Below are 144,179 nucleotides of genomic sequence, written 5' to 3' on the forward strand. Positions count from 1 at the left end.
GAAATGGGGAGGAGGGTTTGGAGATCATGATACCGTGTCCGAAATGTGCATCCATTGCTCAGAAAAATAAGGCTTTGACAAATTCTGTGAAATTCTTGGATTCTGCCATAGACCTCAATGTTAAAAAGGGAGCCCGATCACTGCATAAATGGGGGATAGTGGCCCCTCCTTGTGCGGGGCGTGTACTTCTGCTACCCTATTTGCATACATTTGCGGGGACAGGAAATGGCCTGTCAGGAAGTATCTTCGTAATCAACCATCTTTGGTAGAACCTTCCTTGTTATTTTCCTGTACTGGCGCATGCCTGTGACGTAAACGCTTATGCGATGAGAGCCACAATGAGCAGATCGGAGCAAACTTTTGCGTTTTTACCCTTTAGACGGGAAATCGACGGTGGAGCATTTTTAAGATTTCCACTTTGGAGGGTAGTTTCACTTTTTGCGTTTTTAAGCCCCAAAAACGCCGCCGCCGTCTAAATGAAAGGCAAAATATTTTGTCGCGTAAATAGGGCCTAAGCATTCAATAACGAATACTGAATATTATATTATAATACATTAGCCTATAATTAATGTGCAGTAAGCAGAATTTAGGCATGGCTGCATGTAACATTTTTACAGATCAAAATGACATAAGCCTAACAGCTGTTTTGAGTTAGGGCTACAGTATATGTTTATTGTTAAGCTTATTGAATAACTTCCTGATAGAGAAGACAAACCATTTTGTGGAATGATGCATCTTCGTATGAAATTCAATGTGACTCAGCAATCTCTAGCCTATAAGTGACTCTTGGCTCTGTCTGCCACTCGTTGTCTCTAGCTGATCGAAATGACATAACCTTAAATGAAAGCTTTAGGCTTATATGTTTAGCTTACTGAATAACTTAATATAGAAGACAACCTATTTTGTAGAAAGATGCATCAGAAGACCTAGGCCTACTGTAGGTTATAATAAAGTACATGTAGCCTACATGTAGGCTTACCATCAAATTTTGCCTATTATCCATTAACCATTAGCCTACAGGCATAAAACGAGGTTGCCATTTTGTTATTTTCTAGAATAATCGCATCAAGGTCTGCAGATCACATTCTGTCTTTATTTACATTTTACACATCCTGGAAAAGACATTGCCTGGATGGCAGTTTTGCTCAAAACCTGTATACATCATTCAGAATTGTTTGTGCCTTGCCAGATGTGCTAGATGCCCATGCTCTAATGCACCTCCACACCGTCATAGATGTTGGGTTTCAAACTGAGCACTAAAACAAGTTGGATACTTGCATGCCCCCTCCTCTTTAGCCCAGATGAGTCCATGATTTCCAAAAAGAATTGCACATTTTGATTGGTCTAACCAGACCTTTTTCCACATTACCGCAGTCCATTTTTAACAAACCCAGGCCCAGATTAGACAGTAGTATTTCTGTATCATGGTTAAATACAATTTTGGCTGTTACATGATAATGTTTACACTAGCATTTCTGAATTGAGAAGGCGATCACACTGTGCTAATAGACAGTTTTCCTGAGCCCTACAATAATTCACAGAAACAGGTCTGGTTTTAATGTAATGCTATCTATGTCCTCAAAGGGAAAAAAAGGGTGGAATGTCCGCACACTTGCTCCCTTGAAAGTATTAAAGTTACATTGGTTCATCATTTGTTCACACAGGTTTACACAGTGATAAATACCCCTGTACATCTTTATTTCTAATTGACTCTGGGTATGAAAAAGAGCATCCCAGACAGGCAATCATGTTGCCAGTTTCCCTAATTGTGAAACATTTCTCCAATTGTTTTCTTTGTCATTACACAACTTTTCCAGCATGTTACCCTATATCCCAGCTTTTTAAAAATGTGTTGCAGGTATCAAATTCAAAATGAACATATATTTTCCATGAAAGTCAAATTGGTAATTTTCAACATTTGATATGTTGTCTAGTGTCCTTTTTGGAACTAAAATGTGTCTACGAGATTTGCAGATCACCACATTCTGTTTTTATTCACATTTACAATGTCCCAACTTTTTCTGATTTGGGGTTGTAGTCTGCAATCATATATACTGTACAACAAACACTTACATAAATCATAGACTTATCAGCCATTTGGTATTTAAATACATTTTATATAATAAATTTGATAGTTACGCATGCATTATTTACAGTTTAACCATTTCAAAAAAGCATTTAACTTCAGAATATGGCTCTCGATGTCTAGGCTATACATGACAGTCAAGTGGGTATGGGCACTTCTGTGGTGCTTGGAATATATAATTAATATGAAAATAGACCTGACATGTTTTACTTTATGAATTTAGGTGGTGTTTTTAAAAAAATTTTTTTTAAGTGTGACGGTTCTGTAAAGTGTAGACACAGACAAATTGACGTTTGACCTAGCAATCATTGACCAACAATTTTGATTCCAGTATAGGCTTATTGTCAGGGCACACAGACTCCGGAAACAAGGTTAGGCTCAATCAAGTCATTTTAATGTGAAAACAGCAACCAAGGCAGGAAAATTTAAACAAGGTCTTGAAGTGAAGTTAACGCTCAGAAGAACTTGACAAGCAAGGCAGTCCTACATAAAGGCTCCAATTTTGCAAGAGGATATCGTCCAACAGAAAAAGTCCAATAGAAAATGTCCAACATAAAAGTTTACAACCTGGGACGTAGCAGGAAATTCCAGAAACGAGGCGCTGGGCTTGGAAACAAGGAGCAGTCCGTGCGCTGGAGTAAGTGTCTCCGTTGAAGAGGCCAGACAGAGAGAGCAGAGTGACAGGGGTTTATATGAGCAGTAGGAGATTGGCTACAGGTGCTGGGGAGTGGCAAACGGGAGATTGGATGATTGGGTAATCAGTAGACAGGGGAATTAGATTGGGAGATCGTTGGAGCAGATTGACGAGGAGAGACTGGTGGAGAACCTGGTGGTGTCGTGACACTTATAGTTTTTCTTTGTTCCCTGTCTATGTTCTCCTAAATAAACCCTCAGGCCAGTTATTCAGTTATATCAGTCTGTGCGCATGTTATAAGTTATGTGTAAAATATTAATATGTGCATTTGCATTTTTTAAAAAAATCTCTATCGTGTCTATATATATATATATATATATCCCTGAATGTATGTTAATGTGTAGTGGTAAAATAAGGTGGACTGTGCCATGCAGTATCGGATTTTTTAAAAAGGCATTCAGAACATGCTTGATGATGGTGGAGGTTATTGTCCAATGTTTATAACAATACCAGTAGCATTAAATGGTTCCTAGAGTGTTTATGAGTGTACATATTGTGAATGTGGATAAAACAGTGTGATTTTTGAATGTTAAAAGTTGCAATTAGTGAATGAACTCTTTTAAGAAGTGGAGGAGCTCTAGTAAGAGGCAGCCGTGGCCTACTGGTTAGCACTTCGGACTTGTAACCGGAGGGTTGCCGGTTCAAACCCCGACTAGTAGGAAGCGGCTGAAGTGCCCTTGAGCAAGGTACCTAACCCCACTGCTCTCCGAGCACCGCTGTAGCAGGCAGCTCGCTGCACCGGTATTAGTAGGTGTTTCACCTCACTGTGTGCTGAGTGTGTTTCACTAATTCACAGATTGGGATAAATGCAGAGACCACATTTCCGTCACAGGAACAAAAGAGTATACTTATACTTACTTATAAGAGGTGAATAAACTCTATTTCTGAAATTTCAGAGGTGGGTAAACTGTGTTTAGCCTCCACTAAACACATATATTCAGGGAGACAGAGAAACAAATGTGTGTGCTATTGGATAACCTTAGCCCACATTTATCTGTTTTTTTTTTTTGGTATGTTTTGCCCTTGCTAGCTCCGTATTTGTGAACTGTTCCAGGAGGTGGCGGTAGTGTTTCTTGAGGCAAATGAATACAGGAATCAACGTAGGAAACGAAGAACACAAAGAGGAAGTGGAAGAGGAAACAGTTTTTCCTGTGTAACACCGATTTGGAGCTCGCACGGAGTACATTTCAGGTAAGTTAGCGAGCTTGTTTGGAGGCAGAACTACATTCCTCATTTGTAACACTTACATTTTTTTTTAATCATATATTACTTATTTGGACGTCTGCTATAGCGTGAAGAAGCACATGGCCGTGGTGTTTAATAGGTAAATTGTTGGAAACATGCGAATTTAACCATCCAATAGCCAACGCTAGCTGCTACGTAAATGAACGTAACGTTAACGTAAAGTGAAGTTATCCTGCTAATGTTAGATCTCAACTTCATCAAAATAATCATGTTGATTTAGATGTTTTAGCTGTCTAAGAATCTAGCATGAATGAGCAGAGATGATATTATTCAACTTGTCATGTGATTTATAAAATTCAATTGAATATAAAATATATAACGTGACGTTACAGAATTTAACAGACATTCGGGCAAGTGGAAACTTCAGTGATGACCGCCTTGTTGTAGATAGATTTTTGTACGTTTGCTGAAAGCCAGCCTTTCTATTAAGCTTAAGCCTTCCTAGCGTTTTTGAACAACCCGACATTTGAAAAGACAATGCAAGAGATATTTTAATGTGGGATGTCAGCGGAGTGTTGATGAGACGGTTGCACGTTATGCAGTATGCCATTTTACGGCGCGGTTTAACGTAGGCTACCAAAGAGCTGCTTGGGAGAGATCTTTTATCCTAAGCAACAAAAGGAAAACATTACATAAACATTACTAAGACGTTAGTAATAGACTAAAGCTACACCAATAATGGCAACTAGATGCATTTACGAGGAACTGCAAAGTGTGCTTGCTATGACATGACAAAACGATTGTAGCCTAGATATGCTCATATAGTTGTCAAAGTTCGTGGGGCACATATCTTGTTTTAAGAAAAATGTGTTTTGTTCACGATTTCACGATAAACCACCACACTACTTAAAATCCTATTGTGTAAAAGCAGAGCTAGAAATCCCTGTTACCACAATATCAACATTGACCACTACACAGTTGTGGCTCCCCTTACAGTCTCCTAGCAGAAAACCAGACTTGCAAGATCTGCTCTAGCGTCCCGGCAGTGTCGGGAAGTCCTGTGAGAAGCAAAAATGAGCGAGGATCGCAAAATGCTTAATTTCTCTGGACATACAATGGCTTAATTTCTAAAAGTCTAAAGAGATGGTTGTGAAATATAATATAATAAATATAATATACCCCAAATGTCAGGCAAAAAACTCAAAATGGTATTATTTAAAGTTTGAGGAGATAATGTTGACACGCTGCACTTCAACATGCGTATGTTTTTTTTTCCCCCTCTTGGTATGCATGCTGGAGGGACATTAGGTGTGTGGCTGGATTAGAAGTCGACCAATTATTTGGACCGTTTTTTGACATTTTTACCGTATTTTCCGGTCTAGAAGTCACACTTTTGTTCATAGTTTGGCTGGCGACTTATAGTCAGGTGCTTATAAATTAAAATATATTATTTAACATGTTTTTAAATGTTAATTCATACTGACTGACATGAACCAAGGAGTAAACATTACAGTCTACAGGGCGCTCTAGGCTTGTGGAATGCAGAGCCGTATATATAGATATTTTAAAATGTGCATCTTTTTTCTCTCTCGCTGTTGGAGGTAGCCTTCTGAACATTTGCTCTGCTTCCGGCTTGTGCCTCCACATCGCCCGAAATGCTTGATTGCATTGCATTCTGAACATTTTTAGCTACATTCTTAATTTATTTATAGCTACAATTGTAAATTGCTTTACAATTACCGTCGGGACCTACTGCTTGAACGCTAATAAGTAGGAGTAGGAGCACCAGTGATTTTTGTCAGATTTTTCTGTAAGAGTGACTGGTGAGCTTCTGGGTGATTTGACATGGAATGACCTTGATGCCACTCTATGCCTTTGTAGGCCTAATCCTCACGTGTTTGATTTGATAAACAATGTTACTTTTTTCCCCAGCAGTGTAACTTTGTCTTCTCTGTTTCATTGCAGTTGGTGGCGTGTTGGAGCTGATGGGGGACGCAAAGGAGACCTGGAAAGTTAAAACACTTGATGAAATTCTTTTAGAGAAAAAGCGTAGACGAGAACTGGAAGAGAAAACTGACTGTAAACGTCCAAAAAATGTAAGTTTGTTATTACTTGGTGGTGGGGAACCCCCATATACGGAAGTGTGAACCCCCACTATAGGGATGTAAATTTCTGCCAAAAATGCCATTCGATAATCGAGAAACAAAAGTCGAATATTGTTCGAAAATCGGAGGGGGGGCGGGAACGCACATTCTCACAATGACAGAAAGGGAGGCCAATTTCATCTTTAGCGATTTGTCATCAAACAAACTGTAAATTGAACAAATAACATGTTCTCGTCCTTTTTTTTTATTTTTACTAATTGGAAGAAACAAAAACAATTTAGATGCTCTTTAAAAAAAAAAAATGCTACATGTCATAATGATTTTATGCAAACCTGCCTTGTGCAATAGCCTACTTTTTTAACAAATTAGTTTCAATCAATGTCACTATTTGTAGCCTTACAGTTGGGCATGTCATATTCTTGTTAAAAAAAAATGAGCATGTCAACATGGTCAGGGAGGAGACGCGAATGCAACCTATTAACAATTACTGGTAGACCCGCTGTACTTCAGAGAACACCGCTTGGATGGCACAGAAGTCGCAGGCACACTCCAGTAGGAGATTGCTAACTTTGCCAGGTAGGGATATTTCTTCTATTTGGCCTTCCACTATGTCATGGGGTAAGCGACTAAGCGTTCATTGGTTTTCTGCAGAATTTACAGTCACGAGGTCATGACAATGCTCTTCTTCTGTTTGTTTACTATGTAGCCTACACAACGCAGGTAGCCTATATCGGGTAGTAACCTCACTCATGTTAGCGATAGGGAAATACCCTGCTGCGTGATTTATGACATTTTGCGCGGCGTAAATTATGTAGTCTATATAACACATTGGAACTACGCAATAATAATGATTTTCAAAAAAGCTATTTTAAGATTGAATTTCGCGCACTTTTTGACTATTCGAATATTTGAAGATCGCGACTCATCCCTAACCACTATGCCTGCTTAACCCCGGTAATTGTAAAGAAACTGTAAGGGTAATTTCACAATCAGGGTAAGCGCTTTGTTTTACAGTCCCTCCAGGATTTCGCGATGTTGCGATCGCAACAATTAACGCAAATTCAGCAAATCCTCGTGAATTCTGGGCGACCTCGCAATTTTGTCCAAACACTGCAACTTTTTCGCGAATTTGGCCAATCATCATGATTTCCCCGTGAAATTTCACCTACCACAACAGTCCCTCGCGCAGAATATGAGTCAGATGCCACACTTACTTCTGCAGACACCAGAGACTTGTTCACTCCTCTGCAGTTTTGATGACTATAAATCATACCTGTCAACATTTAGCTTTGTGTTTATACCGGATCTGTGTTTGCATATTTAATACGTTTCATACACGTGTTTCAACACTGCATTTCGGTTGTTGCTTTTACCTTACCATTACCTTACGCATACCAGTTATGTATCCACCAGCTGCCTGCCTTCAGCCTACTTCCAAAACTCCAAAGCTGCTTGCTGTCAGATTTGGTTCCGAGGGAACAAGTTCAGTGTAGGCTACCAACAACACTCAATAACAGTTTATGTGATGTGTTAATCAATTAAATTCCCAACAATTTCACAACAGCTAGTTCTGGAGTAGGCCATTCAACTAGCCCGATTGCTTACGACGAGACTCCGGCTGCGCAGTTGCCACCTGCTTCCTTATTTGGGTTTTGGGTTGCCAGGTTTTAGCCTATGACAAAAACAGTTGAAATTCAAACTAAGTGATCGTGTATGTGTAGGGTGTATTTCATATACAATCTGGCAATCTGAATGGATCAATGATTTTAAAATGAAGTTTGATGGTCATGCAAATTACGGGAGTTTTAATAACAAAACGGGAGGGTGCTGGGAGATGACCTTGAAATACGGGAGAAACCCGGGAAAAACGGGAGTGTTGACAGGTATGCAATAAATAGAAGGCTAACGTTAATGATCTGCTTTACTTGGATCTATCAACCTGGTGTTGCTAACCTGCCTAGGCTATGAAAGTAAGTTAATTAAGGCCTACTTGGTTTACTGACATTTGAGTAGGCTATAATATGCAACCCATTGGCAAACGTTTACACCTGGAGATGTCCTTTTAGCTCGTGTCATGTTTGCTAGCTTGTGGGCTCAGTTTATGTAGTGCTAGCAAAATCATAGAAATTAATAACATTGTAAGACATTTACCTCTTCTATGATCCAAGAATGATTTCATACGAGTCATTTTTTAACATTTATTTTAACTAATGACATGGAAAACATCCCGAATTCCATCCACATATCGTAATGCACTATGCAAAGTTATTTCCAGTCATAGCCGAACACAGTGAGATGCAAGTGTTCCAATCCACTTAGAAATGTTATTAGGCTACGCTACTCTCACATCCTTAAAGTGGCAGGCAGTCAATTAGACTTACACCCCACCAATGTAATAACATTAAAGAAAAGTGTAGTCTAATAGTTTAAATCAATATGAAATTACTAGATGGCTATTACTAGATGACTTAGTTGGCTATTAGTAATTATGCAAGTCACAGAATATGAATTATTAAAAAGATATTAACTTAATATGAATTATAACATATGAATGTATTGAAACATATGACATGATGCCATCTCTTTAGGGGGCTGTCTTTTTTGGACAGTTCTACGAAAGGTTATAGGCTACTGCTTTGTGAATTACCCCAGTAAAAATATTTACTCAAATAAAGTAGGCCTACTTTGATTTTCTGTAACCCTTACTATTTACCTTTACTTATCCTTTTTAATAAGCATCAAGATCAGTGCAATTTTGGTCGTACTAACCTTAATTACCCTCAATTAAAAAATGATAAAAAAAAAAAAAAATCGCAACTATTTTTGCAATTTTCACTACCTCTTGCAATTTCTTCGCAACAAACAGCTAAAAACACTGCAACCTTTATCGCAATTTTTTAGAAAAGTTGTCGCGAAATCAGCCATTTTAGATCGCAACAATCACAAAAAATCCTCGCGAAATCCTGGAGGGACTGGTTTTAGTGCTAACAGAGGCTCATAGGGGCAGAAATGAGTCTGCCCCATGGCATTAGTCCACCACTATTTAATGTATGTTAGTTATCAAATTCAGAAATGGCAATCAGCATAGCACTTGCTGTGTCTTAACAGTTTTTTCCTGATTTAAAAAAAAATAATTGTATGAAAAAAAACATGCTTATGGGGTTGCTCAACAAGGAATACAGTAATGTTTTCCATGCCTACTGTTCTAATCAAGTGTATGCTCAGGACAAGGAGATATATGGATCACAAGTGTGAGTAATTTGAAGCAATTTTCAGAGCGAGCCGAGAAGTCAAGCAAAGCAAATTAAGGAGGCGCTCAAAAACCGACACATTCTGCCGGGGGGGGTCTTTTGAGACATGACTACAAATTGAACATAGGCTACACTCTCTAAATTTTCAAGAAGCTGGCTGTGCTTGGTTGTAAAAGAGATCATCTCCACACCTGTTTCATGAGCTGCAATATCAAGGTGCTGCCAGACTCCTTCTGTAGGCTTAATAGAAGAAAATCCAGCACATTTGTCCTTCTCGTTGTTGCCGATTTCAGAGAGCCTGATGCACAGATTCCAGATACCGGCACAGATACATGGTCGTAGTGGCGTAAAGTTGCAATTGAGTTTGCAAACCATCAAATCAAGGAGTCCAATGCTTGTTAAAGCAACACCGTGGAAGTTTTGCTCTCGGGGTCCCAGTTGGGAAACAGTATTGTCTTCTACTACTGTGGTAAAATCTGTCATGGTTACACATCAGGGGATACACGTGCATTTGGTTGACAAGCCGATACCCCCGCCTGCGTTGCGTGTTTGTCTTCATCCATGGTACAGTGGAATGTATTTCAGCATGTCATATGAATATAATTTCATGGGTTTTATTGTTTTCAAACGCCAAAAGATCGCGTAGCTCATGTTTACAAGCCAGCGTCATTATAGTAGTAGCCTATTGGCTACTGTTTTACAGAATGGATATGCTAATTCAATTCCATGTTTGTGTGGTAGGTAATACCACATTAAGATTAGCGACCTCTTTTAAGTGATGTTCTCTGATTCAGTAATCGCGAAGACGTCCTTCTCTGTTTTGTAATGTAAATAAATATGAGATGAAATCTAGTCTATATTTATTTTATATTTTTAAATACTAAAGTTTGTTTTAGCCTATTTTCATTTTGGGTCTAAGGTTTTGGGCATTTCACACATGACACGGATGTTTTTCCTTGAGTATACTACAGGGAAAGTAGTAGACGTTGTTGGGTGTGGAAGGTTGCTAATGTGACTGCTTTATCAGTCAATTAAAGTAATGGGGCAAAACTGTCACGTCCATAATGCCAACTACCATGGCCTAAATACCACGGAATTGCCCAATGCTTTTTCAATGACTGAATTCATTGAAATAAAAAGATTTTCATCCTGCATTGACGTGTGTGCACTGCAGTAAGAGTACACATGCTTTTGACCTCAGTCCTCTTTCGTCTGTGATTGGCTCTCATACTTTTTAAAACTCAGACATTTCCGAGTGTTTTTGATGTAGAGAAACAGCAGATTTATTCAGGAGTCCCTTACATAAATAAGAAGGTTACCAGAGTTGTCACATCAACAATGACCGGTAGGATATATTACCTTGTGTTCCACTTCTCGGTTAACTTTCAGCTGTCCACTGGAGCGGGGGGAGACCCTTACGGGAAGGGCAGCGCAGTGCAGCAAAGTTACCTCACAGACAAGGCTACAATGTTTGTTGCAGCCTAAGGTAGGTTAGAGGCTAGTGGTTACGGCACCTAGACTGATGGAATATATGACTTCTTCCAAGATACTGTAACAGGTTTACTTTACATACACATTGTGAGTCTGTGGTTGTGTTGAGCAAAGTAATGTCTGTTTCACTGGATTCTGCAACCAGCTTGCTGCCATTGTGCTGCCAATGACGCTACTTACCCTATTTGAACATGATACCAGACGCTCTGCAGATGTATTTGCGAATGAGAGACAATCTATATCATTTTGAAAGTAACATGATTTGTAATGTTAGGTCTTCTGTTGCAGCTTTGCTTACTGTGATTTTTAAAACCGGGCCATCGACCAGTTCATAAAACATTTAATCCGGTCGAGGGGTCGCATACCGATGCACTTGCATTTTTAACGTTCAAATCTGTTTCCGGTACGCATCGGTGAATCTTTACACCCCTAGGTTGTTTTGAAGTGTAATACTTTGGAAATGGATACATTAATTAAGGAATGTATTTGAGAGAAATGTTCGAGGTCGATATTTGAGGATTCCAAAAAACAGTTAAAAATCAGTTCAATTGTTAATTTGCTCTAATATCAAGCAGATTGGTATTCTGATGATCCTTACTATATGGTATCCTAAAGACTGTTATACAATGAATTATGAAAATTCCCGTAGCCAGGATTTGTCAAATACCAAGGCAGTGTTTCCCACAGAATTGAATTCTATTTGTGGTGGTAGGTTTGCAGAATTAACCTGAATGCAACAGTTCTTAACAAATTAGTGCAGTGTGGTTATGATTCTAACTAGATTTAAGCACAATTTAGTACAACCAGGACAATCATTGTGTGGTGGTCAATGTTTATATTGTGGTGGGCTGCCACAAATAAGTCAATGTATGGGAAACACTGCAAAGTCAAAAATGGCCATGGGGTCATGCTTATGAAATCCATCCATCATAACATTAATTATCAATATTATTTACCAAAATAACATTGTTCAATTTAAGGTTAGTCAATGGAGCTAAAGTCATTAAATAAAGGCTATATTATCTAGGCATAGCTGCATCTCCATTGAAATTCAGCATAAGACTAGGTTAGCATCTCATTCTTGGCAACAACCCTACAGTATCTTTAGGCTACTTCACTATTTTAGTTTTTCACCTTCTCTCTTTGTCTTTAGCTTAGCTTTTCTCCACTTCTGTTAGCTTTGCAAATGATAGTTTTGTTTGTTTTAGCATGTCACTCATCACACATTCAGGTGAGGAAAGACACCACATCAGCCAGTAATATGACAAACGTCAGATAATCTAGTTTGTTTATGTTGGACTTTGGCTTTGTGGGTACTGAAGTATGTGAGCTGTGAGACTCTACAGTGCATTTGACCTAATTAGTTTAGACGTCCGTTGTTTTGGCTGAAGAGAACACACTCTTGTGATTTCCAGCTAACATTACTGTACTCTCGTTTTGAGAAGGCAGATTGTAGCTGCAACTAAATGTCACGTGATGCTGATTTTGATATTTGTCTCACCAGCTCTTTTTGCATTTAATTAAACAAAAGCTGAAGGAAAAACATACCGAGGACGTGACCTGGTAGATGCGGGCACTTGATTACTTGGTTACTATGGTCACTTTATGCAAGCAGAACATTGTTTCTTTTACTTTAAAAAGGCATTGTAAACCATGCAATTGCCTTCTTGGTGTAAACACATTTAAAGATATTTATCGGCTGTCATAAATGACAATACCGTTATATCCGCAAATAGCTAACATCAGCTGATCATTTCGGCACACCAAATTATCGGTTGGGCTCTAGTCATTGTTTAATAAACTCCTCAAAATAGTTTTGTTTTTGCAACGTGTTTGTTGTGAGCTGTTGGTGTGGGCTGGTGCAGGTTGAGAGATGAGAGGGATTGGAAGGTATCAGGATTCTGGCTCCATCAGTCCAACCCTCGTGGATAGTGCTATGTGTTTGTGGTGTTTTACTCTGATGAATATTCTTTTGATGTAGACGGATGAGCGAGAACCCAAGCGGGACACTCTGGAGGAAGGAGAGCTTCGGGACCACAGGATGGAGATAACCATTCGGAATTCACCTTACATTCGTGAAGAGACTGCAGAGGACAGGTACTTGTAAAGACACCCTGTAATGAAAATCAAGTTTTTATACTTTTTAAGGTTTCTTGTGTTACAAGACCTGGGTGAAATAAGCAGTAAACGTCATGTCTTACGTTTTCTGCTGGGGATTTACAGATAACCAATTACAGTCTCAGAAAGGCGTATTCCAGCAGCCAACATTGATAGATTGTAGATAATCTAAGGAACCAATCCTGAGTATTTGCAGGGTGAGGATGTTCTCAGATGACTGCTACAGCTATCCTATGAGAGGAAAAGCCAGGTGTAGTAATTGTTGCAAGCTAAGTTTCACAACTGTTTAAAGATGGAAGAGATATGATTTCGTAAAGCAAAGTAGGAAAAGGAAAAATAGCGAGCCTTCTAGTATCACCGAAGTACCCAAATAAGTGCAAAGTCTATTGAAGAAGTGTGGTAAAGTTGCTGTCTATTAAGTGGCAGACTGATGTATCTTTATTTAAGAATTTAAGGTTCAGTTTTACTTTCTATCTCTGTGCAAAGAAGCTGTAGAAAGTTGATTTACAGTTGAGGTAAGCACACATGTGTATCTCTGTAGACAGGGTGCTTGTACAATGCAAAAACTGCTTATCTAATAAAATCTAACTAAGTCTTATTAATCTTTACAAAATCTAGCTGGTATTGTTTTCACGATAGAGACTTACCTAGCGCTTTCTCGAGAAATCATTTGACTTAATTTAATATATACATGCCCCCTATTTCTATGTTTTTTGCTAATACAACATGCCCAAGTTGTAAGCAGCACAGTTCCCACATAGTTTGAGACTCAGAGATGTGTCTGGTATCATTGGAAAGGTACCATTCAGGATTATTGTAAACGTATCTGTGTGATTCTGTGACTTGCTGACCCAGGACTGCAGAGGTTAGAATGATGGGGTTGTTTCCCCGCCCATAGGTTTGCCTATGTAATGACTTGGGTACAGACATTCAGTGACCTCTTGGGAGGATTTGGACGCAACTAGGGCACAGACACAGGTCTTGGCTTCTTGCAGTAAAATTTGGAGTCAAAAGACTGATGAATGATGAAGGAGAATGATATTTCAACAAATATGTCTAAGCGTTTTTCTTAGGTCCTTTTTGGAGACTCCAAAAGGTGGGAGTGTAGACAGTCCCGACTGCAGAGAGATGGGAGTGGAGTGTGGACACAGCCCAGAGTGCAGATAGGGGAGAGTGGAGCATGGAGACAGCCCCTAGTGCACTTCCTGCTCCCCTTTCTTACTCTATTCTATCTCCTCTCGCTCATCCTCGTTCTACTCCTCTCACTCTTTCTTCATGTGTTTCTTCCACTTACTTCGTCACTGCCTCATCGGTTCCCTTCTCTCTGGCTCTCTTTCTTGCCTGTCTGAGAGGCTGTGTAGAGGTGGATGGCTTCTCTTCATCTTCCTCCTGTCCTTCATCTTCATCATCTTTATCTTCCTCCTCCTCAACAAGGTCTCCTTCAATGCCTGGCACCCAATCTGAATCGGGGTCATGGTCAAAGTGATCTTGGTCTAAAACATCAAATTGCAAGACATCATTAGCTTATCAGTGTTGAGAACGTTACTTTAAAAAAGTAATTAGTTATAGTTACTCACTACTTGAATTACTTTATGATAAGAGTAACTCGTTACCAAGGAAAGTAACTATTTCGTTACTTAAAAAAAAAAAAAAATTGCTATATGTCAAAGAATTTGGATTTTTTTGAGCAGCCAGTTGAAATGAGTAGAACAGACAGGTATTTGTAGGCTACATAACTTTCGATATTTATTAGATAGATAGAAACTTTATTGATCCCCAAGGGGAAATTCAAGATATTGCACATCGACAGACCTACGGTTGACTTCAGCCTGTGTCATAGGTTTTTGTTGTGAGGCAGAAAGATCTAGCTTTTGCAGCTTGGAGGACTTTGCTCCGAGTCATCTCGGTGGAGGTAGTGGAGGTGGTGGAGGTATCGGTGTTTTTGGCCACTAGCTTTAGATGCGTGTGTGAGATGCTTCATTAAATTAGAGTTGCTTAAAACGGATGTCGACAAAGTCTTCGCTCCTGGACATAATGTACACATTACATGCACGTTCTTGCCTTTGACCACAATGAATTTGAAGTAGTGCTTATATCTCCACCTTGAAAATGCCAACTTTTCATCGGATTGCTTCTGACCTCTGCTGTTTCGTCAAATCTCTAATTTAGCTGTTGCGTGTGTGTGTATGGCGCGTGTGCTGGCAAGTGTGTAAAAACACTGGCTTTGATTGGCTATCATGAAACATGACTCTGCCTTAGCCAATCATAATCGCTTACGTCGTTATTAACCCACCTTCTCACTAGCTGTGAGCCAGGGGTGCGTTCGGATTACAGTTTATTTAATCAACGCACCGCATTTAACGTCCAGTAACGTTAACGGCGTTGTAACGACGGGAAAAGTAATTAGTTAGATTACCCCGTTACTGAAAAAATAACGTTGTTACCTAACAATTATTCCAAACACTGCTTATCATCCACACAACCCTTCCTGCAATAATGTATCTGTGCGTTCGTGCATGTGTGATCCCCACCCCCAACACACACTTTCTCAGCATTTAGCCAGTGGCTGGTGCTAATTTCCATACCTGACACACATGCATGCATGCGCTGGCTTATACACAGATGCACATATGCATAATACTCATGATACTCATGCATAATCAGAATGCAGTAACTTTCTAGTGAAAATAGTGTGAGGACATTCAAAATATACTCACATCTCCAGGTCAAGATCCACTCCATGGAGAAAATACTGCTCCTCTTCTGGATCCTCAGACACCTGACTGGCCTCGGAGTCAGAAGCCTCCTGGACGATCCATATTATCACCATTCTGCTGTCTCTGCAGCCGTGTACTTCCTTGCCATATCTATCTATCTATCTATCTATCTATCTATCTATCTATCTATCTATCTCTATAAAATGTGTTGTTTTTTTTACTCCAAATTTGGACTGCATGAAGCCAAGACCTGTGTATTTGGCCTAGTTGTGTCTAATTCTGAGAGTGTTCCCTTTCCAATGATACCAGACACATCTCTGAGTCTCAAACTATGTGGGAACTGTGCTGCTTACAACTTGAGGTGTGCCGAAAAAACGGCACCGATTTGCTTGTGAGTGGTATTAATCAACGCAGGAGAGCTTCACGGACATCAACAATGAGTAAGATGTATGCCTAAATCCACTTGTGAGTTGTAAAATGTAGTAAAGCGATGGTATGTGTTTGGATCATGGAGGTATTATATATAACCGGAGAGTGTGATTAAGTCCCGCTCTCCATACAAATGAATAGCGGAGGCTAGGCTAGTAAATCCGGCCAATTTATAGTCAACACCATTTTGAACTCTGGGGCTCAGATCCAGCACCAGTCAGCTCTGACCATGCTCCAATTTCCAAAGCTGGAAATGACACATGGACCAATGTCGATTTTTATTGGACATTCTGTAAAAAAAGAGTCGTCCTCCAGTTCAAAGAGTGGCGATAATGCACATACCTTGCTTGTCACGTAACAAGAAGAAAAAGTTGCTCGGGAACGCACGTGGAGTCCCACACTGAGTAACGTTTGGCTGTAGCCGCCGGATTGGTACCCGCCCACCAACATGTATGCGCATGAGAACTTGTGCCCAACACGGACTGGAGCTGGTTCCAAATGCTCCATGCAGCGCCATACTTGAAAATAGCGTATGCTAACATGCCAAAGCTAATCTGCACGCTCTTGACCCCCTGGTTTGGATCCAGCTGTGTTGCGTTACATCGTGGGGCTAGATACATGGAGATATTGAGAGAAATATTTTGGTTAGAAGAAAACTGATTTTATATTCCACAAGTATGGATACTTGGCTATCTGTAAAAAACATCCTGTGTCATGAGATGGTCGTTGTGGATAAAGGGAAGACTAAAGGTATGTAGGTATTTTAGCTGGCTATACTTTAGCTGAGTAGCTAACCGAGCTAACCGCTAACACTTATGTGATCAACCATATTATTTGTGAGTGGTATTAAATGAAACCTGGCAATCTAAGCTTTCCAATGGTGTACAGCATTCAAGGGATGGTGTTTAAAACAGTCAAAAAATATGTTGCTACCCGCTACCCCCCACCCCCTGACCCTTGTACCGTGAGCGGAACAGCGTGCCCCAACAGAGTTTGATTTCTTTGAAGACATCTCATCCTGAAAACATTAACTTTTTTTCTGCCAGTGTGTTGAGTAAATTTGTCTTGATAAGACTCCTTAAAATAATTCAGTCTTCTTAAATTAAGTCAAAATGATCTTTTGAGAGAGCGCTATGTAAGTAGCCTGGAGATTCCAGATCCGAAAGATTAAGGGTCTGGCTACGGATAATGTAACGACCCAACTCGAGGGGCGGCACCAAGCATGCATTTGAAAATCTCACTGCACGCAATTGGATAACACTATATGACCAATGTTTACTGACTGACTCCGGACTTAGACGCAATTGGATAACACTACAACTGTCATCTGTTTAGCTTGCCTCTGGCCCGCTTATACAGTATCAGATACACAGGTGTGACTGGTTCCCCGCGATACAAGGGGCAAAAGTAACATGCATCATTATTCATTGCCAAAGTGACTCGCTGAGCAAATTGATATTGTGCTCCCTCGAGAACTCTTCCCAGGGTACTATGTAAGTCTCTTTATGTTAAAAACAATACCAAATACATTTTCTGATTTTAATATTAGATTAATAACACTTGGTTAGATTTTATTTTTTGCTGTGTACAAGTGTGGAAAATTTAGAATTTTGAATCACTGTTAGGACCAAAGAAAGTAGTACAACGAACGAATCAAGTCTGCTTATTTTAAACTGAACCACTTGTTTCCTTTGCGTGCTATAAGGACATGACTATTGCCTATAGTGGCAACCAGGTGATAAGGGGGATAACGACCTTCGAGGTGTCCCGTTATTAGTGTTGTCACAATACCAAAATTATTGTTTCGATACCGATACCAGGTCAAGAATTGCGATTTCGATACTTTTTAAAAAATGGATTTTATTTGGGGGCCCCCACCCACTTCATCAGTAATATTGAATATAGTGTGATCACCACACCAGTGGCCATCCTAGATTCTGCTTGACTCTCCACACACACACAAACACATACGGAAAATGATGGCTTATGTCATGTTTTTATTTGATATATTTTGGAATTCATATAAAAGTTATTTTGTTAATAATGTATAGTATTTTATAATCTGCATAATTATTAGTGGCTAAACAAATTGTAATTTGAATACTTCATATTGATTTTTAAAGTATTACACTTAGGCATATTTTTTAATGTGGTGTAGGGCTAATTGAGTGCACATTGGTTGTGTAGGTGTAATTGAGTGCCTGTCACTTTAAGAAATACGTGAGAGTAAGAAATATGTGAGTAATTAGCCTTCAGCCTCATGGTTTTAGGCTAGTGAATAATAGTTGTGCATAGTGCGTAAGGATATGTGGATGCAATTAATTATGTTTTCTATGGCATTAGATAAAATAAATGTTCAAAAAACGAACAAGTCTAAGAAAGTTTTTCTGGGATCATAAAAGAGCTAAGTGCCAATGCAATGTTCATTAATGATTTTAGTGACCACTCCACGAATGACAGACATGACCTGAACTAGCGGGATAGTTAGCAAGGAGCTCTGCATCTGGAGATGGTTGCTTAGCCTATTTCTAAATGACGTTAAACCTAATAGTGGGCCTAAATTACCTAAATCCCATAGCCTAGGCAGGCTAGTAACACAAACTTGCAAGTGAGCAAATCAACTTGATATTAGCCTATTAGCCACACTACAAAAGAACACGGCATTCTTAAAAGTATCGATACTAATAAAATTAGGTATCGTGGCATTTTTTATTTCAGGGTATTGCAATACTTTTGTAGTATCGGTGCACCCTGCAACACTACCCGTTATACAGAATTAATGGACTTGGCGTCAGGGAGTTATTTGCCTCCGCCCTGTCCATTAATTCCGTATAACAGGACGCCTCGGCAGCCGTTATCCCTTACTTATTGTGCAATATATGAAACTATTGACAGTAACTATTGCAGACTTTTATATTGCCCGACTGTTGCATTTAAATTCGTGTCATTAGTTTCCAACATATTTGTTGTAGATTTGTGTCTAAAGTGGTGCCCTAAATTATTGCATTGACTAACCTAAAGGCCTGAGTGTACTGATACAGTGTCTAAGTTTACTCCCTTTGCTGTTGTGAATACATCTCTCGGCAGCACAAGCTGTGTCACACATCAGTGTTTGAATTGCATCCTGCAAACCTATGGCAAAGACCATAGTACATACAGTACTCTTCTCATCTCTGTGCGTGCAATATCGTTGTACCTGTGACCATGACAAGACCTATTTTATTCAGTAACGCACCCACTGTTAGCCTAGCTTAGCATAGCTCATTGAGGTGATTAGAACCAACTAGCCTATAGCTCCCAAAAGTGAAATAATAAAATCTAAACAAACACCAAAGGATTACAATATAATATACATCTATTATTTTATATCCTGATATAAAAAGAGAGAATACTGAATGTCTGATATTTATGACGGCACTCTTTATGCAGATTAGCCTATAGCCTAGGCCTACTATTTCTATTACAACTCTACGTCATTTAGTTGTCTGGTTGAAGCCTGGAAATATTGTAAACAAAGTAGCAAGTGGTAGTTGGCTAGCTTGTCATAGTCTACTGATTGGACTGTTCAGTTTCCCCATGTGTGTTTAAGGTAATACTGTTCTCCTTGGAACAGGCCCTTTTGGGAAACATTGGTATTGAGATGATCAGTCAACTTGAATGCAAGAGCTTTAAACAAATATAATAATAAGGTCAAAAAAGCAGGACACGCACAGAGAATCTAATAAAGTAATGATCCGATACATATAATGGATTAACCCTAACATTTTCTGTAATAACGTTACATAGCAGAATTGTATCCGGATCCTTACCAGCTTTGTGAGTAGGATGACTGTGGACATTAAATAAGGTGAGTAGGAACAGGAAGTGAACTAAAGAAGAGTTATCCAAATGAATATTAAAATCGCCAAGGGTTAATAATGGACATGTATCCATTGGAGTAGCAGGCAGTAGAATGTCCAACTCATGTGCAAAGCTGCCAAGTTGTCCTGGAGGGCGATAAATAACCACCAAGTATAATTTCAGTTCAATTGTCTTCACGGCGTGATATTCAAATGAGTTGTGGTTCTGAGCAGGCAGGAACTGAGTAAACCTTCAGTCATCAAAGACAAGAAAGCCTGTCCCACCTCCTCTACCAGATGAATGACTGGTATGTGAAAAAGCACAATTACTCAACGGAGTTCTCTGGTCTAATCCACGTTTCAGTTAGAGCAAGCAACTGAAGCGACAACTGTGAGGCCAGAGCAGAAATTAAGTCTGCTATATAAAAGAAATAAAAGAACTACTCGTTTCATCAATCAGTTTGCTGTAGTCCCAGGGATGTATGCGTCACATTGCATGCAAGTGTCAGCTAAAATAATAATTAGCTTAGATTATGTCTAGAGATATTTAAAACTTCCATACACATACAGAGTCATGTATTTTCATAAAACCCTGTGCGTTTTCAGTCAAACACTCCTAACCCTGCTCACAAGTGCCACCTGGTGGTTGTTTGGGTCATTGCAGCTTCACTGGGGAAATTTAAATAAAAGACGCGTGATTCACACGTTTGGTCACGTGAGAATCGCACGTGAAGCCGGACAATTGAAAGTAGAACCCACTGTAAACAATTCGTATTGATACACGTGACAATGTTTTTGTAGAAACTAGAGCCCGACGATACAGGATTTTGAAGGCCGATACCGATACAAATATTTGTTGATTTAAAAATCCGATATGCCGATATATCGGCCTATATATATATATATATATATATATATATATATATATATATTTTTTTTTTTTTTTTTTTTTTTTTTTTCAGAAAGCCGCTAACAAAAAAACATTAACAGATTTCCCTAACATTAGTTATTTGTAGTAATTTATAAGTATTGACTAAAATAATATGATGATGCATTTTAAAAACAAACTTGTTTATTTTTAAATAATATTGTCACAGTGGAACAGAGGAACGTCAAAATATATTACATTTCTGATAAATAAAATGTATAAAAATAGAAACTTAAGATATGAAACTTAGTCTTTTGAACAAAAACACAATAACAACAACAACCAAATCAAAGTTACCAGTATTAAAAGACTTGGTATGCTTCATAAATATAATTTTGAACTAAGACTGGAGACAAATTCTGTTAAGTACTGATAAATATCAACAGCAAAATATAAATTGCTAACAGTATGTGAGGTAGTATACTGAATCAGTCAATCTTCAATAGCTCCAGTCCAGCAGAGGCAGGTTGTAGTGCAAGAAGCAAATTTTCTCTGCATTCTCTCCTTTCAAAGAGCTTCGCCTATCCTCATAAATATTCCCTATGGGGCTGAACACTCTTTCGCTCGCCACAGAGGAGGGTGGACAGGAGAGGTACTGCCTTGCCAAAGCTGACAGTCTGGTGAGACGGTTGGTGATGTGTTTCCACCAATCATATGGATTCCCACTCTTTCTGTTAATGACAGGCTCTCTGATGTACCGTTCTAGCTCTTCGATGATCCCCTCTGGTTCCACTGCCTCACTGGTCGACACAGGAGCACAGTGTCATACAGCAAGTCTAAGAGACTGGGTACTTGGTCCTCTGTTCTCGGCCTTTTAGGATCGGTCTCCTCAGATGGAGTTTCAGTGGCAGAATCTGGTGGAGTGGTCTCCATAGCCTCTTTTAGCCAGGTTTTCACTTTTACCAGAATTTCTGGTACCAAAGGCCGCTCTTTGTACCGTGGGTCCGGGACACAGGCAAGCACCACCTCTTTAGAGTCTTTGACTTTTGCAAACTTTTTTCGCAAACTATCCAGCATGAATTTTCTTGTGGTTTGAATACCTCTGGTGGTTGGTCCCTCTGACTCAAGTAAACGTTGGAACACTGCTAAACATGGTAGAATGCAGGATGTGGATGAGTCCTCTCTGCTGAATACCAGTGTCACCTCCTCCAGTGGTCCAAGGGTCTCTGCCAGGTTCGACGCAATGGACCATTCCTCCGCTGACAGACATGAGAAATGTCCATGGTCGCTAGCATATGCAATGATGGCTCTTTTCTGTTCAATCATCCTCATCAACATGTGTAATGTAGAGTTCCACCTTGTCTGTACTGCCTGTAAGATCGAATGCTGTGGGACACCTAGCTCCTCCTGAATTTTAGATAGGCGTAGCTGTGCCGTAACAGAGTGGTTGAAGGTGTGTTGCAATTTTCTTGAGCTTTGCCAGAATGTCCACCACCACTCTCTGGGAACTGAGGCCATCATTTACAACTAGGTGCTGTATGTGAGCACTGCAGCTCAGGTCTGGCATCTCAACAAGGCGCATGCCTTTCACCATATTTGCCCCACTGTCCCTGAGCACAAGCATGACCCGCTCCTCATAAATTTCCCATTCTTCAAGCATGGACAGAAATGTCTCTCCAATGTACTGTCCTGTGTGGGACTGTGACAAGGATTTCACATTCAAGACAAGTTCCATTTTCAACTGACAGTGCTTTATTTTGTTTTTTGATGAAATCCTCCATCTTCTTTGTACAGAAAAATTTCTGTGTCTTTAATGGGTATCTGGGCTCTGCCTTGGCCATAACCCTTTTAAACCCTGCACCCTCAACAACTGGGATAGGTACATCATCCCATCAGGAATCCATTTCTTCGATCATTTGGGTCCATTTTGTTCTAGCAAATGATGTGTGAGAAAACTAGGCATGCCTGGTAATGTTGTTTTGATTTAACTAGTAATGACATTCCATTTTTTGTGCTGGATGACCTCCTTACACAAAAAAAAAACTTATTTCTTGAAAATCCATACCAAATGGGATATACATACCATTGTAAATTAGTTCTATCAAATGATGTAAAATTTCATTTGATCTAGTAAAAACAGTTTTCAAAATCCTCATATTTCTATTGAATTTCATTCGAGATAAAAAATGAATTTTCAATATTTCTATAGAGATAGTATAGAGTGTATGACATGTTCAGCAAGTTGTGGGCTATTTAACAAAAAGACTGAATTGGAATATCATTAACCTTTCAAAAGTTATGATCAATTAAGTGATAAGTGTAAAAAAAAATGCAGTAAACGGATTTAGAATGTTGACAGAATTCACATTCTCTTTCTCACCAAAAACATAAAAGTATGCATAAAAACTAATACTGAAGTCAGACACAATGGTTTAGATTTATTTGGTCCATCAGAATAAACCATTTATTTGTATATAAGCAAATGCTACAGTCAACAATAATGATATATAAAAGAAAAAACATGTACCTTACCAGTAATACAGGAAGTAAGTATACTGTATATTTATTGAAGATCAATTCTGAATAGAGACATAGAATACATTTGATTCAACAACTTCCTTATATAAATTAGTGTAATATGAAAATGATATACATCTATAAAATGTATTACTTATGAAAAGCTAGGAATACAATCAACTTCAACATCACTCAAAAATCAATGTGTCTAAACATTTGAAAGTGGATAACATAGAACAAGCCTGTTGAGAATAAACACATATACACACATATACACACACAACACACACACACACACACACACACACACACACACACACAGGAGGAGGATAGGGAAAGGTGGGGTGGGGAACCTGAAGGTTAAACACAGAAGACCTATGACTCATAACGAAACGCATCCCCTTCTGTAGAATGCCAAATCTGACAGCAATTTTGTTTTTTACCAAAAAGCAGTCACCTACCGCTAAACTCCAGGCCATACAAGCTACTTTAGTGTTATTATGTATTGTTTTATAACAAAGTCAACAATTTTTCTTTGGCTCCTGCTGTACAGGAATATGTACTTGATGAAAAGACGACAAAGTAGTAGTTGGAGCAGCTGAAGGCGAGGCTGAAATTTTGACGAAATGCCTGCCAGCTGTTGTGATAGATTTTCACCAAAGTCTTTCTGGCTGTAGCTACCAAACCTAGGTTCAACACCAGATTCTGCATTGCCAAACTTGAAATAATAAGAAACTACTGAAACAGCAATGTCAATGGAGAAAAAGTGTACACAATATGTATTTCTCATTTGGTCAACGCCCCTGATCCCTTCAGAGACTTGGTTCCCCAGTAGCAATGGATATTAGGGAGGAAGTGAAGTCCCATGTCAATGATCAATCCCAGAAAACTGTGAAACTCTTCTGGGGTCTCTTCGATCCCATGCCCCTGCACTGTGTGTTTGCATACGACGCCTACTAAGCACAACCTCCCACCCATTCCGGTTGGTAAAACCACATATGCCTGGGACAACAACATAAAAATCAACATAACAAGTCTATTTCACAGTGTTTTAGTGGCAGTCTACACCACCCTACGCACGCCACCTAAATCTATACCTTCTTCCTCCATCCTCACATGGTCTTCAACATTGTGAGCTAAGCTCATCAGCAGTCAGCTACCTCTTCAGGCCTGCAAGGAGGTCTGTGTAGGTCTTGTCATCCTCCATCTGAAACAACAGTAAAATCATACAAATGTATTACATTTATTAATTTAAAAAATAAAATCACAAAACTACAGATGTGTGTGTGTGTGTGCACATACATACACAAGAAGAGGTAGCCTAAACTATTGAAGCATTTTGAGTAACTCAAAAAATATATAGAAGTATGAAAAGTCATTTTATTACACATGGGTTTAGCTACCCTAAATCTGATTGCCTGGCTGGCATTAAGATAAAGACAGATTACATTTCACCTAGTAACTAACTGCTTAAATGCAATAATGACATTTCTGACATAATATGTGATTTCACATCATGTTTTCTATAAAACTACATATTGAGAAGAGTAGAATATCAAGTCATGCCATCTTAGAAAATGTTGAGACAAGCACGTCTGATGTTTGTCATTTAGAAGTTAGCAAGGTAAAACAGTTCACTACAAACTGCCTAGCGAGGTAACAACCCGAGGAGAGGCAATACGTTAATTAGCACTACATTTCTGACAGAATCCGTGATTTCACATCTTGTTTTCTACAACTACATATTGAGAGGAGTAAAAATATCGCTCAACTTATTTCATGTAAGAGAACGAACTTAGAAACGCTGCCCATTGATTTATTCAGCTTTGGTATGCTATACTGACTTGCCAATATAATGCTTACCTAACAAGCAAATTGGTACTAGAAAACAAACTTACTTACAGGTTATATACTAACAGGTTTTTAAATGAAACTGTCAAATGAAAATAACTGATATCAAAAGCAAACGAGAATACTGCAAGCAGTTCAGAGTAATGCAGCTTGCTAAAGTTACATGACGATGCACTTAGCCCCCGTTATGCCATAATGTTGACGCTGATGAGAAAGCATATTACTGTCAAATAACATGATTTTATGACTACAAATTAAGATTAACCATAACTAGAAACGATGTAAAATATATATTACCTCAGTTTATCCAGCTGTGTGGTTTCCAGTCGAGGTAAACTCCAACGGCGTGCAGGTGGCATCTGGCGGTCCATGTTAAAATGTACGACTGAAGTGAAAAGTTTTTTCACGACTCATCTTCAAGTATCCAAAACATTTCATACCATAAACCCCTTAACCAATCATATCAAATTGAAGCTTATGTTGTCAGCATCACGGGGAAGATTTCAGAAATAAAATCAGTCATTGGACAGCTGAGATATTAGATGATTGGTCATCGTTAAAATTTTAACGAAATTAGAACGGTCGGGCTTGTAAGGGTTAAGGTGTGCCCACAAGTTGGATGTATTTTTTTTTAAATTTGAGGCTGCCAGATCCCTGGCTCACAGAGGCTTTGCAGACGTTGCACGTGACTGTACCTGATGGGCCTTTTGTGAAATGCTCCCATACATGATTTCGTCCTCCACTTGCCATCTGTCAAAATCTTGCCATCTGTCAAAAAAAAGTAAACAAGCCAGGTGAGATATACAAAAAACATAACATAAACATAAAAATAAAACGATTGCTGCTACAGCCACAACTATTACTACCAGCAATATTATTATTATTGACAGTAATAATTACAAAAAATAATGATGATGACATTATTACTATCATCATCATTTGTATTATCATTAAACAAGATAAAGGTCACTCCTAAATGTTTGAGTGTGCGTGTGTAATAATTAGTCCCTATTGCCTTATAAGCTACCTTATAATTACAATGTCAGCTTGCTTATCCCTTTACCTGCACTTTTAAAATTATTTCTATCAAGCTACATCAAACCATGTTCAATCATCAGTTGCTGCCTGCCTTCTAAAACCTACTATTTAGTGATCTAAATCCATTAGGTAACTCTTTAATGCTGCAGCTGAACAACAGTCTGAAACGCACACTTGGCGTCATTGGATTTCACACACGTGTAAAAGAAAAGCTAACTTTTAAGCACACGCTACGTTTTGCACAAGCTACGTTTGATACTTTTTCTGTATCTCTAAATGTTGACTCCTCGCACGTCTAACTTACATTTTACAATGCAGGGACTGTAACTACAGATATACTAGTTATAAATACAGTTATCATTACTTTATTTAGGCAGAATAAGTTCGTTGTGGTTTCTGCTCATTAATGTTAACGTTAGCGGTCTTCCACTGATAGTCATGGCATTAGCTAGCTTTGTGGTTAGCTAGTCTTTGATGAGCCATAATTTAGCAATGGATAAGGTCATACTGCAAATTGTAAAACATACGCTTTCAAAATAACAGGCCGGGGAGAGATGATGCGTCTCACTGCTATAACTGTCACGCTATTAAAGAAATACATCTTCAGTCACATTGTCAAAAGTTAAAAGGACAGACGGTCAACTACACTGTAACAACGTAACGTAATTACTAGCTAATTCCGCTTCACTCTCGGTTTATTTAACAGCAGCAAAACTGGACATTGTTTTCACGAATTTTGTCATGCTTATTTGAAGTAAGAGAACTGATGGGGATGTTCTTTTAATTGTTATTCAAGCAATGTATGTCTTGTGACCAACTCACCATGAACACACTTCACCGATCTCACTCGCGGATAAGTGGTTCTCTCTTCCCGACTCTGGCTGGATCAGCAGGTTGCAGGATGTGTGGCACGTTATACACGAGTGTTGCCAGCAGGGACGGTGTAGAGTGCCCTCTCGGAGAGACTATACAACGGCAACACTCATGACATGGTTGAAGGGTGTTTCCTCCGTTTTTATTTTATTTTTAAAATATTCATTTATCGGCCATTATAAATGCCGATACCGATAGTTTGGAAAAGGCCTAATATCGGCCGATAATATCGGCCCGCCGATAAATCGGTCGGGCTCTAGTAGAAACATTTTAATATACAAATTTTGGTGTTACAGCTCAGGTAGTCTCCACCATCTTGGTCAGGCTTTTTGTAACTCCTGCCTCCAAACACAAACACGCAAACCTGATTGGTTCTCGAATGGTCCTCATTTGAATAAAGTTAAACTTTCGCCAACTTTGTTTCGCCTGCTTCGGCAATTCGCTCTCATTTCGCCCAACAAGGGTGGATTTCGTCTCCATTCAACCTCAATGAGAGCGGAGCAAAATTTTGCCGTGTGGAAACCGACCGTTGGTGTATGGGTGACTGCCCCATCTCTTAACATTTCTATTGCCTGTGTAGCCTACACTATACAGAGAAATAAACATGAAATAAAAGGGAGACCACCAAATTCGCTGTCTAATGAAGGACTGTCTCTGCATTGCATTGCTAAAGACTCGTTGCTAAGCACACCATACCGGAATGACCAGACACCATCCATCTTTTGCTCTTGATAACTGTCCATGCTATCACTGTTATAGGGCCAAAGAAAGTTGTATAACAAGTCGGCTTCTTTTTAACAGAACCGCTTGTTTCCTTTGCGTGCTATAAAGGCATGGCTATTGCTTATAGTGGCAACCGGGTGATAAGAGGGATAACGACCTTCGAGGTTTCCTGTTATACGGAATTAATGTACTGGCGTCGGGGAGTTCTTTGCCTCTCGCCCTTGTCCATTAATTCCGTCCATTAATTCCGTATAACAGGACGGCGGCCGTTATCCCTTACTTATGAAGTAGTGGTATGAAAGTGTTGTGAATCAGAATCATTTCTGTAACTGTAAATACTGTGTACTTCTTATGGTCATTTGTGATTTTTTGTATCCATGTGTAGCTCTTGTGTCCTTGGTCTGTTTTTAGAGTATCCTTTGTTTATCCTTGAATTCAATGAAAGGCTGTCTAGAGGCCTTTTGCCTATTGTAAAACATCAATGTTTGTAAAAACAGTATGTGGCCAGGCCTCTGAAGAACTTCCCAGGAAAGGGGGTAGTTGTAATTAAAGGACAATAAAAGGTGACCAGACTTGATGGCATTCCCCAATATAACTCATTACCATTTAAAGTGTAGGAGAATGAGCCCTTGTTCTAAATCACACCCCCTCTCTTTGTTGTAACATACGGATAATATCTCGGGTACATACATCTCGGGTAATTTCTCTGTTGAGTCAGAGAATACTGGTGAAACCCATGATGGGGTGACAACAACATGTACCTCTCCCTTGAAGGGCACTGGCCCCTCATTGAAAAGAATAAAAGCCTGTATTCTGATTTTCCATCGTCCTGACTGAGTCTCCAGAGAAATATGGTAGTAAAAATATGCTATCAGTTAGGAGTGTAAGTGTAAGCTTTGCACCAATTTCAGGGTAGTCTGTTTAATGAAAGAGTATAAGGCTGTACACTAAGCCCTTATTTATTTTGTGTCCACCTATATGCCCATAAGATGTATTGAGGCTATGTTATTTGATATTGTTTCGTAGGGCTTTAGTGGTTGTTTTGAAGCCCATAATAGCCCAATGCTTTCTGGTCAAGTGCTCTGTTTGTGGCATTTTTTCTAATAAAGAGCACAAAAAATACCTGTTATGTCTTCCATAGTAGAACTTTATGTAAGCCTACACATTTAGGAATAGATATTGTATAGTAAGTATAAGTATACACTCTTGATCCCGTGAGGGATATTTGGTCTTTGCATTTATCCCAATCCGTGAATTAGTGAAACACACTCAGCACACAATGAACACACAGTGAGGTGAAGCACACACTAATCCCCATGCAGTGAGCTGCCTGCTACAGTGGCGCTCGGGGAGCAGTGAGGGGTAAGGTGCCTTGCTCAAGGGCACTAGGCCTTGTAGGCTATCCCTTACATAATAACACTGTCGGTTAATCGAATGTTTTAAATTATTCGTATGCTCACTAAATGCTAAATATTACAAGCCTCTGCTATGTTATTGGATTCTTGCACTGAGATGGACTAAACTGGACAGTGGGTGTTATGCACTGCATGTGGTTATGTTACTGACATGTTTTTGAGGCACTGTTGTATACGTATCCCAAAGGCGATTAAAGATGTTCTTTCTACAACGTAACCTTGGTTCTCTGAAGAAGAACACAAGATGTCACCGTCTGGAGCCATATTTAGCACAATAGCTCTTGCTTTAGGCAAATGAAGAGAGTGATTTCTAAAAGACTATTATCCCGTTGATAGGGGTGTCACGATTCTCCAAATCCTCGATTCGATTTAATTTTCGATTTTAAGGTCACAATTTGATTCAATTTTCTATCTTTTTTTAATATTACTATTAATGCATTCCTTATATGTTATTTTGCTTTTTTGGCCTTTTCCTAATCTATTTCGGGGGCTTTTATTTTGAAACCGCTAGAATGCTAGAGGGTATGTTCACAACCATAATGTTATTAAATGTTAAAGGCGCAGTCAGGGATTTCACAGTCGCATTGGTTTGTGTTTGTTTGTATTTAAATTTACTAGCAGGCGCTTTTGTGCAAAAAACAGACTTAAAACAGATTATATTTTAACCAAATGAAACACGCCAGAGAGGTAGCTCACCCCTACCTTCAGTATTCCCAGAGAAATTCGACCCAAGGTTTGTTTTTTTTGGTGGGACAAACTGCACCAACTTTGTTTGTTTCTAGTTTTCGGAGCCTGGGCTGCCTACAGAGACCAGATTTTTTTACTCTGAACTTACAGAATTGGCAGCTAGCAGTCGTGAGGAGATGATTGTTGAATGCGACAAAAAATGTTATGGACTTGAAATTGCATAAAATCCCTGACTGCACCTTTAAATAATGCAAATCAAATTAGGTATGTGGTTATTGTGATTTCTGTATGCAATGCAGAACATGTTTTTGATGTCAGAAATGATCTCAATTACATTTGAGTTCACATTTAGGTACACACATAGTAATGGACATTTTGTATGAACTCTGCAGAGGAGAAGAAGATGACTCACTGGCTATTAAGCCTCCTCAGCAGATGACCAGAAAAGACAAATCACATCACAGAAAAGATGAAAAGCGGAAGGACAAGAGGCATAGGCGCAGTGACTCTGCTGAAGAAGGTAGCACAGAGGTTCACATGATAATTATGTGGCACAACTAAATGTGTGGCTCTGTAGACAGCGACAATGTTGAACAACAACAAATTGGATTTAATTTTTAAATTAAAATCTTCCCAATGTCAAAATGGTAATTATGGTCATCAGCAGGGAAACACATGCGGACAAAAGAGAAGGAGAAAGAACGTGAGAGCGAGCGGCGGAAAAGGCACTGGGAGGAGCAAGATAAAGCCAGAAGAGACTGGGAAAGACAGAAACGCAGAGAACAGGCCAGAGCTCACTCCCGCAGAGAAAGGTGATCATGTACCCTGACACTCGCACTCACTCATCAGTGATGTTTGGAATGGTGTCAACTGAAAGATGACAGAATGGAAAACCGTTTTTACCTTGGCTTTGTTGAATAAGGACAGTTTGGTGCATTGGCACAAATCTACCCTGCCCCGGAAAAATGGTTGTTTCTTCTTTTATATCTCAGATACACCCATTTTTAGCGGTCATTTCAAAGACCGACTGTGACGCGAATACAGACTGTGACGCACAATATCTTTCTGAACAATGTCTCCATGTTACGTTACCATTTTGAGTTGGAGAACCAGCTAGAAGTTGCTGGAGCCTATTGTGAACGGTCTTTGGCTGAATCATTGAAGAGCTCACTTAAATATTTATGTGGGTGCCAGATAAGATGTGTCTGTGTGTGTGGGGAGGGGGGTAGATATCTGCCAATGGGCCATTTTATTCTACTAATTATAGGTTTGTAAATGGCCTTCTATGTTAACATCAGATAACAAGGTAAAATACACGTTCATCCACTTTGTCATCTTTTAAGATCCAAGCTAATCGTCTTTTGAATACAAAAACATAACTACATTTACTATATTTTGCACACTCTAGGCACTTCAGCTGCAGAGTGAGTCCCTGAGTTCCTCAGCCAAGTCACATCCATAACATTTTAGAGCAGTGCCTCAAACTTTTTCAGACGAAGGACCACTCAACCAATAAAAAAGAAACACACGGACCACCTAGCTAAAAAAAAAAAAAAGATTACACCTACTTCAACAGTATAATAGCCTACACAATAGGCCTACTCACTGAACCACCTTGCTTATTGTCTTTGCACTTTGCTTATTGTGTCAGAAGATTCATATGATTTACACTACATAGACAGTGTTGCAGAACTGTTTGGATTTACATACAAGTTGGTTCAATATTGCAAACAACTTATCTATATTATATTTTACCACGTCTGCTCACGGACCACTTGGGATAGCTTGCGGACCACCAGTGGTCCCTGGACCACACTTTGAGAAACACTGTTTTAGAGGATAAGTTTATGCTTCTCAGTGTTGATGCAAGAATGTATAAACTTTCTGTGCAAAGCTTATATACATTCATATCAATGTACCATATGATGAAGAAAACGTGTCCTTCTGTTACTTTTATAGACTTCAAATGTGTTACTGACGTGACGTTATGGACGTTACATAATTTTGCTTTGCCAATGTGTCTGCAAAACCTATTCAGAGCAGCCTGGAACCAACACAATTAATGCAAAAATCTAAATCTCAGGTGAACTGGATTTTTGTTCAATATAGCCTAACAATACATTGAAGGAGTGAATACGTCATTTATACGTCATACGTTGTTTATTTTCCTCTAAAAACAAATTGGTGGTTTAGGTTAAGAATGACTGGTGTAATTTATGATGAAAATGCAAATCTACTTACATAAACTCCCAACTGACTGACCTAAACATGTGAAACGAATGATTGATCAAATGTGGTCATTCAGCAACATAGGCTTTTGGGAGTCGAACCCAGACCAAGCAATTGTCAGGTGGCGACGCTGAATGCAATGTTTTTCATAAATACTAGGCTATTTCAGTTGTATTTTGTTAAAAATTCATTATTCAGGCATGTGCTCTATAGTTTGAGGAGGACTGCTTCAGATATGTCACATTCATAACGCGAAAATGTCACATCCATAACACCATGTTTCACAAAACAATTTCTTTCAAAAAATTATATTTAAAAAATAAACGTTCGTTCAAGTCGCTCTCTTGGTATACATGGAAAGCTTTCTACAGTTGTCTTGAGTTTGAGTTTGCAAAAAAACCTCCCATAAAAGTGTGTCTGTTTGATGTCACATCTATTACGCTGATAAAATGGCTGTTTTTACAATATGATTATATGAACTTTAAAGATTTGTCTGTATTCAGTTGTAGAAATTGCATGAAGAATTATATAAATTACTTAAATAATACTATGATTGCTAATGTTCTGGGTTATTTTGTTTATCAGTATGAGTCCAAATTTAGTAATGATTTAGTAATGCCCTCAGACATGTGACTGAAGCACCACACATAATTTCACTCCATGGCCCAGCAGTCTCCTCATCAGACTGGTACCATCAAGCTCTTGAATTAAACATAAACCCAACACAAGCGCCTTTCACTGTTATGTCCCTTTTGGTCTGTAAAAAAATCTAATTTTAAGGTGCCTATGGGAACGTTTTCGTTTTGTAGGTTTTCTACGGAAACGGGCACGGTTTGTATGGCCACTGCTGAAGCAATTAAAGTTTTAGGACCATTTTGCTTCCATGAGTGTTTGTGTAAAGTGTAAAATATATGGTGGTGCTGTTTGAGCTCATGGAGACAATTGTTAACAATCACTTTGTGTCTACAAACTCTGTATGGCTCAGAGACCGGCTAGAGCAGCTGGAACGCCAGCGGGAGCGGGAGCGGAAACAGAGGGAGCAGCTGCAGAAGGAACAGCGTGATCACAAAGAACGTGAGAGGAGGGCAGATGAGCGTCGGAAAGAGCGTGACTCGAGAAGAGAAGGTCTGAGCACTTCTCATAACACACTATATTCCATAACAGCCATGGTTATGCTGAGGTAGAATATTGTGTTATTAAATTCAACTGTGTCAAAAATAATCATAGAATAATGGTAGGTCATAAAATAATGGTAGGCAGGGTTGCTGTGACTCTGAACGCAAGCAGGATAATGAAGCCAAATGTGCTGGTTTTTAACATGTGTGGACAAGCAGCGTAATTTCTGCAAGGGAAACACCCTTTAATGTGGAGGACCTTCTCTCTACGCAAACTACGTACGACTTAGGGCTTTGACTTTTGCCCAAAAATCATATTCGAAGTTCGTTTGTTTATTAATATTAAAATTTGAATATATTCGAATGTGTTAATAATATTTTAACCATTAAATGTCTTCAGTAAGACCGATATTGGTATCAAACTTAAGTTCTATATGTTCTGTCCACCAGAGGGCAGTGTATCAGTCAATGTCAATAGACTACGTGCACTAAAGGCTGAGTATTTATGCGTGTGTTAAAATTGTTATTATTGAGCACAGGGCTGGGCGATAAAACGATAGCGATATGTATCGCAATAGACATGTAATCGATATCAATAAAAAATACGTTCAATAGAAGATTAATAATTAAAAGCAACAAACACCTCCTGCCTCATGTTGTCCATAAATAAATAGGCTATATATATTGCATTGTAGTATGTCAAACTCTACCAGAGTAGGCGATAGAAGTAGGCCTACCTCAACACAGACTCTCCTTGCCCCGTGCACTCTCTCTCTCTCTCTCTCTCTCTCTCTCTCTCTCTCTCTCTCTCTCCCTCTCAACAGGCATCCCTCCTCAGCATGCACATGTAATCCAAACATTAAGATGAAGATGATTAAAAATTGCTATTAAATCCAGTTAGCATCATTAGCACGCTGCACGAATTTGTTCAAAACTGTTGCATTCAAATTGACTGCTAAGTTCTAATCGTCTCAATCCCGATGCAAATGGAAAAGTATTTTCCAAGACTCAAACGGGCCTGTCCCAAGGAGAAAAAGTATTCATTTGAAACACACAAGGGGAAACTGAACAGTCTAACCAGTAGACTATGATAAACTAGAAAATTAAGCTAATGTTAGGCTACTTTGTTTACAATATTTCCAGGCTTCAACCAGTGCTGCTTTTCATTCAGACTTATCTGCAGATTTATTTATTTGAGTGTTTTTCATGATTGTGTTGCCATTTCTTTTCCCTGTTTGCTTTGATTGATAACTGAGGTGATTAAAATCAGAGGAAGGTTAAGTTTAAAATAAAGTAATAAAGTGTCTATTATGTCTATGTGGGAGCTCACTAAGCGCGAACCAGCAAGGATGCTAACGTCACCTACAGGAGCCCAGATGACCAATAATAGCCTTGTTAATGAGCTCGCGATTTTACTTCACCAGACGTGAAAAAAACCTTGGAATCTGAATTGAAAACAACGTTTACAACCAAATACATTTACAAAAAATTATTTCCATAGGCTACAGGTTCGAATATTAAGAGATCCCTAAAATTGCCTCAATATCTTTAATTTTTAAAATAATCAAATTATATTTGAATAACGAAGTTCGGAGTCAAAGCCCTAGTACGACTTTACCAATAGATTGTTTAAGTTATTAGACTTCCTGTGTGTTGAGAGTAGAGCCCGACCGATAAAGGATTTTGAAGGCCGATACGATACAAAAATTTGTTGATTTAAAAAAAATCCGATATTCAAAATATATATATATATATATATATATATATATATATATATATATATATATATATATATATATATATATATGAGAAGAGTCCGGCCTGATCACTTTTCTTTAAATGAGCATTTAAATTCGGTCTGACCACTTTTCTTTTAAATGAGCATTTAAATTCAGGCTCCTATAGTTTTTGCCTATAAATCGATATTTCAGACCAGGAAGAGAGTGGTATTTAGTGGGTTTAGAAGTTAAATTATTTGATTAGCGATACTATGTGTGGAGAGCATCCCCACCATCTTTATCTAATTTTTGACATAGGTGGCATTTAGAGGCTTTTGCATCTGAACCCTTTACATTTATATATATATATATATATATATTTATATATATATATATATATATATATATATTTATATATATATTTATTTTTTTTTTTTTTTTTTTTTTTTCAGAAACAAAACAAAACATTAACAGATTTCCATTAGATTTACATTAACATTAGTTATTTGTAGTTATTTATGAGTATTGACTAAAATAATGATAATGCATTTCAAAAACAAACTTGTTTATTTTTAAATAATATTGTCACAGTTGAACAGAGGAACATCAAAATATATTAAAGTTCTGATAAATAAAATGTATAAAAATAGAAACATTCATAAATATAACTTTGAACTAAGACTTAACAATTACAAAAAATAATGATATCATTATTACTATCATCATCATTTGTATTATCACTAAACAAGATAAAGGTCACTCCTAAATGTTTGAGTGTGCGTGTGTAATAATTAGTCCCTATTAGTGTTAATTTCACAGGCGAGACGAGGAAAATATGTTAGTCAACAACCTTTTTTTTCATGACGATGAGCAGTAATGTCCTGAAACACTGACTAAGACTATCTTAAGATGCATTATTGTTGACGACGACTAAAAATGTTTTGCATGAAATAAAACTAAGATAAAATCTCTCTTCATTTTTGGGTCTACAAAATGAATATAGCTCGCTTTTTCAAAATATTCCGAATGAGTTCATACGCAACAGCTTTCCTGTAGGCTGCCTGTTGCTGCAACCCTGTGGCTGCAACTTTATACATGGAACAAGAACACTGGAGATTTCTGCCAGAGTTAGCAAGCTAACTACCTAAGCTGTATGCCACAATGCTACATACCCCAGAAGTTGAAGCTTCTCAAATTATTCCCCAGAATGTCCATACTTAAAAATGTTCATCATGTAATGTCAACTATTTAACTAGTTAGACTGATGAAAAGTAAGCTAATATGGAAAGTTTGAAGTTAGCTATGGCTAAGATGGAGAGTCTGTTTGGGGAATGTGTTGTGTTTGAAATAATTCTTAAATCATTAATACTTTGGTCTCTGACAGTGTTTCTCAAACTTTTTCAGTTTCAGGACCACTTAACTAACCCTAGCTAAAAAAAAAAAAAAGATTATACCTTCTTCAACAGTAGCCTATAATTAGTCTACACTATAGGCCTACTCACTGAACCACTTTGCTTATTGTGTGGATTCATACTGTATGATTTAAACTGGCATATCTTACATAGACAGTGTTGCAGAACTGTTTTTACATACAAGTTGGTTCAATATTGCAAACAACTCATCTATATTATATTTTACCACGCCTGCTCGTGGACCACTTGGGAAAGCTTATGGACCACCAGTGATTCCCCCCGGACCACACTTGAGAAACACTGGTCTCTGCTCATATGACAGTGGTCCATTCAAATCTTTTACATCTATGGTCAAATCCCAGCCGAGCTATAACTGTAGCTCGACTTACCTGTGCATGTAAACATACTGACTGACAAAAAAATCAGAATGAGTAATTATAACAGACGAAGTAGCCCTGTGGACACACAATATTGTTGGAAAATTGAGATGTGTGAAACACTATTTGACTCAAATGGTAATCAGAAATAATTTGTAAAAAAAAAAAGACTAAAATGTGTTGACTAAATCTGACTAAGACTAAGATACCTTTAGTTTTTTCTTTTTGACTAAAACTAGACTAAAATGACTAACTTTTTTAGTCGACTAAAACTTGACTAACAAAATTATATTTGAATGACTAAATATGACAAAGACTAAAAGGACATTTCGTCCACAAGACTAAGACTAGGACTAAATTAAAAAAATAGGTGACAAAATTAACACTAGTCCCTTTTTGCCTTATAAGCTACCTTTTATAATTACAATGTCAGCTTGCTTATTCCTTTACCTGCACTTTGAAAATGGTTTGATGTAGCTTGATGGAAATAATTTTAAATCATCAGTTGCTGCCTGTCTTCTAAAACCTACTATTTAGTGATCTAAATCCATTATGTACTGCTAACTGAACGACAGTCTGAAGCAGATCATTGGATTTCACACACGTAAAAGAAAAGCTAACTTTTATGCAATAAACGTTTTGCACAAGCTTTTGATACTTTTTCTCTATGTCTAAATGCTCACTCCTCTCACGTCTAATTTACATTTTACAATGCAGGGACTGTAACTACAGATATACTAGTAATAAATCATTACTTTATTTAGGCAGAATAAGTTCGTTGTGGTTTCCAAGCTCATTAATGTTAACGTTAGCGGTCTTCCACTGATATTCATAGCATTAGCTAGCTTTGTGGTTAGCTAGTCTATGATGAGCCATAATTTAGCAATGGATAACGTCATACTGCAAATTGTAAAACATACGCTTTCAAAATAACAGGCCGGGGAGAGATGATGCGTCTCACTGCTATAACTGTCACGCTATTAAGGAAATACATCTTCAGTCACATTGTCAAAAGTTAAAAGGACAGACGGTCAACTACACTGTAACAACGTAACGTAATTACTAGTTAATTCCGCTTCACTCTCGGTTTATTTAACAGCAGCAAAACTGGACATTGTTTTCAATTTTTTTGTCATGCTTATTTGAAGTAAGAGAACTGATGGGGATGTTCTTTTAATTGTTATTCAAGCAATGTATGTCTTGTGACCAACTCCCCATGAACACACTTCACCGATCTCACTCGCGGATAAGTGGTTCTCTCTTCCCGACTCTGGCTGGATCAGCAGGTTGCAGGATGTGTGGCGCGTTATACACGAGTGTTGCCAGCAGGGACGCTGTAGAGTGCCCTCTGGAGGACAAACTACACAACGGCAACACTCATGACATGGCTGAAGGGTGTTTCGTCCGTTTTTATTTTATTTTTAAAATATTCATTTATCGGCCATTATAAATGCCGATACCGATAGTTTGGAAAAGGCCTAATATCGGCCCGCCGATAGATCGGTCGGGCTCTAGTTGAGCGGTGGTACAGCAAATGTATTCTTCAAAGAGGTGTCTGTTGATAGAATATGTCAATGTGTGTTTACAGTTGATTTAATAATTCTTGAGAATTTGTTATGTACATGTAAGCGTATAATGCACCAAAAAAGATTGTGTCTGCTTCTTCTCTGTATTCGATAGTAGATTTGATCTCTGTGAGGATCTTACTTTTTCATAGGCTGGGGTTAACCATTTGTCAGGGTAACTCCAGGATTAAAACCGGTTGAGTAAGGCTGTTTTTTGAATTTATTGTACACAAAATCCAGTTAAAAATGTACACAAAATCCAGTTAAAATTTTCCCATGAATAGGTTTGCATAGCTTGGTGCCAATGGAGTGCCTATGGCTGTAGTAGTTGCAAATAATAATCCTATTCTCAAATAGAAAGTAATTGTGGATTAAAATCTTTATGAGGGATGACACAAAATACTCCCAGTCCTTTCTGTTCTCATGCTGCATGCACAAAACAATATCTGAAGATTTAACTTTCTCTCAATGATATCACATTGGTTTGATAATATAAACAGGGATGCAAACAGCACGCTTTTTGGTGCCTCCCACTTTTTTCACGTCAGTTTGGGTGACTTGTGTGAATCATGCAGATCCGACAAGGTTTTTTAGGGGGCTGATCATAAGGGATGCTTTCCGGTGTTTCTCATATGGGCCTGCTGGTTAATGTCCGGTGCTTCTGAAAACTTTTTCAGTCAGTTAAATTGTTCTCATAAAAGGAACAGCAGGCCTACAGAATATTCCAAATAGGCTAGTTTCCTTTCACTTCTACTTCTACTGCAACATACAGAGGGTCCCCGTTAAAAATTGACACTTCATTCACGATAATGGTGATTCACGCAGCTGGGTGACATGTAAGGACAACTCTGCCGTGCAAAGGCAAAAGGCCATAACTTCAATTTTATCAAAAATGAGTTTTTGTCATTTTTGGAACAATGGGCATCAATTTTATCATGTGGACAAATATCTTGAGTCAATTTTGTTGTTTTCTTATCAAAATAAGATGCTGTTTTTGCCCGTAACTTCAAAAAAAGAGGGTAAGCCAAGGCATAGCCCGTAACATCAGTTGTGGTTCTTTAGCTTTGTTTTGGCGGCTCTATAGAACGCTGGAATTAAGTTACAGTGCACCGTAATTTCAGCGCAGCAAAACCATATTAATATTATATTTATTAATATATATTAATATGGTTTATATTTATATAATAATACCATATTATAACATTGGTGGTGGGTAAAACAAAGGCAGAGCAAGTGTCTTATGCCTATGTATTGTATGTAGGCCTAATTGAAGCACTTCAGCCACACTTCAATAAAGTGAAAAGAAAATGTTGCAGTGGTTGTTTTACTATCTAGCATTAACTACTTCAGATTTTGTGAAATTCAGCTAGGATGTAGCCTAGTTAGCTAGTTAACTGTTCCTGATCCACAAATAGCCTACATGATAGATGTTGTGCCAGGCAACTGTAAGACACCATAAATGTCTCAAAGCCTGGATACTATTAACTAGTAGCCTAGTACACGTTTTCGTGCCATACAGGGTGGCTAGCTGCCTGCCAATCTGCAAGTCCACTCACTGGCAGAAAACAAAGCGAGGGGTTGGGGGGCCACGATACACCTCCCCGTCCCCTCCCCGGGCGAGGAGAACATGTCCCACACAAACTAACCCAGCAGATAGAACTTAGATCGCAGCTTACCTTTAAAAAAAAATCCATGGAAAACAACATCCACTGAGAAGACAAATCCATTGTTTAAATCCATCACAAGTTTTCAGCAAGCCCATTCGCAATATAATTATGTGCAGGCTAGCTAACCTAAAATCTATCAAAGTGCAACGTTGTTCGGATGTTGTCATTCAATTTTAAGTGTCGCTATGAGTAAGCTATTAGCTAAAGCTAGACAGTGTTGGTTGCAAAATATTTGACTCCCATACCTAACAAAACTACACAGCATGTCCTTAAGTCGATGTCCCTTTAATTTGTCAAGAAAGAAATCCAATCAATGTGTGACTCCTCCTCCATCATACGACACAGACAGTAAATTATTATGTGTCCATGAGTAGCAAAATTCCTGTAATTGCATACGTTTCCAATGGCATTGGCTTGGATCATGTTGTGGCTGTTTTTGGTTTTCTGGCTCTTAAAGTGTTATTTTACTTAAATTAAGTACAACGATAAAGTTTTAAAATGTTCCAGTGTAGCCTTCTCATTATTTTGTATTTTGTAATATTCTGTTGATGGAGGCCTAATATTAAGCCTTACTAGACAAAACTCACTAAATGTTATCTTAAGGCTATCATTGTTATCATATAAATGTTTCTATAGAGTGATAAAAGTCCAAATGGTCAATAAATTAGAAGTTAAGGTATTTTGCCTTTGTATGACCCATTATTGTTTTGCAGATAATGCAAAGGCAGAATACAGTAACTTCCAAATAAGGGTCAAAGGTCAAGTTTGAGCTGATTTTTTTTTTCATGTAGATACATGTATTCATTTTTCTGACAATTAAGGTTTTTGCCTTTGTAAATTTTCAGTGTCCTGTGGCGCTCACCGACCATACAATTGGCTGGACAACAAAAAGCCTTTTGTAAAGTCATTTTTGGATCAGTTTCACACTCTGGCTCTCAGAATGTTAAAATGGTCTTTTGGCAGTAGGCTACTTTGTCGGGTCAGAACTGCAAAAACATGCTGCCCAGAAACCTTGTGAATAGTTCTGACACTAACGAGGTTGAAATATAGCATTTGCCTACAGCATCTCCTTAACAGTAATGTTAACAAAATGACAGCATTCATATGACAAAGGAAAATCGAATCCGGTCACTCAAGACTGTGCCGTGAGCCGTGGGGCTGAAGACGGCTTTGGTGGCCACCCACAACGTTATAAACTTAACCCAAATAGCCGCTGCTGTAAGCTACAATCGGATTTTATTGTATACCCCTGTTGTCTCAATGATGATGATAACATCTCATTTCCGACTATATTTCAAAGTGTGCCGTTCATTTGCATTATTAACATAACATCGTATTTTTGTCATTTTTGGCGAAGACATGCATTCCGTTAGGGATATTGAACATATTTAACATTCTCTAACCATCGCGGATTTGAATTGGTGCAGTTGTCAGCACAAAAAATCATTTTATTCTTTTGCTCTTTGCATTGCTCTATGCTGTTCTATGGTGCTTTCTGCCTCTTGGTTGCGCGACGATGTTTTCGTGAGGTTTCATAGAAATCCATATATAATGAGCGATAAAACGACTTGTTGACGCTTTGGGACATTAATCTACATGTAGGCTACGTTAAGCTTTTAAGGATTGTATGTCCTTAATTTATTTATATAGGCCTATTTAGGCTACTTGCGCAAAACCCTGGATACTTTTAGTGCCACACAACAATATTGGTGGTATTTGTTACATTAGCTTCAAAAGGCACCACTTCAGAAAGCTGCACTGCTTGTGAAAGAAGGGGGTGGGGGAGGGGAGCTTGCAGCCATGTGTCGGACAAATGCATAGCCTACAACACAGAACTCTCGCATTAGTCACTGACAGTAGACACGCTTCCAGCCTAATGACTTTCACACATTTTGAATGATTTACAGTATGCCTATACATTAGCCCACGTGTAGAGACTGTGCAGAATACAATGTGTGAATGATGCTCAATGATTTGCCAATAGCCTATAATAGTCTTCTGCTGGGTTGCATGTACTGTATAGTCTAGTTTTACTGTACATTTTTTCAGCCTTTATTGGTTAAATTACCATTTTTATTACGAAAATATTTCTTAACTTCAAAAACACAGTGTCTAAAACTCGGTGTCATTCAGACTCAACCCTCTTGACGTTTGGTGATTAATTGACAGCTGTTTTGGGACACGTTAAACTTTCTTTATAATGGCGCGAAAAACGACTTGTTGTTTGGGACATTAAGCTACGTTAAGCTTTTTCACTTTAAGGATTGTATGTCCTTAATTTATTTATATATTTAGGCTACTTGCGCAAACCCTGGATACTTTTATTGCCACACAACAATATTGGTGGTATTTGTTACATTAGCTTCAAAAGGCACCGCTTCAGAAAGCTGCACTGCTTGTGAAAGAAGGGGGTGGGGGAGGGGAGCTTGCAGCCAAGTGTCGGAAAAATGCATAGCCTACAACACAGAACCCGCTTCTCGCACTAGTCACTGACAGTAGACACGCTTCCAGCCTAATGACTTTCACAGATTTTGCAGAGAAAGCTCGAGTAGCCGAGAGAGCAGAGAAAGCTCGAGTAGCCGAGAGAGTAGCCGAGAGAGCAGAGAAAGCTCGAGTAGCCGAGAGAGACGCCGAGAATGATCGGTTGAAAGCGGAGGTCAAAAACCTCAAACGAGAGCTTCAACAACTCCGAGAGGCAGCCACTTGGAGAGCCACAGAGACATTTTACAGGAGAAGAGAGCTGGAATCGGAGAACTTCAGGCGACGCTACGTGAGCAGAGAAGTTATTCGACGCCTGAGAGACCAATCCCCAGGTGCACCTCGACACCAGCTCCAGAAACGTCCTCCTTGCAGATGTCTCCATTGGCCATCTCCGTCACACTCAACGACAGCATCCAAGTTCCTAGTCAACACGCAGACGTGACCTTGCGTGATGTTGGTCCCGAAGACCACGCTAAGATTCACCAACAGAGCTACGGCCAAGTGGGCAGATACGGATGCCTGCTCTTCAGGTCCATCGTCACCGAGGAACACTATAAAGCCTGGAGCAAAACCACCAACTGGGATGGAGCGAAGGGCAAGCGAGCACTGCCGCAAAATGTGAAAAAACTTTGTGGTCTCAACACTACAACGAAAAGTTCCCTGCTATGGGGAGGAGGAACTGAAGGACTGCATGAATAAGATCAACGAATTCCTCCGCTTTACAACACGCAGAGATCTTCCCAGGGATTCAACGTGCTTTAAATTTAGACTGTAGAATGTAGACTGTTCATTATTTCAATAAATACGTTTTCTGAAGCACTTTCCCCACTTCGCCTTTCTATAGGCTAAGCAGATCATGGAGATAGAGTAGAAAACTGGATTTAACTAAACAAATGTAACTAAGTAAACTGATTGTTTACTCTACAGTGAGGCTATGTTCCCCTCTCAGGCTGTACAATAGGCCTATTGAAAGTAGGCTAATGAGCTCAATAGACACGCGTTAAGCTTCCATTAGGAAACTTACGTTGCAGACTTTCACAACTGATTGTTTAGCCTACAGTAGCCTACTGTAGGCCGACTCTACAGTAGCCTAGGCTATAGGTTATGTTCCCCCCTCTCAGGCTGTACAGTAGGCCTATTGAAAGTAGACTAATGAGCTTAGACACATTAGCGCTTCCAGCCTAATGACTTTCACACATGAATGATTTACAGTAGACACATTAGCGCTCCACGCAGTGGCGTAACTAGGCCTAGTAGGTGCAGCAAGTGCAGTCGCACCAGGGCCTGTGACCTCCGTCGCTACCCCCGCAATGCAATTGCTGGAAAATTCTATACCGGTCCTTTCTGACTACCTGCGTGCCTTTGGCCAGGCCAAGGCTACAGCGCGACACTTTCGCAAATAAATGGGGGTTCAGAGTACATTTGAAAATGTTAGAGCACGGAGAGTGAAGCGTCACTTTGACGAACTATCGGAAGATGAACGCTTAACCGATGCAGAGAGATACTTCAAAGTGCAGGTATTTAATGCAACTCTGGACATCATAATCAGTCAGCTCTCCCAAAGATGTGCAAGCATCGCGGAAAACTTGTTATGTGGTTGAGTCTTTACGCCCTATGATCCTTCAACTCGCGCGGGTGATGATGAACTGCTTGAAAAGGCAGTACGTTTGTCAGACCATTATAGCCTGGACATTGCAACTCACATTCCCAACACAACTCCTCTCATTTAGGTCTTGCTTTAAAGCAGAGATTTCACAGAAGTCATCTATTTTTCAACTTGCCAAAAGGCTGGTGGTAGATTATGACAGTGTAACATCCACATTCGGGGAAGTGTGTACTGCTCTCATGTTGTTTCTACATTGCCTGTGACTGTGGCAACAGCTGAGCGATCTTTTTCCAAATGTTCAACAATTGCTGGTGTACAGGCTATAATCAATTAGCTAAATCATTTGTCCAGCTGTTTAAACATTTTTTTTAGGTTACATTCAAACGCAAAAGGTGCTTTGATATCTTTTTTTTTTAAACGCCGGCAAGCAGGCATGCTGCGGTTGCAATGAATGAGGATAATTGGTTTTATCTGCGGTGTTATTTTTGCATTTTGAATATGACTCGGCCCAGCACGCCTACTTTTTGCACGGTGCTTTCTTAAAGGAGCTGCACCATCTTACACCAATTGCATCTACATTTTCATATTAGAATGTTTTGTCAAGTGTAAGCTTAAACTACCGTGATCAAATTAAGTTTCCGTGGCCCCGCTGAAAAGTCTCTTATGCTCTTATGCTTTATCGTTACACTATCAAATCTATAAGTAACCGTGACAAATAGGGTATAAGATATATAAACTCACGCCATTGTATTATCATATATGTTTGGTAATGGCTCAGCTTTCTCTGATTGTTCTACTGACTTGGAAACTGCATCATGGAAGCAGTAAGTCAAGTCGCATCAAAAATAGTAGTGGCAGAACTCCAAAGTGACACCTTGTGGTTGTTTGTGTCAACTGCAGTTTGTGCCATTTCTGCTGAGAAAATGGGGATCGTGATTCCTGAAGGAACCCGTCCAAACTTAACGGGGACCCACTGTATGAGTTTAAACCATGTTAAATTCAAAATCATCTAGCTAGTGGCAGGAGGTTTTAGGGGGGGGAATGAGAACAAACTGTGTAACCTACCTGATTCCACAGTCAATGTTCAGTATTTGGCCGATAATATTTGCCATTTTTGAATCCATGAAAATTAACCAAAATCTTTCATTTCCTATCGACAACAGACCCCAGTAACACATCGGATCGTTACAAATTTTGAAGTATCAAAAATAATCAAATCATTGGCTTAAAGAATCAATATTGTTTCGAATCGTGATGAAACTTGGGATTTACGCCCTTAAATGGCATCCCTACAAGTACTATTTGTTTTGGGAAGTAATGCAACGTAAAGCAGTCCACTGATGTTTTCACTGACTGATTTAGTGTCAATTGTGCAACAACAAGACCATACCAACATACAAACTATTTCTAGAGTCTAACTATTAGACTATGTCTCAGCACTACCTACCATGCCACCAACGTCTATGGAATAAACCTCTCCCTTTAACTTTTACTGCAAACACCTTACAGTTTTGTATACCTCTCTCTGCATTTGTTAAATTATTATGCAGTTGTTTAATTTTGTATACATATTTCTTCCATCACTAACTTGCATCAGTTTTCCCTTTACCCCTAACAGTTCCTTTACACCATCGTGGGCAACCGGATGACTATGAAGTCAAACCAAGGCATCGCAGCCGCAGTCCCAACCGGCATCACCGTGACCGCCTTGAACATGGTGACCAAGACAGGATTTGTAAGTTATCAGAAATTGAATTGCTTCTAGTTTACAATGTTCTGAAAGATTCCTCTTCTTTACTCAAACACATTTTAAAGGGATCATGCCATGCATTTATTATATATTTGAATTCACTGCAAATTTTATTTAAACTTCGCTTTTTCCCCTTGCTCCGAATTTATCATAAATCGATATAGCTGTCAAGCTTCAACCAAAGGCTCTACAATCCAACCCAGTATCGCAAGGATTTGTTGTACTGTCATGTTTGGTTAATCTATTATTCGTGCTGGGGTTGGAGGGGCTGGTAGGGGGACAGTTAGTAAGTGTTAACAGTCTTCTGTAATAAACTCTGGGTTCGCAAACTACGTTGTTGGTGCTTCGTTTTATGTGTAGGGACGCTGAGCAAGCTGCCATACTGACGTTGGGAAGCGTTTTGCTCATGGCCCTTAGCTAATCCACTGTTTGCAATTTGGGGCTATAACGTATACGGGAGCAAGCTCTGTAGTAGTTGATCAACGAAAAATACTGTCTCCACGGCTTACTTAATGTGTTTTAATACAGAAAAATACCCTGGGGTCAATTTTTACTGGAGTTACACTTTAAGTAGGCTATTTGTAGATCCATGGCTTTTTGGAAAATGTTTTCCCATGTACAGTAAAGGCCTATAGCTGGCAGAATTTTGCAAAATCAATGTATAAACTGCGGTTAATAGTTGGGAAATAACGGGATATAGAAATCTCTCTATACTATATTTGCAAATTACTATAAAGGTGAAATGAATTCAAATGTCTGTCTAAAGCACACATGGGCAACATAAGGCCCGCGGGCCACATCCGGCCCGTGGGCTTTCCCTGACTGGTCCGCGTAAGGTCCGTGAAAAAACAGTAGTCAAGAGCCTAGCATAGAGAGAATGCACGCAAATCAATATTGTTGCTTTTATTTTAAAAGCTATTTGTACGCCCATACATTTGTGCGTGGACGCATACGGCGTAAACACCCTCACTGATGTGCTGGTGAATAGAATTGATGCTTCTGCGTCGATACAGTGCAGTTGCCTTTACGTCGGCGGAAAATTTTCAAAGTTTTGTGTCTCCTGTGTCTGCGTCGCTAACCACCGCAACGGTTGTTAGAATGTCGAACTCCTACTGCTGCTCGTTGGCAATACGAAGTGTTCATTTCAAAACGTTACTGACAGATAGACAGTTTACAATCGGATAACCCCGTCATTGTAACTAAAATATGTCATAAGCTTTGAGTTTATTTGCAAAGCTTATGTTAGCAAACTAGTATGATGCTACCACAGGTTGCTTGAAGCAGCCGGCTCAACACACAGGGCGAGTTGACCAATCACAGTTTTGTGTATAAAGTTAAAGCAAAAACATTTTCAAAATGCCTACATTTTCAAAATAGTTTTCTTTGTGCATGTTGATTAACTAATGACAGCCTACTATTGTCTGCTCCACATTTTCATAGTCTAATTCTGCATAGAGTTAATTTAATGATGGTAATGATTTAATGATGAAATATTGCTGAGTGTTGATGAAATGGTGGCATAGGCCTATGGTTGTACTGACTCCTTCACAATTTTTAATTGCCTAGCCTAGTACTACTTTTTTATATCAGTCTTTGAAAACTAAAAAAAAAAAAATGTCAATGTCAAAAAATTATTTTCGGGAATGAGGATTAAATACCGGACATATATTAGCCTAAATATTGCTGTTTTTCCTTCGTCTCCCTCACATTTTCATCTGTTCTTATACAAGTAGTAATCAAAACCATATGATTTACTTATTTAACGTTATACAAGAACAGAATAGAATTGAACGGAATTGAGTTAAGACTTGAGTTCGGTATTTTGGGTCCGGCCCTCCTCAACAGTCCCAGTTTGTCATGTGGCCCCTGGGGGAAATTAGTTGCCCACCCCTGGTCTAAAGACTAATTATTGTTATCATTGTTTTAGTACGCAAACAAATAACAGGCCATTAATGATGGCAACCAAACCCTCATGCCTGGTTGCCAAGCTGGCAACCACTTTTAAAAGTTCATGTTGAGCCCTGCTGCTCAGTGGAAACGAGCTAATTGTTTATTTGAATGTATACTGTTTGTCTCTTCTCTGATCTGTAGTAAAAGATGAAAAGCCTGAAGACCGAGATCTGCTGTCTGACCTGCAGGATATCAGTGACAGTGAGAGAAAGACCAGCACTGCAGAATCCTCAATTGGTAACTTAATGCTGATGCATACACACATAAAAAATATTCTGGTTCATTTTGGCCTTCTCACACGGCTCTTATAGTACAGCGGCTAAGGCCAGATTTTTACCTGAATCGTTCAGTTTTTGCAGAAAGCACGAAACGGTACAGTTATAGTACTACCCCTAGTGATCAAAAATTGAAATGGACCCCAACACATAGCGCCCCCTAGTGGCCCCTATCTTGACTTCAAATATGGCCACCAAAATATGCCCTTTTTTTCTACATTTATAATGCTATGCTGCTTTTAACACAAAATAAGACGTCTATAGCCATCTTTCAGCATTATGAAATATATATAATGAGACAATCATGCATAATTAAAATGGCAGACATGTTGGATTTTAAAGAAGTAGCCATACATTCTGACACTGAGTCAAAAACTGGGGTGCGTTTAGGCTATGTGTGAACCCTGCACTTGCCTGGGCTCAATCCTTCTAATTTGCCCCCTAGAGGCTGGCATGCTAGCGAGGAGGCTAAAACCCATAGATGCTAGAGTCTGTCAAGTGATTGTCCAGTCCTTGGGTGTGCTTTGTGGTGGATACACCAAAAGCTCAATACAAGTTGAGGTTGTTCTGATATAGTAAGTCCAAGACTTGCTTGAGGACCACTTTCTCCAAAACAAGAAAGGAAGAAGGGAAATAGTTCTGTAAAAACAGGAATGGTTTTAGAGGTGGTGGCAAATGATAACTTTTTCCATCTTTATCCTCCTTGTCTGATTTTTCACTAGTTTCACATTTGGCTACGGTCAGTGTCACTACTGGTAGCATAAGCCAGTACCTGGAGCCTACAAATGTTGCACAGGTAGTCCAACTCCTCCAGAGTGGCACACCAAACGTTCCATTGCTAGAAGGATTGCTGTGTCTCCCAGTGCAGTCTTAAGAGCATGTTGGAGATTCCAGGAGACAGTTGCTCTAGAAGAGCTGGGCAGGATGGTAGAGGGTCCTTAACCCAGCAGCAGGACCAGTATCTGCTCCTTTGTGCAACAACAAACAGTAGGAGCCCTACCAGAGCCCCACAAAATGACCTCCTCCTGGCCGCTGGTGTGAATGTCACTGACCTGTCAGACTTCATGAAGGTGGCCTGAGGGCCCGATGGCCTCTGGAAGGACCTGTGCTCACTGCCCAGCACCGTGCAGCTCAATTGGCATTTGCCATAGAACACAAAATTGGCAGTTTCGCCACTGACGCCCTGTGCTTTTCACAAATGATACCAGGTTCACCCTGAGCACATGTGAGGTCTAAAGATGTCTTGGAGAATGTAATGTTGCCTGCAACATCATTCAGCATGACTGGTTTGGTGGTGGGCCAGTGATGGTCTGAGGAGGGATATCCTGGGAAGGACGCACACACCTCTACGGGCAAGACAACTGCACCCTCACTGCTCTTAGGCATCAGGATGAAAACTTCAGACCCATTGTCTGACCCTGTATTGGTGCAGTGGGCCCTGGGTTCCTCCTGGTGCACAACAATGGCTGGACACATGTAGCGAGAATGTGCAGGCAGTTCCTGGAGGATGAAGGCATTGATACCATTGACTGTCCCCCCACACTCCCCTGACTTAAATCCGATTGAACACCTCTGGGACATTATATTTTGGTCCATCCAACACCGCCAGGTTGCAACACTGACTGTCAAGGAGCTCAGTGATGGCCATGTCCACATCTGGGATCAGATACCCCAGGACACCATCTGCTGTTTCATTAAGAGCATGCCCCGATGCCATCAAGCATGTCGGGGCCAAACGAATTACTGAGTACCATCATGAGTTGCTGCGCTGAAATTTAAGCAAAATGGACTAGCTTGCCACGTCATTAGATTTTCGGGGGGTCTTTTAATTCAGTCCTCTGTGGATTGATCATTTTCATTCCCAAATAACAAAGTGGCATCATTTTCTTCCTAACACATTACCCAGTCCATATCAGTTTGAATCCTACCTCACAGGATGCTCGTTTAACGCATCATGGCTTGGAATGTTGGGGTAAAAGTAACGTGCATCATTGCTCTTTGCCAGAGTGTCTCGCAGAGACAATTTCCAGGGTACTTCTCTTTGCTATCCACACTATTTCTTTGGGACAGATTATTCATTCGCACAGCTTCTCATACCACTGCTATGCAGATGACACACAGCTTTAGCTGTTCTTTCCACCTGATGACCTCTTTGTCTCGGCACGGACCTCGGATTGCCTCTCAGACGCTACGCTCAGGTCAATCCAAACTTTGTTCATCTGTTATTCCTCGTTGCTAGAACGCGCTACCAGTTCCTACTAGAGCAGGGACATCCCTCTCCACCTTCAAAAAATTCCTGAAGACCCAGCTCTTCAGAGAATATTTCCTCTCGTAGCACTACTTACAACTAGCTAATTCTAGCACTTACCACCTGACTTGACTGTATAAAAACAACACTCACTGATGCACTTTTCCCTATTGTACTCTACCTTTTTGAATTGTTTTAAAAGAATTGTTGAAAGAATTGTTTTAAAAGCGTTAAACTGTTTACCAGGTTGTAAGTCGCTTTGGCTAAAAATGCGTCAGCCAAATGTAATGTAATGTAGATATCCAGTATGATGTTTTTTCCCGATTGAGATCTGATGTGTTTTATTTTTTAAAGTGTATAATTTTTTTGAGCAGTGTATAGTAAGAGTTAAAGGAATTATCCGGAGTAAAATGCACTTTAGATCAATTTACGGATGATTGGGAGTACATACGTTGAGTTGACATTAAAATCATGTCATTCAGATGTGTTTTGAGAAAGTTCGATTTTACCGTTTTTAGTCAAAACTCGTTGGCGTGGAAGTGAGAAGGGCATATTATTTCGCCGCTACAAAACGCTATTTTTATACATCTTCTACAGTTCCAAACAACATTACACTTACGTGGTAGTGAGTAGAGGGTCCCTAAAGCCAAACCGAAGTATCCCGAGGTCTTTATGTGGTCGGATAGTGAGTCCAGAATGAATTTCATCAAGCCAGTACCTTTCCGGAAATGTTGCCATCTTTGCCGGCGAAATAATATGCCCTTCTCACTTCCACGCTAACGAGTTTTGACTTAAAACGGTAAAATCGAACTGTCTCAAAACACATCCGAATGACATGATTTTGATGTCAACTCAACGCATGTACTCCCAATCATCCATAAATTGATCTAAAGTGCATTTTACTCCGGATAATTCCTTTAAGGTTTGCTCAGAAAGAGAAGAAGGTAGAATAAGAATTTATTGATGATGTAGGTAGTTACTTCAATTAACCAAGATATAGAATAATTGGCTTATTTTCTTACACATAGTGGCCATATTGGAATCTTACCAAATTATACTTGATGCCTTGTATATTATTGAGTTTGTCATGTGATAAAATGACTGTTCAAACTTTTGAAATTGTTTTTGAATGATATTTCTATCATGAATAACAATAGAGATGGTCTATATTTTCACATTTGGTGTCCGCCATATTGGATTTCAAAATGGCCAACATCAAGTTTGTTTGGAAATCATGTCAATAGCTTCCTTGACCCTAAAAATTGAGTGTTAGAACTTAAAAGACTTTTTTATCTTGTTTAATTTTGAAGTTGTATCAACAATTCTATTAAGAATGGTAGCCATATTTGAATTCAAGGTGGCAGCCACTAGGGGGCGCTATGTGTTGGGGTCCATTTTTGATCACTAGGGGTAGTAGTATAACTGTGCCAAGTTTCATGCTTTCTGCGAAAACTGAACGATTCCGTGGCTTAGCCGCTGTACTATTACTCAGACAAAGCTTAAGAAATTAAGAGCAGGAAGCTGAATAGAATTCATGTCAAGCATGTGGTTGTAAGGTTCCGCAATTAGCCACAAGAGCTCTATGTTCCAGGGATTTTAGAAGAGCTAAGGGCCGTTGGTAGACACAAAGCGGGGCTCAATGGCCTTGTGAGGCTTATGCGCTCAATGCAGATCTCAATTCCGGATTCACTTATACCAGCAGTTCAACTTCCTGGTTACACTGTATATAGAACGATAAGGCTATTTTCTATAGTCTATAATGAAAAATGGATTTAAAATGTAGCCTACATTGGCAGGTACATTCACAACTATTAGGTTAAGTAGCTAAAGTTAAAATGTTACATTTTAACCAAGCAACTGACGTTACTGAACTGATTAGATAATGTGAGCTATTTTGTTCGTCTAGCAATAACATTAAAACCAACAGACTAGTAAACTGTGATTTTCTGTCATATTGTGTGTACAGAGTAACCAATGGTGCGCTGGTATTTAAGCAAATCCAGGAATTGTGATGTACATTGAGCCCATTGCTTATCTAAAACTGTTACTACATATACCAGGCAGGCTTTATACAATGATGGGCAGATGAGCAACGATGCCTATTCATGTGACCTGAGTGGGCTTCGGTTTGATTTTTTGATCAAAAAGCTTGTTGCTAGAGAAACTAAATGTTTAGATGTAGCTATACCATCTGTTGTACAAGATATTGACAGCACAATACCTTTTAAAAAAACAAACAGAAAACAGTGATTCAGGCATTTGTTGAGAAGAAGGATGTTTTACCTGTTGTTCCTGCAGGATTCAGGGCAGGCTATTTCGTTGTTCTGATTGGTTAGGGCTATCCAATTGTGTGCAGAGGCATTTTTCCCTTGTATCGGTTGAAAGTCACCCTATAATCACATCCCAATACTCCAGTTCCATACTCATGTTCTGAATAGAATTGAGTTCTGGCTACATCAGGCTACCGAGACTCACCAACTCTTAACTTTTGTATAAATTCATGGCGCAGTGATCTAACAGACAAGCTACTGTAGCTCAGATTGCAGAAAACGTTAATACAAGTACAAGGAAGTTTATTGTCACATGCATATAGTTACTGGAAGTAAGAAATGCAGTGAAATTATGTCTGGTGTCAGCCTATTTGTGCATTAATGGGGGGGGGGGGGAAAGTGCAGTAGAAGAGGGGTTTAGTAGATTAAGTGGCAAGGGCTGCATAAAAAGGGGGGGAGGATTGGGATTGGGTGGGGGGCACCAACAAGGAGCACCCAAGAGCAACAGGGGCAAGGAAAAACTCCATTACCAAGGAAGAAACCTTGGGCAGATCCACGGCTCAAGGGGCTAACCCAACTGCCAGGGGTCTTGGTGTGTGTGTTGGGGGGATGACAGGGGAGATGGGATAGTGTGCTGTGTATGTGGGGAGAGGGCAGTGTGCAATATGTGTGTTGGAGAAGCTTCCTCATGAGACAATGTGCTGTGTATTGGGGGGGGGGGTCAGGGACTTACTATTGCAAGCAGAGTACTGTATGTAATGTATGTGAGTGATGACAGTGAAGATGTGTGTGTGTGGGCGGGAGGGGAGTGGAGCAGTGACTGTGTGTGTGTAGTGTGTGTGTGTGGGTAGGTGGGGGCAGTGTGCTGTAAGTATGTAGAGGATGTGTGTTGGAGAAGATCCTGAAGACAATGTGCTGTGTATGTGGGGGGGGGGGCAGTGTGCAGCAAGTATGTAGAGGAGGCTTACTGTAGCAAGCAGTGTGCTGTATGTATGTGAAGTGATGACAGTGATGATGTAAGTATGGGGGTGGGGTGGGGGGGCAGAAAGGCTAGGCAATCAAGGACATGGGTAGATGGAGGAGAAATCAAAAATAATAAATAAAAATACTGGTTCTGATAGAAATGTGTCAGAACACGCAGTGCATTGCCGATTGTTGCATATAGGGGTTGCGCAGCCGCAGACCAGTCAGGGTGCCCCATGCTGACCCCTGTCCACATGTTCAAATCCTAAACAAATTCTGAGCTGATGATGGATGTTAGAGGGTTAAAAGTGTAACATTTTGTTCTTTACTTCTTGAATTAGATTCTGGCTCAGGCTCTGAAGATGATGAATCTAGCAGCCAGAGTGAAGAAGAAGAAGAGGAGTCTGTTTCAAACTCAGCTGGATCAGAACAAAGTGCAGGTCACCGAATGCCCCCCACACACACACACACACACACACACACACACACTGATTCCTTCTAAGGGGGATTATTTTAATTCTTATAACACAGAAGACAAATAGATCTATAGATCTCCTTGATCTTGATCTTCATTTCCTTGCTTTTCCTTGAAGCAAAATACATTTTAGAGCAAGTAGTTTCAAGTTTATAAATGCAAGCTTGTGGTCTTATATACTCAGACGATATGACCGATGAAGATCCGTCCGAGGAGGGGGAAGAGGAGAAAGAAAATGGCAACCTTGCTCTAACAGGTAGGAGCGCACCTAGAGATTACATTAAGAAAACTCAAAGTGTGTTTTTCTTTTTCACTCATGTGAGTCCTGAATGTTTCCCTCTAAACCACAGCCCAGCCTACTGGTTTTACACCTAGTTTCCTCGGATCTTCCACACACCCCAGGAACAAGCTACCTGTAATGAGTAAAATCCCAATGAGGGCTAAAGGTCATAATAAACTATGAGTTAAACTAAGGACACTGTAATGGCATCCAGATGTTTGTTATTTAAAGGAGGCATAGAATGCAAAACCGAGTTTACCCTGGCATAGTTAAATAACAGCAGTTGTTGGGTGGGTAAAATGGTCATACAGAGAACCTCAAAATCCCATTGTCACCTCTTTCATATGCAAATCTCACAACTTGAACCTGCTGCTGTACAACGGGCGAATCGCAACAAAGCTCATAGATGCGACAACTCTGGGGCTTCATGGGGAAACAACGTTTTATTTGTAAATTACTGCTCTCAGTCGTGGCCTACTGGTTAGCGCTTCGCACTTGTAACCGGAGGGTTGCCGGTTCGAACCCCGACCAGTAGGAATGGCTGAAGTGCCCTTGAGCAAGGCACCTAACCCCTCAGTGCTCCCCGAGCACCGCTGTTGTTGCAGGCAGCTCACTGCGCCGGGATTAGTGTGTGCTTCACCTCACTGTGTGTTCACTGTGTGCGGAGTGTGTTTCACTAATTCACGGATTGAGATAAATGCAGAGACCAAATTTCCCTCACGGGATCATAAGAGTATATATACTTATACTTATACCAACAAAATACATTCTTGGGAAAGCATCTCTACCCAATTTCCCATCCACACATTCTTAGTTTAGCTTTCTGATTTTGTGGGGTTTTTTCTTCTGATCTACAAATTACTGTAATTTGTAGGTGAGAAAAATACACGATTGTGGATGATGTCTTGGAAAGCAGATGTGACAATAAATATAATGCTATGTGCTTTATGAGCTTGCTATAGCGGTGCTTTCATTGCTCACTCAGGCACAATAATCTTAATAAAATCTTGTAGGTCATGACGTCCCATCATTACCTGCCTTCTTGTGGCAGGATAGCCACAGCAGTGGAGAAGACGGAGGAGACCAAACAGATTTCAACGAAAGGCTTTTTTTTTTTTCTTTTTCCTTTTTCTTAAAATCGTGCAAATATTTACAGTGTCAACCATGCATGAAAATATAAAAACAAAACTGTAGCAAAACAAAAAGAAATAGGCATAAGTAGCCAGGCTAAGTCCTCAGACCCTGAACCACTATCAACCACAATCAATTGACAGACATGTTCCCATCACTACCATCACCGACATAGTGAGGCTCTGGGGCCTAATACAGAGCATTGCTATCCGTAGCCCCGCCCCCTGGATAACCCCACTGTCAAAAATAATCAATTAACTAAATAACAACATTGTAATTACCAAATAACAAATCAAACAAGAAAAAAACACATAATACACAAAACACATACAATAATTGACATGTACAAAAACACCTTACTAAACCCCTAAAAATAGCTTTAATTTATTACCCTAAAACACCCCGAAACAATGGGCTGCCCCACAATGAACCCGAAACCCCTCTATTTCTTCCCAATGGAACAGTCCATCTGTTTCCCCCACGCATAACGCCGGAAGTACGCTTTTAACGGGCGGGTGAGTGAATGGCTTACGGAGTTGTGATAGCAAATGTTTAAGGCAGACACTACAGGTGAATAGGGTAAAATTTTTAACAAGCAGATATCACTATGAAACTTCCCCAGTTGATTACTTACATTAATATGAGAAAAAAAAATGTATTACAAGTTTGCTGTAATTTAATGTTTACATATGCAAATTAGGCATTATCTAATTAAATATGCTTAATTTGCATACATTTTTTAAGGCACGAAACCTGAGCATTGGATACAGCCAAGTTCAAAATTATGTTTTCATTGTGTTCAGATATTAGATGGGGAAAAAAACATTTACAGAGGGATTTATGAATATCTACTTTGTTATCCTGTAAAATCAGAAAAAATTATGTCACCAGCCCTAAAAATAAACTTTTTTCCATGTTTTTAGGCATAAAATGTCATCTAAGTCAGGCTAGGAATAATATATCAACAAACCCCTCTGTAGAAATCTTGACATATAGTTAGGCATAAATCCAGAAAGTTTGGTGTATGCACGTTAGCTTGAAGTGGAGTTTTGAGCTCAGAGTGTGAGCGAAAACTCATTTTGAGAAAACAGCCTTGAAAGACAGCCAATGAGATTCCGTTCTCAGCCTAGACTAAGCCTTTGAACTTTCGCGATTGGTTGCTGATACAAAGGAAGTGTCCATATATGGATCACATAGCGTGATACAGGAAAAACAGAGCTTTCCAACGGTAGTACACATGTTATGTTTTGGACCACGGTCGCGGAGTGCATGCAAGGTTAGAATGCTAACTTTGCTGAATTTAGGAGAAATATACAGGCAGCCAGTAGACACAATATAATGAAATAAACACCTAAATGTGTAAATCGGACTTTTTTTTGTTGTAGTAGTGTGATAGAATACATGCTAAGGTAACATACTAGCTCAAAATCCTCGAAATTGACCAGTGCATGAAAAAAGCGATGTTTTCACCTGCCGTTGTCTCAACTTTAATCAATAAATTACGTTTTTTAACAGCCAGTGTGCATTATTTTACTTGTTGATACTAGACAAAGAATATACAGAAGAGAAATGAGAATGACAATATATCTTCGTGAATGTTTGAATCAGTGAGCTGCACAAACTATAGCCATCTAGAAGTGCTGGTAGGCCTTTTCCCTGCACTCTAAAAACTAAGTTCGACCCTGTGTAAGTAATCTATGGTAAATGGTGATTAATGACAATGTTAAGAAGATAAACAGTACATACGTAATGAGAATGAGTAGCGTCAGGACAGGACAGCAGTGATTGATTTAAAGATGCCGGCAAATGGCCTCGCATGGCGCTACATGCACGCGTGTATCACAGCTCAGTCTGTGACATTTCCCCTTCTAAAGATGCCCCTGTGGCATCTAGACAGGAAATCAGCGGTACAATTCAATTTCCCAGCCCGCACAACACTTCAAACTCAAAAGGCTGTATTGCCAAAACCACCCTAGTGATCCTGATCTAGTGTCTCTCATTTGGCCCAACCAAGACAATGCTCTATGATCAGTCTCTAATACAAACTTATTTCCCAACAAGTAGTATTTAAAAGAGTCCAGTGCCCACTTTATAGCCAGGCATTCTTTCTCCACGGTAGAGTAGTTGCACTCCCTGGGCAGAAGCTTGCGGCTTACGTAGGCCACAGGTCGGAGCTGTCCATGGTCCCCTTGCAACAGCACAGCACCTAAGCCCCTCTCAGAGGCATCCGTTTGCAAGGTGAAGAGTTTGTCAAAGTCTGGGCTGAGGAGCACAGGCTCCTGACACAAAAGAGTTCTTTAAGTCCTTAAAAGCTGCTTCACAGGCCTCAGTCCATAGCACCCTGTTTGGCTGGCTTTTAAGGGTTAGCTCAGTCAGTACAGCCGCTTTTTCTGAGAAATGGGGATGAAGCGCCTGTACCAACCCCAGCCCTAAAAAGGAGCTGCCTGCTTTTGGTGGTTGGGCTGCTCAGCAGCCATAATGGCCTCCACCTTCCCCACCTGAGGTCAGATGACACCTCGCTCAACACGTAGCCAAGGTAGGCCGCCTCCTCCCTGGCTAAGGCACACTTGTCTGGATGGATGGTCAGGCCCGCCTCCTTCACCAAGGAAAGGACCTGCTGTACGTGCTGCAAATGCTCCGCCCAGTTGGAGCTATAGATGATGATGTCATCCAAGTAGGCGGGCGCAAAGCCCTCACTCCCCTGAGGACCCTGTCCATTAGCCTCTGAAATGTGGCAGGTGCCCCATGCAACCCAAACGGTAGCACGGGTGAACTGAAAGTGCCCTTGGGGGGGTCCTAAATGCAGTCAGCTCCTTACAGTCCCCTGCTAAAGGCACCTGCCAGTATCCCTTGCAAAGGTCAAGTGTGGTCAAAAACTTGGCCTTGCCCAAACGCTCAACCAAGTCGTCAACCCTTGGCATGGGGTAAGGGTCAAACTTGGCCTGGGCATTGACCTTCCTGAAGTCCAAGCAGAACCGCAGATTGCCGTCCTTCTTGGGCACGAGGATGATGGGGCTGCTCCACTCGCTGAAGGAGGGCTCAATCACGCCGAGCTGCAACATCTTGTCCAACTCCTCCCTCAGGACAGGAAGCAGACGCTCTGGGACTCGGTAAGACGGCTGTCTCACCGGCTGCTCATCCCTCAGGTGAATCCGGTGTTCCACCAGCTCAGTCCTTCCGGGTTTCTCCATGAAGAGTTCATCTGGCAGGATGCTACAGAGCTCCCGCTGACGGTCCTCTGACAGGTGGCTTAGGTCCAGCTTGCTCTCCTCCTCCACGCCAGGCAGGTACTGCTCGCTATACTCTTCCTCCTCTTCCACCGCTTGGATGAACATGGCAGACGCTTCTGGCTGTGGTTATGACAGCCACTCCACTCCTTCAACATGTTGACATGGAAGACTTGGTGCCTTTACGGTGGTCTGGCATGTGAACCTCATAGGTCACTGGTCCCATCTTCCGCACTGTCACTGTATAGGGCCCCCTGCCATTTTGCCAGCAGTTTGTTGTCAGAGCTGGGTAGCAACAGCAGAACCCGGTCACCAGTTTGGAAGCAGCGAAGTTCGGGCTGACCGGTCGGTACATCTTCTGCCGATCTTGCCCTCTGCAGGTTTTCTTGTGCCAAGCAGATGCAGCTGCAAGCTTCTCCCGCATCTTCAGCACATAAGAGATGATGTTGGTCTGGCCTGAGGTCTCACCTTCCCAGGTCTCCTTCAGCACGCCCAGTGGGCCCCGCACCTGATGTGCATATAGAAGTTCAAAAAGGAGAAAACCCCATAGAAGCCTGGGGACCTCCCTATATGCAAACATAAGGTAGGGTAGCCACTGGTCCCAGTCCTTTCCACTGTCTCACCGAACAAACTTCCGGAGCATGTTCAAGAGGGTCTGGTTGAACCGCTCAACAAGTCCATCGGTCTGTGGGTGGTAAGGAGTGGTTCTGATGCGTTTGATTCCTAACAGATCATACACCTGCCTTAAGATCTTGCTCATAAAGTTGGTTCCCTGATCTGTCAGCACTTTTGGGGTATACCTACCCTAGAGAAAAGCTGTAGCATAGCTGTTGCTACCCGTTTAGCTGTTACATCTCTCAGGGGGAATACTTCAGGATACCTGGTGGCATAATCGCAAATAACCAAAATAAACCTGTTCCCTGACTTACTCCTCTCAAGGGGCCCAACTACATCGACTCCAATCCTTTTGAAAGGGGTGTCAACAACTGGCAAGGGAATCAAGGGGCATGTACGAGGCCTTTGCCTCCAGATAGCTGGCACTGGGGACAAGACTTGCAATACCTCTTGACTTCAGCAAAGAGCCCTGGCCAATAAAAACGCTTACTGATCCTTTGTAGGGTCTTCATGTAAGCCAAGTGTCCGGCCCAGGGTATGGTGTGACCCAGTTCCAGTACTTGCTCACGGTATTTCTCAGGAATCACCAGCTGCAGCCCTTCCTCACTCTCTCTGTAAAGGAGGTTGTTTTGTACTGTGTACCCCTCTCTACCCAGGACAGGAATAAAAGAAGAACCATTAGCTTTCTTAAACAATGGGACCAGGGTGGGGTCTACACGCTGTTCCTCAGCCAGATCACTTTTAAACATCAAGTCTTCAGTAGTTAAACAGGGGGGCTCTACTGACTCAGTCTGTATGTTTGTATGCTTCAACACCTGGTCCACTGTTTGCCTGGCGCCTCTCACACCTTCCTTCCCTGGTGCTATGGGCTCCACAACAATATCCTCGCCACAGAAAGGTAACTCTGCCATGTGTGCCTGCAGCTGCCCCTTGGCCATAGCTCTTGTGACAACACCACACCATGCTTCTTTATTTACCAGCTCAAGTAGCACTGGGAAATCCTGACCCAATAGTACTGGATAAGGGAGTTTGGTTGCTAGCCCTACCCTAAGTAGGTAAGTCTGGTCACTTACTTTAATATACACATCTGCCATGCTGAGTTCACTCCGGTCACCATGCACACAAAAAATGGCAAGCTTGTCATTACTGTTTCTGGACTCTAGGGGGACTAGGTCAGCTTGTACTAAGGTCTGTGAACACCCTGTGTCTACCAGTGCAGTGACAGGTTTCCCATTAAGCTCTATGCTAACAGTGGGGTCCCTGCTCTGCTGGGTCTTAAAGGCTGATGTGGGGTGGGGTACATAACAGAGATAGCCGGGCTTAGGTTTCCTGAGGGGGCAAACAGGACTCTTGTGACCTTCCTTACCACAATTAAAAGCAAGATATGCCTTTAAGCTGAGCACTGGCTGGGGACGGGTAATGGGGCTATTATTATAAGCAGGGGCAGCATCAGAACCAACTCCGACCAGCACCATCAGACTTACCCCGTGGTTGACGATCAAGCACTCCAGCATACCGGTATCTCCTGGGGCCTCGTGTGCTGACACAAAGTTCTCCACTAGCTGGGCGGCCTCTGCTGCTGTTGCTGGGTTGTGCTCCTTAACCCAGGTCTTCACTTCGGGTAGAGCACGCTGAGATACTGCTCCAGCACCATGGTCTCCATGAGGGCCATCTTGCTGCTCTGGTCAAACTTCACCCACTTGCAAAAGAGGTCTTTCAGTCGGATGTAAAGTTCCTGCGGGGTCTCATCCGGACTGGTCTCCAGGGCTCTGAACTGCAGACGATACGTCTCTGGGCTAATCTCGTACTTCTTCAACACTGCTTCTTTCAGGGAATCGTGAGTCCAAGGTCTTCTGAGGATCCATGGCAACAAAGGCACTGCGGGCCTTCCCAGTCAGTAGTGGTATCAGGTGCACCGCCAGTCTTCTTTTGGCCACTCAAAGACAGTAGCTAGCCTTTCAAAGGTGGTCAGTAATGCTCAATGTTATCGGAGTCCTCTAGCTTAGCCATCTTTGATTTATAGCCTCTCCCTCCTTTGGCGGCCTCTGCTGGAGCTTCAGGTGTCGGAACACGCCGCTCTGAAGGAACTGGTGTAACTGCCCTTTCTCGAGCAGCCTCTACATCCAGCTGCAGTTGGTTCACCTGATGTGAGAGGACTTGGAACTGGTGGGCTTGCCTCTCAGACTCCCTTATCCAGCCCGCCATCTCTGGCCCGTTGCACCTCCATGAAGGACTCAAACATCCCAGCAAGCCGACCAAGAGCTGGATCTTCCTTCTCAGGTGGTGCAGCAGGTACTGTAGGCTCGGGCGGCCTGCTGCTGCTTCTTCTTCTTCTTTCTTCTTTTCTTTCCTTGTGGTCATTTCCTTGGTTTCTTTTGTCTCTCCTCTCCGCCTATCTCCCACGATCCCCACTTCTGACACCAAATGTGGCAGGATAGCCACAGCAGTGGAGAAGACGGAGGAGACCAAAACAGATTTCAACGAAAGGCTTAAGTTTATTTTTTTTTCTTTTTCCTTTTTTCTTAAAATCGTGCAAATATTTACAGTGTCAACCATGCATGAAAAATAATGAAAACAAAACTGTAGCAAAACAAAAGAAATAGGCATAAGTAGCCAGGCTAAGTCCTCAGACCCTGAACCACTATCAACCACAATCAATTGACAGACATGTTCCCATCACTACCATCACCGACATAGTGAGGCTCTGGGGCCCTAATACAGAGCATTGCTATCCGTTCAGCCCCCCCCCTGGATAACCCCACTGTCAAAAATAATCAATTAACTAAATAACAACATTGTAATTACCAAATAACAAATCAAACAAGAAAACACATAATACACAAACACATACAATAATTGACATGTACAAAAACACCTTTACTAAACCCCTAAAAATAGCTTTTAATTTATTACCCCTAAAACACCCCTCGCAACAATGGGCTGCCCCACAATGAACCCGAAACCCCTCTATTTCTTCCCAATGGAACAGTCCATCTGTTTCCCCCACGCAACGCAGCGAAGTACGCTTTTAACGGGCGGGTGAGTGAATGGCTTACGGAGTTGTGATAGCAAATGTTTAATCAATAAATTACGCTTTTAACAGCCAGTGTGCATTATTTTACTTGTTGATACCAGACAAAGAATATACAGAAGAGAAATGAGAATGACAATATATCTTACGTGAATGTTTGAATCAGTGAGCTGCACAAACTATAGCCATCTAGAAGTGCTGGTAGGCCTTTCCCCTGCACTCTAAAAAAACTAAGTTCGCCCTGTGTAAGTAATCTATGGTAAATGGTGATTAATGACAATGTTAAGAAGATAAACAGTACATACGGTAATGAGAATGAGTAGCGCCAGGACAGGACAGCAGTGATTTAAAGATGCCGGCAAATGGTCACTGCGCGCGCCACATACACGCAGCGTCACAGCTCAGTCTGTGACACTTCTGTAGAGATTCTTAAACTGAGGCGAAAATCTTGGTTTTCACCATCCCTGCTTACTTACAGTAATCTACACGTATTATTAGGCCGACTGCAAACTTTTAGGCATGATCTAAATGTTGTTGATAGATATAACGGTTTAATTTTAAGTGCAGACAGAGGTACATTGCTAATAATGCTAATGCTGCTATCAACAGACGCCACAATACATTCTGCCGATGCTTGTGTAGGTTGAAATCTGGGGAATTGAAGGCCAGGGCAAGATCTTGGGTTTGTGAAATTATTTGAACATTCCTGAACAATGTGTGTGCTGTGGCAGGTTGCATTATGCTTCTGGAAGAGGCTACATCATTTGAGAATCCTGTGGCGTACCCACCAGGGAGTGGTGCACTATCAGTGACTTGCACCCCTGAACCCATCATAAAGATGTCATCCCACTTAACACACAATAGCCCATCTGTACCTAATGTATTTGAATGACTTATTTAAAAAGTCTGGATTGTGGTTTGAAAATGGTCCTTCTAGAGAGCAGAAATGCATATGTGCAATGTGGCTTTCAACTGCTCAGTTGGTATGCGTAAACGTGTCAATAATAATGCTACTTTTTCTAGGAATTGAATCACGTTTTGACCATGACTCTGGGGATAGCGTAGAAGAGGAGGATGAGGACCTCGATGAAGATGAAGGGTGTGCTGAAGAGCTCACACCGCAGTCCAATACACAGTCAGCCACACCTGAAGAGAATTACCTTCCCAATTCACCGCCTCTTTCTCCGGTGGAGTTAAAGAAGGAGCTACCCAAATACCTTCCTGCCCTTCAGGTGACAAGTCATGAAATTAGTCTTGTTTTGCACTTGCTCTCTATAATTTGATTAATACACAAAAACTACAAATAGATCATTGGTTAACACTTTATGTAGATAGTCTGCCTATAGAGACTTGTTGAAATTCAACTTAAGTCTTTCTAATTGTTCACCGAACTCCAAACTCGACCGCGACCTTAACCATTAATTGTAGTTAATAGTTTCAAGAGTTAGTTAGTTAGTTAGTTAGTTAGTTAGTTAGTTAGTTAGTTAGTTAGTTAGTTAGTTAGTTAGTTAGTTAGTTAGTTAGTTTGTTAGAATTTTCTGTGTATGTTTAGATTTGCCTGTAATTCCAGCACAGAGAAACTGACTAGCCTAAACTAAACTGCACAGGGGCTCTCGGCTGTTTGCGTGGGACTGAAACAAGTACCTACCAGTGCAGCTCCGAAAAACTGCAGTGGTGCAAGATGTGCGTGTGTGTGAACAAGGCATGAGTGGAAGACCGCACAACGCTGTGGAAACACAACGGCTGAAAGGGCTGAATAGCGAGGCAGTCCTGTACCTGTCCCCTTTAACTGGGTAGTGGGCCGAATACCTGTCATGGAAACTCGACTAAATGATACATTGCAATGACACCCATAAAATGTACTCCCTAGATGGGCAGTAGAATGACTGCGTGCAGAAGTGAAACATTTGTATTAATAAGATTATTTGTGTCCTAATATAATTCTGTATTGTTGTAGGGCTGTCGCAGTGTGGAAGAGTTCCAGTGTCTAAATCGTATCGAGGAGGGAACCTATGGTGTGGTGTACAGAGCTAAAGACAAAAAAACAGGTAGCTGCACATCAATTGGAATGCATTGCAAAAACCTAATATAATCTTATGCGTTTTCAGTAAACCAGTGCTGAAGACCAGCTGATTTAAAAAAAAAAAAAAAATAATAATCATATGTATGTATATTGTTGGGTACAATGACAAAAAACTGTTTTTCCTGTAGATGAGATAGTAGCTTTGAAGAGATTGAAGATGGAAAAGGAGAAGGAGGGATTCCCTATTACGTCACTGCGGGAGATCAACACCATTCTGAAAGCCCAGCACCCCAACATAGTGACTGTGCGTGAGATAGTTGTTGGAAGCAACATGGACAAGATCTACATTGTGATGAACTACGTGGAACATGACCTTAAGAGCCTAATGGAAACCATGAAGCAGCCCTTTCTTCCAGGTGAAATAACTCAGTCTTGAAGTGTCATATTTGCCTTTGTGCCTATTTTTGTGTACATTCTTCCATGGAAGGGCTTTTGGAAAATGGGGAGTTGGACCATGTTGCAACACCACATCTGCCTATATTTAGGCACCAGGCTTTGCGATAAGTCTATAAGGATGTCCATTCACTGTTTTTATCATATAGTAACTAGATGTAAGACATATTTTGTAAGACATATTTTTCCCTTTTTTCAGGGCTTGTAAATATTCCAGTATTGTTTATCGTGACACTTTGGCTTCGTTGTCACACATACAATTGACCGATCCCAAGCCCCGCCCCCTTTTGCTATGTCACAATGAGGACTTCGGAGGACCTCGGTCAACCTCGGTCAATTTTGAATTTTCTAGTGGCCATTCGGTATGACAATACGCCAGTTATCTTAATGCTATAATGCTTCTTTTTGAAAGTAGCTTAAGTAACTAAATAACTAAAGAGCTCAAAAAGGTTCAAAGATAAGCCTGGGATACTTGTAGAAGTGACATCCGATATCCTGACCGTGTGAAACGTTAACACACATAGGCCTAACTTTGCATAAGGATAGGCTGCTACTTTTCAGTAAAGAAATCTGAGTGTGTACGAAAATGTTCCATTTATTTGTGTTCATAACTAGGCTACACACAAAAACATAACTAAATCTGGTTTCCACTGATGAAACGACAACATAAGCCTGCGCAAAAAATTACACCTACCTTGCAGGAACTGAACTCGCATATTCATAATGATTGGAAGACGCTAAAAGAATACACCTTCAATCACGTGTCGCCTTACACACAACAAGAATACTTTCAGCTTTGCTACCTTGCCATGTTTAACTTGGGATAGAAGACTGTTCACAGAAATAAGCTAATGATCCTTTTTTCAACAAACGCAATAATAGCCTATACTGCGATGCATTATTGATGGCTGAACGAGAGATAGCCAATGTCTTCTAAAGATCGAATCATGTGCAGATTCAAAACTATGCAGTCTCGAAATCGCCCATATTAGACCTAGGCTACTACATTGCCCACGTTTAAATTAATTATAGCATAAGCGGGCAAGTCTAGTGCAAGACAAATCCGCCTGCAAACTGCAGATATGTCAAACGTGATAGGCATGGGTTTGAACTCAGAGTGGTTTCTTTTCAATACACTTGTATCATGTTTATTTGAACTCTTCCTTCTAAAGCAGCCATTCAAAATAATAAGTAGGCTATCGGGCCTACCAAGAGAAGCTATCTCTCCACCTCCCCAACATGAGCTGCTTGGCTAGTCACTCTCCCAAGTTAGCGTGGGAACTTGGATCTGCAGCACTTGGTCCAGTCTTCTATTAATCCTCGAAATATGGTTAGATTTTGTTATGGACACGCCAACACCATATTTTTTGCAGACCTGTTTATTGAATCAGTCACATCTGCAGCAAATAAGGTAAACTACCTGCTCGTGATAACGTGCTAATTGTTTATCCCCAGTTAACATGCATCCCATTAAGATCCACGACACCGGATTTGTTTGTCCTCAATTTGTGGTGTTCCACCTCGTTGATAACAGCAGACATTGTGAATGTGTCCATCTGCATACTGAAGGCCTTTCTGGCCTCTGTTTTTGAATATATCAAGATGACTTGACGCCCAGAAAATCCAGCATACACTGTTGCACTTTCGGCTAAATGGGGTGCTTTCGTCCCCATGTTGAACACACGTTCTCGCACACTTTCCTGCAAACTTGTCCGACTTAGCAACAGTAACTATGGGACTGACAATGGGAGGAGGGGCTTGGGATCGGTCAATTCTGTAATTAATATATTTTTCTGATTGTCTGATTGTGTTTTCTGATGTATAACACAGTGACAGTTATTCTCAATTAATCTACTGCCTGCTTTCCCAAGCATTTTGCTGAAATAACCTACAATACAAGGAAAATATAGCTAGCAGATTTGGTATTGATAACTGTTTAAACAGAAATGCCACCCAATCCTACTGTTAATTACATTATTAGAATTAGATTGTTGGAGATGATGTAAAACACAGCCAGAATATAGATTTTAAAAGTATAGACTCCAAGTTTCATCAGAATAGAGACTTGTAATAGGGAGAATGGCATGCCTTCCCAACCGCAACCTACTCATCTTCGGAGAACCTTGCAACCTCGCTCTCCCCCGACCCAAAGAATCACAAATAGCTTTAAGGCAATTGTGCACTAGCCTACTATTTGTATGAAATTGTGTATGAAATAGCTCAACACCGAAATTATTATTTAGAATGAATGCTTAATAGCATAGTCCACATCCCGCCTGCGAGCTAAACTATTACACGTATCTTTGATATCAGTACATCGTAGGTGGATAGTCTAATTGAGTTCAGTATAACGGAGTGCCTGTCACTAAGACATTCGTGAGGGAGGAAGGCTTGCAGTTTTAACACAGTTAAAAGGCTACTGATATGTGTGGATGCAATTCATAATGTTTTATATGTAGTTAGTTAAAATAAAGGATCATACTTCTCCTTGGGACAAGCCTTTTTGAGTCTTGGAAAACACTTTTCCATTTATATCGGGATTCAGTGTCGGAGTCAGTAAAATGAATAGATCCCTGCAAGGAGCTCTAACTAAGCATGCTAACGTTAGCTTAGATATACAGCTTTATTGCATAACTTTAACTTAGTTTGGTCTCCCCAATTTACTATGTTATGATAAGACCTTAGCAGAGTTGAATGCAGCAGTTTTGAACAAATTTGTGCAGCATGGTCACGATGCTAATCGGATTTAATAGCAATTTAGCCCTTAGAAATTGTTGATGTTTTGTTAGATGTGCATGTGCATGCAGAGGAGGGGCGGAGGGTCCATTGGCGGTCCAGTGGGGCGGAGCAAGGAAAGGCTGTGTGCGTGAAAAGTGCAGCTCAATGAAAGGATTTCCTCATTTAAATAGTAGGCCTACAACATAGAACATTATTGTGTGGCGGCCAGTGTTGATTTTATGGCGGCCCGCCACAGATACAGTACCCTCCAGAATTATTGGCACCTCTGCTAAAGTTGGCTAAAATCCGGTATAAAAAATAATCTGTTTGTGACTTATTGTACAATGAAAGAAATAGGAAAAATCCAACCAAGAAGGCAAGCAAATTTATTTTGAGTAAAAGAAAAATCTCATAAAGAAATAAATATTTTTTAACAAAAACACGTCGCTCACAATTATTGGCACCCCTGCTTGCAATACCTTCTTAAGCCTCCCTTTGCCAATAAAACAGCTTGTAATATTCTCCAATGACACCCCATAAAATTGGAGAATACAAAGCAAAGGATTTAAGACCGTTCATCTTTAGAAAATCTCCCCAGATCGTCCAGATTCCTAGGTCCACACTTGTGCTTTCTCCTCTTTGACTCACCCCACTGTTCTTCTATGGAGTTTACTGTAGATCAGGGGGCTGAGATGGCAATGTCTGAAGCTTGATTTTGTGTTCAGCAAACCATATTTGTTTAGATCTGGACGTTTGCTTTGGTTCATTGACCTGATGAATGATCCAATCATAACCAACGTTTAGTGTCTTGGCCTAGATTGACAGATTTCCTTTGAAAATCTTCAGGTTTTTCTTGGTGTTCATGATACCATGCACCTTAATTAGGTTCCCAAGACCTTTGGGAATAAAAACAGCCCCACAATAGCACAGGCCCTCCACCATAATTCTCATTAGGCATGGGGTTCTTATAGTATAGCCATTCTTCTATGTATGCCAAACACACCTAAAGTGTTTCTATCCAAATTTTCATTTCAGCTGACAATAGACCACACTTCCAGACAAAGTCACTGTACCATTCAGTAACTCCTGCCGTTTACATTGGTAATAAAATGACTGAACAGGCTGTTTACCTGGCATGCCCTCTAAATAATCTATTAGCAGTGAGGTCACTTTTGAAGATTTTTTGGAGGGGACTCGTTTGTCACATTTCCAGATGATTAGAACCTTTTAATCATTGTTTTAACTGTAAATATAGGCATTTTCAAAGTACCTAGTTTTCATAGACATTCTCTGACATACAAATGTCAACACACTTTCTTTTTATTTAAATTTAGTGTATTCTCTTGTCTTTCCGATGTTAAAAAATGACTAGAGGATTTAGCCTCTGTGACTTTATTTTCATACCATAGTGAAAAAGAAAGTCATGAACTACTTCTGAAAGTTTACAGACACTCTGATTAACTTAAATAAATTGAAAATAGATATTAACATGCTTCTGTTAGGTTTTGTATAAAAGATCTTTCAGGGGTGCCAATAATTGTGAGCAACGTATTTTCGTAAAAAATATTTATTTCTTTATGAGATTTTCCTTTTTCTGAAAATAAATTTGCATCCCTTCAAGATTGCATTTTTCCTAATTTGTTTCATTGTGAGATTACAATAAATCACCAACAGATTATTTATTGCTACTTGGGCGGAGTGATTTGCAAGGAGCACCTGAAAAACACCATTGTTACTTCTGCAAATCCGAAGTAGCAGTACTTCGGCTGAATCAGAATATAGTTCCAAGAATGTATGCTTAGAAAATCACTGTCTTATTTTATATTGTTGTTTGTTAACATTGTAATTATACTAGGAACAACATGTAAATAGGAACATGTTAGAGTTTTTTTGGAGCTTTTTGGCTAGTTGGTTCCAACTACCTTAATGATCTAGGCTAAGGATGGGTGCGTCAGACTGAGTTACTGCAGGTACAGAGATGTATCATCTTGCCTAACTCCCAGGGAGACGCCAAATAAGCTAATTTCCCAAAATGTTGCCGTGTTCCTTTAAGACAGTTGTGTCAAAAATTCTGCGCAGCTGTAGGGGAAACCCAGTAGTAAAAACAAAACAAAGCTGCATTGGAACCTTCAAAGAATTTAGTTTAAAGGTGCAGTCAGCAATTGCGCATGATGTCACATTTGTTTATTTTTATGTATATATTTAAATATAATTCTTAGCAAACGCTTTTGTCCAAAACAACATGCGTTATGTTTTAACCAAGAATCAAACAAAACACACCAGAGAGGTAGCTCACCCCTCCCTTCAGTATTCCCAGAGAAACTCCACACAGTGTTTTGTTTTTGTTTAGGTCACAGGCTGCCCCCACTTTTGTTTCCTGTTTTTCGGAGCCTGGGCTGCCTACAGAGACTTGTTTTTTTACAATGCCACGGAATGGCCAGTGGATCATGAGATGTTCGCTGAATGAGACAAAAAATGTAATGGGCTTGAAATCGTGTATGATTGCTGATTTCACCTTTAACAATTTCAGGCAAATTATTGAATAAAAGTGTAGGCCTAACATTACACATACAATTAACTATTATATGGCTCTGAATGGAAAAAAAAAATATTTGGTATTTATTGCTGTCCTAGTTAAAATGCCTACTGAGAAAATTATTTACATAGATGTTATTCACCAGTATGAATAACATTTCTGAAATGTGATGGGCTGTTGGAAGGCCTCTTTTTAATGGGCCAGTCAGAACTGTTAAACATTTGAGCAAGAACAGCTATCTGCCTTTTTTTTTTTTTTGCCAGATTTATCTAGCCAATTTTTTGTCGGTTCTTCACATATTTCTCAAGCCAATTTTTTGTCGGTTCTTCACATATTTCTCAATCATTTCATCTGACCAAATTCACATTTGGCAGGTGAGTGCAGGAAGTGCAGTGAGTGCAGTAAGTTATTGCAGTAAGTGAGTGCAGTGTCAAGGGTGACATTTTGTGGATATGAAAGGAGAAAGATATCATTAAATAAATATTTGACATACATACATACATACATACATACATACATACATACATACATACATGCTTGACCTCAACAATATGGCGTTTCTTGATGAGGTGTGCTTGCAAGCAGGAAAACATCCGGCGGATCTTGACCTCAACAACATGCCACACAAAGGAATAGACACTGTACTAATTGAACAAAATACTGAACTAATTGAACAAAATAACACTAATGTCTGTCATGCAGGTGAGGTCAAAACTTTGATGATTCAGTTGCTACGGGGTGTTCGTCATCTTCATGACAATTGGATCCTCCATCGTGACCTGAAGACATCCAACCTGCTTCTCAGCCACAAAGGCATCTTGAAAGTGTGTCTTCCTAAACTGTCTTACACAAACATGCTTCTCTAGTCACCTACCGTAACAATGTACTGAACTGTTTTGATAACTTTGTACACTTTCTGTTATGTATCTGTGATTTTGATTTAGATTGGAGACTTTGGCCTGGCCCGGGAATATGGCTCTCCTCTAAAACCTTATACACCAGTAGTTGTGACTCTGTGGTACCGTTCACCTGAGCTCCTGCTTGGAGCAAAGGTATGTCTGACTACAGCACCCTCCAGATTTATTGGCACCCCTGGTAAAGTTGAATAAAAAGGCTTTTTTTGCTCTAATGTATACTGTTAGGTCTATTCTGGGTTTAAGGCGAGACACTACAGGTGAATAGGGTAAAATTGTGATTACTTACACAAGTATGGAAAAAAAATGTATTACAAGTCTTTGAAATTCGAATGTTTAATTATGCAAATTAGGCATCATCTCATTAAATATGTGCAATGTTGCTTATATTTTCGGTAGATAGATCTGAACATATGATAAAGCCAGGTACAAAATTTTTTTTTTTTCATTTTGTTTACACACAAGATGAAAATAAAATTACAGAGGGATTTCAGGATATCTAGCTTTCATTACCTAGGAAATCAAAATATACTGTCCATAGCCTTAAAAAGGCTTTTTATTAAAATGTCACATAAATCAGGCCAGGAATGATTTATTAACAAATCCCTCTGTAAATATCTTCAGAATACTGCTAAGTGTATAACTGGAAAGTTTGGTGTACACACTGTAGGTGCTACAAAGGCAGAGATACTGGAAAAGGACAAAAACTCAATTTGAGAAAACAGCCTTGGAACACAGCCAATGAGATTCCGTTCTCAGCCTAGACTCGCCTGTGAACTTTCGTGATTGGTTGCGGATACAAAGGAGGTGTCCATATAGAGCATCACAGTCCCGCCCCTCCTCCGAGAGAGCTTAGTTTCCGGAAGTAAATTTCCCATTCATTTCTCCCATTGACGTTTTGGAAAAATCCGTATCTAAAGAGTTTTAGAGCATGTCTTAGGCTAATCAGCTACGGAGTAACTCATAAGCATACAACATATCAAAAAAAGGTACAAGACTGTGTACATATTTTCATTTCCTAGCGAAGGAACTACTCATCCCATAAACCACCGCTACCACTGAATAATATATAAGCAATGCACCTAACCAGTGCTAAATCATTTCCAACCGGGCGACAGCACGCAAACCCTTCTCCCAAACAGTGATTTTTCTATAGTGAATGTGCAGTTAATAGCACATTTCAGGAGTAATCGCAAATAATCGCGTTTTTGGTATTGAATGTTATATTTTAAGCATCGTGTATTTTATATCGTGGTGTGTGAAGGCGTTAACGCAAGTAACATTGTGCACTGCTTCAGATTCGACTGCCATCCTGATGCATGGACCGGGTGCATGGTCTGCTCTTGCACCACCATATTCAGTTTGCTGTGAATTATTACGCAAAATGTTCATTAAATGTACAAAGAAGTATTTCTAGGTTAATGGTTGATGATATGACTCTCAGACAGTATGAAGGCTACAGTTAGTAGCCTAGCTAATGTTAACTAGCATTACCAACCTCCTGCAAAACTCACCACACAACTTTGTAGGTCTTGTCCCTCATGCTGGCCCTTACAAAACCCACAAGCTAACCCTCGACACAATAACTGTCAATAATGTGACCTCGATTTAAAGTGGTTTTCACCCCTTTTGACACTCTTGATTTCGGCCCTTGAAACAGTGAAATATTCACGGGGGCATGGACGGTTTGCTAACCATTTTACTGCAGTGTCTAGCTGCTAGCCGGTGGTAGCATCCAGCTGCATGTGCTATCAGCTAGCTAGCTAGTTCAAAAGTTGAAGTACTTATTGAGATACAGGGCTTTTTATGCCTCGACTAAGTTGATGTTTCCTATAAACAACAATTCATGTTCATAGAAACAACAAGGTCACTAAAACATTATATTAAAGGAACCATATGTAAGATTGTGGCCAAAACTGATACTGCAATCACTTTCAAATTACTGTAGAGCGGTGGATCCCCTCCCCCTCCCCCCTGACTCCAGGTTGCCAAACCGGATGCCGAAACACTACTGACTTTGTGACTAGTAGATAGGTGGAGGGTGGTGCATCAGGCCAAAACACAACATCAACATCAGTTGAGGGCTGCAACTTTTTAAATGACAATATCCTGGCCGGACTTCTGTTGTCAGTGATATAAGTATTTGAAATTAACATGATTTCCTAATGTCTAGTGACATATCAGGGCCATTTTATGATTAATTGAATTACATTTCTTACATACGGTTCCTTTAATGTTAGCAACATTATGATGACATTCTAATGTCTGAAAGGCTAATGATTAGCCTATCGGCTACCTGAAAAGTTAAGTGTTTAAACTAGCATTTACAGTGTTCTATTTGATGGTGTATATTGGCCCTGACTAAGTTTGTGTGATATATAAACCACAATCCTTGTTGATACAAGTACCAATGTTCATCTAGAAAGTTTTTATTCACATTAAGATTTTCGCCATAGGCAGTAAAAGACTTCGCCATCTTTGTCAATAATTTTCGCTGATAAAGTTTCAAACTATGATCATAACGGCCTTTCCACCAATCAGAGGCATCACTGTGGGATTGTTCAGGATTGTGGGTAATGAAGTACTTATTCAAGACATTGCGATTAAAATACATTTATTTCAAAACAAGGTTAGTGCCCCTTAGTGTTGTCACGATACCAAAATTATGACTCGATATCTGCCATAAATATCACGATACTACGGTGAAATCCTAAGATATCTGGAAAAGAAAGGACTCATACCTCCTCCAAGTGTATTGAGTCATTTGTGTTAAATTCGGTGCACTTTTGTAGTGTGCAGGTCAATTCTAGGTTCTAAACTTCCTACATAATTATTATTATTTTTATAGTCAGTAAAATAGTAGGCCTACTTTGTGTGATTTAAGTCCTTTATTTTTTTGTTATAGTTCATTTACATTGTGTTGTGTTTTGCCAATAAAGTAGCTTTAAATAGCCAAACTAGGCTAGATCAAGGTAAGTGTTGAAATTACTGCATGCAAATCACTGAATGCTATGCAGAGGGGCCTAATCTTTAGGCCATCTGATGTACAGTATAGGCTTCCCTAGGCCTCCTTGTTCATGGGATTTCTTTGACAGTTGCAAAGGGAAAATGTGAGGATGGTCTTTTTGTTTCAGTGTACAAGCATCGCTCCAACCACTCAGGTCTTCGGCCAGATAGGCCTACACCATTTCCTGTTGCAATATGTCTGTGTGCATTCCTACATTAGCCTACATCTATTTCTTTGATAACATGATTTGCTACAACCCAACAATAAGCCGCTTATTATTATTAGGACTCAACACGCTTTGGTGGTATTATATGCTGTGGGCTTTAATTAAGATTTCCGGGTAGCCTATCCTACGCCTGGGGCAATACTTATTGAACAAATTGCAGTCTACATGCCATGACAAATATTACCAGTAGTACTGACCTAACATGAAATAGATTGTTTACAAGTTATGGTAATGTTATCCTGGCGTGAACATTGCGCTTTCATCACGCTAGCACCCTATGATTACAGCTCTTGCGTCTCGCCAAAATGATTACAGCTCGCTATGTCTCACAAAATTCATTGATGAAGGAAGGTTCGCTTTATCCCAGAGAACCTTACTCGCTTCACTTAGGCTAGACTAAAACAGAAGAGAAGAACTTGGCACTAACCATGTAGTCGTTTTTTTCCTATAGCATATTCGTTAACCTACCGCTCTTTGAACAAAAAATGTTGGGATATGTCTGCGAGGTGTTTAGCCAAGTTCCATGCCTAGCCTACTGCTTTTAAATGACTTTGAAACATATTTCATAAACGGGCCTCTGTGTACCTGATGGCTTGCCTTCACTATTCGCGATGTATCCGAAATAGTTGCAGATTTCACTTCACCTTTTGTTTTATCCACAAGGCCGAGGACGATCGGCAAAGAACTACTGTATGTTGACGTTGGCTGCGCACTCACTCAGAGCTGCCTGCTTGACTCGCCCACTTGCCTAGATGCATGCAAGGAGCAATGAGAGCAGCAGTTCACGCAGACACAGAACGTTAATTTTAATAAAGTATTGATTCTAATCATATCGTTTTTTGCGTGAAGGCATCGTGATACCTTTTTAGTATCGATACACCGTGCAATACTAGTGCCCCTTGAATTTTCGCCCTCTATATGACCATATACAATCGCTTAGTACAGCCGTAGCTGGTTTTGAGTCTACCATGTGCAGTTACGTTTTTATGGCTTATACCCGAATTGTCAATGGAGAAATTGCATTGAATTCTTACTTCCGGAAACTCCTGTGGGCGGGACTGTGATGCTCTATTTGGATTGGGCAAAAACAGAGCTTTCCAACGGTACTACACATGATATGTTTCGTATCACGGTCGCGGTAGAGCATGAAACGTGTACAAAATACAAAATGTAATGAAATAAACACCTAAATGTGTAAATCGTACTTTGTTGTTGTAGTAGTGTGAAAGAATACATGCTAAGGTAGCAAATTAGCCCAAAATCTCAAAATTGACCAGTGCATAAAAAAAGTGTTTTCACCTGCCGTGTCTCGCCTTAATAATATTAATTTAATAATTGAGTTTTTATCAGAGCTGTTGTAAAATAAATGTATTTATTTATTTCAGGTATTTTTTTTTCTCCCAATAAAATTGCTTCACTTCAAGTTTGACTAATTTTACTGAACTGTACCAAGGGTACCAATAAATATGGATGGTGATGCATGTACTCTAAATAGATGTTATTTTCTGTACATTGCTGTGGACACTGCTGAGATTTACTGGTGAGACAAACCAACCATGTAATCTTCCAATGTGTTTGTCCCCAAAAGGAATACTCTACAGCGGTGGATATGTGGTCTGTCGGTTGCATTTTTGGTGAGCTACTTACTCAGAAACCCCTCTTCCCAGGGAAATCCGAAATTGACCAGATCAACAAAATCTTTAAGGTAAGTACAAATTGCCTTTGAAAGGTATTTCCACACCAGAGCGGGCTTCTATTAAAGTGTTTCAGGATTTTTCTGTGGCGAAATTAAGGCTGAGGTGTAACTCGAATAATTTGATTAGGGACCGTTCGGTATTTATGGAATGGACCACCGGAGGAAAATAGGGGAGAGTCATGTCTTTTATTCTTTGTTGAGGGGAGGGTCACCCATTTTTATATTCTAGGAGGTAGGGTCACCCAACTTTTGTATTCATGAAAACAGCAATATTTGGGCCGTCGCCCATGGCCTCGCGTCTAATGGGCCTCACCACTGGCCAAAGATGACATTAAGCGTTTATTCTTCATTAACGCCTATTGTAGCCTTAACGTGGCTTAATGTCCTAAAACAACAATCAGTGATCACCAAATTTCTCTCATATTGTTCCTCATAATCACTAAGAATCTTTAGGTTATCGACGTGACTGCATGTTTCTTCAATCTCCTTCACTGACACATAGGGAAGGCTTAACGTCCCAAAACAACGATCAATGATCATCAAATTTCTTTCTCATATTGCTCCTCATAACCATCTATACAAATCTATCCCGAAGTTTGTTTTTTTTTTTTTTGGAGCACGTCCGAATCCTAGGACACAACACACTGTAGGCTACCTCATAATAGGCTCGAGATATAATTCAAAAGGGGACAGATAGGCCTAGGCTACTGCACTTAAAACTTAAAAAGATGAACCTTCCCGAACTTTTAAATTGCGATCAGTGACTGGCATCGGGTGAACGAAGCTTTTCGAAGTTGAACAGGCTATTAAAAACTATTTTCGCACCTCCATGTCACAGGAGAGACTAGCGGGCTCGCCCTTTTATGAATTCAAAAAGACGTTAGGCTATACCTGCAAGCTGGCCTATGATTTCATGGCTGAGTTTGCGGCAAAGTAAGCAAGAAAATGTTTTTTATTCTGAGTCAGGATATGGTGAGTCAATGTCATTTATTTGTCCAAGTATTTAGCCTACAGACCAGTTTCCATAGTGCACATCTTATCAATAGTTTGAATGTCGAGTGTGTTTCTGCTCATTGACAAATAGCGTTCAGCACAATGATTCATGTCCAATTAATTCCCCCTGTTAAAGTGCTTTGTTACATAAGTTTGGATTCGTGATGTAGCCTAGCCTATGATAAACGGATTATGGCCAAATAGCCTATGTGACTCAGCTAATGTTATAGGCTATAAAATTCCCCCTCTTAGACAAGTGAATAAGTGAAAAGGGCCTCGCACTAATCTCACGATATGATACACAATATTCAGCTCACGATACGATATATATCATGATATTCAGCCAGCGATACGATTCGATATAGTTCGATACATTTACATCATTTTCTGAAAGATTTAAAGGGGACAGAGGGATTTTGGTGACATCTTGTGAGTGTTCCATTTACTTGGATTGAATTAATTGAACTGAGAACTAAAAACATCAATTACACAATATATGTCTCTGACTGGACAGAGTCTACAGGTTGCAAATGCTGGACAAAATGTGTTGAGAAAGATGTGTCGAAAATTTGTTCCATTTATTGAAACGGTGCAAACTGTAGCTTACAAGCCTTTGAAAATTAAATAAAGTGCAGTATTGCGATTAACAATGGAGAGTTAAAAAGTGTAGCAAGTGACCTGTTCTGAACAGTTTCTTTGACAGCTTTTTTTAGCTTGACACTGAACATATGAGGTAGCCAGTCTAGCCACCAGGTAAGTAAACATAGTACCATGGCTACTCCAAAACATCCAATAATTCAAGTCACTAAGAAGAGGATGTAAACAGCCCCCTCCACATATTTAAGGAAGAAAGGTCATTAGCAACATAAATGTTGGATTTAGATGTAGCTGCTAGCTTTTATTTACGTAACTATGCAATACATTATTTTGTGTATTTAGCGCACACTTCAGTGCAGAGATTAGTCAAAGCCAGAGGTGTGGACTCGAGTCACGATTTTGATGACTTCAGACTTGACAAAATTAGAAATGACTTGCAACTCGACTTGGACTTCAATGCTATTGATTCGAGACTCAAGAACTTTGCCCCTTTCACTTGTAATGACTTGTAATGACTTACGGCATAGGTAAAATTACTATTTTCTGCTCATCCCAACTTCAGCAGCCTCAAGTTTATCGTTAAACTTACACCTGCAACGCTGTGTTATTTTGCATGGAATGCAGGGTCTCTTATAGGGAACACCCCCAAAGTTCTTCAGTGCGTTAGCCAAATTGCAATGTGAAACCAAAACTAAATGGATCAAAGGTAAACATATACAATGTAACTAAACTCGAACGTTGGTTCGGACCTGGGTCCGGACTCGGGTGTGAAAACGCCCTCAATGTTGTAAAGGAGGTGAATACTTTTCATGGGCATTGTAATTTTAATAGAACAATATGGGATTTTCTCAAAGAACTAAATTTCTCTGTGATTTCTCTGTGAACAATTGTGTGTGTGTTAATATCACCCCACCAACTGACTCACTAGTGTATACACAGGATTTGGGCTCCCCTAGTGAGAAGATCTGGCCTGGTTACAATGAGCTTCCCGCAGTCAAGAAAATGACCTTCACAGAGTACCCTTACAACAACCTGCGGAAGCGCTTTGGAGCACTTCTCTCAGATCAAGGCTTTGATCTTATGAACAAGTAAGAACATGCTTGAAAATATACTCAGAACATCCATGTCAAATTGAGACTATCAACAATAGATCTCTTGAGCTGTTTTTCATATACACTGAGTTCCTGAGTGTTGCAGACGGTCCCCGGAGGGGCACAATCAAGTAATTTGCCTCAGACATCACTGAAAGCCCCTGTGTGAATACAAAAGGTGTTGATGATGCTCCTCGCCTTTTAATCTGCCAGCTATCAGACATTGCTGAAACAAATATTGCATGCGTTCAGTCCAAGTTTTTAGCTGCAACTGTAATTCATACACTATCGAAAACATACTTGGGAATTGAACTTGGCATCTAAGTGTTTGCAGCCAGATATTAAACTTAGGATAACTTTTCAGGATATTAGCCCAGTTCCTTGGCCACTAAACCACAGGTGTGTGTAATGCGATATGACTTTTGCACATCAATGACAATGGGGAAACGGTATATCTTGCAGCCCTAGTATATGTTAGTGGTAGAAAAATTATGAGTAGTTTGCTTAGCTGCAGTTAAAAATGGCTTTCCTCACTTCGCCTAATCTTCTTGCAATCATTGTTTCTCTCTGCATCCTTTACCCCCCTCAGGTTTCTAACATACTGTCCCAGTAAGCGCATCATGGCTGAGGAGGCTCTTAAACATGAGTATTTCCGTGAGACGCCGCTCCCGATAGAGCCATCCATGTTCCCAACGTGGCCTGCTAAGAGTGAACAGCAGCGTGTAAAGAGGGGCACAAGCCCCAGACCCCCTGAAGGAGGTCTAGGCTACAGCCAGCTGGTGAGAACAAAAGACACTTAAACACAGACAAAAGATAAAATCATTCACGGCACATTTAACAGGAGTAGCCTACACACTGATAATGTCCATTAGACTAGGGAGTGAGGGATCTACTTTACCCTCCTCTGTTGATTGAGTAATGACAGAGTGAGGGATCTACTCTACTCTCCTCTGTTGATGGAGTAATGACAGAGTGAGGGATCTACTCTACTCTCCTCTGTTGATTGAGTAATGACAGAGTGAGGGAGGAAAGTGTTTGTATTTATTTCTCCTACAGCTGGGCATCCTAAAGCGTATTCCAGATGGCAGGAGCTGGTACTCCTTATGTAACACGTGGAAGGGGTTCAGTGCAATCTTCTCTGCCAGCCTGAGTGTGTTTAGTCCAGCTGTCAAATAAGTCATCCTCCATTTGTGACCCACCAACTTTGAGCAAAATGAGAGTTGTTTCAAGGGCTATGTATTTGTGTAAGTCTATATAAATCTGTGCTTCTTCCTTCAGGGGGATGATGACCTTAAAGACACAGGGTTCCATCTAACCGTGGCCAATCAAGGAGCATCTAAAGCAGGCCCGGGGTTCAGCCTGAAGTTTTGACCCAGTGCATCTGTGAGCAAGTGAAGAAATGTAAACACCTTAAAATGACTTCAGTGTGAATCATGAAGGGGCTCCTTGTACTCAAGCAAAGGCCATGATGTGACCATAACACATCCAGTATGTTTCAGTCCTAGTCTCAGCCATCCAGTTTACAGCCATCATTCATTGCCCTTAATGTGGATTCAAGATGTCGTCTTTTTCTCTTTTCTGTAAATGTGTTGGTCTTTTTTATTTTAAGTCAGCCTTGTCTTCTACAACTTTTCTTAAATTAGAATATGGTGTGGAATGCCCAACATTGCTGCTTAACACATAACTTGTATTAGCATCTAGGGTATGTTTTATTAGAAATAAAAATGTTTTTGTAAAACTCATCTCTCCAGTCATTCAAAATGTTTATTGATGTGCGAAGCATTTTCTCTTGCAACTATTTAGAGGGATATTGCATTATATATATTTTGTTGGTGTATCTTATAAAATATTCTGAATGGCTGGAATATATTTTTGGCGCAAATACTTTCATAAATAAATTCAATAACATTCAATTAACCAAGGTAGGATGAAACGGAGTCAAACAATAAAGTGCTACATTTCATTTCAGTACTGATTAAACATCAGAGTTTTGTGCTTTCAGCATGTCAAACTGTAGGTCTTGGAGCAAAGCACATCGTCAATGGCTTGTATGCATCTAGGTGTGTTGGTGGAGGAGTGATGTTCCCTGATGTTGAGGGAATGGTTCTCTCTGATTGTTGGTGATCTTGTATCCTCAGTTGATGAAAGGTGATCTACCTTTGAAATAGTAGTGCGAGGAATAAATAATTTTATCCTGTTGAGGTTTCCTTTTTTACATTGTTGGGGTGCCAGACTGAATTGGTCTATTAATCTGTACACACAGTCATGATATTTGTAGTTTATGTAAGAAAATAAATGACATTTTTCAAGAGTACATGTATCAGAATTTTTATTAAATTATGTAGCCCTTTTTTGGTCCAGAGGCGATTTGTTATCTAGTAGAAGGAAGAAAAGGCTGCACTTTGCAAATGGGTTGTATTGCTTAAATGCATTTAGACTTACGGCCTTCTTCAGTGTACTCGCAGTGTGTTCAATATTGCTCAAAGAAAAAAAAAGACATTACAAAAATTTAAAAATGCATATTTGTCTATGACTTCAATAAGCCAAAACATGAATGATATCCGCATTAATGTTCAACATATTGAATTAATTTATATTCATCCATAATCTCAAGTAACAAGCTGTTCAAAGGTTACACATCTGCAAACCCTCTAAAGGCAGACTTTCCAAATAAACTGTACACATGGATTGTATGAATGCATAGGGCTAATGTGAATTTGGCCTCCTGATGAACTTTTTTGAGACTAATGATTCCTAGGTAACAGATTGTGATCATAAAACACTGCAATGAGAATTATTTAATTATTTAAAATAAAAAACGTATGTTTGTTGGTGGGTGTGAAATTGTGTTATATAGGTCTCATAATAGCCTATTATATTGATGTTTGTTCCAGATGGTTTTGCAATGCACCAGCTGAATCCATGCTAGGTGTACGCAAATTGACACACAGCAGCATTTTACACTTACAACGTTTGGTTTTAGTGCAGTTAGTCAAATGCTAACAATGCACCTGTCCCACTGTGTTTTAGGAAGTATGTGTGAATGTAAGTGTCATCCAGAAAATCATAAATTCATATAAATGTGAGCTCATAAATCAACAGCAAATAATTATTGAAAGTGGACAAAAAACAAAATCTTTATTCATCACAGTTGCAATTAATCTTCCTACATAGGTTCTCACTTGTAATTGGTGTGCGTATTCTATAATCAACCAATCGTACCCTTCAGAAGCGTACACGCACTCTCCAAGAGTAGTTGGTAAGTACTTTGTTCTTCTTCCGTACAATACATGTGTATGTGCCTTCATTGATTGCATTAGCAACTATGCTGATATGGTCATTCTCAAGAGTGATGTAACCTGGGTGAGAGAACTCCAGCAGCTCCCCATCCTTATACCAGCTGTAGAGACCAAATAATAAAATCACAACATATTAAATGTGTGCATAGTCAAATATCTTTTTCCCTCCTGAAACATTACATTTATCAGAAATATAGTCTAGAATCAGCTGATGCAAATTTCTTCTGGGAATGGCTGATTTTAAATGGAATATCTCCACCAGCATAGAAAGGTGAAGGTCTAATTCTTTGCCAGTGTAATTAACATTAACAGTACCGCTGTGAATTAAATGAACATTTAATTGCAATACATCACAGGAGAGTTCATAGTTATAAGGATGGTATTTACTAGATGATTTATCCAAATCCAGAATTCTAACATCAATCACCAATAACTATTAAAAAATACTGTTTGGGAAAGGATATGTGTAGGATCTAGGTAGGCTAGCCTTTGAATGAATGTGCTTAATACTTTTGGAAGGCACTGTAAACACACACACATATTACATTACTCTTCCCAGTGTTTAAAACAACGAGTTATACTTACAACACTTTGCCCATTTTTGCTTTAATTTTCTTTCCACAACGGAAGGTCAGGGTCTTTCCCTCAGCAACAAACTTCTGTTTTGTTCTAGCAGGGAGTGGGGTGGGGGCAGGTGTGGGGATTGGAAACTCTGTAAAGAGAGATGTTATGTATCAAATCACATAAAGTAGTACATTACAATTTCTCCACAATACTACCATTCAGTGTATGGTGAATAATTACTGACATGAATAATCCTGTCCTAAATTATACTAACATTTTATTTGTGACCTGTTCAAGGTATGTGCTGCAATAATCATGCTTTGTAATTGTCATGTTCTTTCACAACAGATGCCTTGAATCTGTTGAAGGTTATGGCATATTTGTAAGTCTCAACCTTTCCTTTTCTTTCCACAAAACTTGCCAGAAGTCATCATTTGAGGGGTTATTTTTTTAAATGTTCTAACGGGGGAGTCTGCCCCCAAACCCCCTATCTTAGTTGGGTTACCAACTGTCTGCATCAGTACCACTGCTGGAAAAATGTCTAGGGGAGATCCCAACAAACACGGATGTCCCCCGGACTTTAACCGGACATTCACGTCCCCGATTGGTCCCAAACATCACGTTCTCTAGCGAACGTCACCAGAACGTTATTGACTTCTGGAGCAAGTTCTCCTTTGGTCCTTGTGTGATGTCTGGTGTCGGACCTTTTGGGGACGTCCCCGTTAAGTCCCTCGGTTCAAAAACTTCCCAAGAATGTCCTTGTGTTGGCCCGACAATAACGTTATATTGTTGGCCTATGTATAAGTGCTATGTAAGATGGGTAGTTGTCATGTAAGGCACATAGCATATTATTGGGGGCTCATTGTGTTTCTACGTTTTCCTATTATTATTATTATATGCAATGGAAGTCAATGGCAGCCCATAGAACCGTCTGGTAAAAAGTTGGGAAATTTGGCACACTAATTGGGGACGGTCCAATGATTCATGTCACCAAGTTTCATGTCGGCAACTCGAACCCTCTAGCGCCACCAACAGGCCAAACTTGGAAGTGTGTTCACTCACGTAACTTTTTACCTGTAGGTCCGATTTTCAAAAGTCAGGTATCGTTGGAATCCTTGGACCAAGCCGAGTTCAACGCACCCTATGACGTCATTTTCTGCCATTATGGATTTTCCGCCATTTTGGATTTCATCAAAAACACTTAAAATGTATCAGGGGTCACATACTTTCTCTGATTCCCACCAAATTTTAAACAGATCATCTTCAGACCAAGCCTCACAAAAGTTATCACTTTTCGTCTTCGGACGTATTACCGTTCGCCCATAACAGCCAATCAAAATTTGCGGCGAAGCCGCCAAACAGGAAGTGAGCTCATATCTCAGCAACCCTTGCAGTCATCAAATCCAAACTTGGTATATGGACTCATGACCCCATCAGGAGGACACTCTAGAAATTTGGTGACCTTTGACCTCTAGGGGGCGCTGTAAATCAGTAACATGCCTTTTGGACTGTAGCTGCTGTTGTGCCTAGAATTACAATGTACTAGTGGTGTCTGGTGTCGACAGATGGCAATTCATGACATCAACATAATTGATTTGGCCGCCATATTGGATTTAATCAAAACCACTATCAAATTTCCCTAGGTCACAAATTTCATCGGATCCTCACCAAAATTGGCACAGACCATCTTCAAACCATGCCTTATCAGTGCTTTGATTTCCATAACAATTGACGGAAGCGTTTGCCCGTAGCAGCCAATCGAAATTGGTGGCAAAGCCGCCAAACAGGAAGTGAGCTCATATCTCAGCATCCGTAGCATCTATCAAAACCAATTGGTGAGCAAACTAAGTACATTGACTCCTGATCTAATTGGGAGAACACACAACCAATCTGGTAACCTTTGACCGCTCGGGGGCGCTGTAATTAGCAAAACCTTTTTTTGCCCGTAGCTGCTGAAGTGTATTATTCTGCCATGGAAGTCTATGGCAGCCCATAGAACCGTCTGGTAAAAAGTTGTGAAGTTTGGCACACTAATTAGAGACAGTCCTGTGATAAATTTCATCAAGTTTTAAGTCGGCACCTCATACACTCTAGCACCACCAACAGGTCAAAGTTGGATGTGCGTTCACACACCTAACCTTTGACCTGTCGCTCTGAGTTTTCAAAAAACAGGTGTTGTTGGTGTCCTTGGACTAAGCTGAGTTCAATGCACCCTATGATGTCAATTTCCACCATGATGGATTTTCCGCTATATTGAATTTTATCAAAAACACTTAAAAGTTTTCATAGGTCACAAATTTTGTCCGATTGACTCCAAACTTGATGCACATCATCTTCAGAGCATGTCTCACAAATGCATTGCTTTTTGTCTTTCGAACTAAAACCATTTGGCCATAATAGCCAATCGAAAGCCGCCAAACAGGAAATTACCTTGTAACTCAGCCAATCTTGTGTTGTTTGGCATGGAACTTGCTGTGACTGCTTAATGCTATATACCTGATGCAACCGCATTGAGTTACATGACAAATTTGGACTGCTGAACTGACTGCTTGGCCCCCTCATTGCTGCTTGCAGCTATATTTATTGGGGGCCAAGCAGCGAAGCTGCGAGGCAACCCATAGTGATTCTATGTGTTCTTATTATTATTATTATAACGAAACACTCATTTGCCATTGAACCATACAGTAAAAAGTTGGGAAATTTGGCACATTGATTCGGTATAGTCATATGATTAATTTCACTAAGTTTCATGTCAAGTGCTCTAGCGCCCCCAATGTGTCAGATTTTGCATTACAATTATGCGCTTAAAGCTTCAACCATACAAATTGAGGTATACTTGGAATCCTTGGATGAGACCGAACTCAACGCACCCCATGACATCAATTTCCGCCACGTTGGATTTTCCGCCATATTGGATTTAATCAAAAACACTTAAAAGGAATCAAAGGTCATAAAGTTTGTCCGATTTTGACAAAACTTGGCGCAGATGATCGTCAGACCATGACTCACAAACGCATTGCTTTTTGGAGCCATATTCAAAACCTGTTGCCTGTCACGACCAATCAAGTTTGTCGGCAAAGCCGCCAAACAGGAAGTGAAGTGATATCTAAGCAAGGCTTTTGCGTATCAACACCAAACTCAGTACATGGTCTCAGGACCCAATTAGGAGAAGGCTCAAGAAATTTGGTGCATTTTGACCACTGTGTGTCGCTATAATCACAGGAAGTATAGTCATATTTCAGCAACGCTTTGACATAGATAAACCAAAGTCTGTACATGGGGTCAGGACCCAATAAGGATGAGGCTCAATAAATGTAATGACCTTTGACCACTAGGGGGCGCTATAATCACAGGAAGTGGGCTCATATTTAAGCAATGCTTTCACGTATCGAAACCAAACTTAGTATATGGACTCAGGACAACAGGAGGCACAATAATTTTAGCAACCTTTGACCACTAGGGGTGCTATAATTTGCAACACTTTCTCGTATCGACACCAAACTTGGTAAATGGACTCGGGACCACATCCTGAAGACGCTCAATATATTTAGTGACCTTTGGCCACTAGAGGCGCTATAATTATCAACACTTTCTCGTATCGACACCAAACTTGGTATGTGGACTGAACCTGAGGACGCACAATACATTTGGTGATGTTTGAGGCATGGGTATGTGTGGGGGGCTATTGGGGTGTGTGGGAGAGGAGGTTTATCTGTGAATATGTGTGTGTGTGGGATGGGGGGTTAATTGGGTGTGTGTATAATGTAACAACGTTGGGTTGCCATGACGACTCCTGCTCAACTGCTTGGCCCCCACATTGCTGCTTGCAGCTATATTTATTATAAATCCTCTGCCATTGAAGTCTATGGCAGCCCATAGAACCGTCTGGTGAAAAGTTGTGAAATTTGGTACACTAATTAGGCAGTGCCCCATGATTAATTTCACCAAGTTTCAAGTCCGCAACCCGAGCGCTCTAGCGCCACCAACAGGCCAAAGTTGGACATGCTTTCATGCCCGTAACTTCTGACCCGTTGGCTCGATTTTGAAAAATGAGTTATCCTTGGAATCCTTAGATCAAGCAGAGTTCAACACACCCTATGAGGTCATTTTCCGCCATGATGGATTTTCCGCCATATTGAATTTTAGTGAAAGTGAAACTAATCTTTCACAGGTCACAAATTTTGTCCGATCGTCACCAATCTTGACACACATGATCTTCCGACCATGCCTCATTAATGCATTGCTTTTTGTCTTCAGAACTAAAACTGTTCGCGTGTATCAGCCAATCGAAATTTGCGGCAAAGCCGCCAAACAGGAAGTGAGCTCATATCTCAGCAACCCATTCATCTATCATAACCAAACTTAGTACATGGACTCAGGACCCAATCAGGAGGACACTGAAGAAATCTGGTGACCTTTGACCTCTAGGGGGCGCTGTAATTGAGAAACATGCCTTTTGGCCTGTAGCTGCTGTTGTGCTTAGAATTCAAATGCACTACTGGTGTCTGGTAATACTGTTGGAGGTCCTTAGGACGACCCAAGTCAATTTGTGATGTCATCGTAATTGATTCGGCCGCCATATTGGATTTAATCAAAAACACGTAAAAATTTTCGCAGGTCACAAATTTCAGTGGATCCTCACCAAAATTGGCAGAGACCATCTTCAGACCATGCCTTATCAGTGTATTTTTTTTCTGGAACAATTGACAGAAGCGCCTGTAACAGTCAATCGAAATTTGCGGCGAAGCCGCCAAACAGGAAGTGAGCTCATATCTCAGCAACGCTTTCATGTATCAAAACCAAACTTAGTACATGGTCCTCAAGACCCACCAGGAGGACGCTCAAGAAATTTGGTGACCTTTGACCTCTAGGGGGCTCTGTAATTGCCAACAATGTATTTTGGCCTGTAGTTGCTGCATTATTCTGCAATGGAGGTCAATGGCAGCCCATAGAACCGTCTGGTTCATCCTGATGATGCACAAATAATTTGGTGACCTTTGACCTCTATTGGGGCATTGAAATCACAGCAAGCATGATCATATCTCAATCGATCTTTTATTTTTGATGTGAAACTGATGACAGCGAGTTCCATCCAGTTAATTCTAATGCGTGCGTGCAAGGGTGGGGCGGGGTGGGACGATTGCGGTGGTGGGTTGGCTGGGTGAGGGGGCAGCGACACTCAGCCCTGGTTCAGCCACACAAAATCAGTTATGTTTTAATGTGAAACTTGACCTTGTAACTCAGCCAATCTTGGGGTTGTTTGACATGGAACTTGCTGTGACTGCTTATTGCTATATGCCTGATGCCACGGCATTGAGTTGCATGGCAAATCTGGCCTGCTGAACTGTCTGCTTGGCCCCCACATTGCTGCTTGCAGCTATATTTATTATTTATTATTATTATTATTGTTATTAAAAGGTTGGCAGTATGTTGACGTCTAAAAAGTCTTCCCCTGACGTTACTGTCACGTATGTCCTTTGAACGTCCTGCAATAATGTCGCGGTGACAACTAGAAGACGTTCCGTCAAAGTCTACGCAATGTCCCGGGGACGTGCTTTAGACGTCCCTAATAATGTTCCCAGGACGTAACGGGAACCCTACACATTCTCAAGGAGGGGACCTCGACGGTAGGCTTGGGTATCGAATATCGAGTATTGGTTGGAACCGGGACTATCTTTGAGATTTTCCCGGAATCGTTCAAGTTTAAATTTCGATTCCTAGTTTCGATTCCCAGTCCGCCGACCAGAACTGAACACAACAGCTGAACACCAATGAAGAAGCGCATAGTTCATAGAATTAAAATTCATGGAGAATGTCAGACTATTTCAAGCAGGGTTCCCGCGGATCCTTAAAAAGTCTTAAATACAACTGAATTTTCGAAAGAGAGGTATTAAATGTGCGTATGGGACCGCCAGCAAGTGCAAGAGAGCGAGTGATGTCTCCATCCAGTTTCGTGTATTTAAAACGCAATTGTATGTGACTAGGCTATTAGGCTACGGGAGGAAGTGTAGTGGTTGCAGAGTGAAGATGTTTTTCACGGGTGTGGTTAAAGGTGTGAAAACAGTATGTACAAAATAATATGCCTGACGTTTTCGTGGTGTAGCTGAGGCCTGAGAGATAGACAGGTAGCCTACGTGGAATGAGGAAGCCTACGGTAGAATGAGCGGGAGAAAGAGTTGGTAAGCCAGTTAACGATAGGTTGGCCATACGTTCGAATTTAGGCCGGACATATGGATTTTAAAATAAAAAAAGCCCTGTCCGCGCCAGCCTCAAGCTGGGCGCTCATTTGTTCTCCTTTTTGAGTTAAGCTTGGCATCTAAAATCTTTTGCTCGGACGCAGCATCGTTTCACAAACTATGGACCGAAGACTGCTGGTCAAATTATGTGCAGTGCTTCGCAATCAGGAGGAAATACTGTATATGTTAAGTTGATCTGTTTGCATCTTTCCAGCGTGTGTTGCTGGCCTAGCCTAGGGAAGAAAATATCTGTCTAAGTTATAATAGCCAACCTGTAATATCTGCCAGCAGCTTGCTTGCCAGCGTTTCCCAGTAGGCTAGGCCTACTTCGCAAAAGTTGTGAAATATAACCGCATATTTTTTGAATGTCGGCGACTGCTACATAAAAAAAAAACGCGCTCATAATCGTCGTGCTTTGAGATGAAACCAGCAGTTTTCAGCAGGATCATCACGAGGAGGACCTGTCTCTTAATTTAAAACAAGTCAATGGTTTTACAATGTTTCAGTCAAGCTTTGGTTGGTTTAGATACAACTGGTATGCAAAGTAGTGGATTAACTTTAATTTGCTGTGCTGCATATTGGACAATAGATGCACATAGTAAATTATATAAAGTAGGCTTATTAAAATATGTAAATAGCTTAGTCTAACTTTGAAAAAAATATTGAAGGGAATCCGGTCCAGTGCACATGTCTTTGGCAAGTAGCCCTAGGCTACTACAGACACAGGTGAAGTCAATTGGGCATTTATAGCTGTGAAGGTAATTCACACACAATTATTTTTCTTTCGCCAAAATATATTTGGTAACTTCTGTAGACATCCAAAATGGGGTGGGGGTTAAAATTAGTAGGGAAAAAAAACTATTGCATAAACAGTCATATATCTTTTTGCCGTGGTATAGTCTTAATTTTCATTTAGATGTCTTGAAAAGGTCTTAAAAGTCTTTAAATTTGCACTTGGAAAATGTGCAGATACCCTGAGAAAGACCGTTGGTTAGCTAGCTCATTTAAAATATCCTAAACTTTTTTTGACCATGCCTCTTAAAAAAATTGGAATCGAGAATCGTTAGGAACCGGAATCGAAATAAGAAATCGGAATTGGAATCGGAATCGTTCAAATTCAAACGATACCCAACCCTACTCGACGCTGAGACGCCAGTGACATACATAACGAGTGCAGCAGATATTTTTGGCAGTTTGAATTTAGGACAGGGTCTGTCATCCTTCCATCCTTGGAAATCCTTAAATTAGATTTTTAGTGTAATAGCTAATAGCCAAAACAGGATTTTTTCCTAAATGCAGTTAGAAAACATGTTTCTGTAAAACCCAAGAGTCATCCTAAATTATAGTACAACAGGGCTTCATTACTTACCATAGCAAAAATCACAACTCGAAGGGCAATGTTTCTGCATGAGCTTTCTCTTACTTTCACAGTAACCCTTGCGAGCCCACGCAGAGCAAATAAACAGCCTATCCAAACACCCTGCAGACAAGAGAAGAGAGAGACAAAGGGAAAATGTTTGGTAGAAAGTAGAGGATGATATAACATCATCATAGAGATTAGTTACTTGAGATTCCCAGAGGCTGTTTTAATATCTTCCACCATGTCATAATAGCAAATGGTTTGCAGAGCCTGTGAAGTGTCAATATGCTGTAAAATACCATTCAATTAGTGTACATTTTCATAATTGTGTTTGACATTCATAATTTAAATAATGATGCTGGGGATTAACTATTCAACAAACTATTCAAGTTCAGTTTCAGTTTAACTAAACAAAGCTATTTGTAACACTGTAATACATGTAGGTTTGATAAAAGTAAAAAATGCCTATTTAAACCTATTTATTCATTTTCTATATTTTCCCCTTTGTTACTGTAGCCTACTTGTTTTAATGAGATCTTCAATGTGTCTGAGATGATGTCTGTAGTTTATGTCCATCTGTCTTGTATGTTTGGTGAGCCAAAGACAAATGTCCACCATGGTGTAGGTTACATTAAAGATTTATTTTATTCTATTCTATTCTAATTGATCCATGATGCGTAACGTTAGAAATGCAGGGATGGAGAATGTTTTTCAGATATAATAAGGATTCCGCTGAAAAACGGTAGCGCTCTTACAAAAACTCGTTTGAAAAAGACAGGATCTTTTTCGTGTCGTTGTCTTATTACCTTCTCACGGTGAATAGCACAGATGATTTGTGCTTCTTTGTCAATCGGACCTTCCTCAAAAGGAAACGCCATATTGTGACAAATGTCAAAACAGCGGCCTGGTTGAACGTGCACTTAAATAACCGAACATAACCTGAACAAAACCTACCCCCTACCAGGTTAAGTTCAGAGCCCATGTTACCATAGTGACTTACATTTTGGAACTAAAATCCCAGGTTTACTGCTTACTCTGGGTTAACATACCCAGTTAAGCCAGTAAACCTTCTTTCTGGAATACCCTTGCAGACATCTCCAAAAACACCAAAATCCATGAAGGCAGACTGAATCTGGAGAGCTGAGTTTCTCTTCCACAACCAATGTAGAGCACATACAGTAAATAAAAAGCATTTGAATTGTGTACCCATTGGATTTTGTCGCAATGGTTTTTAAGAAACATGCTCTTTTAGTCATTAGAACTTAATTGAAATGTTATCAATGCATTTAATGTTGTTAGGTTATTTTGTTTTATGTCTGCTCTCCCCATTTTTAGGCTAAAAATAATGAAGATACATAAATGATCAACTCTACTAAAAATACATTCTAAGGAACATTAAGAGAGCAGGTACATGAATGAGATTGCCTTGGTATTTAACTAATGTTAAATCTAGGAAACTTAAAGCGATGGTTCGGAGTAATTTCACCCTAGGGTCCTTTGCACCATGACCCCGAGCCAAACACCCTCCCAGAACCTGTTTTACCTTGGTAGAACCCTGGTCGAGTAGCGCTGTCAGAAACGAATGAGTTTCTGCAGTCGTAATGGTACCAACTTTTCGTAATCATCTCGTAAATTACCCCACTAATAATGCCCTGAATGGTACGAAACTTCTGCAGTAGTACAAATATGACCTTTAGTCCAATAACGAGGCATTAGAAAGTTTGTAAGTTTATTTAAATAAGATTTGCCTGATTATATGCTACTATACCGCTGCGTCAACGTTTCTTCCGTGGTTTGGGAAAAGCCCGTAAAAGTCCTGGCAGGAAGCGATTAGGCTACATCAACGTTTTTTGGTATATCCAGTTTTTAATATTTTTTTCTGAAGTGTTTACAACTTAGTGTTAACTAATAATTGTTGCAAACTGGACTACGAACAAAATATTAGTGCATTCCTGGATCTACATCCTTATGCATGCTTCCTGTCAGGACTTTTACGGGCTTTTCCCAAATCACGGAAGAAACGTTGACGCAGCGGTATAGTAGCAGATAATCAGGCAAGTCTTATTTAAATAAGTAAATGCCTCCTGGTGCACTTTCTAATGCCTCGTTATTGGACTAAAGGTCATAGTTGTACTACTGCAGAAGTTTTGTACCATTCAGGGCATTATTTACGGGTAATTTACGAGATAAAAGTTGGTTCCATTACGACTGCAGAACGCCATAGTACTTTCAAATAATACCGGCACTGTACTATGAAAGCCCATGCAAATGAACTCGTCCTCCGCAGAGGTATCAGTATCAAACTGCAAAAATAAAGTGTTTTAAAATGCCCAAAATGCACAAATATGATTATGAGGTTAATTGGATGGCTTAATGAAATATCACAAAATACTTAAAGTGAACATTGCATTATTTAACAACAGCCTTTCAAAATCTGTCCTCAATTCATGTCAACTCTGTCAGATATTTTTCAAATTCGAAATAAATCAGGCATATTTTGGTCAGCTTTAACCCTGAGGACCCCCTTTGACTTTCTGTTGATGGATGCAGCAGTCCAACACATGGTCTCGTAAGTGTTTTTTTTTTTAAATAAATATTCATCAAACAAGTTGAAATCCCGGTGGTCACAGCTTTTATGTGTCAACACTGTCTTCAAAGTAGAGCTGAATTCAATCAAGAAGTTTGAAATAAAAGTTGGTATTTTGGTTTAGTTTAGTGGCAGCAGGCAACTGAGGAAAATCAAAATGGCTACCATCTACTACACATGATTAAGTTAAAAAAACATGTTGTTTTGTCAACTCCGTCAGACGTCAACTCTGTCAGATATTTTGTCTGACGGTGTTGACATGTAAGCTGACGGAGTGGAAAAGTGCTCCCAAATACTAATACTGTAATACTAATGTATAACAACTACATAACATGATAATATGATCTAAGTATCCATGTTTATTGACTTAAAACATCTTAATATACCCAAATGCCAAATAACTTATAATAATAACTCATAAAAAGTATTGTTTTTATCTGTACTCTAGGCAGACATGGATAGAAAAAGAGTTTGTCAGTGTAGGAGCAAAAACAAAGAAACAGTACCAGAGAAAAGGGAGAGAAAGAATTAACAGTGACCCAGAAAGCAGTAGGGACAGTAAACAGCAGTTAGAATAGGAGAGACAGAGGTGGAAGGACAGGGTCCAAAACAAAAAAGTAAAACAAGTAGGAGAATTAAAACCCAGAGCAAAAAGGCACTGCAGAAAGTATTGGAGGAAAGCAAAGAAAAGGTCCAGAGCTATGCAGCTGAGAGAGAAAGGAGAAAAACCAGGAAAAGACATGCAAGGGAGATAAAAGCATTGAAAGAAAAGGTAAAGAAATTAACAAAAGAGCAACACAAACTAAGAAAGCAGGAATGGCGGAAAAAGAAGGCTCAAATAGAAAAGTCCAATGTCAAACTAAAAGATAAAATGATTGTAGATTCTCCATGAACAGAAATAGAGAGGATGATAACGGGAAGCCTACAGCGGAACTCCAACATTGGGATATATCTTCTTTTCCACAAGAGGTGAGAAGGAATTATACAACTCATGTGGCACAGAAACGAGCCGTTGAAAAATCAGGTCATAGACAACTTACACTGCAAAAACTGTGTATCTAATAAAAATCTAACCAAGATTATTAATCTTATATCAAGATAAAAAAAACTAGTTTGTATTGTTTTCAGTATAAAGAGACTTACCTAGAGCTTTCTGATGAAATCATTTGACTTAATTTAAGAAATGTTTGACTTATTTTAAGACATCTCATCCTGAAAATAAGCAAATTTTTCTTCCAGTGTGTTAGGCAAATTTGTCCTAAAAGCAAGCCAATTTGTCTGCCAGTGCGTTAAGTAAATTTGTCTTCATAAGACTCCATAAAATAAGTCAAAGTGTTCTTAAATTAAGTCAAATGATCTTTCAAGAGAGCACTAGGTAAGTACCCTGGAAATCCAGAGTTCTCGCAAGAGCACAATGGAATTGTCTCTGCGAGACACTCTGGCAAAAAGCAATGATGCACGGTACTTTTACCCCAACATTCCGGGGAACCAGCTAAGCTGATGAAGACAGCGATGCAATGTTGGAGGACGGTACATATTGGTCGTAGTGTTATCCGATTGCGTCGAAGTCCGAAATCATTCAGAGTAAACATGGTCTAGCGCTATCCATTTGCGTGCAGTGAGATTTTTAAATGCATGCTTGTTGCCGCCCCTCGAGTTGAGCCATTACATTGTTCTTTGTCAGACCCTTAATCTTTCTAGATTATCAGGGTCTGGATTTTCCAGGCTACTAGGTAAGTCTTTTCATACTAGAAACAATACCAAATAGATTTTTTGATCTTATTATACGATTAATAGCACTTTTTGCAGTGTATCAGGCAAGGTTCTAAAGAAGTATCGGCTTCTTCATAGGCTTCGCCAGTTTGGTGTTAGGTACAGACAACTATCATGCTCTTGCAGTGAGCCATTGTATTGCCTATGCTTTCCCCCAGCTACTCTTTGTATAAGAGACTGCTCAGAGGAGCAGCAGACTGATGCAAGGGCCAGAAAGAGCCGTCCATTGGCCATGTTGATGGAGGAGATGGAAGACTAGTTGGGAGAAGCAGGGGATTCGGTCGATGAAATGTAAGATTTGGTAGATGAAATGGAAGAGGAGCCATTGAAAGATCCTGGGGGTGCTACTGTTGATATAATTATCAACAGTATTGAGACAGGGGATTGGCTGGCAGTGGTGTATGATGATCACTGGTGGTTAGGAAAGACCATTGATGTAGATATAGAACACCAAGATGTGAAAGTTGAGTTTTTGCATCCTTGTGGTCCTACTTCCAATTTTCACCCTAAATATGGGAGGCGGGTAGCCTAGAAATCTAGACGTACCCTAGCAGCAGCAAATGTAATTTGCAGCCAGGGTAGTCTAGCAACTCTCTGTTGGCTTGTGAGCTGGAAAAATCAAACTTCAATCAGGCCAATCATATCGTGTGTAGAGTCGGTGAGCGGGCTTAACATAATGATGACAGAGTTGCGACAGTTCCACGTGAATTCCTTGCTACTTGCTGTTGCTGGAAAACAGCGGTCTTTGAATTGCGACTGGAGTTAAGATTTTTTTTTTTTAAGTTGGCAATAGTTTGATCAACTAGCCAACTAGCTCCACTGGTGGGAAAGCGCATGGGACTCATGAGATGTAGGCAGTGTTGGGAAGGATACTTTCAAAAAGTATTCTGTTACAGAATACATGCCCAAATATGTATTTTGTAACATATTCAATCTGAGTAACATATTCTTGGATTATGCTACTTATGCATTGAATTGCAATGCAGCCATCAAATCCTGCTTACTAAACAGGCCTATTCTGGTGTGTTCTTCTGTTCCAAATGGCTGAAGTGTTATGCCCACATAGGAAAATGTAAAGTCAACTAAGCTACCTGATACAACTATAAAATACAAGGTGACCAGTAAAACTACAGCAGGCGACTAGGCTAGGAGGAGGGATGTCTGTTTCTGTCCAGTGAAAGATTTTGAAACTGACAGGGACAGCTTGTCCCCTCCAAGCAAGCCAGACCAGGGAGCTCTATGCCATAGCCCCTGATGTTATGGACTTCATAGAGCATAGGCATGTTCAACATCTCTTTTCCAATGCCCAAGTCCCGCAGGTTAGACAAACTATTATATATAAATATCTAATACTTGGCTCTACACCGAAGGCAGTAATGATTTACTTGCTGAGAGAAATTGGAGCAAATCATATAACTTACTTGCCTGAGGTCCTGTTGGAGTTTGATACCCTTTCCCTTGATATTGCCATGTCAAAACTAGGTAAATATCTTTAATCAGTTTGATTCTCGATTAGTTTGTCAACTCCGTCAATTGTGTGTCAACACTGTCAGTTGTGTGTCAACCCCGTAAGATGGAGGTTTTTCATTTTTATAAAAATGTTTATGTTTCTTTTGTCCAATTGAGTGTGTTCATACATTAAAACACCAACTTATCTACATGCATCAGTGTCTTGTGTGCACAAAACCACTGATTGTATGTATTAAAAATTAAAAAAAATAGTAAACTAAATTAAGTTAATTTAAAATGGCTTATTCCAAAACAATGTAAAATGATATTAAAAGTGTATACAATGCAATTTATCACTAAACCTTGCTAAGGCACACAATTTCTACACACTTAAAGACTTTACAGTGTTGATCAGAATTGATCAAACACACAAAAAAACATATTTTCATGTGTCAGACGGAGTTGACAAATGACAAGTTACTAAGTCAGTAAATGTCATTTTTTATAAAAAGTGGTTAATAAAAAACCTGTTCCTTTTCAGGCATGATAGATGAGATCTATGTTTATGATGATATCCAATTCAAATTAATGTAGTATAAATTTTTTGTTTGTCACTTTTCAAAAGTACTTTTGTCCCTTATCAAGAATCAGTGATATATAAGAGAGTTGGCATTACATTATCCTTATGCTTGTAGTCAAAAGTATTTGTTATATCACAAACATAAAAAATAGATTAAGGTGAGACACGGCAGGTGAAAACATCGTTTTTTCATGCACTGGTCAATTTCGAGATTTTGGGCTAGTTTGCTACCTTAGCGTGTATTCTGTCACACTACTACAACAAAAAAGTCCGATTTACACATTTAAGTGTTTATTTCATTACATTGAAAGTGTTAACTCGTGCCTGTATATTTCTCCAAAAAGTTAGCATTCTAACCTTGCATGTACTACCGCGACTGTGATCCCGTATCACACTATGTGATCCATATATGGACACTTCCTTTGCATCAGCAACGTGAAAGTTCAAAGGCGAGTCTAGGCAGAGAACGGAATCTCATTGGCTTGTTTCACGGCGGTTTTCTCAAAATGAGTTTCCTCTCCCACTCTGAGCATGAAATCTCCACTTCAGAAGCACTTACATACACCATACAACTTTCTAGTCTTATGCTTAACTATATTTAGACGATTTTTACAGAGGGGTTTGTTGATATATTATTCCAAGCCTGGTTTATATGACATTTTATGCCTAAAAACATGGCAAAAATCATTTTTTTAAGGCTATTGACAGCATACTCTGATTTACAGGATAACAAAAGTAGATAACCATAAATCCCTCTGTAATTTTCCAACATCATTTTGAACCTGACTGTATCCAATGCTGAGATTTCATGTTTTAAAATGTATGCAAATTAGCGCATATTTAATTAGAAAATGCCTAATTTGCATATGTAAAAATTACACATTAAATCACATATTAATGCTCGTTAATTTTTTTTTTTACCCTTTTCACCTGTAGTGTCTCACCTTAACAAAAATGTGTCCAGTATTAAATAAGTGTTATTTATATGCTTTTTTTCATAAGAGTGCACTTACGTAGATAATGAGCAAAGTGAAGCATCAACCATAGTATTGTGACATGTTCTGGTGGTGTTATGTATTGTGAACAGCTTGGTAACATTGATAACATTATGTACAAAACTCATTATTTTGTATTACAGAAGACTACATAATTTCTTCTGAACAAATACACAAACCATAGAGTCGGTGGAGGCCCCAAACCTCATCCTGTGTAATATGTTTCCTGCCTGTCAGTGTAGCATTCAGATGCATCAGGGCCTTAGGATTCTGGGAATGCATGAGACCAAGAGCATGTCCTATCTCATGAGCTGCCACATGGACCAGGTCTGTTAGCCAAACTCCTATGAAATAACACATGACATGGGGCTGGTGAAATATACCGTCTGTGAGTCGGTGATTCTCCATATGTCTGATTTGATAACTAAAAACTGTTAATTGCCGTTGAAAGTTAAATGCATCATCAAGTGCTAGAGACTTGAGGATATACTGACCTTTTCTCCAGCTGAATCGCATGTTACCCAAGATCCAATACTCATCATCATCAAAATGGATTTCCCCCGTTGGGGGAAAGAAAGCATGGGCCAGCTCTCCAGTAATTCCATCAAAGCAGTGGTGGAGGTATGACTGCAAGCAGTCTGTGTGGTTAACTGGGTAGAAGCCTTTGAAAGACAAAGCATATGGCATACAATCACATTCTTTTTTATTTCAAAGCTGTCCTGCTCATTTCTGACATCTCTAGTCAGGAAGAAAGAGAGAATTACACATTTGAGGAGAGCAGGCACTGGGAAACTTGTTTTATCCCATCCAAATGCCTGGAGCATTTCAGTAGTTGAGGTGGAATGTTTTGTAGATTTCTTGCAGAATAAAGACCAAATGGACATGTTGACAGAAATAATACCACAACATACTGACAAAACATGAATCAGGAACTACATGTGACCTGTGGAGCCCTAATATGATCCATAATTCTGTTGTATAAATTGAGTTGCCTGGTAAATGCTGACTTTTTTTTTCAAAAAAGTTACACTAAAGATTTTCTTCTTAATTTGGCTTAATTGACACATAATACAAACCAGTGGTGCACGGGTTGATCTAAATTGAGCGATGACCTGCGGTTACGAGTCATAAAAAATATTTTTAATGATATTCGGGTCATTTGCAGGCGGGTCAGTTACTTAATACTTAAAACACCACGAGAAGGCTAACATCAACATTTAAAGCCGGCCTTACATTGTACGATTTTGGTGTGATTTTCAGTGATGGACTTCATGCACTTCTTGCGATGGTTATATTCATGCACTTATATTCATGCACTTCTTGCGAATGGCCTATTGTTACGCAGTTGATATAGGCTATACTGTAGTGCCGTGAAGAGTCTCCAAAAGATGTTAGGACAACTTAAAATGACACACGGGAATTCTTTCTTGCTCCTCGCAGCCTGATGCTACACACAGTGCGTGTGGACACACACCTGCACAAACCGCCCCAGGCGCCAGATTTAAAACAGTCAGCGGGTGACTGAAATGCGAAGAGGGGACGTTGCCAAAAACCCAATTCCTTAGGCATGCAGCGTACATTTGTAAGAAGGATTTATGTATCACATAAACACACGCACAAGAACCAACAAAACCCAATGCTATTTGAACCTCTATAATAACTTTATCATAGTTTCAATTCCAACACCACAAAAGTAAAGGTCAATTTGCTATATATCAATGGTAAAATAGCCTAAGTAAGCAATATTGCTTGCAGGGCAGGGCTAAAGTTGCTCGGGCACAGTTGTTCATGCCAGCATGTCCAGCTGGTGGCCCAACCAGCTACACCAGCAAGAGCTGGAAGAAAACCAGCAAAGACCAGCTAAAACCAGCTACCAGCATAAGCTGATTTTCTAGCTGTTTTTTTAGCAGGGATAACTAAGGCCCCTCACCCCCCCTTGTGACGCCGGGTCTGCATCTGTAGGCACCGCTGTCGTGATTAAAAGAGAATTCCGGCGAGTCTTCACATAGATCTCCGTTTCTCAAGGTCACCAAGTACTGTCAGTAAAAAGAAAAAACAATTGGTTTTACCTGGCACATGTTGCTACAGCCAGACAGCTGCAGCGCCACACTCTGGGGGCATGTCCATGAGCTCCCATTTACAAGCCCACAGACAGTACTCGGTGACCTCAAGAAGTGGAGATCTATGTGAAAACTCGCCGGATTTCTGTTCCTATTTATGTTAGGATGTTGAGGCAGCCGTGGCCTGCTGGTTAGCGCTTCGGACTTGTAACCGGAGGGTTGCCGGTTCGAACCCCGACCCGAAGGAACGGCTGAAGTGCCCTTGAGCAAGGCACCTAACCCCTCACTGCTCCCCGAGCGCCACTATTGTAGCAGGCAGCTCACTGCGCCAGGATTAGTGTGTGCTTCACCTCACTGTGTGTTCACTGTGAGCTGAGTGTGTTTCACTAATTCACGGATTGGGATAGATGCAGTCCAAATTTCCCTCACGGGATCAAAAGAGTAAATATACTTATACTTATACATATACTGGATTTACATAGCTCAATAAGGATACACTGCATGTTAGGCTAACCAGAAACACATATTTTGTAAATAAGCGGGTCGGATTGCGGGTCTGGTATAATTTTTTCTTAAGTAATATTCACGGCTCGAGTTGCGTCGGGTTGATTTAAATTTCGGTCGAGCGCAGGCAGCTTATGACCGGACCCGCACACCAATGATACAGACAGAGTTATGAGGCAGAAAACTGTCACTGGTGGCATTCATTTATATTATGGGTTGTCACAGAATTCAGATGTACAGAGTTCGTACACCTATCAAATTCAAGCACTTTCAAGGTCAATTTTCAAGCTTTTCCAGCTCTTTACAGCGGTGGCAAATTATATATTTTACCAGTGTTTCTCAAACTTTTTCAGATGAAGGACCACTTAACCAATAAAAAAGAAACGCACGGACCACCTAGCTAAAAAAAAAAAAAGATTACACCTACTTCAACAGTATAATAGCCTACACAATAGGCCTACTCACTGAACCACCTTGCTTATTGTCTTTGCACTTTGCTTATTGTGTCAGAAGATTTATATGATTTACACTACATACAGTAGACAGTGTTGTAGAACTGTTTGTATTTACATACAAGTTGGTTCAATATTGCAAACAACTTATCTATATTATATTTTACCACGTCTGCTCACGGACCACCCTCAAAATTATTTTTGGATGGAGATTAAGAGATGGTTTAATGAAATTGTGTTTCTTAATAACAGAAAAAGAAATTAAAGGAAAACTTGTCACCTTGCTATCTAACTGGCTGAGTCAATACCCCCACCCATTATATAAGAATGTAATCATTCAACAAATAACTATTCTTTGCTGAATATGTGAACTCAAGCTAATGTTAAGGCTTGCTCTTTCATGACAGTCGAGACTGATTATGTCTCTTTCTTGCCTACAATGGCATGCAGACAGGCTTACATCTGTTATCATGAGCTACCAACCAGTAGGCTAGCAATGCAGAGATGTGACGTTTGGGTGACGTGAAGGTGACTAAGTTGTCATATAATTAAATAAATTTAACTTCTTGCCAAACGGCACAATATGCACATATGCATGGTGTTTTAATGTCCTTTCCACTTGTAGGGCCTATAATTAAATGGTTAGCATTTAACCACAAAACTGAGCTGAAGTTTGAGACATGACCAAGGCTGTAGCCAGGATTCAAATACTGAGGTCAGGAATGTTAATAGAAATGTTGCCCCCCGCGAAATGCTAGAGGGGTCCGGGGGCATGCCCCCAAGGAAGAAATAACCCCTTAAATTATGACTTTATGGTGAATATTGTGGAAACTAATTGATAAATTGACATAAATATATATTCATACCTTATACCATAATACAGCCTATTAGGCATATGGTACATTAATAGAAGAGCGAAGTAGCATTGCCATCTGATGTAGAAACATTTGTTTTGTTTATAACTTAAACCAAAAAGCTTTTCCAAAATATTCTACTTTTTTAGATGCACCTGTATATCTCAAGAGCCTTTTCTCCAATTGGTTTTGAGGATATTTATACTGGTCCCTGCTCCATCTGTTGTTAAGAATGCTCTGCTTCTCCTCATCAGAGTAGTGAATGTTTATAAATTGCAGGGTCATAGGCTGCAGAGCTTGTACATTCTGACACAGTGAGTGTCACATCTTGACTCTCACTCACTTGTGAGAGCCCTTCGCCTATTATTTCCCTCTCTTCTCCTACCGCTTTCTCCTCATTTCCACCTTTCTGCCTGATTTCCCTTCTCCTGTCTCCTGTCTAAATAACTGACCAATAATCAATATCATGCTTAGATCATATCCATATAACAATATCTACTATTATCTACTATATATACTATTGGTCCAGACTCTGATATCTATATAACATTAATATAGCTTAATTTTCAGTGCAGCTAGCTGCAACTCCACTGAATTTCAGCATAACATTTTGAGTAGGCCTTGAAGTCAGCCTTTGTTCAGATCAGATGATTATTCATTTTGGACAATGGATTTTGTGGGTATTGAAGTTTAAATGAGCTATGCGAGACACTGCGTTGTGTTCGTTAGTTAGGACATAGGGTCAACTTTACTTTTGTTTTGACATGTCACAGGTATCTACAACTACATGTCGCTCGTTGGCTATTAGTTAATAAATTAAACGACATTTGAAGAAAGAAAGTTGACCTCTATGGTAGATACGGCCATAGACATGACTGGTTCAGTTTTGCATTCAAGCATTTTCATGGATTTCAAGCACCCATACGAATCCTGGATGTATCTTGAGCACAGTAAAAATGTATATGAAATTTATCTTGCCGTAGTGCCTTTAACTGTGCTTCTTGCATGCATTTTCTTTTTGTGTGTGTTTTCAATACCATGTTTCATGTTTTCTCTCACCAATCTTTATATCAGCCTCTTCATCAGATGGTAGCTCTCTGAAACTGAAGGGTGAAACATCACTCCACATACTGAAGGCCTTGGCTATGCCCCGCCGTGTGTCACTGGCATTCATCAAATTCCTTGGGAATGATATCAATCTGCATAAAATATTTATCCAATTAAATTCATAAAGGGCAAAATGTGTGAGTATGTTTATGATGAGTATGATTGCTGCATTTTGAAGTATATTTGATGAAGAATGCTTTGCAGGTCACAAAAATGAATTCCATACTTCCTCTCCTCATGCTCAACTTTGCTTACTTATAGGTGAGCTTGAACTTGTCCCATTTCAGCTTCTCAGGTGTCAGAGTGTACCTCTTGATCCTATTCAGATGCAGGACATGTGCGCGAGCATCTTTGCGAATCCCAATAATTAAAACACCAGATCTATGAACTTCTTCCTTGGACAAAAATGGAAGGTCATTACTAAACATCATACTTTTATTAATTTTACTTTCAAATATTTGAACATTGTGAGAAAAGTTGACAAGTTTAGTACAAGTGCAGAAGACCATGAGTGGGTGATGAGTGTAAGGATTAAAATGAATGGAAGCTAGGCCTCACTGTTCCTGAGATAAGAGCCAAAATGCAACAATGATTATTTTAGCGCCACCTATAGGCATGAAAAGGAAAAGTGCTAGGGACATAAACATCAGTGTGCAGTTTGGTTTGATAATTGGGGACATAATGTAGACATTTTACGCTATCCTAACAGTACCTCTCACTGCCTGGCTATGACGTCTGCCTGTGCTGTTAAACCCAAATACAAATGTATCATTTTGAGGGCCAAAGCTAAAATATATGTTTTTAACTAGCTAAAACGAGTGGGATGTATGATCTCTACCAGTGGATTAAATGAGATTAGATTAGATTCAACTTTATTGTCATCGGCCAGAGTACAAGTACAGAGACAACGAAATGCAGTTTGTGTCTAACCAGAAGTGCAAAAAAGTGCAATGTGATGTACACAGTATAGACAGAACATGTGGACAAAACATAGAACATATTAACCTCCATTGCTCAGCCAAATACTTTCCTGTTACGCCCTTGCTCTCCCCAATCCCAGACTTTCACATTGAATGCTTGTTTGTAATGGATGCAAAACAGCCTAGGCTTTTGCTGAATGTCTATGGAGGGACGAATGAAGCTGTCCTCCCGACCAGACAACCCCATGTAAGTAAATGCACACATATCGTTTATAGCCTACTATATTTCATGCAGGTGAGACATGGAAAAGCAGTTTTAGAAAAATGAGTTTTGCCATGTTAACCTATGGTGACGGCCTGTGGGTCATGAAGGGCAGTTATTTGGATGTGCGGTGGCCTTACCCACATAAAAACAGAGTGAAATAACATTTTGTACTATAAAAACATTATATCATTGGAAACATGTATTATTGTAGCTATATAAATGGCATAGTGCATGGTATTTCCATAACCGCGAGATACGGGCTTCACGATAACGACAATGAGTTGTTAACGGACAAGACACAATCTATCTGAATCTATCTGCAATCTAGAAATAACACAGGTCTATTTGAAGTAGGCCTATTATTCATGTCACATAATTTGTGTGTTAGTGTAGGCTACATAACTTAAACTGTAGGCTATGTTTAAACTGTATTTCGAGTTTAATGTCGACATACGTCGAGATTAAAGTAGATATGATATTTCAACTTTATTCTTGAAATGTCGAGTTTAATGTCGACAATATTTTTTTTCTTCATGTGTGGCCCTAATACTCTGTCGTACATTAATGATATGCTTAAGTGTAATAGATTAAAAATCAATATGAAGTATTCAAATTACTAAATATTCTTACCTACTGGTAATTACGCACATCATAAAATACTATAAATCATTAACAAAATATATAATCTTTACATGAATTACAAAATATATGAAATAGAAACATGACATTTAGCCATAATCTTCTGTGTGTGTGTGTGTGTGTGTGTGTGTGTGTGTGTGTGTGTGTGTGTGTGTGTGTGTGTGGAGGGTGGAGCAGAATTTAGGATGTTCTCTAGATGTTCTCAATTCAATTTCTATCTAGCCTATTCCATGTTTCCATTATCTTTCTTCAAAACAAATGTTGAAAGAGTGCACAAACTGGAAATACTAGAACACTTTCTAATGGTGTGTTAAATTATCAGGAGAGAGACCACAGCCTTTGAATTTCCAAAAGGTAAATCCGGATATAGTTTACAAAGCAGATTGATTATTTTATTATTGCAGTGTCTTACTGTGAACAGCAATAAATAACCTTTCAAGATCAAAACCTCTAAAGAATGTGTTTGTGTGATTTTATACATTAGTACTGTTGTGAAAAGTATTAACGCAATAAAAACGTAATAATCGTAAAATCATGATTATTCTTCAGACAATTATTGTGCCACCAAAATCTCTAATCGTGACATCCCTACCGTTAGCAAGCTATCCCCCCAGCTGATGTTAGAAAACACATTACACAATAATCCTAAATAAAACATTCTCTCCCCTACACAGAAACAAATCTGATGTACCCTACAAAATGAATGTAAAACAAATTGTGTGAATGACTTACATTTATAATAAAACTCTAGTAAGGTCACTGAAGGCAACTGAAAAGTGATGGTAAGCAAGCTCACTAATGGAGACAGTGATTGGCCAGAGTGTCAATCATATTCAACTGCAGGAAGTGTTAAATTCTGCACAATCGGTCACTGCTTCACGGGTGGGACTTATCTGCCATAAGGATCCATTGAAACGGAAAAAAATCTACGAGCCGCCTGGGGTTTCACTCAATTTACATTGAAGTCAATGGGAAAAGATATCTATGGTAGTGAAGCAAAACTAAAAGTTGGTGAAGCAGTCTGAATCACTGTAATTCTCTGTTCCACCACGGGTGGCGATGGCGCTGTTGTCACTCACAGAATTGATTTCAGGAAAACAGCTTGTGTTAGTGACTGTATTTCTGTTTCAAAGGACTAAAATACAGATTATTGTAAGATTTATTTTGTGTTTTGTTTTTACCTCATTAATTAACCACATTAAAGAGACTTTTCTGCTTCGCTGATTGGACCCCTAACTCTCAGGCAGCCATGAAGGAACAGTGTGATGTGGGCTCTCTAGGTGTTTGTTAAAAGATAAGCTATCTAAGGAGCCTGTATGGACATGGGCAAAACAGTTTCTGGTGTCCCCTTATAAGGCAGGGGCACACCAGAAATGTTCTTATGCGTAGGCCTACCCAAAAATATCTGGCCTGCAGCAGAAACTTTAAAGATGTTTTTTTCTCTCTCTTTCTCTCCCTATAGGGACTTCATTAACTGACGTCTGTTCACGTCTGATCTTTCCTTAGTTGTGCGCACTTGGACGTACTGACATAGGCTACATGAGAGTAGACGACAAAAGTATTATGAACCTATCCATCCATGGCTTGTTAAGTGAATTAGGCTTTTTGCTGGCTGCATATCTTTGGTAAGTAACAGGTATAATAATTGGGTGATCACGGAGGCCTTTATTCCCCCCCACACAGCAAAGTGTCTAGACTTAATAAAAGGGTAGGTTACAACCTCGGCTATACAACCATTCAAAAAGTTTTTACTGGACCAAGCCTACACAAACGACCTGTGGTAGGCTATCTAGCTTATGCCACGTGACACCCGCTAGAAGTAGCCTAAATTTTCCTAATTCTAATAATTAGGTCTAACGATAATGGTGGGTAGAATGACTGAGTTGAGTAGTCGTCAGCTCTTGTTTCAAAATCGAAGATGTTTCTAAATGATTTATTGAGCGAAACCCCGGCGCTGTAATCTCGTATTCCCTCTTGTAGGATTTGACTTGGCCTAGCCGTGTGAGGAATTAATAAGTCCTTTTTACGGTTAGCAACAAATAACGACTGCTCAGAGGCTGCCGAAGCTATTTGCACTACTTCTTATCCCTCAGTTCTAGCCTAACATAATTCAATCCATAGGAAAAGGGGGGTGAGGGGAAGGGGGCAGCAGACTTGTATAATAAGCTGGTGCCGCACTGCCCACTCGGACCAATAAACTAGACGAGACTGATTTAAGACGAAAACGTTACACAATGACCTACCTCAAAGTTCCATATAGGAACTGCAGCTGCTTCTTGAGGCCCAACCAAGAGGAATCCAGTCATCACCACTAAGATGAGAAGTTCGACACGATAGCACTTCGGAAAACTTCTTAACTGGCACACCATCACTGCAATGTCACCGTCCGGCAATGTCTCCAAAGCAAATGATGAGCAGATAACTCCGACATTGACTTCCTATGTTTTACTGACCATATATCAAGTCGACCTTTTCACTAATGGGCAGAACAAAACTGCAGAGCCTCCGTAGGGAGGAGTTGTGTGTGCATAGTGGCTATCGCTCTGGCCGCGGTCATTCACGGCGAGACAGCGGCGGTCGTTGCAAACTCATCAAACTTGAAACGACTTCCAAGCAACCCCAAAAAGGTTTCACATTACTTCAGAAGGAGGCCATGTCGGCAGATATTGGACAAGCTATAGCCTAGCCTACTGAACAAGCAATGAACCAAGAACACTGTAGATTTTATGAGGTAGCCTAAGAGATTAGTCTAAAATCAGATGTTACGTAGAATTCGTTTTTTCAAATGTAGGATGCATCCCATGAGTCTATTCACCACTAGAGCGCAGTAGCCTACGTATGGCCTACGTAAACTTTCCCACTAAATTTATTTTTTTACTGTGACCTGTTACCCGACACAATTCAGTTTATGGTGCAACCCTTACACAAAAAAATAACTGCACTGCTTCAAACTGCACTTGAATAGCCTATTATCAAAACAGTTTTGGAGGAATTATAAGTCCTGAACCAAACATATGAACACAGAATAGATTATGTGTGCCTCTATGTTTTCATGGTCAAAGATTGCAATGATATAGGCTATCATGTTAAATGAAAATTCATAATTGACAATATAAAATAATACTAGATGTCTCCAACTGGTGTAATATCATATGACCTGGACAAAATTACACCTTCACCTTTGACCCCATGACCTTCAGCACCTATTATCACCCGGAGAGAAGAAATACTCTTTTCTGATTGGCTGGTGGGGTGGCTATTAATTCTGAATAACAGGACACCTATGACGAGATATAAGCAACTCCTCTACAGGATAAATGTTGTTTTGTTCAGTCATTTGAGCAATATTTGGGTAAGTGTTGCTTTTTTCAGCCTATGTTTTTGATGGTAACCCATTGTCAGTCAATAGTGAAAGTAGCTGCATTTAACTGTCTTGTCGCTGACACCTTGGTGAAGTTAGTTTCACTTTGCCAATAAGTTAAAATAATAGACGAGTGCAAATGTGAAGGCTATGCTAGGTTTTAGTAAAGCATGGTTTAGTGGAATGACTATTCCATACGGTCTCACAAGCAGCCTCCTTCAAATGCGCTGTAGAATGTCAAAATACTGATGCATTTATTTGACATCACGCTTTGCGCCGTTAAAGGGAATGACAGATGTCATTCTCATTGGTTTAAATGATGTTATGCCCCAAACACACCCATATAGACCTCTCCGGAATAAGTCCCGCCTCCGAAACAGCCATGTCCACCCAACTTCCGGGCGTCGAATGTCTATGGGAAATAACATGGCGTTTCGAAATATCATACCTGTCAAACATCTGTAGGTGGCGAAGTAGAAAAAACTGGTGGGCCGATTGGCCTACACACTTCTGCCATCTAGTTTCCACTGGATTTTTTGATTGTCGTGCCGTTAACCCTTTAACTGACTGCTCAACCGTTTGGTAGAGCACACTTTAAGACACCATATCTTACCAAAAAATCAAACTGTTTTAAATTTAAACATATGGAGCCATATCTACCACTTGAGCGATTTTGGCCATATTTTGTGGAGTCAATCTACCAAGTTTTTAAAAGTAAGACTTTTTTTTCTTTATTATTATGTAAAAATTAAGTGGAATAACACATGTATTAACTTACATTAAGAAAAAAAAAATATTTTCATGGTTAAATAATTGTTTGAAAACATGCTCTACCAAACGGTTGATGTGCCTGTCAATGGTAAAAGTCAGGTTTGTATAGATAATACTAGAAAACATGACAAAGTTCATGAATTAATTATATTAACCATTATATACTGTTTTCAAATGTATACTACTACTGTAAACACAGCATATGTTTAAAAAGCATGCATACGCATGAAATATATCAAATAGGCTTATCAGCTATGCTAATCTATGCTAATTCAATGCAATTCAATATATTTTGGTCTGTACCATGAAGGGGAAACTGATTCAACTATATAAACCATATATTTTCTGAAAACTTAGACCCTCAGGATGTAATCTAACATGATATGAGACATGTCCCACCCCCCTCATTAGTATGCTGTAAGCTTTCAGAAAATATATGGTATTTTTCCTAAGTTTTTCCTAAATAGCACAGACCTAAAGGTATCAGCCATATACCCGATTTACCAATACCCAATGTGTAATGCATGGACAGCATACTAATGCGGAGGGTGGGACGTGTCTCATATCATGTTAGATCACATCCTGAGGGTCTAAGCTTTCAGAAAATATTTGGTTTATATAGTTGAACCAGTTTTTCCTAAATAGCACAAACCCAAAGGTATCAGCCATATACCCAATTTACTGTACCAATACCCAATGTGTTATGCATGGGCTGCATACTAATGAGGAGGGTGGGGCATGTCATGTTAGATCACATCCTGAGGGCCTAAGCTTTCAGAAAATATATGGTTTATATAGTTGAATCAGTTTTCTCGTCATGGTACTGACCAAAATGTATTATGTGTACACGTTCTTCACCGAAATCCATAGAATCCCATTAATTACAATGGTAAATTTACTTAAGTGGTCTGCAGGTACAGGAATGAGTTTATTTCTTGTTAACATGATTTCTCTTAAACTCTGGGACCAGGGCTACAAGATAATACCACTTTTTTGGAGAAAAACTGTTTTCTTTCAGTAAAACACAATAATCTCATGTCAGAGTTAGATAACTGACTTACCATTAACAGTATAAGTATATAAGTATATATACTTTTTTGATCCTGTGAGGGAAATTTGGTCTCTGCATTTAACCCAATCGGTGAATTAGTGAAACACAAACAGCACACAGTGAACACACAGTGAGGTGAAGCACACACTAATCCCGGTGCAGTGAGCTGCCTGCTTCAACGGCGGCGCTTGGGGAGCAGTGAGGGGTTAGGTGCCTTGCTTAAGGGCACTTCAGCCACGGCCCACTGGTCGGGGCTCAAACCGGCAACCCTCTGGTTACAAGTCCAGAGTGCTAACCAGTGGGTCACGGCTGCCCCTTACTTACCCCTAACAGGCACTTCAACCGTTTGGTAGAGGTTCATAGAAATTGAATGGGAGGGTCCTTTGTAAAAAAAAACACACATTTGTCATACTACAGCCTAATAGAGCAAGATAAAACAAAAAAATATTTTTTCATCACTTTTATCATGGTGTGCCAGTTAAAGGGTTTTAAAGTAGAAATATATCAGTAAGAAGCACTAAGCTAACGCACGCTTCAGACACCGCGACTCCCCAAGTCAAGGTTGCATAGCAACGGCAATGTTTCATAGTTTGTCTTCACCAAAATGGAGTTCGTGGCACCAGAGCCTGTCTACGGAGGTGGCACTAACCCTGCGTGAAATCATCATGCTTGGTAGGTTGTTAATACATTCTGAAAATGTTACTGTACTGATTAAGGTGATGCAAAATAAAGCTATCGACTTAAATTCTGCCTCTGATTCCTAGTCTGCTTATCATTATGTCTTTTGTGAAAAAAAAATCTCATATCGCCATGTCTAGTGTCTTTGTCTGCAATTTCTTTCTTTTTCAAATATCTCAATAACAGCCAACAAACTCGCACAGTCAAAGCAAAGTTAAGTCGTGTTGAAAAGAGGCTGAACCTTGCAAACGATTTACATTTATATACCACTGAAATCACGCGCATGAATCACACGTGAAAATGACCATCACGTTGTGACTGGTTGTGAGCTAGATCTAACGCCCTCCTCCGCCCGCATACATCGGAACTAGCTCCCGGTTAGCATTAATAATCGTTTACTACTTCAACGGCACCGACAATCAAAAAATCCAGTGGAAACTAGATGGCAGAAGTGTGTAGGCCAACCGGCCCACCAGTTTTTTCTACTTTGTCACCTACAGAGTTTGACAGCTACGATATTTCAGAACGCCATGTTATTTCCCATAGACATTTGACGACCGGAAGTTGGGTGGATACGGATGTTTCGGAGGCGGGACTTATTCCGGAGAGGTCTATGACTGATTAAAAAACCTAGGAACACCTTGTTGCGCCATGCGCTTGACGTTTGATAATGAAACCCCTCCCAATGTGGACTGGACATCCTACTAAATTTGAATAAGCTTTTGACGAGTGACGATTTTTTATTTTATATTTTTGTATGCTGGAGCATATTAAACGGCTATATGCGTGAACGGCTTTAAAAAAAACTTCACCTTACCCTCTCTGTTAAATCACCGCCCCCAAAATCCACCATAAAACAGTGCTCTCACCACTGTGTTTGCCGCGCCATCTAATTTAAACAAAGGGCCTGCAACCCGGTATCTACCTGTTACAACAGGTCACGTGAATGACACGTCAGGTGAATGAATCAGGTGACCCTCTAGCCTTACCCCACTCCTACCCGTAACATATATATAAAATGTATCATATTAAAACTCATCTTTACAAGCAAGCCTTCCTTACTTTTGTTTAAGTAATATACTTCATTTTGTGTTAAGTTTATTAAGTTTTATTTCAGTGTTACGTTTTATTTCAGTAGCCTAAGTTTTATTTCAGTGTCAAGTTTTATTTCAGTATCCTAAGTTTTATTTCAGTGTCAAGTTTTATTTCAGTAAGTTTTATTTCAGTGTAAGTTTATTTTCCTTTTTCAAATTTATGTTAAGTTCTAATTGAATTAGTATATATTATTTGATTGTTATATTATTATGTCTTATTTGCATTTTCATTTATGTTGATATTGTACAGCACTTTGTAACTTTGTTTTGAAAAGTGCTATATAAATAAAGATTATTATTATTATTATATAACTATATTAAGTAAAGGTATAAGTGTGACCACAATCTGGCTGTGGGATGGAGGGAGGGGTTATGCATATGTGCTAATATAGCACGCAAACAGTGAAGCAGTAAGACAGTGGTAAAAAGTGGCTAGTGACAGTACACAAACATGGAGAGGTTGGAGAGGCAGACAGACTATGCGGAGAAGTCTATCTCTCCTCTTCCCTTAAGTGAAGCCTTGAACAGTTCAATGGCCCTGGGGACAAATTACTTCCTCAGTCTGTCTGTTGTGCAAGGCAGTGAGCGAAGTCTCCAGCTGATCAGGCTCTTTTGCTTTGTAATAGTGCTGTGGAGTGGATGACACTCATTGTCCAAAATGTTGATCAGTTCAGGGTCCTTTTGTCAGATATTGAAGTGATGCACTCCAGTTCAGCTCCCACTACTGCATAGAAGAGGACGCTGGCAACAACAGACTGGTAGAACATCCTGCCCAGATAACAAGGTGACATTGATATGATGTTGATTTTCCATCCAAATCATCATTTTGGTTGAGATTGAAATCTCAATGGTAAATAGACATTGAATCAGCATTACAATCCTGACAAAACCCCAACAGTGCATGAGCATAGATAGAGAGACATCGAAACAACATTGGTTTATAGTTTATATTGCCATAATCGATAGAGCATCGATACATAGTTCACTAAAAGATATTGAAAAGTCATGGATGTATGGTTTACTGGGAAATTTTGACGTGGTGATTGTCAAGTTCGCCGCTCCACCTTAATGGTAAGCAAGCATTTATTTATCTAACGATAATGTTTCAATGTGAAATTGTACTACATTAAATTTGGGCATGTTTACAGTCTATGTACATCGTAGCCTACTAATTTACAAACTCATTCATGCTTGAGTCAACTTAGGCTAGCTACATTATCGTTGCTGTCAAATTAATGTTTTATTACGTTACTTATGGCAGTTCATCATAATGTTATGTTAACGTTAACGTTACTCGGCAGTCTGATTTATAATTAGGCCTTCCTTAACGTTAGTTGTCAGTAAGTTAGAGTTTATTATATTCATATGATTTACATAAAATGTTTGTTGAGTTTAAACTTAACTATCAAAATGATAGGCTGAAGATGATGTGCTACTGGCTAACATGAACGCTTACTTACCAGCTAGCTTCTAGCTAGCCTAAGTTGACTCAAGCATGAATGAGTTTGTAAGTTAGACAGTAGGCTACGATGTACCTAGACGGAATATGCTTATTCTAAAGTTTCACTTGTAAGTAGCCTTCAGTTGAACATATTTATCTAACACTGTCTTTCTTTCTTCTATTTCTGTTAGGTGCCGCTTCACTCAACTGGATGGTCAGGCTGACTGCAACCGTAGGCCTAACGTTACTGAATGGATGGCAGGGAAGCACAGCACACTATAATTTATAAATGAAGAAGAGTGAATAAATGCACTTGCTTTTCAAACTGATAACAAGTTGTCAATGGTTATTTATGCAAGCTTGTGTAGCCTAAACCAGACATACCTAGGCCTAGCCAAATGTATCCTGGCTGTAGATAAAGCAGGGTATGAATTTCCCAATATTTTGCCAGATTAATAGTGGTTTACTGCGGTTAAATATGAATTGAAATACCATTGAAATACCATTGATCTTTAGTTTGGTTGTAATTTCAACATTGTTTCAATATTCATTTTAATTGAAATACAATTGAAATTCAACATTGTTTCAATATTAACTGAGGGTGCAAACTGATGTTAAATCAACATCGAAATCCGACATTGATTCAATGATTTATGGTTGACAATGCAATGTTGATTCTACATAGTTTCAATGCCCATCTGCTCTCTGGGTGAGGAGCTTGCTGCACACATTTAAAGACCGCAGCCTCCTCAGGAAGTACAGCCTGCTCTGCCCTTTCTTGTAGAGTGCATCAGTATTGGCTGACCAGTCCAGTTTATTGTCCAGGTGGAGACCCAGATACTTGTAGGTGCTTACCACCTCCACATTGACCCCATCAATGGAGACTGGTAGCAGAGCAGGCTTAGACCTGCGGAAATCCACCACCATCTCCTTGGTCTTTGAAGTGTTGAGTTGAAGGTGATTGAGTTTGCACCATTGCACAAGTCCTCCACCAGGCTCCTGTAGTCCTCCTCTTGCTCGTCCCTGATACACCCCACAATTGCAGTATCGTCAGAAAACTTCTGCTTGTGGCATGACTCGGTGTTGTAACAGAAGTCAGATGTGTACAGGGTGAACAGGACTGGAGAGAGCACAGTTCCCTGTGGGGCTCAGGTGCTGCTGATCACAGTGTCAGAGAGACAGTTCTTCAGTCTGACAAACTGTGGTCAGGTAATCTGTAATCCAGGTTACCAGGTGAGCGTCCACTGTAACGGGTCTAGTGCATGGCGTACCTGGGGTCTGAGCATACATAAGACTAGCCGCTCCATTGTCTTCATCACATGTGATGTTAGAGCGACAGGCCTGTAGTCATTAAGCTCACTAGGGTGTGGCTTCTTAGGGCCGGGGGTGAGACATGATGTCTTCCACAGTGTTGAAACTTGTCCGAGACGGAGACTCAAGTTGAAGATGTGCTTCAGTGACTCCCCCAGTTCAGCAGCACAGGCCTTGAGTAGCCTTGGACACAGTCTGTCAGGCCCGACTGCCTTTCTAGGGCGAAGTTTCTTCAGTTGATGTCTTACCTGATCTGTTGTAATGATGGTGGGGGGAGGCTTAGTGGCTAACAGATTTCCCAAGAAGGTTCTGGCTTGGGTTGTCTTGCTTTAGCAACCACACAGTGCTCACACTCAGAACACCACATTTGCACCTCATGCCACATCTGGGGCCAGTAGCACCTCTGGCATATCAAATCTGTGGTCCTGTCCACCCCCAGATGGCCATGGTTGTTGTGTAGGCTAGTGAGCACTTCAACTCGTAACACCTTTGGCAGTAAAAGCTGCAGCACTGGACCCCTGGATCCCTCCACTTCCTGTAACTGGGACCACTGCTTTATCAACTGCAGACTTCTCTTGGTTCACTCCACTTCTCTTAACGGGTAGGTGGTCGTCCCTGTCACCAAAACCACAGGTATCTGGAAATACAGGGATCAGTGCAGGACTTTCAGGTCTCTTTTGATTCGACCAGGGATGGTGTCCACCATACAAGATTCTGTCATCCAAGAGTCTTGGATAGGTCCACTTGAGGCTTGCATGTTGGCTATGGCAAGCGGCAGGGGGACGTCCAGGCCGTGTGACACAGATCACAAAGTGTTAGTGGGGCTTGTGGGAAGCCTAGAAAGGGTATCGGCATTGCGATTAGCTGTACTACTGTAGGACGATATTTGATGTTGTAATGAAGAGGGCAAGCTGAGAAACCCAGCAATGTTCCAGAGTGCCCAGTTTCGCTGACTGCAGGTATTGGAGGGGATTGTTGTCAGTGTACACGGTGAACTTGTTGCCCAGGAGATACTTGCAATTTTTTTTCCATGATTGCCCACTTGACTGCAAGGAGTTTGAGTTTCATGGCACTATAATTTGACATGTTCCTCTCACTTGGCTGCAAGCCCCGGCTAGAAAAGGCTATTGGTCGCCGTATCCCATCCTTCTCCTGTGACAGAACTGCCCCCAATCCTGCATGGCTTGCATCCATCTCTAAGATAAAGGGACGACTGAAATCAGCATAACCTAGGACTGGCGCTTGAACAAGCCATTCTTTTAATAATAATAATAATAATAGTAATACATTTTATTTGTTACATAGCGCCTTTCAAAGCACCTAAGGTCGCTTTACACACTAGACATTTACGCGTAAGACAAAATGCCAGGCGAATGATTGTAATTAAGCCAAGCGTTCCCGTGACATCAAGACAAACAAACAAATTTACAAAAGACGCACAAGACAAAAGATGCCTGATGGAGCGGCATAATCGCCAGCGTACCCAAGACACCGGTAGACATACAAGACAGACAACAAACAAAAATTAACAAGTAATAAAATAAATAAATAAATAAGAAATTAAAATAAAGAAAAGTCTGTGTTAACTTTACATTAGTCCCACTCAGTCCAATGGCAATGATATGGCGGAGCTACAACTGTGTCTTCAGACCAACCCGGAGGATTTAACGTTAATAGGCCTTCAATAAGTGATGTTAGTAGGCCCTACTTATAACAGTTAGACTGCAGTCTAGCTAGATCACTGGTAGCATAACCAAAGTTCCTTGATGCTCCGCTTTAACCCTCTCTGTCATAACCGTCTGAAGTCGTGGGCGATCTTGCAGATCAGCAACTTGGTGGATTTATGACAGCAACAGTTTGATGCTCCGAGAGATTGCAGTTCTTCAACGTAGTTTCAAACGTTAGCAGCTAGAAGCTAGTCTGCACAATCCAGACTCCAGGCAAGGCAGATGCCAGCTCGCAGGTCTGCAGCAGCTCGGCGGCCGCGGTAACCGGTAGATCTTTCGCAGAGTAGCTAGCATCTCGGTCCAGCTGTCCCGAGAAATCTCCTCGACCAGACAGTGAAGTGCAGCACCGCTCACGGATGGATGGATGGATGGAAGGATGTCAGTCCAGGGCAAAAGCTAACGTTAGCCATAGCAAGCTTCCAATGGACCAACGTTAGCGACATCAGCCCGACTTGGAAGCAGTAGCGTTAAAGGGACTAATAACCGCAAAGCGATCAAAAATAAGTAAATAAAGAGAATACATTTAACTACACAAATCAATAAAAAAAATGACATTACATAAAATTACGAACATTATATAAAAACGATGCCAGACGGAGCGGCGTGTCTCGCCAGCGTCCCCGTAACCTTTTAAGGCTCTGAATCCAGAAAAAGTTCTGAAGGCAAACCTGAACGTGACTACATTCAATGTTAACTATCAATATTCAGATGTCTGTAATTAAAATGTATGCAAATTAGTGCATAATTAATGAGATATTGTTAAATTACATCCATAAACATATTTTCAGAAAACGTGTAATGCAAAAAAATATTGTCTCTACATAAATAATCAACTAGTAGTTTCATAATAATATCAAGGAGTTACATTTTTTACCCTATTCACCCGTTCTATGTTGCCTATAGAGGCCAGTTTTAGGCCGCAAATGCTAATTAGCAGGTTTAAAACTAAAAAATCAGCTAAGTAAATATGATATTCAGAATCAGCACCCAAAAATTAGGCAAAATACCCTCTTTACGAGTGTTTTCTCACATTTGACCCTCAAGTGATAGTAGTCCCAGTCTGCATTATATAAATGATGTTTTCTAAACAAAGTTCGGGAGGAGCCCTCACCTGTCTTCCGCCGCCAGGGTATTTAAGCTGGCCTCCTTATCCATACGTCACACTCTGCAGCGCTCGCAAAATTATTGGAGTCGCCAAAGCCCGGTGTTGAGCAGGCGTAATGGAGCTGGGTCTTTCACTACTAACCATCCAAAGCTACATCCAGTCCATGGGCTACAGCCACCTGGTTCATCAGCGTTTTCAGGTCACTGCACAGAGCAAGGGTAAGCTACAACTATCGATTATGCTATAGCCTACACACCCCAGCCTACTTCAAGGCTCTAACATCAGGCTGCTCCAAGCTTCAGCGTTTTCCACGTCGCCGATTATCCAGGTAACTTCGAAATGCTCTAAATTCTAACATGGCTTGCCACGCCAAGCGTCTGAAGTTTGTATCGACTATCCAGCGGAGGCCAATCTTCCGAAGATCACTCAATCCGTAATCCGTGTTGGCGTCGGAAACGAACAGGTCTTGTTCATTCACTTCCTATAGTTGTCCAGTGACTTCTCATAAACTGATACTAGCGTTGTTGGATATTTAAGATACTTATAACGAACTGATAAGCCTCAACCACTCAACCAACTCAAGTGGCCAGTATTTCCGCTGGCTTGTTCCGCAGGCTGTTTAAACAATGGCGCTGCGTCACAGACGTCAGCAATTATTAAAGCGATAGTACACATTTGTAATTCGCGTCAGGCGACGCAGACAGCAAGGACCGTGATTGGTCAACTCGTTCTGTGTCGATGGCCGACGTTTCAAGTAGCTTCTGCGGGGTATAGCAACAAGCTAGTTCACTGATATAAGCTTTGCAAATAAACTCAAGTCATATTTGGTTACAATGACTGGTTATCCATATGTTTTAAAATTAGCACTTCGCCAGCAAGCAGTGCTTTGTGGGCAGTTGTGCTAAGTTCGCTTTCAGCAGGCCCTCAAACAGCACCTCTTGACAGCGCTTTCCTGCACCACACGCTCCAGAGCGTATCACTCCGCTGCTTCAGCCACAGCCCGCGCCAGCGTGGGTTCTTAACCACCCGACTTCCTTCCCGCAGCATCTCCGCCATACTTCCGGATCCGACTCCACTTCTTCAGACGGCCCCGGTAGCGACCGCGCTGCTACTCCCTCCGCCCCTTCTTCCCCTCCCCCACCCACTTCCCCCAGCCAGGACCCGGTCCAGGGCTGCCCCTCTTCCAGTCGTTCTGACGACTGCTCCCTCCCTTCCCCCTTTTCCCCCTCCCTTTCCATTTCAGTCCGCGTCTGTACAGCACGCCCGCGACTCATGAAGAGGCGTCCGTTCAAATTCACCTCGCTAGCTCCCTATTTTCTTTACGAGTTAGCGAGCACCTGGTCTCAGCCGGCTCGGGTAGGGACCGCGTCGCTACCCCCCCTACCTGGATAATCTTGCGACGTGAAAACGCGAACTGTCGCTTTAATAATTGCTGACGTCCCTACCCATCCATTCCCCGGCTCCGCGCTAGACCAGCCTGCCACAGCGGGTTATCAGCACTCCTCGAGTGCTTCGGATTACGACGTCCCATTCCGGCTCCCCAGCTATTCACTAGCCACAGCAAAGGCCCTTCGACCACCACCTCACGCTGCACGTTCGAGCTTTAACATCCCGTTCCGTCTACCCAGCTATTCATTAGCCACAGCCATTTAATTCCATCTGGATACTCACCATTCATGCTATTCATGCCTTATCTGCCTATCATGTATTATGTGTTGTATGTTGTATCATGGTGAATATGTCATGTTTTATCAGGTAATGGTATTCTAAAAGTATTCTTTCAGCCCAGGTTGAATTATTTAAGGCCGCCACAGATAGTACGGAATGAGCTTGGACCCAATGCAACAATAGCTTCAGGGAGACCCATGCAGCAACTGCTCCGCCGAGCTCCTGCTACCCTGCTACAACGGCTCCGCTGAGCCCCAAGACCCATGCAGCAAAAGCTACATAGAGCTACAGGACCCATGCAACGACAGCTTCGCTCAGCCTCAAGAACCATGCAGTAACAACTACTCTGAGCCCCAAGACCCATGCAACGACGGCATCGCTCAGCCCCAAGAACCTTGCAGCAACAACTACGCCGAGCCCCAAGACCCATGCAACGACTGCTTCGCTGAAGCCCCAAGAACCACGCAGCAACAACTACGTTGAGCTCCAGGACCCATGCAACAGCAGCTACGCTGAGCCCCAAGACCCATGCAACGACTGCTTTGCTCAGCCCCAAGAGCCATGCAGCAACAACTAAGCAGAGCTCCAGGACACATGCAACGTCGGCTCCACCAAGCCCCGTGAACCATGCCGCAACAGCTACGCTGAGCTCCAGGACCCATGCAACGTCGGCTCCATCAAGCCCCGAGAACCATGCAACAGCAGCTACGCCGAGCCCCAAGACCCATGAAACGATGGCTTCACTGAGCCCCAGAACCATGCAGCAAATACACCGAGCTCCACGACCCATACAGCAGCAGCTACACGAGGGCCCAAGATCCGTGCAATGGCGGCTCTGCGAGCCCAAAGCCCATGCAGCAACAGCTCCACCGAGCCCCAGGACCCAGGCAACGACGGCTCCACCGAGCCACAGGACCCAGGGAACGACGGCTCCAACAAGCCCTAGGACCCATGCAGAAGCAGCTCCGCTGAGCCCATAGGACCATTTAGGAACAGCTCCGCCAAGGTTCAGGACCCATCTAATGACTGCTCCGCTGAGCCCCAAGACCATGCAGCAGCGTCTGGCTGAACCCGAGACCCTCGGCACAGCAGCTCTGCTGAACCCTGACACCCATCGTCCCCGCGGTTATGCAATACCGCGAATGTCCGCCACTGAGCAAAGCATAGCGAAGATCCACTCTTTAGCGTGCTTGCGGCTTGCCTCGCTATGCCATAGGGGTTCATGTCACACCCTCCATCATGTTTACCGGCCTTCTTTGGGCTGCTGAGATGTAGTGAGTCTACATGCCCCTCATCTCATTTCATTCCCGATTTCAGATCTTGAGTGTTAGACCAGGACACAATACGTTTACTACCAATATACCCATCACACTACATCTCATATCGGTCAGCTCAAGCAACCTACTAGCCCGCTCTCTTCATCTCAGATGAAGGGTACCCATCACTCGTCACAGGTTCCAGACTCGAATATATATGCTTGTCAAATCCGGTTCCCGCAGACCGCTACTCTGTGCATTCAGGATAGGAGCTGCTGCTACAGCTGCATGCATTGGCCTATCAGAGCAGCAATCAAATACTGAGCCGTTGGTCCAGAGATGCCTATCAGTCCTACTGTACATCCACTCCATCTGGTGGATCTATGACTTGCTAAGCAAGCGCTAATGTAATTTCGGTAGTGGCCTTCCTTTCTGCTCTTTTGGGGTGCAAGCGGCCATTGCTCAATCGCGATCTCCGCTTCAGGCATTCCATGACCACGGCCAGCTACCATGCCAAACACGCGCTTAGCTTATACACTCAGTATAGCAATCATGCCGACGGGTGAACTAGTGAAATTATGTTTTCTAAACAAAGTTCAGGAGGAGCCCTTAGGGATGATTGACAGCAATTAACTCACCTGTCTTCCGCCGCCAGGGTATTTAAGCCGGCCTCCTTATCCATACGTCACATGCTGCGGCGCTCGCAAAATTATCCCTCCTCCTCCCCTTACTCCTCCATTTCACTGATAGCCCAGTTACGCATCCTCCTTACACTGGGGGGTGCAAGCAGCCATTGCTCTATCGCGATCTCCGCTTCAGGCATTCCATGACCACGGCCAGCTACCAGGCCAAACACACGCTTAACACTCAGTCTCAGACAAGTTGATGAAGTTGCAATGTCTTTATGTCATGAAGTTATTCCTCACAAAGAACAAATAAGTTGGTAGCCTACATACCAATTACTCATATTTGAAACCTTATTTTACAAAATTCCAAAAGATCTAGAAAGTGAGAGAACAACTTATGGATCTACATCACTGTCACTGTCATCAGGTGACACAGATGTCTTTGTGTGCCTGTTATACCACATAGCAATTGTTCTGGCTCATCCGCAACTCAGGAGTGAAAAGATCAATATTACCACTTCATGATATCTGCATAGCGCTGGGAGACGAGCTCACACATTGTCTCCCAGCACTACATGTGCTGACTGGGTGCGATACAACCAGCAAAATATCAACCAAACTTGCAGCTCTGAACACTGTCCACAAACCAGACAACTCTTTTCTGGTTCTCAATGTCAACTGTCCACAGCTAAAGAAAGTGCAACACAAATGGCAGAAACATTCTTGGTCAAATGTCTCAAACCATCAACGGACATGGAGACATTTGACGACCTGCGCATTGCTGCGTTCGATAAGATGGACTTTGAGAGGGCCGCTTGCACCTCAACTAATGCAAGAAAACATATACAAAGAGCCTATTCAACAGCAGCTTTGGGTCCAAACACCATTTACAGACACCACCTTGATCTTAAATGCAGATGCTTATGGTTGTGTAAGAAAGGGCAGTTTATTAGTCCCTGAGATTGTAATCTCAAAACCTGAAGGTTTACCAGATCCCTGCTCGTGTGGCAAGTGTGCACACAAGAATGGGTGTCCCTGTCGGGGAGCTGGTATCCATTGTTGCTGTTACTGCAAATGCAAGGGAGGCTATAGTTCCTAAAATCCTATCACTCAATGAGGTCTCACAGTGTTTCCCACAGAATTCAAGTATATTTGTGGTGGTAGGTTTGCAGAATTAACTTGAATGCAAATTTTTTTAACAAATTAGCGCAGCGTGGTTATGATGCTAACCAGATTTAAGCACAATTTAGTACAACCTGGAAAATCATTGTGTGGTGGTCAATGTTGATATTGTGGTGGGCCACCACAAATAAGTCAATGTAGAAACACTGTCTCATCATCATCCCCATACCTGGACTCTGTTGTGAAAGTTTTACCTTGCAACACAGGGAATAATCCTGTTGTTTTGTATTTTTCACTTTAACGTTCAAATGATAATAGCAAGGTTGGATATAAACTTATTTTTTGCCCCCAGGCAACATTGTACCATTGCGGAATGAAAATCAATATTTTACAGATATGAAGTTATAATAATACAAATTATCATAGGAAATCATCAAAATCACTGTTATGTACTAGTTAAAAGCTCCATAAATCTCCCCAAACATTCTCCGGTACAGTATACATACACACACAACTACACACACATATCCATGAGTTTGCACACTTACACCCATGCATACTCATGTATGCGTACTGATGCACACTCATGCAAGTTACCTGCACCTGACTTTCTGAAAGTTTAAGAAGCAATTTGTCTCAAAAGAGAAACACACGGGGTAGGTAGGCCTATAGCAAATAGATGGATCAGTCAGGCCTCAAACTTGGGGCTACAGGGTAGCAAGTCTGCAGCTTCACCGCAACATCAAAAAGCCATGGATGTTGGTATGATAGTCAGGGCACATACCATAGCGATTGCATTCCATAAAACTTCATGAAGCACACTCATGCACTTCACAGGTGCTTCCCTACTTAGAATATTTGGTATGGCCATATGCAAATCTGTTATGGTTCAATGTTGCAGTTTTTTGTAATTTCCTATGACACCTACATTGATATGTTATGAAAAGTTGTTGATAATACACCGGTAAATGTATACCTGATAGTCACAGTTGATAAAAATGAAAGGTTCCTAGGGTTAACCTTTGAAATTCCATAGAAAATGCTTGGGTCATTTTTGACCCCACGCATGGAAAAGTGTGGTACTGATACAAAAAATGCAATTACTTAAAAAATATACCAATTAGATACAAATCCGAATGGCCTCATGTCACACAACCATGTCAGACAACCTATTTGAGGAATACATGGAAGACTAAACGATAACAATTTAAAATGACCAAGATATTGCAAAAAAACAACCGCTGGGGTCATTTTTGACCCCACTTATGCATCCCTTGTTTGTATACAATTAATTTTCCATTCAATTCAGCACAAAACACAATTAAAAATATAGCCGCAAGCGGCAATGGCGGGCCCGAGCACCTGCGGGCAGCAACCCGTGACATTTCGGAATCCAACAACGCCCCGACGTGGTCCGTTTGTGAAATGTACAAATTTGATGCGTGTGCTGTTTGTTTTGGTATTTTATTTTCTGGCACATTTACTTGCTTGGCCAAGTGGGGGTCGCAATGCAAGGCAGGCACATTGGGTGTCATCATAATCATAATATATATTAACCTGAGAATTTCAGACCATTCATTTTGAGCAAAGAACATTTCTGATACACTTTTTGGTTGGCCAGATGGTGGCGCTATGTTAGGCATGAAAATTACATATGTGAATACCATCCAAATAATGATATTTAATTAAAATTTTGTACACATTCCTCCTCTTGCCAATTGATGGCGCTATGCAAGGCAGGTTAATAAGACATATGAATATCATCATCATGATATCTAATTTTGTGTAACATTTCAGATCAATCAGTCAAAGCATTGAACATTTGTGGCACATTTCCTGATTGGCCAGATGGTGGCGCTATGCTCGGCATGTGAATTCCACATGTGAATGTCATCACAATCATAATATCCAATATTTTGTAAAGTTTCAGATCAATCCATCAAAGCCTTGAACTTTTTTGGCACATTTCCTGCTTGGCCAGGTGGTGGCACTATGCTAGGCATGTGAATTACACATGTGAATATCGTCACAATAATGATATCTAATATTTTGTTAAGTTTCAGATCAATCAATAAAGGCAATGCCAATTTCTGGCACATTTTCCTGCTTGGCCAGGTGGTGGCGCTATGCCAGGCAGGCCCATTGGGTGTCTGGATATCATCATAATCATAATATCCATTAACCTGAGAAGTTTCAGACCATTCATTCAATGCACGGTGACTTTATGACACATTTCCTGTTTATATGGTGAGATATTAAAATCATGACATATTACAACTAGGGCTGTCAATCGATTAAAAAAATTAATCGAATTAATTACATATTCTGTGATTAATTAATCTAAATTAATCTCATATATAATTTTTGCTGTGAAAGTATTTTAAATATTTAAACTCAAATGAATCATTGAATAATCAGCATTAGTGACATTAAAGTTCAAAAACTCTTTTATTATTATTTTCACTGTTCAAATAATGGCCATAATAATCTATGATATGACCTAATATGCTGAGGAAATAAATTCAAAAGTGCTTTGGGAATAAGTTTTTTCAGGCCACAGATATAACCTAGGGGACACAATGAAACAAATTAATACTCCCCTCTATGTCAACACTATTTCTTTGCATTGATGCGCGACTTAAAAGTAAATGTTCCGATCAATGAACTAGGCAGCACATGTTCTTCTCTCCTTCATTTTTCAGTCTAATGGTTACTGACTAGAACGGCTTGGGGTCAAAGGTCATACGGAATCGATTAATCTGCGTTATTTTTTTAATCAGTTATTTTTTCTCAAATTAATTAATCGAAATGAATCAGTTATTTTGACAGCCCTAATTACAACATATCAAAAATCCCTTTGCAATTTAACATCAGCAACTTCTTGGCATAATGTTAGCCAAATTTCACATGAATCTGTCAAACCGTCTAGGAGGAGTATGCTAAAATTGATCATGTGACATCAGTGTAATTGCCATTCTTTCTGTTGCCAGGTGGTGGCGCTATGCCAAATATGCATTATGGGCATGTGAATATCATCACTACCATGGTATTCAAAGACCTGTGAAATTTAAAACATTTCAAGCCATTAAAACATTTCAAACATTTCGTCAAATTACAACATATCAAAAAAAGCTTCACAATTTAGAATCAGAAGCATATTGGCATCATGTATACAAACTTTTACATTAATCGGATCAATCGTCTAAGAGGAGTACGTTAAAATTGATCATGTCCACAATGCAAAAAATCCCAATTACCTCACTTCCTGTGGGCGTGGCTAATGACATGCAAATACAAAAAGTCGATTGTTTTGGGGTTACATACACCCACCAAATTTGGTGTGTGTATCTAAAACTATATGCCAACCACAAGTCACAGTGACATAATTGGGGCGCTATAGAGTTCCTGGGCCAAGCCCAGTGCCAAGGCTTTTTCCCTGTGTATTCACGGTACCTCTTGACGTGTGTGCCAATTTCATGCGTTTTCACCAATGGGAAGCACCTCTTTTGGCATCACAATTCATCACATTTTAGTCCGTACAAAATTCCAAATACCTCACTTCCTGTTGGGCGTGGCTAATGCATTGTACATACGAAAGTTGTTCATCTTGGGGAGATACAGACACCTACAAAATTTGGTGTGTGTAGCTGAAAGTATATGCCCACCACGGATCAGTCACCTAAGGGGGCATAAAAGGGCGCTAAGCGAGTCCCTGGGCCATGCCGGGGCCAAGCTTTTTACCTAGCTGCTTTGTGTTACACCTGACGTGTGTGCCAAATTTCAAGACTTTTTTAGATTATGTTAACCACCTCAAAATCAGGAAAGCAAAAAGTAGAATTACAATAATAATACTTCGATAATAATAATAATCCTTACAAAAACAATAGTGCCTTGCGCCCTTCGGTGCTCGGGCCCTAATAATAATAATAATAAATATAGCCGCAAGCGGCAATGGCGGGCCCGAGCACCTGCGGGCAGCAACCCGTGTTTATGTTGGAATCCAACAAAGCACCGGCGTGGTCGCGTTTGGGAAATGTACATATTTGATCGTGTGCTGTTTGCTTTTGTATTTTATTTTCTGGCACATTTACTTGCTTGGCCGGGTGGGGGCGTAATGCAAGGCAGGCCCATTTGATGTCATCATAATCATAATATATTAACCTGAGAAATTTCAGACCATTCATTTTCAGCAAAGAACATGTCTGATACACTTTTTGGCCAGATGGTGGTGCTATGTTAGGCATTGAAATTACACATGTGAATATCATCACAATAATAATGATATCCAAAATGTTTGTAAACTTTCAGATCAATCGAAGGCATTGTCCATTTCTGGCACATTTCCTGCTTGGCCAGGTGGTGGCGCTATGGCAGGCAGGCCCATTAGGGTGTCTGGATATCATCATAATCATGATATCTATTAACCTGAAAAGTTTCAGAACATTTATTCAAAGCATAGAGCATTTCTGGCACATTTCCTGCTTGGCCAGAAGGTGGCACTATGCTAGGCCTGTGAATTACACATGTGAATATCATCACAATAATGATATCCAATATTTTATTAAGTTTCAGATCAATCAATTAAGGCATTGTCCATTTCTGGCACATTTTCCTGCTTGACCAGGTGGTGGCGCTTTGCCAGGCAGGCCCATTGGGTGTCTGGATATCATCATAATCATGATCTCTATTAACCTGAGAAGTTTCAGACCATTCATTCAATGCACTGTGATTTATGACACATTTTCTGTTTATATGGTGAGATATTAAAATCATACATATTACAACTAGGGCTGTCAATCGATTAAAAAAATTAATCCAATTAATTACATATTCTGTGATTAATTAATCTAAATTAATCTCATATATAATTTTTGCTGTGAAAGTATTTTAAATATTTAAACTCAAATGAATCATTGAATAATCAGCATTAGTGACATTAAAGTTCAAAAACTCTTTTATTATTATTTTCACTGTTCAAATAATGGCCATAATAATCTATGATATGACCTAATATGCTGAGGAAATAAATTCAAAAGTGCTTTGGGAATAAGTTTTTCAGGCCACAGATATAACCTAGGGGACACAATGAAACAAATTAATACTCCCCTCTATGTCAACACTATTTCTTTGCATTGATGCGCGACTTAAAAGTAAATGTTCCGATCAATGAACTAGGCAGCACATGTTCTTCTCTCCTTCATTTTTCAGTCTAATGGTTACTGACTAGAACGGCTTGGGTCAAAGGTCATCACGAATCGACAATCTCGCGCGTTTTTTAATCAGTTATTTTTCTCAAATTAATTAATCGAAATGAATCAGTTATTTTGACAGCCCTAATTACAACATATCAAAATCCCTTTGCAATTTAACATCAGCAACTTCTTGGCATAATGTTAGCCAAATTTCAAATGAATCTGTCAAACCGTCTAGGAGGAGTATGCTAAAATTGATCATGTGACATCAGTGTAATTGCCATTCTTTCTGTTGCCAGGTGGTGGCGCTATGCCAAATATGCATTATGGGCATGTGAATATCATCACTACCATGGTATTCAAAGACCTGTGAAATTTAAAACATTTCAAGCCATTAAAACATTTCAAACATTTCGTCAAATTACAACATATCAAAAAGCTTCACAATTTAGAATCAGAAGCATATTGGCATCATGTATACAAACTTTTACATTAATCGGATCAATCGCCTAAGAGGAGTACGTTAAAATTGATCATGTCCACAATGCAAAAAATCCCAATTACCTCACTTCCTGTGGGCGTGGCTAATGACATGCAAATACAAAAGTCGATTGTTTTTGGGAGTTACATACACCCACCAAATTTGGTGTGTGTATCTAAAACTATATGCCAACCACAAGTCACAGTGACATAATTGGGGCGCTATAGAGTTCCTGGGCCAAGCCCAGTGCCAAGGCTTTTTCCCTGTGTATTCACGGTACCTCTTGACGTGTGTGCCAATTTCATGCGTTTTCACCAATGGGAAGCACCTCTTTTGGCATCACAATTCATCACATTTTAGTCCGCACAAAATTCCAAATACCTCACTTCCTGTTGGGCGTGGCTAATGCATTGTACATACGAAAGTTGTTCATCTTGGGGAGATACAGACACCTACAAAATTTGGTGTGTGTAGCTGAAAGTATATGCCCACCACGGATCAGTCACCTAAGGGGCGGGAAGGCTAAGCGAGTCCTGGGCCATGCCCGGGGCCAAGCTTTTTTACCTAGCTGCTTTGTGTTACACCTGACGTGTGTGCCAAATTTCAAGACTTTTCGATTATGTTAACCACCTCAAAATCAGGAAAGCAAAAAAGTAGAATTACAATAATAATACTCGATAATAATAATAATCCTTACAAAAACAATAGTGCCTTGCGCCCTTCGGTGCTCGGGCCCTAATAATAATAATAATAAATATAGCCGCAAGCGGCAATGGCGGGCCCGAGCACCTGCGGGCCGCAACCCGTGACATGTTGGAATCCAACAAAGCACCGGCGTGGTGCGTTGGGAAATGTACATATTTGATCGTGTGCTATTTGCTTTTGTATTTTATTTTCTGGCACATTTACTCAAACACCAGGTGGGGGCGAATGCAAGGCAGGCCCATTTGATGTCATCATAATCATAATATATTAACCTGAGAAATTTCAGACCATTCATTTTCAGCAAAGAACATGTCTGATACACTTTTTGGCCAGATGGTGGTGCTATGTTAGGCATTGAAATTACACATGTGAATATCATCACAATAATAATGATATCCAAAATGTTTGTAAACTTTCAGATCACTTAAGGCATTGTCCATTTCTGGCACATTTCCTGCTTGGCCAGGTGGTGGCGCTATGGCAGGCAGGCCCATTGGGTGTCTGGATATCATCATAATCATGATATCTATTAACCTGAAAAGTTTCAGAACATTTATTCAAAGCATAGAGCATTTCTGGAACATTTCCTGCTTGGCCAGAAGGTGGCGCTATGCTAGGCCTGTGAATTACGCATGTGAATATCATCACAATAATGATATCCAATATTTTATAAAGTTTCAGATCAATCACTTAAGGCATTGTCCATTTCTGGCACATTTCCTGCTTGGCCAGGTGGTGGCGCTATGCCAGGCAGGCCCATTGGGTGTCTGGATATCATCATAATCATGATCTCTATTAACCTGAGAAGTTTCAGACCATTCATTCAATGCACTGTGATTTATGACACATTTTCTGTTTATGTGGTGAGATATTAAAATCATATCAAATATATTACAATATTCCAAAATCCATTCACAATTTAATATCAGCGACATCTTGGCATAATGTTTGCCAAATTTCAAATGAATCTGACAAACCGTCTAGGAGGAGTATGTTCAAATTGATCATGTGACATCAGGATAATTGTCATTCTTTCTGTTGCCAGTTGGTGGCGCTATGCCAAACATGCATTATGGGCATGTGAATATTATCATTACCATGGTCTTTAATGACCTGTGAAATTTAAAACATTTCAAGCCATGCATGGTGAATTATGACACATTTATTGTTTGTGTGGAACGGTTTTAAAATTAACAATTTCGCCATTTTGTCAAATTACAACATATCAAAAAAAGGCTTCACAATTTAGAATCAGGAACATCTCGGCGTCATGTATACCAACTTTGACATGAATCGGATCAACCGTCTAGGAGGAGTACGTTAAAATTGATCATGTCCACAACGCACAAATTCTCAACTACCTCACTTCCTGTGGGCGTGGCTAATGGCATGTTAATACAAAAGTTGTTTGTTTTTGGGAGTTACATACACCCCCCAAATTTGGTGTGTGTATCTAAAACTATATGCCAACCACAAGTCACAGTGACATAATGGGGGCTTAGCGAGTCTCTGGGCCATACCGAGGGCCAAGCTTTTTACCTAGCTGCTTTGTGTGACACCTGATGTGTGTGCCAAATTTCAAGACTTTTTTCGATTATGTTAACCACCTCAAAATATTTTTGCCAACCACGGAGCAGTCACCTAAGGGGGCTTAGCGAAGCCCTGGGCCACGCCGGGGTCAAGCTCTTGTACCTAACTGCGATGCGTGACACCTGACGTGTGTGCCAAATTTCAAGAGTTTTCAACCATGTTAACCACCTCAAAAACAGGAAAGCAAAAAAGTGGAATAACAATAATACTAATCCTTACAAAAACAATAGGGCCTTGCGCCCTTCGGTGCTCGGGCCCTAATAAAAATAATAATAATAATCCTTACAAAAACAATAGGGCCTTGCACTCAGGCCCTAAATATCAAACCAGAATTCGTACACATACACTACATGGTCACTGTAAACATTGTCATCACTTCATAAAATCTGTACCTTCAAGAATTTATATGTATGCATATTTAATGAGATATTGCCTCATTTGCATATTTTATTTTATTTTTTAGGCAAAGTGTAATACAAAAAGTATTTCTCTTAATATGAAGATTAATCTGGTATAAATGTATGGGGATATCTATAAAGGGAAAAAAAGTCCCATTCACCTGTAGTGTGATAATAGTGTCATCTGTTGTGGTCATTTTCAGGACTTTCGTCCCGAGGAGATTTTGGCACACATCCCACGTTGTTCTGTGGGGTCATATTAGTCTATAACAGTTGAGATATTCTCCGCTAAATGAAGTGTATACAAATCTTACCCAGGACCTCTACTATAAGGAACAAGATTTTTTTCATACCCAGGACCTAGACTATTAGACCCTATGCTAGCAAAATATGCAAAAAAATCAATTTTTTACAAGAAAATCCAGCGGGATTACACAAGACACCGTACTGTGGGGAAAAAACAAAGTAATCACGGGGGCGGTACTTGCATCCCAGGTGCCGCCAAGAGGAACCAACTACACTAAAATTATGTTTTGGTAGGACTCTTTTTCTGACGCACGTACAGTACGTGGACAAAATGGCGACTGACTGGTCTCTTGAAATGCTACTCTGAAGACTGCACTGTTGGGTTGAAGTTTACCGGCTGTTAGGATAATGATATGCGAAATTACAGTTGGCAATTAACATTGTAGGAACCATATAATGCATTTCAAGTCTTCCCAGAAGGACGTTACCAATACATTTCGGTAGGTTATATTCTCATCATAAGCATACAGTTAGTTAACACACATGAGTTACGATACGACACGATACTGCAGTAGCTGCTAACGTTAAAGTTAATGTTATCGTTAAACTTGGCTGGCTCACGTAATCTGCTTAGTTAGCCAACTTTCTTGCACGACAGTATGCTGACCTGCTAGCGATAACAATAAGTTAGTGATAACTTGTCCGACATAAATATCGTACTGCCAGTTAATTTGCGTTAAACCCTCAGACATGTTAATTGATATTATCGGATTTATGCACATAATTAATAAAATAACACATTTACTGTATTGCTAAGGTTTAGCTGGCAAATTAGTTATCACTAGCAGCAGCTACAACGTTATAGCTACACTGATCGCAAATGCATGATCTTTCTGCATATCATGCAGCCAGTTACTGTCTGTAACGTTAGGGCTGTGCCTTTTCATAGGCGCAAACTTCGATCCATTACCTGAGCTTTATTGTTCAACCTAAAGTGGCCACTCGTTACAATGGGTGAGAATGTTCAGGAGCCCAGCCCCATAGTACATTTACATATATTCATTTAGCAAACACTCCTACTCAAAGTGACTTTTATGTCAATAATATAGCAAGGTCCATTGTTCCCGGAGCAACTTGGGGTTAAGTGTCTAGCTCAAAGGCACAACAGTGGAAGCCGGGAATTGAACCCACAACTTTTCAGGCTACTATAAAACTAGGGTGATAGCGAGTCAGAGTTGTCGATCTTTATTCTGTGTTACATTCCTTTTTTGGACTGAAAATAAGGCTTGAGGATTCGTCTGCTTGTAGAGAGTTAGAATCTAGATTGCTGACAGTCTTTTTCCCTATTTGTTTTCATTGTAGGGACCGCATCAACTTCTTGTCGCTTACTGCTTAAATCACCTTGTACGAGGTGTGTTGAAGACCTGCAAGTGGATGCTGTATATGAATCTGACCAGGCAATGGCCCAGGGTAAATCTGCCTGCTCGGAATCATCCACGTGTGTTCTAGCAGCTGGTTCCGATGGTCAGCAAGATCCCATACAGCCTGTCGATGGAGATGGCACAGGATTGAGTTTGAAAGGACATGTCCGCAACAACTACACAGACAACAACAGCTCATCAGGGATTGCAAGGGTGGCAATGGATGTCAAACACAAATGTGAAGCCTATGTGCTGGCTCTACGTCCTTGGAGTTTTAGTGCTTCCCTAACACCAGTTGCCCTGGGCAGTGCCTTGGCTTATAAACTTGAAGGTCAAGTGGACCTGCTGGTGTTGTTGGTGTGTGCGGTGGCTGTACTAGTCGTGCATGGTGCTGGGAATTTGGTTAATACCTACTATGACTTCTCCAAGGGCATTGACCACAAGAAGAGTGATGATCGCACACTGGTGGACCAGATCCTTGAGCCACAAGATGTGGTTATGTTCGGAGCAGTCCTGTACTCAGTTGGCTGTCTTTGTGCCACATTGCTCTTCTTTCTCTCCACCCTTAGACTGGAACACCTGGCACTCATTTATTTTGGTGGCCTCTCAAGCTCTTTTCTGTACACAGGAGGTAAAACAGCCAATTGTTTTCTTATGCTACAGGGTCATTCCACGTCAATTGAACCAGGGCCCACGCACTTAGGTCTCAAAAAATTCTGAAAAAATTACCAGGTGTACCTATGTTATCCAGGAGACACACTGTAAATTACTCTTATAAAAATCCTATACTTTCCAAGATACAGCCTATTTTACAGGGGAGGGGTGCTCGATTTTTGATCCTCTTTTTTTTTGTCAAAGTTCACAAAAGCCCACAGTCAATAACTAAACCATGTAGGAGGCTCAAATTTTGCTTGCTGGTACATAAATAAGAATAGTATGTAGCAAAATCATCACGCTTGGTCTGGATGATCACCATGGTCATAGTTGTCCTCAAAGTTGATCAAAATGTTATTGGAGTTTTTGGCTGGGCTCTGTTTAGCCTTCAGAAGACATATTTAGCACTCAACATAGGCTCTTGATTTATTTTCCTTACTGAATAAGTAGAAACACTCTCACAAAAAGCAATGAACAGAAAAATAAATCCCTTCAGGTCTGAACAGCAGACCTCACAAATCCTGAAAAAAATCATTTTGGTTATCATTTTCAGAGCTCCCAAACACCTTGTGGGAATATACAAATATTTTTTTTAATATGTTTTTCTTTATTCTCTCCATGATCCCTTCTTTTTTAAAACACCAATTTGACTTGTCTTATGAAAATCTTTCTTTTTTTTTTTCACCTGAACATGGGCAAAATGCCCCATTGACATCAATATGTTTTGTGTAGAGTTACCACAGTGCCACCTGTGGTTGTATAGAGTAACCTGTGGTAGCTCTATACAAAACATATTGATCTCAATGGTGCATTTTGCCCATGTTCAGGGTGGAAAGTGAAAAAGAAAGATTTGCATAAGACAAGTCAAATTGGTGTTTTTAAAAAGAAAGGCTCATGGAGAATAAAGAAAAAAATATTAAACAAATCTTTGCATATTCCCACAAGGTGTTTGGGTGCTCTGAAAATGAGAACCAAAATGATTTTTCAGACTTGTAAGGTTTCCTGTTCAGACCCTGAAGGAATTTATTTTCTGTTCATTGCTTTTTGTGAGAGTGTTTCTACTTATCTCAGTAAGGAAAATAAATCAAGAGTCTATGTTGAGTACAAATATGTCTTCTGAAGGCTTGAACAGAGCCCAGCCAAAAACTCCAATAAAATTTGTATCAACTTTGAGGGACAGCTATGACCATGCAGGATTATCCAGACCAAACGTGACGATTTTGCTACATACTATTCCTATTTATGTGGATGCAATGCAAAATATGAGCCTCCTACATGGTTTAGTTCTTGCGCTGTGGGCTTGTGAACTTTGAAAAAAAAAGAGGCCGAACAAAATCGACACCCCCCTCCCCCTGTAAAACTGGCTGTATCTTGGAAAGTATTGATCTTACATAAGAGTAATTTTACAGTGTGTCTCCTAGGTAACATAGGTACACCTGGTAATTTTTTCAGAATTTTTTGAGACCTAAGTGCGTGGGCCCTGGTTCAATTGACGTGGAATGACCCTACAGTGCATTTTCTTGTGATCTGTTTAGTGCAGTGGTTCTCTAGCTGGGGGCAATGGAACCCTGAACAACCAACCGCCGATCAGAGTTTAACAGACCACCAGGCGCAGAGTGTGTCCAAATGTGTCTGAAATTAACATCACCTTAATCAGATATGTGCCACGTCAACAATCCCATGTCAAAATAAATGGCAGGACTATTGCAGGGTTTCCACGGGGTCATAAAAAGTAAAAAAAGTCTTAAATTTGATAATAAGAATTTTAGGCCCTAAAATTTCATAAAAACATCCCGATTTTCCATACAAGGTCATAAATTACATTTAGTCACGTCTTAAATTCATACACTCGTTCATTCATTGGTTCTACCATTGCCTTTTCCCCACCAGAAATGCACAGGCGGCGGTATTAATTCATTCCGCCTCTTGTTGTAGTTCTGTCTGAGGAATCTGGGTGTTATCACAGCGTTCCACAATTCAAGGTCGATGCGGCAGTGCAGCAAACAGACTTGTCGGAAGGACTTTTAAAGAAACCCGTGCAAACTCCGAACACCCAGGCTTCACTGCCATTGTTTTCTTTTACAGTCTATGGTTGAATGTTGCACCAGAGAGGGTTGAAGCAGGTTTCTGTGAAATTCCAGCGATTAAATCCATTAAGAATGACAGTGTTGTTTTGGAATAAGATACGTATTTCATGTCAGTGTGCGCAAAGCATGCTTCTAGTGCTTACCGTAGCCTATGTGTCTTCTCCTCACACACGTACGCAGCTTTCAACCTTCAACTGTCATGTGTGATCATGGGCGGATTATGAACTTTTGGGCCCCTGGGCCCAGATGTATTATGGGCCCCCCACTAATTGTCGTATATGTGTGAGGGGGGGTTTTGGGGTCCTCCCCCAGAAATTTTTTAATTTGTTTGATGTGATTTCCTGTATTCTGGTGTATTTTGGGGATTGCCAATACTAAATTCAATCATATTCATAGCCTACATCCTGATTTGTTGATATTGAGGCAATGATTCCATGCAAAGACTTGAGCTTCAGGGCCCCCTGACCCCTTGGGCCCCTGGACCTGGGCCCAGTAGGCCCGTGCAGTAATCCATCCCTGTGTGTGATGCTGTGACCGCAAAGCAACAAATAATAGCCTAATAGCCTAGTAGCCTAGGTTAATGTTAAGTTGATTTGCTGAAATGCATCTCTCAAGTTTGTGTTGCTACCCTACCTAGGCTATGGAATTTAGTTCATTTAGGCCTACTGTTGGGTTTAATGACATTTCAGAAATAGGCTACGCAGCCTATTGACAAACTCACCAAAATCATAGAAATTAACATTGCAAGACACTTATCTCTGCCTTGATCCCAGAAAGATTTTCTTTGGCTTGTTAGTTTTTTTAACATTTATTTTATCTAATGAGATAGAAAACACAATGATTTTGCATCCACATATCCTTGCACTATGCACATTTTCCACTAGCCTAAAACGGTGAGACTGAAAGCTAATTACTTTTTTACGTACTTCTTAAAATGACAGGCACTCAATTACACCTACACACCACCGATGTAATGACAATAAAGACAAGTGTAATAGTTTACAAATCAATATGAAGTATTCAAATTACTAAATATTTAGCTATTACTAATTATCCAGATCATAAAATACTAGAAATTATTAACAAAATATACAGCTCTGGAACTCATTTAAATGTCACTCAGCAACAGTAGGATAAAATCAGAAAAATGTGCAGTGGTCTCCAGATGTTTTCCAGAGCTGTATAAAGTTTATATGAATTTCAAAATATGAAATAAAAACATATAACATAAGCCATCAGCTATGGCTCGAAGAGGATGCGTTTAGTAGTTGCCTCAAACCCGTCCCCGTCCCTAACAATCGGTATTAATTAATAGGTACCAATCAAAAAGATCGATACTGCGCGGGATTCCATCTGTGTCGTCTCCAGTTCCACACACAGTGGGTTCAGATCAACCTCCTTGAACCACCTTGACAGCGGAGGTCCTGTGGGTGTTGAATACCGTGACCAAACACCACTTGTACGGGAACGAAGATATAGCCAAATGTTTCCAAACAATGTTCCCAGATAGCATCGCCCAAAAATATTTTGAAGGGAATTTTAATGACTAAAGTTATTTTTTGTAATTTGTGTAGGTTATAAATTTAAATCATAATGGTCATAAAAAGGTCTTAAAACGTCTTAAATTTGACTGACTGAACCCTGCAGAAACCCTGTATTGTGAAGTAATCTGTTTTTAAGGTTACAAAAAATTCCATCTCTGCACCTCACTGTTTTTTGAGAAATTGGACAAGATATGGTGTAAAATTGAAATGACAAACAGTACATGAAACATATTCTAATCTACAGTGCATTGATGTTGAAAGCTGTCATCGCATCTTTCTTTTTTAAATGAAAATGTGCCTTAATGTGAGGAACTGACAGTTTGCAGTTAAAACAATCTGATGGAATTGACAACAAATAACAAAAAAAAATAACAACTTATTTTCACAAAACAAATTGAGTTCATGCCAGTCATTTTGTTTTACTGCCGATGCTAGCTACTAACTAGCCTGATGTAGCCATACTCAATTCTAGTCAGAATTTGAGTATGATACTGTTTGATTGGGACGTGATTATGGAGCTTATTTCAACCGATACATGGGGAGAAATGCCTCTGCACTTAATTGGATAGACCTAACTAATTAGAGCAACGAAATAGCCTACCATGAATCCTGTAGAGAGAACAGCCAAAACATCCTTCTTCTTGCTGTTTTAGTTTTGTTTTGTTTTAGATCATTTTTAAAAGTTATATATATCTTGTACAACAGACGCGATAGCCAAATCTAAATGTATATCTATTCTAGCGACAACATTTTTGTTATATACAAGATCAACCGAAGCCTGCTCAGGTGACAGGTGATAGACTAGACACCATTGGCCATCTGTCCATCATCGAATAAAGCCCGCCTGGACAATTAGATTGGTGTGGACTGCTCTGGTTCGATTGCTTGTCAATGGAGCAAGTCCAGTCCGAATTTCCCGACCTCAAATTTTGTGACCGGGGATAAATTCGGGCTGGCTTCCAGACTAAATGCTAACAGAACCTACTAGAAAATAATGAGGTTATCTCTAAGAATTTTTAAATAATTTTCTCAGAAATCTGCAGGAATTGGCATATGGATGTGAGACCGGAGATGATAATATTCAAATTAAGAATATTTAAAAACATGTGTGATGTGGCAAGGGATCCTAAAGCTTGATGGATGCCCTTGATATTGCCTGATTTTGTTACATTGGTGTACCATTCTGAAACTGTATGAAACGCATGTCATTTGGAAGTTTGTGAGTTAATTTAGCTTTTTTATGTTAAAGCCTATTTTAAGTTTTACATCTTTAAAACACATTTTATTGAATGAATGGTTGAACCCTTCTTTGTTGACACACTGTTTTTATTTGTAGTGGGAATACGATAAGTGTCATAAATGTGACACAGTACTAATACAATTGAGGAGGATAATTGTCTCATATACATTCTATTAACATTTAAACATAACATTAAAAATATGTTAATTATTGAACCTGATAGTTTCAACTCCTGCACATGTTTTGTATAGAGATGCACCAATTTGGAAATTTGAGGCCGATAACGATAACTGTTATTTATTGGTTTGTTGTGGCCAATACTGATACGATAGCTGATAATATTACTCTTGGATTCTTTAAGTGCAAGGTACAGCATTTAATAAGCAGCATTTCATTTGCAGTCATTTTGCATACCACCAGTGACAGACAGAACTAGATAGATAGATAGATAGATAGATAGATAGATACTTTATTGATCCCAAGGGGAAATTCAACATTTTGAACTCATAATAGGCCTGTCCTCAAGCAGCAAAACTAGTCATCAAAATAGTATGTGTGGCTCCTTTAAGGTGAAGGTCAGTCAGTGAGTGTCTGTCCAGCGAGAGTGGACGGAGATAAACGGAAAAGCTGGAAAAATGCTGGTGACCGGATCCGAGGTCATGATGAAGGAAACTTGAGCATAGTTTCAACTTCAATTGAATAAAGCATGGAATTTATGGAATATCGTGAAATTTTGGAAAGTCTATTCCAGACATGGAAAGTCAGGGAATTTTGTACAGGCACCGTTTGCATAAGCTGCATTTAATTAGTTATTGGCATTATGGACTAGTTGTTATAACAGTGACTGCAAAGAATTGTGGCTTGTGTAAGGCTACCAGCATACCATGCCATGTACCATGACTGAAAAAGGGGATGCATTTCTGTTATGTTATTACAAAGCAGACAGCTGCCTTTGATTTGTAACCGGCAGATCTGAAGCAAAATTTGTTTTGAAGTCATATTGGTCTATTCCATGCCAACACATTAAAAATTCAGAGCATTTCAGGGTTTAGGAAATTTGCACGCTACAGCTTGTAATGGCTTTGGTTTCTTGCCTACTAGATAATGTCATGTTGCTCTGTGTCTGAACAAAATGTGTTCTAAAAGTCTACAACTAGAATCCTGTTTCGCCCAACATTTAAGAAATACCATGTTAAAATGTGATTCTGATGTAGTCAGATGTTTTACTCTTACCTGAAACATGGGATGGGGTCATTTTTTTTCTGATATTCTACTAACATACAAATTCATTTGTCTTCTAGGAATTGGTTTCAAATATGTGGCCCTGGGTGATGTCGTTATCCTCATTACATTTGGCCCTCTTGCTGTGATGTTTGCACATGCTGTGCAGGTTGGATATCTTTCAGTATTGCCTCTGGTCTATGCCGTGCCACTTGCCCTCAACACAGAAGCTATCTTGCATAGCAACAACACCCGAGACATGGACTCTGACAAGCAAGCAGGCATTGTCACATTGGCCATCCTGGTGGGGCCTACATTATCTTATGTGCTTTATAATCTTTTGCTTTTTGTCCCTTATGTACTCTTCTGTATCCTGGCCACACACTACACCATTAGCATGGCATTGCCCTTGCTTACCCTGCCTATGGCCTTCCCCCTAGAGCGGCAGTTCCGCAGCCAGTGTTATTCCAAAATACCCCAAAAGACTGCGAAACTCAACCTGCTCATGGGGCTGTTTTATGTTTTCGGAATAATCTTAGCACCACAAGGCAGCTTACCATTACTGTGAAAATATTTTAGAGATGTTGCTATTTGTTTTCATGTAAAAATGCTTCTCATTGTTTTGTATTTATGTATTTGTGTTCCCTACAGATTCCAAAAGTAAGTTACTGCAATAATATTGGAAAAGTGATTTATCAGAAAGACTTGCAGGCTCACACATTCAAGTTTGGTTTTTGTATGTCTACGAGGGTGCTGTCAGGAGGTCTTCTTTGTAATTTTTCACTACCTCTGATTTCTAAGTATAAACTGAAAAACAACCCTTAAATAAAGAAACAAGGCCATTGTACTTTCCTTCCAGGCCCTGTATTTTCTTTTGCATTTTCACCATTTTGAAAGAAAAGCTTAGATTTGTAATCCCTTGTCTCCTTCAGATCTATAATATTTTGAGCTCATTGTTGGTACCATGAAGAATAAAATGTGCCTTTAAAATTATTGTTTGTATGTGTAAAAGCTTTAGTAAACTTAAATGTTTGATGCAGGGGCATGTCTACGGTTGCTTGATGGTCTTTTGGGCCCCCACCGTTGACTTCAGGGCAACTCTGACCATCAACCAGAGTTTAATTAAAGAAAAAAAAGCAATGTTTCAACCTAACAGGGTCTTCTTCAGGCAAACCATAAAGAAGACCCTGGTCGGTTGAAATGTTGCTTTTTTTCTTTTAATTACACACTGGGAGCTACTCCGGTGTGCGGACACTTTTTACACTGACACGTTCCCCTGGCTGCTAAAGTGGAGACCAATTCCCTCTGCCAGTCACTGTGCTAAATTGTCTCACGCATACCAAGACGTTCACCTCGCAATAGTGTTCCATTTGCTACCTTTGATACATTCGCTAGAAGTGTGCCATTCACTTCATCTGTTGATGGAAAACCACCCAGCATGGTAGAAAAATGTGCATTAACAGGGACATTAAGACATAACTTAATTAGCTAGAATTGGTCTGTTGAATGGAAAACCATTTTGGGGCTTCTAATATCACTCAAAATGACATTGAATGAATGTAATTCGCTTGAAAATCTTATGGAAAAAGGGCTATAGTCACCTGCATATTGATTTTGTATTGATGGTAATAAGGGTACTGCAGCTAAAACACAAAACATGCTTGTATGATGTGATATTTTATTAATTGTTTGGGTTATAATCAAAATATTTTAACAATACACCATACTTTTTTTATGGGAAAGGATTTTAAGGGATTATCTGATGCATCAGGTAAATTAGGACAAAAAAAAGCCACTGTGAGCCATACAATCAAAAACCTTATGCCCCACATAGGCTAACAGGTGATTATAGTAGTTTTGTCAGTTATGTTCATAAACATAGCTAACAATACTACTGAAAAATATTGAAGATGATGCAATGATTGTAATAATAGACCAGAAAAAAACATGATTGAAGCTGTTAGCATGTATGGTGCATTTCTGATTGCAGTGATCCTTTCGATCAAAAGTGTTTTTGTGCTCAGTGTAGACATTTTCAAAATCGCTGTTGGTCTCCTAGGCTAAAATCATTCAGTAGGCCTACTAAAGAAGCTTCATTAAAAATGCGGTGCTTTTATCCACTCGTATCAGTAATTCCACGAATCCACCCCACTAGGGTGACCATTGTCCTGAATCCCAAAAAATATACTAGAGCAGAGTCGAATAGTTGTCTTATAGAACATTTTAAACTACTGCTCTACAAGATATCTATTCCAGAAGAGTACTCCTAAGAGCCCAAAAGATTCTGAAGGACTCTTCTCATCCTAACAATGGATTATTCCTACCGCTGAAATCAAGAAGACGCCTATGTAGTCACAAAGCCAGAACTGAGAGACTCAGGAGAAGTTTTTATCCCCAGGCCATTCGAACTCTGAACTCACACTATACTGACTTTGCACACATGCACTCCTCAGCACTCATGACCCCCCCCACACACACACCTACAAGACTTTTAGCACTTTTACATCCCTCTCCCTATGCTACAGACCTTTTATTAAGTGTGCTTGCAAAGCAGCACACTTATTGTTCTTCTTAAGTTTTCTTATTAATATTATTATTCCCGTCTCCCTAATTTTTGTCCAGCTCCTGTGCCTAGGCCCTTTGAGACAGAGACACCGTTCCAACTTTAAAACGTCCGGGCAGTACCGGTGTAACTTGCTCGAGAAGATGACGCCAAGTGGGCGTGTCGTTCGTCCGCCATATTGGATTGAATAGAAAGCAAAACAAAATTTTCACAGGTCACAAATTTGGTCCGAACGCCACGAAACTTGACGTACATCATCATTGGACCAAGCCTCACAAAAGTTACTAGAAGGATTTTTGATTTTCGAAAGCGTTTGATGAGTCATATGGTAGTGGTCAACATAAACGTGCCCCTTCTGTTATTAGAATGCTAAGCGGAGAAGCATGCCAAGCAGAGATTTAACATTATTCATTTCTTGTGTGGCTAGAAGCTACGGAGGAGATGTTGCTGTATGGGATTTATGTTGCTTAGCGTGATGCCATGGTCATTTGATATGAGATGCTTGTACTCGTAACTTTAGGACTCCTATTTTTTTTTTACTAAGAGTAATTCAGGAAGGATTTTAGCCCTAAAAGTAGCGCCTGAGTCTGTGACGGCTTAAAAGAAGTCGCGAAGACTCCTAACTCACAAAGACCGAACAATTTTTTGTGGTGGCATTTCACGTCGCGATGTTTTGAAATGCGTCTGCAGGAGTTAACAATCGCGAGGGAACAATTTTGCATTGTAGGCATAACTAAGGGATGCAGTAACCCCACCAACAACAACCAAAACTAGCCTACTCATTGTCAACATGTACATTAAATGTAACGTTTCATTGTGAATCAAATTACAATGTTCTCCTCCTTGCAAACGTTGGCATAGGCATATGGTGACAGATTCATTTAATAATGTTGCTGCGTGGATCACGGTAAGTGTGAATGAAGTGGCCACTTCTTAATGGGACTCGCTGTATGGAAGTAGGCTAAGTAAAATAGAAAAGATCAAATAAGATAAGGTTAGGATATGCCCGCTTGACAACGGCAGAGATAGAACTGGCCTTTGGCCATAGCAACCATCCATTTAGAACGACTGGCCTTCATAGCAACCAAAGATCTTAGCTGTGATTCATGTACAGTATGCATTCAATGTGATGCAAAGTATAGAAAGGTGATGAAATATACAGAGACAGGTCAAGAAATATAGTACAATGTAGACAGTAGTATAACAGTTGATTTACAGAAGGTGGTTTAGAGTAATATGAATTAAATATGTGCAGTGTATTAGCAGTTATCTCATACAATAAGTAGAATAATATATGTAGATGTAGCAGTAACATTATAATAGTAGAAATAATAATATAGATATATGCAGTGTATTAACAGAATATAATAAAACAGAATAAATATGGATATTCAATATGACAAATATATAACAGATATGTACATAACATACAGCTATGTGCAGTGTGGAAACAGTGTCATTGTAGTGCAGAAACAACATTATAAGAGTAGTAAGAATAAGTCTATGTGCAGGATGAATAGTATAAAGATCAGTAGAATAACTATGTATAAATGTAATTACAGTAGGCCTATGTACATTTGTAAATAAATAGAAAACTATGGGTGAGAGGGATAAATTAATTTTATTTAATCGTAAAAGTAAATCGCATTCAATTAAATTGCAATTAAAAATCTTTCCAGTAGGCTTTAATGTCACGCAAAAAGTACAACCAAAGCTGAGCTTGATCAACTAGAACGCCTAAAGAACCAGAACTTGAGTATAGTTTTTTGCTGGGTCCCAGGCCATGTTGGTCTGAGGGGAAATGAGAAAGCGGACAGTGCTGCCAAGCAAGCCCTCAATGAAGAAGTCACAGAATGTCAAATCCCTGCCCCAGACCTTAAACCTATACTGAACTCTTACATCACAGATAAGTGGCAATCTGAATGGGATTAAAATGTACCAACAAGCAAGCAAGGACTGTGAATTTTTTAGCACGTTTTCATGATCCACTGGGTCGTTATGGGCCACACAAAATACGGTGTTGCTAAAATTACTCCTATTGTGGCTATTAGAGACATGCGTTCATGAGTATCCAGCTACATTCAATGAGTTTAGTAAAATACAATCACACACAAAAGACATCACTAATGTTGAGGACATTCCTTTATTCTGAGATACATCAATAGGCTCTCAAAACAATCCCAAACAGACATAAGGTCTTTATAGAGCAAATCCATATAGATTATTTGTCAAATAAACCAGTAAAACGGAATTAGGGGATGGAATATATTAAAATAAATCAGTGAAAAAGTATCCTGACAAACAAGCAGCATTTTAATGCCTTAGTCATATTTCATAATTTCAATTTTTTCTCTAGGTTACCTGATAGCCCAGTTTGAGAGGTGCAAGATCGTGACATTATTTATTTTGCAGCCAATCACTGCTGTTTTTTTATTTTATTGATTTGATTTTAGTCATAGAAGCTAAATTCGAAGGCAGGCCACAGGTAAAATCCAACGAACCGCATTCACCCCTTAAGGCAATAGTTGAATAGAGCTTTTGAGGTATTGCTACTGCTCCAACACTGAAAGGCACTGTTAGGAATGCTTGGATCAAGCCAGGTTCAGCATAGCGTATGTCACTGTCACTGGTGACCGGACCAGGGCAAGCACACTTTCGCAGTTCCCGCCGGAAATGCAGTCTAGTTTATTTTCTTATTTCATCACATGTCAAAACACACACACACATACACACACATATCTGACTTTCTCCAACTTTTGCACATCTCCATAGAAGTTTTTATTTATTATTTTTGACTTCTCCTCCATCTACCCATGTCCTTGATTGCCTAGCCTTTCTGCACCCCCCACCCCACCCCCATCCCCAACACACACAAAAATAAACACACACTTACATCATCACTGTCATCACCTCACATACATACAGCACACTGCTTGCTACAGTAAGCCTCCTCTACATACTTGCTGCACACTGCCCCCCTCCCCCTCCCTACATACACAGCACAATGTCTTCAGGATCTTCTCCAACACACATCCTCTACATACTTACAGCACACTGCACACACACACTACACACACAGTCACTGCTCCACTCCCCTCCCACCCACACACACATCTTCACTGTCATCACTCACATACATCATACATACAGTACTCTGCTTGCAATAGTAAGTCCCTTCACCATACTTGCAGTACACTGCCCCCCCTCCCTCTCCCCTACATACACAGCACATTATTTCATCAGGAAGCTTCTCCAACACACATCCCCAACATACTTACAGCACACTGCCCCCATACACACAGCACATTGTCTCTTGAGGAAACTTCTCCAACACACATATTGCACACTGCCCTCTCCCCACATACACAGCACACTATCCCATCTCTCCTGTCATTCCCCCAACACACACACCAAGACCCCTGGCAGTCGGGTTAGCCCCTTGAGCCGTGGATCTGC

The 144,179-nt window shown here is 40.1% G+C and overlaps 3 protein-coding genes across 8 annotated transcripts; 2 read left to right on the forward strand and 1 right to left on the reverse strand.

Moving 5' to 3' along the window:
* Positions 1–3,889: 3,889 nt before the first annotated feature.
* On the forward strand, positions 3,890–80,837 carry cdk11b (cyclin-dependent kinase 11B). 5 transcript variants are annotated; one of them, XM_048240401.1, is made up of 19 exons: positions 3,890–3,971; positions 5,931–6,061; positions 12,794–12,909; positions 30,280–30,407; positions 30,552–30,699; positions 33,102–33,241; positions 45,676–45,792; positions 47,899–47,994; positions 53,855–53,953; positions 54,173–54,244; positions 63,296–63,504; positions 64,230–64,320; positions 64,484–64,711; positions 70,705–70,826; positions 70,947–71,054; positions 75,738–75,854; positions 78,375–78,523; positions 79,116–79,305; positions 79,805–80,837. In XM_048240401.1, exons 2-19 carry the CDS (start codon positions 5,951–5,953, stop codon positions 79,895–79,897), a joined length of 2,334 nt encoding a protein of 777 aa, XP_048096358.1. In that variant the 5' UTR covers positions 3,890–3,971; positions 5,931–5,950; the 3' UTR covers positions 79,898–80,837. The 5 variants fall into 5 exon arrangements, with proteins under 5 accessions (XP_048096358.1, XP_048096357.1, XP_048096359.1 ...); XM_048240400.1 differs by lacking the exon at positions 3,890–3,971 and adding an exon at positions 3,986–4,104; XM_048240402.1 differs by lacking the exon at positions 3,890–3,971 and adding an exon at positions 3,986–4,104 and having other exon boundaries at positions 30,555–30,699.
* A 1-nt stretch (position 80,838) lies between these two features.
* Positions 80,839–106,955, reverse strand: mmp23ba (matrix metallopeptidase 23ba). Of its 2 annotated transcripts, none has more exons than XM_048240407.1 (8): positions 106,414–106,955; positions 102,602–102,741; positions 102,299–102,342; positions 97,864–98,031; positions 97,549–97,713; positions 89,995–90,105; positions 82,411–82,537; positions 80,839–81,926 (listed from the first exon to the last, which is right to left on the reverse strand). In XM_048240407.1, exons 1-8 carry the CDS (start codon positions 106,537–106,539, stop codon positions 81,752–81,754), a joined length of 1,056 nt encoding a protein of 351 aa, XP_048096364.1. In that variant the 5' UTR covers positions 106,540–106,955; the 3' UTR covers positions 80,839–81,751. The 2 variants fall into 2 exon arrangements, with proteins under 2 accessions (XP_048096364.1, XP_048096362.1); XM_048240405.1 differs by having other exon boundaries at positions 102,299–102,438; positions 106,414–106,953.
* Positions 106,956–130,311: 23,356 nt separating this feature from the next.
* ubiad1 (UbiA prenyltransferase domain containing 1) lies at positions 130,312–139,153 on the forward strand. Its single transcript, XM_048242208.1, has 3 exons — positions 130,312–130,493; positions 131,356–132,045; positions 138,241–139,153. Exons 2-3 carry the CDS (start codon positions 131,454–131,456, stop codon positions 138,726–138,728), a joined length of 1,080 nt encoding a protein of 359 aa, XP_048098165.1. The 5' UTR covers positions 130,312–130,493; positions 131,356–131,453; the 3' UTR covers positions 138,729–139,153.
* Positions 139,154–144,179: the final 5,026 nt, after the last annotated feature.

Source organism: Alosa alosa, chromosome 4 (assembly GCF_017589495.1).
Source record: "Alosa alosa isolate M-15738 ecotype Scorff River chromosome 4, AALO_Geno_1.1, whole genome shotgun sequence".
NCBI lineage: Eukaryota > Metazoa > Chordata > Actinopteri > Clupeiformes > Clupeidae > Alosa > Alosa alosa.

Excerpts from the sequence above, each read along its gene's own strand:
- ubiad1 (XM_048242208.1), top strand. The coding sequence starts at position 131,454 with ATGGCCCAGGGTAAATCTGCCTGCTCGGAATCATCCACGTGTGTTCTA. Across the intron at positions 132,046-138,240 it reads CTCTTTTCTGTACACAGGAG|GAATTGGTTTCAAATATGTG; the intron begins GTAAAACAGCCA and ends TTTGTCTTCTAG.
- cdk11b (XM_048240401.1), top strand. The coding sequence starts at position 5,951 with ATGGGGGACGCAAAGGAGACCTGGAAAGTTAAAACACTTGATGAAATT. Across the intron at positions 30,408-30,551 it reads CAGTGACTCTGCTGAAGAAG|CAGGGAAACACATGCGGACA; the intron begins GTAGCACAGAGG and ends TATGGTCATCAG. Across the intron at positions 53,954-54,172 it reads TGGATCAGAACAAAGTGCAG|ACGATATGACCGATGAAGAT; the intron begins GTCACCGAATGC and ends TTATATACTCAG.
- mmp23ba (XM_048240405.1), bottom strand. The coding sequence starts at position 106,539 with ATGGTGTGCCAGTTAAGAAGTTTTCCGAAGTGCTATCGTGTCGAACTT. Across the intron at positions 102,742-106,413 it reads TTCCTATATGGAACTTTGAG|GAAGAAGTTCATAGATCTGG; the intron begins GTAGGTCATTGT and ends TTTTTGTCCAAG. Across the intron at positions 98,032-102,298 it reads AGAGGCTGATATAAAGATTG|GCTTCTACCCAGTTAACCAC; the intron begins GTGAGAGAAAAC and ends TGTCTTTCAAAG.